Source organism: Nerophis lumbriciformis, linkage group LG15 (assembly GCF_033978685.3).
Source record: "Nerophis lumbriciformis linkage group LG15, RoL_Nlum_v2.1, whole genome shotgun sequence".
NCBI classification, from domain to species: domain Eukaryota; kingdom Metazoa; phylum Chordata; class Actinopteri; order Syngnathiformes; family Syngnathidae; genus Nerophis; species Nerophis lumbriciformis.
In genome coordinates, this window is record NC_084562.2 from 34,137,218 (window position 1) to 34,238,357 (window position 101,140).

A 101,140-nucleotide genomic window follows, 5' to 3' on the forward strand; every position below is an offset into this window, starting at 1 on the left:
TTTGCAATCATGCTATAGCTGAAAGTCATAGTGTTGTGGCTTCAATGTGTTGTGCTGTGGCGGTTGCATTTGTTGCGACTTTTTTCGGCCACCGTAGCTGTTTATTAAAATGAGAGTAGTAGCGCGTTAAACCACTGCTCATTTAACCTGAAAATATTTGGTTGCACTTCATTTCTTAGGTAAACCTACTGCTAATTCAACCAGAAGCACTTTATTTTTTTATATTAATATTGTATATTTTGATGTTGGAAAAACAACAGCAAAAGTAGCATGTAAATCTACTGTTAACATCTTGGTTACTGTACTGTTGAATATTGAAAATGAGAACAGAAAAGTGTTTCCCCTTGTTAATTCAACATGAGTGTTGTTAGCACTTTATTTAAATAAGATGTGAATGCATTGGCTATTAATTGTTTACTTGCTTGTTTGTATCCATAATTCAATTATACCTCATTTCCGTAGGCAAAATAACAGGAATATAGAAAACTTCACTTGCAGTGTCCAGTATTTATTTCACAGTCACACTGCTTGAATTTTCTTTGCTAAGACGTTACTGAATTGATACACAGCTAAATCATGACCAAAACAGTTGTAGGAAAACATCAGACCATTCACACCACAAGCACTTAAATGAGGCAAAGTCGAAAATAACCAAGCAGTCGGAGACCAGAATATGTCATGAATAATTTCATAAAATAAAATACTAATGTGACACAACAGTTTTAAAAACAACACTTAGGCTCTGTTCACACTGCAGGTCAATTCCATATGTGACCTGTCTGTGAGAACACTACAATTCCGACATTTTCAAATCCGACCAGAGCCTCTTTAATAATATGCATGCAATGTGACGTCATTGAAAGGCGACAAACATCAAAATTCCTCGCCAGTCGTAAAAAGAAATGGTGGAAAAAGAAGCAGAAAACAGTCAAAATGAAGATGTTTTGGAACTCAGCTTAAAATCCCACCACTCCTGGTCCCGAGTCCTTGCCAACATGCTCAGATCAGAAATCATTTGGTTAGTAAATGTTGACACCGGTTGCACAAAATCCTTGAAATCACATATGTGCCAGAATATAGACCTACCGTATTTTCCGCACTATAAGGCGCACCGGATTATTAGCCGCACCTTCAATGAATGGCATATTTCATAACTTTGTCCACCAATAAGCCGCCCCGGACTATAAGCCGCGCCTACGCTGCGCTAAAGGGAATGTCAAAAAAACAGTCAGATAGGTCAGTCAAACTTTAATAATATATTAAAAACCAGCATTCTAACAACTCTGTTCACTCCCAAAATGTACGCAAATGTGCAATCACAAACATAGTAAAATTCAAAATAGTGCAGAGCAATAGCAACATAATGTTGCTCGAACGTTAATGTCACAACACACAAAATAAACATACTTTCTGAAGTTATTCTTCATTCGTAAATCCTTCGTCTTCGGTATCCGAAGTGAAAAGTTGGGCAAATTTACGATCCACTGGCAGATGTTGGCGTCGTCTGGCGCTGCCTCCTCGTCTTAGTGAAGGTGTGTTCGCCTTCTGTCATCCATTGTTCCCACGCAGTTAGCAGTCTAGCTTCGAATGCCCTGTTGACACCAATATTTAGCGGCTGGAGGTCTTTTGTCAATCCACCCGGAATGACGGCGAGTATTGAATTAAGCGCGTAAGCGTGTCTCTCAATGTGCTGTTATGAGCTAGCAAATATAACAACTACACTACCCAGCATGCAACGATAGTTACGAGCATGCGCGGTAGCCCTGAGAAGCGTTGTATGCTGGCAGTTAGAATGTGGTTATGAGCACGCTGTGAGTAAACGTTGAGAACTCAGTTAACACGCCTCGTCTGCATTATTTATAATTAGACAGACAACACACTTAATAGGAGCCATTTTGGGGTCTTTACATAAACACACAAATGGAAATGAAACGTCACACATCCCAGCATGCACCGCGCGCTTCTTCTACGGGGAAAAAAGATGGCGGCTGTTTACCGTAGTTGCGAGACCTAAACTTTATGAAAATGAATCTTAATATTTATCCATATATAAAGCGCACCGGGTTATAAGGCGCACTGTCAGCTTTTGAGAAAATTTGTGGTTTTTAGGTGCGCCTTATAGTGCGGAAAATACGCTCAAATGTGGGCCATGTTTACTTCATATTGATCACATTTTACTTTGTTTTGGAAAGGACTACATAACCATCAAATTTGACAAAACATCCTAGTTGTGCAGTGTGAACGTACTTGTTTACATCATACAGTCCTGTGGTAGCTTGGCAGTATGGACACAAGACACAATGATTGGACATACAGTATTAGAAGGTTGGGGAACTGGACCAGACAACTTTATGGACATGCTGGTTAATCAGCAAAGATACTGTATGTGCATTTCCACATCTCGTGTAAATAGTCACATCTGGGTTTTTTTGAGAGCAAGCCCAGAGTTTAAGAAGATGCTTAAACCGATCCGATGAAGGGCAATACATGCTAAGCTTGCTTCTCTGTTATGATCCATTTATTTTATTTTTTAGAATATGCCGAAGGTCAAGAAAAAAAAAACTTTGGACACCCCTGACGTACACTACGACGTGATACTGTGAACCCAGCAGGCACAAGACATTGATACAATGTTGATTATACATACATGTTCTTTAAAACTGACTTTAAAAATACTTTGCAAAATAGTTGTATTTGTAAATTGAGACAACGTTGGTGTCTAATGCTGGATCCATGTTGTCGGTTGGGAAATGACCAAATTTCAATGGTCAGAACCCAACATTGATTAAACGTTGTCAAAAAGCTTGTTGTTCCAACTTTATGTTTGAGTTGCTCAACGTTAGGACTTCATTCAATACGTTCTCAACGTTGTTTTAATGTCTTGTGAGTGCTGGGAAAGAGGCTTCGACCACGTTGATCTCAACGTTTTTATTTTTGTCCCTAAGGTCAATCTTTAAATCATCGACTCATTGATTTTCTGCCTGCAAAAGAAGCACAATTATAATTTCTTTTAATTTGTTTTGTAACTGTTCAAATGTGATTTTAAGTGAGATTGAAGATGTTTGGAGCAGCTGTGTTTTAGACAGGGCAGCAGGGTTCAACACGGTTAGCACATCTGCCTCACAGCCCCAAGGTTCTGTTTTCGAATCTTGGCTCTGCCTTCTCTGCGTGACTCGGTGTGCCCTGTGATTGACAAGTCCAGGGTGTAACCCGCCTATCACCCCTCTGGTGTAGGCTCCAGCTCACCCATAACCCTAAACAGGATACGCAGTCGAAAATTAATATTTAGTAGTTCTGTCAAAAAAATCTGATTAATCATGTTTTAGAATTTTGATTACCGTATTTTTCGGAGTACAAGTCGCCCCGGAGTATAAGTCACACAGGCCGAAAATGCATAATAAAGAAGGAAAAAAACATATATGAGTCGCACTGGAGTGTAAGTCGCATTTTTTGGGGAAATTTATTTGATAAAACCCAACACCAAGAATAGACATTTAAAAGGCAATTTAAAATAAATAAAGAATAGTGAACAACAGGCTGAATAAGTGTACGTTATATGAGGCATAAATAACCAACTGGTATGTTAACGTAACATATTATGGTAAGAGTCATTCAAATAACTATAACATATAGAACATGCTATACGTTTACCAAACAATCTGTCACTCCACAGACCACATTTATAAATGATAAATGGGTTGTACCGTATTTTCCGCACTATAAGCCGCACCGGGTTATTAGCCGCACCTTCAATGAATGGCATATTTCAAAACTTTGTCCACCTATAAGCCGCCCCGGGTTATAAGCCGCGCCTACGCTGCGCTAAAGGGAATGTCAAAAAAACAGTCAGATAGGTCAGTCAAACTTTAATAATATATTACAAACCAGCGTTCTAACAACTCTGTTCACCCCCAAAATGTAATGTGCAAATGTGCAATCACAAAAATAGTAACACTCAAATTAGTGCAGAGCAATCGCAACATTAATAACTCAACGTTGCTCGAACGTTAATGTCACACAACACACAAAATAAACATTTAAAGCCCACTTTCTGAAGTTATTCCTCATCCATAAATCCCTCGAATTCTTCTTCAGTGTCTGAATTAAAAAGTTGGGCGAAAACGGCATCCAAAATGGCCGGCTCCGTCTCGTCGAAGTCATCAGAGTCAATGTTGCTGTTGTTTTTCCAGCAGTTCCATGAATCCTGCCTTCCGGAAAGCTCGGACCACAGTTGAGACCGATATATCCGCTCAGGCATTTACAATCCACTGGCAGATGTTGGCGTATGTCGTCCGGCGCTGTCTCCCTGTCTTAGTAGCGCAGGTCATCTTGTTGCTTCCTCTACCTACGCACCATTGATTCATTTATGTTCAATTCTCTCGCTGCTGCTCTATTTCCGTGTTCTACTGCGTGACTTATTGCCTTGAGTTTGAATTCTGCGTTGTACGCGTGTCTCTTAATAGGAGCCATTTTGTGGTCTTTACAGACGTAAACACACAAATGAAATGAAACGTAATATCCGCGCGCTTCTTCTTCTACGGGGGCGGGTGGTTGCTTACAGTAGAAGAAGAAGCGCTTCCTCTTCTATGGGGGCGGGTGCTTACCTTGGTGGTTGCTTACCGTAGAAGAAGAAGCGCTTCCTCTTCTACGGGGAAAAAAGATGGCGGCTGTTTACCGGAGTTGCGAGACCTAAACTTTATGAAAATGAATATTAATATTAATCCATATATAAGGCGCACCGGGTTATAAGCCGCACTGTCAGCTTTTGAGAAAATTTGTGGTTTTTAGGCGCGGCTTATAGTGCGGAAAATACGGTACTTGTATAGCGCTTTTCTACCTTCAAGGTACTCAAAGCGCTTTGACACTACTTCCACATTTACCCATTCACACACTGATGGAGGGAGCTGCCATGCAAGGCGCTAACCAGCACCCATCAGGAGCAAGGGTGAAGTGTCTTGCTCAGGACACAACGGACATGACGAGGTTGGTACTAGGTGGGGATTGAACCAGGGACCCTCGGGTCGCGCACGGCCATTCTTCCACTGCGCCACGCCGTCCCCACATTTAGCGGATATACTCTGCCAGCGATGTTTGTCGTCCACTGCTTGTTGACTATGAGCTTTGTAGCGTTCTTGCTCGCTGTTTGCTTTAAGATTTTAAACTTCTTTACGTCGACTATAAGATCGTTCATTGTTCGCGACATATGCTAAATACTTTGATTTGATCTATCCATATAAAATCCCGTCTGGGTGTATTTTGAAGTGAAATTTGTCAGAGTCTCCTCACTCATTCATCTTTGCACCGACGTATGCATTAACAACCCTCGCCACCTCTTTGGCAACCACCCGCGGTTCAGGTAAAGGAGCATGTACGGTCAAGATAAATTGCGTGAATAATCAACATTTTTACATGAATAATGCGATTTTGTGATTAATTATGTTCTTTGTCAGCCCTTAATTAAAACATTTTTTTAATATACAGTACATTCGATAAGTATTCACTTTTCCAACATTTTGTTATCTTACAGCCTTATTAATCCAACATGGAATAAATCAATTTTTGTCGTCAACACTCTACAGACAATACCCCATAATGACAATGTAATTGTTTTATTTTTATTGCAAATGTATTAAGAATATACAAAAATCACATTTACAAAATTATTCCCAGCCTTTGCTCAATACTTTGGTGATGCACCTTTAGCAGCAATTACAGCCTCAAGTCTTTTTGAATACGATGGCACAAGCTTGGCACACCTATCTTTGGGCAGTTTCGCCTATTCCTTTTTGCAGGTTGGATGAGAAGTTTTCATCAAGAATGTCCTCTGTACATTCACCTTGCTCTCCTTCTTTAAAAAAAATAAAATTAAATATATATATATATATATGTCTTAATAAGGTTATCCAAAAAATAGTGCTCGATACCGTAGTAGAGCGCAATATATGTATGTGTGGGAAAAAAATCACAAGACTATTTCATCTCTACAGGCCTGTTTCATGAGGGGGGGTACCCTCAATCATCAGGAGATTTTAATGGGAGCATTCGCATACCATGGTTTATATAGGGCACAGAGTGGGTGGGTACAGGCTGGCCTAGGGGCGTGGTGATTGGCTCATGTGTTACCTAGGAGGTGTTTCCGTCTATGGCGGCATGTTGTTACAATTTCGCTGCGCTTGTTGAGGGATGACAGGTCTGGACGGTAAATAATAAACAGTTTCTCTTTCAAGCATAGGTTGCATCTTTATTGTAAGGTGTGCTGGATGCAAGAATTTGCCATGTTATTGAATATTCAACATTATTGTCTTTGAGGTCCCAAATGTGTTTGCTGAGTTCTGTGGTATTTCGCAGGTTTTTGTTCCTGAAAGAAGCCTTGTGATTGTTCCATCTGGTTTTGAATTCCCCCTCGGTTAATCCTACATATGTGTCGGATGTGTTAATGTCCTTGCGTATTACCTTAGATTGGTAGACAAATCATCTCAAACCACAACAAAACAATTGCAAATGAGCCGTCGACCCCCAGACAGAGCGACTCCAAAACCAACAAAGGATGTAACTGTCGAAAGAAACCTGATTGCCCTCTCAACGGGGGGTGCTTACAAACATCAGTTGTCTACCAATCTAAGGTAATACGCAAGGACATTAACACATCCGACACATATGTAGGATTAACCGAGGGGGAATTCAAAACCAGATGGAACAATCACAAGGCTTCTTTCAGGAACAAAAACCTGCGAAATACCACAGAACTCAGCAAACACATTTGGGACCTCAAAGACAATAATGTTGAATATTCAATAACATGGCAAATTCTTGCATCCAGCACACCTTACAATAGTGGTAATAAAAGATGCAACCTATGCTTGAAAGAGAAACTGTTTATTATTTACCGTCCAGACCTATCATCCCTCAACAAGCGCAGCGAAATTGTAACAACATGCCGCCATAGACGGAAACACCTCCTAGGTAACACATGAGCCAATCACCACGCCCCTAGGCCAGCCTGTACCCACCCACTCTGTGCCCTATATAAACCATGGTATGCGAATGCTCCCATTAAAATCTCCTGATGATTGAGGGTACCCCCCCTCATGAAACAGGCCTGTAGAGATGAAATAGTCTTGTGATTTTTTTCCCACACATACATATATATATATATATATATATATTAGAGATGCGCAGATAGGCAATTATTTCATCCGCAACCGCATCAGAAAGTCGTCAACCATCCGCCATCCACCCGATGTAACATTTGATCAGAACCGCATCCGCCCGCACCCGCCCGCACCCGCCCGTTGTTATATATCTAATATAGACGATGCAAGGCATTAGTGAGGTTATAAAGCTTTTGCCTGTTAAAGAAAGGAGACTGATCCAATGCACAGCAGACATTCGCGTGCCACGTTGTCACGACCCAGACGCACACCAGTGCGCAATCAAATGGGAGCCGCGCTGAGCGCAAATCCAAGCGCGTCTCGCTGCCGGCGACGGCCGCGTATGAGCCCGACGCTCCAGCGCCATCCATTTTCAGGGCTAGTTGATTCGGCAGGTGGGTTGTTACACACTCCTTAGCGGGTTCCGACTTCCATGGCCACCGTCCAGCTGCTGTCTATATCAACCAGGGTGAGCCCCACCCCTTTCGTGAGCGCACTGCGCACGGAGTGACCCCTGTTACGCGCCCCCGGCAATGGGGTGGCGGGCAGGTAAGCTGCGCGGGCGGAGCGCGCGGAGTGACCCCTGTTACGAGCCCCCGGCCACGGGGGTGACGGGAAGGTAAGCTGCTTACCTGCTGCGCGTGACGCCGGCCGCGGCGAAGGCGGACGAGGCGGGGTGTCGGTGCGGTGGGCGCGGTGGTGACCCTGGACGTGCGTCGGGCCCTTCTCGCGGATCGCCTCAGCTACGGCTCCCGGTGGGGCCCTCTCGGGGGAAGGGGCCTCGGTCCCGGACCCCGGCGAGGCGTCCCTTCTCCGCTCCGTAAAAGTGTCCATCTCTTCTTTTTTTTTTCCTTCTGTTGTGGCATATGCTGCAGGTGCCTGCTCGTTTTTCGTATGTGGGTAACAACATTTAACTATGTATATATATTTCCGAATTGGTTTATCTGCCACCCGCCTGAATCTATTTAAAATCAATTTTTTTTTTATTTCAACCACCCGACCCGACCCGACCCGCGGATAAAATCTAATTTTTTTAAATTTTATCCGCCCGATCCGCGGATAATCCGCAGACTCCGCGGTTGTGCCCGCAAACCGCGCATCTCTAATATATATATATATATGTATGGCGGCACTCTCCATAGTGAGTAACATAACAAGCGTGAAGAACATGCCAACTCCACAAGGAGATGTTGAGCCAGACTCGAACCCAGAACCGAGTACAGACCCGCACTTCTTTTCTTCTATTTGAAATGTTCTTTTCCACAATGATGTTGATGTCCCAAAGTGAACATCCAAAAAAAGAAGGGGACCAAGAACTATCAGGAGTGTTATGATGTCATAGGTTCCCTACAGCCGTGCATGAGAGGCAGCAGCTCGACTTCATTAGAATGTGATGATGCAGATTACCTTTATGTTCTCTGCGGAGGACTCCTTATCTCCCGGTTGCCTTGGTTACTGCACGTCGTATGGCTGACATCTCAAAGGCGAATAAATCGGGTGTGCCCATGAAACCATACGGTTCAACAAAAAGCCACTTTGCGGCCCAGCAATGTACACCATTCCTAAAGATGACGTATACATGATGCAACCTGCTCATAACAATATTTGTAACACAAAGACTGTCTGCCATTCACCAATTTGCTGTCCATTGTGGTAAAACTCTCATCTGACTGCATTTTAAAGAGTGGATGATTTCCATTGAGAAATGCTTGAACAAGCACAACTACTACATTCTGTTTTCTCTCATATTAGAGGGCGGGATTTAACATTAGATTTAACATGAGGAAGCTGAGAAGGTTGATGTGACATGACAGTGTGTGTGTGTGTGTGTGTGTGTGTGCTGCAAAGAAGGCCTTGTGGTCGGTCCTTCCCCTTGTTTTGAGTGCAATATTCTCTTGAAGCGCATACAAGTGAACATAAAGAAGATGGTTATTGTTTGAAAGGGGAAGTGTGGTGAAGACCAATAAAACATTTACTGAAGAAAAGGCTCTTCTTTTTTTTTCACAGTGGCACCCGTTTATTTTGACACACCCTTCGACCCAGCGGTTGTCGACATAACCGAAATCGAACGTTTTTCCAACTTGGGCTCTTTAGCGCCGCCCCAGTGGCTCTCTGGAGCTTTTTAAAAAATGTATGAAAATGTAAAAAGATGATGGGAAAAATGTTGTTTGTTTGTTTTAATATGGTTTCTGTAGAAGGACAAACATGACACAAACCTTCCTAATTGTTAGAAATCCCACTGTTTATATTGAACATGCTTCACTGATGAGAGTACTTGGCGAGTGCCGTTTTGTCCTACTAATTTCGGCGGTCCTTCAACTCACCGTAGTTTGTTTACATGCACAACTTTCTCCGGCGCTGCCACAGAAAGACATGTTTTATGCCACTCCTTCTTTGTCTCATTTTGTCCACCAAACTTGTTGTGGACATGCACAAAGGTGAGCTTTGTTGATGTTATTGACATGTTGGGAGTGCTAATCAAATCAAATCAAATCAAATCAACTTTATTTATAGAGCACATTTAAAATTTACCACAGAGGTAGCCAAAGTGCTGTACAATGAGCAGGTTAAAAGATAAAACGAGTACCGAGCAAACACAACACAACGCAACACAAACAGAACACGATAAAAAATAAATAATTAAAATAGAATGAATAAAAACAGGATCACAGCAGGTGTATTATGGGGCGCCATTGCAGGATGGATATCACTCAGTGTTAAAAGCCATGGAATAAAAGTATGTTTTTAAGAGAGATTTAAAAACAGGAAGAGAGGAGGCTTGTCTAACACTCAGGGGTAGGTCGTTCCAGAGCTTGGGAGCAGCAACGGCGAAAGCTCTGTCACCTCTAAGCTTCAGCCTTGTGTCAGGGACCGACCGTCAACAGCAGCTGATCGGCTGATCTTAAGGATCGGGTGGGGCAGTAAGGCTGAAGGAGGTCGGAGAGATAGGTTGGCGCGAGGTTGTTTAGACATTTAAAAACAAATAAAAGGAGTTTAAAATGTATTCGGTAACGCACAGGGAGCCAGTGAAGGGACGCTAAAATAGGGGTGATGTGCTCACGTCTGCGGGTCTGTGTTAGCAGACGAGCAGCAGAGTTCTGCACGAGCTGCAGGCGGGCGAGGGAGGCCTGGCTAATGCCAACATACAGGGCATTACAATAATCAAGACGAGTCGAGATAAAAGCGTGGATTAATTTCTCAAGATCATGTCTTGATAGAAGCGGTTTCACTTTCGCTATTTGGCGTAATTGATAAAAGCTTTTTTGAACGACGCTGCTGATTTGTTTTTCGAATTTAAAATCTGAGTCAAACTTTACCCCCAGGTTTGTGACAGAGTCGCTGAGATACGGGGTCAGAGTGCCGAGGTCAACGTTGGGGGAGGGAGAGCGACTTGGACCGAACAACATAACTTCTGTTTTATCTTCATTTAGGCTCAGGAAGTTAGCTGAAAGCCAGACTTTGATGTCGTGCAGGCAGTCAATAAGACGTTGAACCGTGTTATTTTGTGCCAGGGGAAAATAAATCTGGCAATCATCGGCATAAAAATGAAATGCAATACTGTACTTCCTAAAAATAGAACCAAAGGGGAGAGGGTAAAGCGCAAATAAAATTGGGGCAAGGATTGAGCCCTGGGGGACCCCATGTGGTAAAGGAGCTGTGGACGACATAAAACTGTCTACTTTTACACAAAAATCAGGCATATTTGGTCAGTGCATGACTGCACGCTAATCGATGCTAACATGCTATATAGGCTAGCTGTATGTACATATTGCATCATTATGCCTTGTGTGGCGGTATATTTCAGCTCATTTAATTTCCTTTACTTATGTCCTCTCCTCTGTGTATTTAATTTATATTTGCATGTCTCATGAGACATTATCTGTATGTAATATTGGCTGCATTTCTGATAATAGTTTGTGTGCCGGTATAAACCACCGCAAACGTTACCCAGCTTGCAAAGATTGTAATAAAACCATTAGATTCTAGTGACTAGAAAAAGGCTGATTGATTGATTGATTGAAACTTTTATTAGTAGATCGCACAGACAGTCTGTCGTTTCCTTTAACTTGAACACACACATCTATACCTTTGGCCATTCTAAGCCGGTCATTTCCAGGAGTTATCTCACCCTTTGAGAAGCCTCTGTTTTTACTAATGTTGTAAAAATGTGTAGAATAAATATTACATTTCAACATTTCTGTCAACGAAGATTTGTGTCAGCCTGCGACACATAGTCATTTTGATAGTAGGCTAATATAGCTAATAGAGACACTTACATCATGTGTTGCCTGTGAGGAACTCGCATGGCTGCCGTTTGTGTGTCCCCAAGATGCAAGAACCAGGATGAGGATGAGCAGGTAAGATGATTTTAATAATAAAACAACAGAGAAATGTAGCAGTCTTGCATACAACAGTTCCTAACATAGTCTATCGTCGAGCACTGAGGAGTGCTCGAGTGAAAACATAAATAGACATGTGCTGATTGGCAGCAGGTGTGGACCGGCTGCCAATCAACGGCAGGTGAGGAGAAAACAGTGCTCAGCGGAACCAACAGGAAATATAACAAAATAAGAGCACTGACAGGAAGTAAATACAAAAACATGGAAACAAACCGAAATGAAGTGACAGATCGTCACAGGACCCCCCCCCCTCAAGGAACAGATTCCAGATGTTCCCTGGAAACAAGAACGGAAATAAGTCAAAAAATTACGGGAGGGAGGAGGGAGGACATGGCGGAGGGTCGCCAGGCCAAGTGTCCCCGCAGCCAGCGAGGGAGAGTCAGGTGGCGGCGACGCGTTGAACGCCGCTGCCACTGGCGAGGCGGGCGACCACGGAACGGCCACATTAGTGGCCGACAAGGAGGAGGTCGCGCAGCTGGCGGCGACGAGGATGACAGCGTCGTCGGTGGATCCTCTGCCGACGATGAAGATGGCGGCACTGTGCAGAGTCCCGCCGGTGACGCGGAAGACCTCCGCGCCGTGCGAAGGCGTGCAAGAGATGATGTCATCGTGGGCGGAGTCGTCGACAATGATGACACTGAAGATGGCGGCGCCATGCGAAAGCCCGCCGGAGATGTGGTCGTGGGTGGATCCGCTGCCGACCAGGAAGATGGCGGTGTCGTGCGGAGTCCCACCGGTGACGCGGAAGATGTCCGCGCAGTGCGAAGGCGCGCCAGAGAAGATGAAGGTGGCGGCGCCGTGGAAAGAGACGATGATGTCTCCGTGATAGGAGACGATGGCGGGGATGACAGCGGCGTGTGCTTGGCTGCACTGCTGCTGGTAGTAGCCCCCCCTCCACTAGGCGGATGCCAGACGCCGTCCACCACTGGGAGAAGGAGTTCTGGGTCTTTTATGTCCCCCGGTGCGAAAACCAGGGACGGGCGGAAGGGGGCCAGGAGGAGGGATAAAGATACGTCCCTCGCCGAGTCCCAGCAGGAGGCCAGGAAGGACATCACGTTGGGCTCCATGGAGCCTTCGCCGGACTGGCAGGATGAGCGGGAGATGGAAGGGATAGCAGCCGTGGTGCAGCTGCTGGAAGCTGCCTTGGAGCAGGAACGGGTGATGGGCACTCAGCCGGTGTTGGTCGTCGTGGCGCCGCGACCGGCGTGCGACGCGGGGCTGCGACTGGCGTGCGACGCGGTGTGGGAACCGGTGGTCGACGCGCTGGCACAGGCAATTGCCGTGGAGCCGGGACAGGATGCACAGCAGGCGACGGGGAAGATGGCGGCCGTGGCCGCGCCGGTCGGAGATCCGGAACCGGCGGCCGAGCCGGGAAGAGCGAAGGCGGCGGTGGCCTAGCCGGTCGGAGAGCCGGAGCCGGCGGCCGAGCCGGGAGGTGCGAAGGCGGCGGTGGCCTCGCCGGTCGGAGAGCCGGAACTGGCGGTCGAGGCGGAGAGGGAAGGTCCGAGCCTGCTGTGGGCTGGGACCGCACAAACCTGGCTTTTAAGTCCTCCAAAAATTGTGCGGTCCAGAAGGTTGGCTGTACATCGCTGACAGGGGTTCTCGCGAGGACACAATCTTCTGGCTCGACGATACTGTGAGGAACTCGCATGGCTGCCGTTTGTCTGTCCCCAAGATGCAAGAACCAGGATGAGGATGAGCAGGTAAGATGATTTTAATAATAAAACAACAGAGAAATGTAGCAGTCTTGCATACAACAGTTCCTAACATAGTCTATCGTCGAGCACTGAGGAGTGCTCGAGTGAAAACATAAATAGACATGTGCTGATTGGCAGCAGGTGTGGACCGGCTGCCAATCAACGGCAGGTGAGGAGAAAACAGTGCTCAGGGGAACCAACAGGAAATATAACAAAATAAGAGCACTGACAGGAAGTAAATACAAAAACATGGAAACAAACCGAAATGAAGTGACAGATCGTCACATTGCCTACATTATAACACTTATATAAAGCGTTTAATTTTTTGCGGCTCCATACATTTTTTGTTGTTTTTTTCCGTCTGATATGGCTCTTTTAACATTTTGGGTTGCCGACGCCTGACCTAGGGCATTTTGTTTGCCCATTTTTTTATTTAGATTTTCTGAAAGAGACAAGCGGTAGAAAATGGATGGATGTTTTTGTGTTTTACTTTTAGTGCTGCCAAATGATGAAGTTTTAAAATCCGTTTGAATTGTGATTAATCACAATAACTTGCCTGCTTGATTAAAATTAACTTGAAAAAAATACTTGTATTTATAGAATGTCATACAGGAACTTTTTTAAATGTATCCTAAGTCATTTAGATTCTCAAAACGTGTATTTTAAAGTAACATGTACCAGTCAGCACACCCGTTATACATATGCATTGACCTGATCACTGACCGTATAACAATCCGCACCGCCTTTTAACCATCTGCGGTTAAGGTAAAGGAGCATCCATCCATCTTCTTCCGCTTATCCGAGGTCGGGTCGCGGGGGCAGCAGCCTAAGCAGGGACGCCCAGACTTCCCTCTCCCCAGCCACTTCGTCCAGCTCCTCCCGGGGGATCCCGAGGCGTTCCCAGGCCAGCCGGGAGACATAGTCTTCCCAACGTGTCCTGGGTCTTCCCCGTGGCCTCCTACCGGTCGGACGTGCCCTAAACACCTCCCTAGGGAGGGTTAGGGTGGCATCCATCTGGCTCCTCTCGATGTGGAGCATATGCCCTCAAAACAAATTGCATGATTAATCTGCATAATGTATTATCCATCCATCTTTTGCATATCTGAGGTTGGGTCGCGGGTGCAGCAGCCTAAGCAGAGATGCCCAGACTTTGCTCTCCTCAGTCACTTCATCCAGCTCCTACGGATCCCGAGGTGTTCCCAGGCTCGCCAGAAGACATAATCTCCCCAACGTGTCCTGGGTCTTCCCCGAGGCTTCCTACTCGTCAGACATGCCCTAAACCTTGATGTGGAGGAGCAGCGGCTTTACTTTGAGCTGCCCCCGGATGACAGAGCTTCTCACCCTATCTCTAAGGGAGAGCCCCGCCACCCGGCGGAGGAAACTCATTTCGGCCGCTTGTACCCGTGATCTTGTCCTTTCGGTCATAACCCAAAGCTCATGACCATAGGTGAGGATGGGAACGTAGATCGACCGATAAATTGAGAGCTTTGCCTTCCGGCTCAGCTCATTTTTCTCCACGACGGATCGATACAGCGTCCGCATTACTGCAGATGCCGCACCGATCCGCCTGTCGATCTCATGATCCACTCCTCCCTCACATGTGAACAAGACTCCGAGGTACTTGAACTCCTCCACTTGGGGCAAGATCTCTTCCCCAACTCGGAGATGGCACTCAAACCCTTTTCCAGGCGAGAACCATGGACTCGGACTTGGAGGTGCTGATTCTCATCCCAGTCGCTTCACACTCGGCTGCGAACCGATCCAGTGAGAGCTGAAGATCCTGGCCAGATGAAGCCATCAGGACCACATCATCTGCAAAAAGCAGAGACCTAATCCTGCAGCCACCAAACCAGATCGCCTCAACGCCTTGAGGTGTTGCCAAGAAATTCTGTCCATAAAAGTTGTAAACAGAATCGGTGACAAAGGGCAGCCCTCGGGGAGTCCAACCCTCACTGGAAACGTGTCTGACTTACTACCGGCATTGCGGACCAAGCTCTGACACTGATCGTACAGGGAGCGGACCGCCACAATCAGACAGTCTGATACCCCATACTCTCTGAGCACTCCCCACAGGACTTCCCGAGGGACACGGTCGAATGCCTTCTCCAAGTCCACAACCCTCACTGGAAATGTGTCCGACTTACTACCGGCAATGCGGACCAAGCTCTGGCACTGATCGTACAGGGAGCGGACCGCCACAATCAGACAGTCTGATACCCCATACTCTCTGAGCACTCCCCACAGGACTTCCCGAGGGACACGGTCGAATGCCTTCTCCAAGTCCACAACCCTCACTGGAAATGTGTCCGACTTACTGCCGGCAATGCGAACCAAGCTCTGACACTGATCGTACAGGGAGCGGACCGCCACAATCAGACAGTCTGATACCCCGTACTCTCTGAGCACTCCCCACAGGACTTCCCGAGGGACACGGTCGAATGCCTTCTCCAAGTCCACAACCCTCACTGGAAACGTGTCCGACTTACTGCCGGCAATGCGAACCAAGCTCTGACACTGATCATACAGGGAGCGGACCGCCACAATCAGACAGTCCGAAACCCCATACTCTCTGAGCACTCCCCACAGGACTTCCCGAGGGACACGGTCGAATGCCTTCTCCAAGTCCACAAAGCACATGTAGACTGGTTGGACAAACTCCCATGCACCCTCAAGGACCCTGCCGAGAGTATAGAGCTGGTCCACAGTTCCACGACCAGGATAACAACCACTGTAACGTTGTAGAGTCTTGTGTTACGCCGTGGTCGCATGTTTATGCGCTGGTCGTTTTTTCCAAGATGCAGATGGACGTCAGGAAGCGGCGTGCAGGTAGGAAGAATTATTGATCACCATAACAAGGCAAGAATAACAAAATAGGAATGTGTCGACGGCACGGGGAAAAGCCTAGCACAGAAACAAGAAGCAAGAATCACCAACGTGTTGTGTGAAGCAAACAGAGCAGTGTGGCGAGAGGCAGGAATAAATAGCTCTATGGTAAGTGACCAGGAGCAGTTGGGAAAGGACATATTCACCACTGTGTTACATGGCCTTTCCTTTTAACAACACTCAGTAAACGTTTGGGAACTGAGGAGACACATTTTTTAAGCTTCTCAGGTGGAATTCTTTCCCATTCTTGCTTGATGTACAGTCCGGGGGCCTCCGTTGTGGTATTTTAGGCTTCCGTAATGCGCCACACATTTTCAATGGGAGACAGGTCTGGACTACAAGCAGGCCAGTCTAGTACCTGCACTATTTTACTATGAAGCCATATTGATGTAACACGTGGCTTGGCATTGTCTTTCTGAAATAAGCAGGGGCGTCCATGGTAACGTTGCTTGGATGGCAACATATGTTGCTCCAAAACCTGTATGCACCTTTCAGCATTAATGGCGCCTTCACAGATGTGTAAGTTACCCATGTCTTGGGCACTAATACACCCCCATACCATCACAGATGCTGGCTTTTCAACTTTGCGCCTATAACAATCCGGATGGTTCTTTTCCTCTTTGGTCTGGAGGACACAACGTCCACAGTTAACAAAAACAATTTGAAATGTGGACTCGTCAGACCACAGAACACTTTTCCACTTTGTATCAGTCCATCTTAGATGAGCTCAGGCCCAGCGAAGCCGACGGCGTTTCTGGGTGTTGTTGATAAACGGTTTTCGCCTTGCATAGGAGAGTTTTAACTTGCACTTACAGATGTAGCGACCAACTGTAGTTACTGACAGTGGTTTTCTGAAGTGTTTCTAAGCCCATGTGGTGATATCCTTTACACACTGATGTCGCTTGTTGATGCAGTACAGCCTGAGAGATCGAAGGTCACAGGCTTAGCTGCTTACGTGCAGTGATTTCTCCAGATTCTCCGAACTCTTTGATGATATTATGGACCATAGATGGTGAAATCCCTAAATGCCTTGCAATAGCTGGTTGAGAAAGGCTTTTCTTAAACTGTTCAACAATTTGCTCACGCATTTGTTGACAAAGTGGTGACCCTTGCCCCATCCTTGTTTGTGAATGACTGAGCATTTCATGGAATCTACTTTTATACCCAATCATGGCACCCACCTGTTCCCAATTGGCCTGTTCACCTGTGAGTGTTTGATGAGCATTCCTCAACTTTATCAGTATTTATTGCCACCTTTCCCAACTTCTTTGTCACGTGTTGCTGGCATCAAATTCTAAAGTGAATGATTATTTGCAAAAAAAAAAAGTGTATCAGTTTGAACATCAAATATGTTGTCTTTGTAGCATATTCAACTGAATATGGGTTGAAAATGATTTGCAAATCATTGTATTTCGTTTATATTTACATCTAACACAATTTCCCAACTCATATGGAAACGGGGTTTGTAAATGACATGATGTGGAGAGGGCACAGCCCTCTAAAATACACGAAACAATAAACACAAGTGCACAACATGACAGCAGTTAAAAAAAGAAAACAAGCTAGTGACACTATAAGGTACTGTAAGAAAATTGATTCACGTCCGGATCTTGATTCTATTTCATTACAATTCTGAATCGATCAAAAATTGTCAAGAATCGATTTTTAAAAAGACAATTTCAAGCCACTCTCGTGCTTACTCACACAAGTACTGTTTGTTCACTAACGGGCCTCCAAAGTGTATTGTTCCAGCAGAGGGGGCGGGGGGTCCAGTTTGGTATAAACATTAGCTATCTTGCTTTAGATGCCGCTAATTAGGATTGTGCGATACAGATATAAAGATATACAATTGGCTGACAATAAAGATTTTGATAATATTCCCATATTGGGATAATGCATGTTATCACACATCCTGCTATGTGTATCGCAAATTTGACAGCGACAGTGTCCTTGAGCTAGTGGCTGAAGTCCCTCTGCGGTGCAAAGCCGCTTCTGTCTGCTGCGTTCGACACCGTCGACCACGCCACCTTAATCACTCGTCTTGAGAACTGTGTGGGCATTAAGGGCGCCGCCCTCAACTGGTTCCGGTCGTACCTAACCGACAGGAGTTTTTGTGTAAAAGTAGACAGTTTTATGTCGTCCACAGCTCCTTTACCACATGGGGTCCCCCAGGGCTCAATCCTTGCCCCAATTTTATTTGCGCTTTACCTTCTCCCCCTTGGTTCTATTTTTAGGAAGTACAGTATTGCATTTCATTTTTATGCCGATGATTACCAGATTTATTTTCCCATGGCACAAAATAACACGGTTCAACGTCTTATTGACTGCCTGCACGACATCAAAGTCTGGCTTTCAGCTAACTTCCTGAGCCTAAATGAAGATAAAACAGAAGTTATGTTGTTCGGTCCAAGTCGCTCTCCCTCCCCCAACGTTGACCTCGGCACTCTGACCCCGTATCTCAGCGACTCTGTCACAAACCTGGGGGTAAAGTTTGACTCAGATTTTAAATTCGAAAAACAAATCAGCAGCGTCGTTCAAAAAAGCTTTTATCAATTACGCCAAATAGCGAAAGTGAAACCGCTTCTATCAAGACATGATCTTGAGAAATTAATCCACGCTTTTATCTCGACTCGTCTTGATTATTGTAATGCCCTGTATGTTGGCATTAGCCAGGCCTCCCTCGCCCGCCTGCAGCTCGTGCAGAACTCTGCTGCTCGTCTGCTAACACAGACCCGCAGACGTGAGCACATCACCCCTATTTTAGCGTCCCTTCACTGGCTCCCTGTGCGTTACCGAATACATTTTAAACTCCTTTTATTTGTTTTTAAATGTCTAAACAACCTCGCGCCAGCCTATCTCTCCGACCTCCTTCAGCCTTACTGCCCCACCCGATCCTTAAGATCAGCCGATCAGCTGCTGTTGACGGTCCCTGACACAAGGCTGAAGCTTAGAGGTGACAGAGCTTTCGCCGTTGCTGCTCCCAAGCTCTGGAACGACCTACCCCTGAGTGTTAGACAAGCCTCCTCTCTTCCTGTTTTTAAATCTCTCTTAAAAACATACTTTTATTCCATGGCTTTTAACACTGAGTGATATCCATCCTGCAATGGCGCCCCATAATACACCTGCTGTGATCCTGTTTTTATGTTTTTATTAATTCTATTTTAATTATTTATTTTTTATCGTGTTCTGTTTGTGTTGTGTTGTGTTTGCTCAGTACTCGTTTTATCTTTTAACCTGTTCATTGTACAGCACTTTGGCTACCCCTGTGGTAAATTTTAAATGTGCTCTATAAATAAAGTTGATTTGATTTGATTTGATTCTTAGTCATTAATCCTCGCCTCCCTCCTTACATTTCTTTCACGTTCCTTTATCACTGGAGGACGAGAATTAGCTGAACATGTTACACTACACATCTCTTGAATGTAAACATGGTTGAGCTGAGCAATACAAATATCAGCTGTAACGATACCAGGTATAGTATCAGTGTATGGCTGACACTTCAGTGATTAGATGGATACTTTTTATTATCACAGTTATTGCAGTTTTTTTTAATTGTTTAGAAACTCAGAAAATAGATACCAGGACACAGGATGACTTTAAGAGGAAAAGACTATTTCAATCAGAACCAATTGAAGTTTTTGCACTTTTCACTTTATTTTACTGAAAATATTTTATGTAATAAAAGGAAATAGGGAAAATAACATTTAATTCATATTGTTACACCACCGTCCTGCGTTTTTGTCTGATCATAACTGTGAAAAGGATCCAGAACATTTTAAGTATCCGCATTGATATGGACGTATTATTTTCGGGTCTCCCTATGTCTAGCATTAAAAGATTACAGTTGGTACAAAATGCGGCTGCTAGACTTTTGACAAGAACAAGAAAGTTTGATCATATTACGCCTATACTGGCTCACCTGCACTGGCTTCCTGTGCACTTAAGATGCGACTTTAAGGTTTTACTACTTACGTATAAAATACTACACGGTCTAGCTCCGTCCTATCTTGTCGATTGCATTGTACCATATGTCCCGGCAAGAAATCTGCGTTCAAAGAACTCCGGCTTATTAGTGATTCCCAGAGCCCAAAAAAAGTCTGCGGGCTGTAGAGCGTTTTCTATTCGGGCTCCAGTACTATGGAATGCCCTCCCGGTAACAGTTAGAGATGCTACCTCAGTAGAAACATTTAAGTCCCATCTCAAAACTCATTTGTATACTCTAGCCTTTAAATAGCCCCCCTTTTTTAGACCAGTTGATCTGCCGTTTCTTTTCTTTTCTCCTCTGCTCCCCCCTATCCCTTGTGGAGGGGAAGACACACAGATCCGGTGGCCATGGATGGGGTGCTGGCTGTCCGGGGTCGGGACCCGGGGTGGACCGCTCGCCTGTATATCGGTTGGGAGCATCTCTGCGCTGCTGACCCGTCTCCGCTCGGGATGGTTTCCTGCTGACCCCACTGTGGACTGGACTCTTACTGTTATGCTGGATCCACTATGGACTGGACTCTCACAATATTATGTTAGACCCACTCGACATCCATTGCATTCGGTCTCCCTAGAGGGGGGGGGGGGGTTACCCACATATGCGGTCCTCTCCAAGGTTTCTCATAGTCATTCACATCGACGTCCCACTGGGGTGAGTTTTTCCTTGCCCTTATGTGGGCTATACCGAGGATGTCGTTGTGGCTTGCGCAGCCCTTTGAGACACTTGTGATTTAGGGCTATATAAATAAACATTGATTGATTGATTGAACAGAAAAATAAGTGCTTAGTACATTTTAATAGAAGTATAGAACCATGTGACAACAGAAGTAACCAGCTATTAACAATAAATTAGCAAGTAGATTATTAATAGTTTTGAGAAAATAATAAAACCGGAGATTATGCATGAAATTATGTTATCGCATACGTCAGCAGCTAAATTAGAAGCTTAAGTAACTGGTTTTTAAACGATTCTATGATCATTTGAATACCAAATATTATATTGTGTAATACAGTACTACCTCAACTTACGAGCACAATCTGTTCAATGACCGAGCTTGTAACTCAAAACACACAAATCAGAGATGTCCGAATAGCAATGAGTAGGGTCATTAAAAAAGCAAATACTTCTAGTTATGCAATCTCCCACAATCAGCATAGTGGGGGAGAAAAGTGGACACCATCAGTTTGGGGGACGGTGGAGCAATAGACCGCGGACTATGAGAGACACTCTTCCTGGGGTGTTGGGTGTATTCACAAAGATTTCTCATCCTCAACGAGGTTACCCGCAAGTGCCATCCATCCATCCATTTTCTACCGCATGTCTCTTTGGTTGGAAAACAAAGTAATGTCAATCTATAGCTAGCTAATGCCAGCAATTAAAACCGGATGATGTTAGGCAGCTCTTACGACGTTAACATGGCATTTGCTACGCCAGCTAGCGGCGAGGAGGCTTGTAACTTAAATTTTGCTTGCAACTGAAAAAATTTAAAAAAGCAAAGAGACTGCTCCTATCTTAAAATACTCATAAATTGAGGTACCACTGTGTATTGTTACCACAGGAGGCTGCAATAAATACCTCAGTAGAAACATTTAAGTCCCATCTCAAAACTCATTTGTATACTCTAGCCTTTGAATAGCCCCCCTTTTTTTAGACCAGTTGATCTGCCGTTTCTTTTCTTTTCTCCTCTGCTTCCCCCTATCTCTTGTGGAAGGGGAGACACACAGATCCGGTGGCCATGGATGGGGTGCTGGCTGTGCGGGGTCGGGACCCGGGGTGGACCGCTCGCCTGTATATCGGTTGGGAACATCTCTGCATTGCTGACCCGTCTCCGCTCGGGATGGTTTCCTGCTGACCCCACTGTGGACTGGACTCTTACTGTTATGCTGGATCCACTATGGACTGGACTCTCACAATATTATGTTAGACCCACTCGACACCCATTGCATTCGGTCTCCCTAGAGGGGGGGGGTTACCCACATATGCGGTCCTCTCCAAGGTTTCTCATAGTCATTCACATCGACGTCCCACTGCGGTGAGTTTTTCCTTGCCCTTATGTGGGCTATACCGAGGACCTTATGTGGGCTATACCGAGGATGTCGTTGTGGCTTGTGCAGCCCTTTGAGACACTTGTGATTTAGGGCTATATAAATAAACATTGATTGATTGATTGATTGATTGATATAGATTTTAGGCTATATTACCCATCCTTATTGTTAATGTTTTTAAAATGGAGAAGAAATAAACACACTCAGGGCCATCTTTGCTGAAGGCAAATGTTTGGGCGCACTTCCGTTTCTTTATGAGTAAAAAAGGAGCTGCAAAATGACAATCAGGTACGTAGTTCTAGGACACTTCAGTTGCCCGAGCACACATTTTACGCTGTCACCCGATCAGAGCTACCAAATCCTTAAAAACCCACACTCCAACACTTCACTAAACTTCCAGTCAACAGATGAAACAGATAACAGTTTAATAGCTGACGGATTGGCAGGCAAAAAATACATTTAACCTCTTAGTTTTTTTAGAATCACTTAATAGAACTTTTTAATTCTGCATTATTATTGTTAAATTGAGAATTTATTTGAATTTAGAATGAAGTCGAATCAAGAATCAGTTTGAATTGAGAATCGAGTTGAACCAAGAATTGGTTTGGATCAAGAATTTATTTTCAATCGAGAATCGGGTTGTATTGGGAATACAGGTAAAAGCCAGTAAATTAGAATATTTTGAAAAACTTGATTTATTTCAGTAATTGCATTCAAAAGGTGTAACTTGTACATTATATTTATTCATTGCACACAGACTGATGCATTCAAATGTTTATTTCATTTAATTTTGATGATTTGAAGTGGCAACAAATGAAAATCCAAAATTCCGTGTGTCACAAAATTAGAATATTACTTAAGGCTAATACAAAAAAGGGATTTTTAGAAATGTTGGCCAACTGAAAAGTATGAAAATGAAAAATATGAGCATATACAATACTCAATACTTGGTTGGAGCTCCTTTTGCCTCAATTACTGCGTTAATGCGGCGTGGCATGGAGTCGATGAGTTTCTGGCACTGCTCAGGTGTTATGAGAGCCCAGGTTGCTCTGATAGTGGCCTTCAACTCTTCTGCGTTTTTGGGTCTGGCATTCTGCATCTTCCTTTTCACAATACCCCACAGATTTTCTATGGGGCTAAGGTCAGGGGAGTTGGCGGGCCAATTTAGAACAGAAATACCATGGTCCGTAAACCAGGCACGGGTAGATTTTGCGCTGTGTGCAGGCGCCAAGTCCTGGTGGAACTTGAAATCTCCATCTCCATAGAGCAGGTCAGCAGCAGGAAGCATGAAGTGCTCTAAAACTTGCTGGTAGACGGCTGCGTTGACCCTGGATCTCAGGAAACAGAGTGGACCGACACCAGCAGATGACATGGCACCCCAAACCATCACTGATGGTGGAAACTTTACACTAGACTTCAGGCAACGTGGATCCTGTGCCTCTCCTGTCTTCCTCCAGACTCTGGGACCTCGATTTCCAAAGGAAATGCAAAATTTGCATGGTTGGGTGATGGTTTGGGGTGCCATGTCATATGCTGGTGTCGGTCCACTCTGTTTCCTGAGATCCAGGGTCAACGCAGCCGTCTACCAGCAAGTTTTAGAGCACTTCATGCTTCCTGCTGCTGACCTGCTCTATGGAGATGGAGATTTCAAGTTCCAACAGGACTTGGCGCCTGCACACAGCGCAAAATCTACCCGTGCCTGGTTTACCGACCATGGGATTTCTGTTCTAAATTGGCCCGCCAACTCCCCTGACCTTAGCCCCATAGAACATCTGTGGGGTATTGTGAAAAGGAAGATGCAGAATGCCAGAGCCAAAAACGCAGAAGAGTTGAAGGCCACTATCAGAGCAACCTGGGCTCTCATAACACCTGAGCAGTGCCAGAAACTCATCGACTCCATGCCACGCCGCATTAACGCAGTAATTGAGGCAAAAGGAGCTCCAACCAAGTATTGAGTATTGTACATGCTCATATTTTTCATTTTCATACTTTTCAGTTGGCCAACATTTCTAAAAATCCCTTTTTTGTATTAGCCTTAAGTAATATTCTAATTTTGTGACACACGGAATTTTGGATTTTCATTTGTTGCCACTTCAAATCATCAAAATTAAATGAAATAAACATTTGAATGCATCAGTCTGTGTGCAATGAATAAATATAATGTACAAGTTACACCTTTTGAATGCAATTACTGAAATAAATCAAGTTTTTCAAAATATTCTAATTTACTGGCTTTTACCTGTATAAGTGGGTTGCAGTTGTTTTTATGATGGGAAGTATATTGTGTCTCGTTATTTAGCTGTATATGTCCCTGTTGTTCAGCATGAATCTTTGCTAGCGATACCAAGACATAGTTTATGCTGTTGAGCCTACGAGGTATTTATTCGTCTAGTTTATCAATACTATTAAAGATACTTTCTTGATGCTAACAAATATCACCGAAGACGCTATAATGTGGCCATCCGTATCGAATAAAGCAGTTGGCTTTCTTGCACAACAACAACTAAGCTTGTTTCTGTTATGAAAATCGAGAAAGAAAATCCGGTGGATTGGACCAACCATCACAAAATGTATTACTAGGACTTAACATGACGTTAGTTTATTTGCACAACCAGGTCTTCATAATTATATTTAGGCATAGAAACCATAAAAGAACACAAACTAATGCGATCTCTTGTCCTTTCTTTACGTTTAGTTCTGCTATAAAACACTACTAATATAGTCGAGAATAAACTCGATAGCATCACAGAAAGTTTGTCAAACAAATCAAATGTTCAAGCAAACATTTTACAAAGTGATTGCTGCAGACACAAGCATGGTCTGATTGTATTCCACAAGATGATGAAAGTGATATTTTTAAGAGCCATTTTCTTTGACACACTTTTGTTTTTTTCTGACTTTATTAATTTTATAACCCACTTCTTTCAGGACTATATGAAAGCTCTTTCCTATCTCTCTATTTGATCGATTGGAGCAGCAATACGGTATTTTCTGCTCAAAGTCTACACTCACTCTCACTTGTTTTAATGCGATGCTCAGGCTGCTTGACCATCGTGTGAATTAAGCTGCGAAGAATAAAAATGGATGAGACATCATGCAACCATCCTATTGTTAAATTGAGGATCGGTTTGAGTGAAGAATTGATTCTGAATCGAATCGTCTCCCCAAAGATCTGAATAGAGCTAAATCTGATTTGTAACTGACACCCTCAAGTGAGGTTGTTACCTCCAAAGCTACAAACATATTAATATTTCAGACTCTATGCACTGCACAGCCCTTGTGGAAAGAGATATGGAACTAACCAAAAAAGGCCTCACCCCAGCCAACAATCAAATCAAATCAACTTTATTTATAGAGCACATTTAAAATTTACCACAGGGGTAGCCAAAGTGCTGTACAATGAGCAGGTTAAAAGATAAAACGAGTACCGAGCAAACACAACACAACACAAACAGAACACGATAAAAAATAAATAATTAAAATAGAATTAATAAAAACATAAAAACAGGATCACAGCAGGTGTATTATGGGGCGCCATTGCAGGATGGATATCACTCAGTGTTAAAAGCCATGGAATAAAAGTATGTTTTTAAGAGAGATTTAAAAACAGGAAGAGAGGAGGCTTGTCTAACACTCAGGGGTAGGTCGTTCCAGAGCTTGGGAGCAGCAACGGCGAAAGCTCTGTCACCTCTAAGCTTCAGCCTTGTGTCAGGGACCGTCAACAGCAGCTGATCGGCTGATCTTAAGGATCGGGTGGGGCAGTAAGGCTGAAGGAGGTCGGAGAGATAGGTTGGCGCGAGGTTGTTTAGACATTTAAAAACAAATAAAAGGAGTTTAAAATGTATTCGGTAACGCACAGGGAGCCAGTGAAGGGACGCTAAAATAGGGGTGAGATAATAATAAGACCTTACATAAAGCAGTGCCACTAAATCCTCTTCAAACAAGCAGCACGTTTCAGAATCCATTCACCTAGTTGATCGTGTATAATAATAACCGGCTCAGTACAGCAGAGAAACTTTATTTGGAATTCATAGTATGAATAAATAAAAGTTGAAATTTCTTTGAAAACAGTGCTTTTTTAAGGTGTAATTTCCTGAACGTTGTAGGAAAACGTCACATTTTTTTTTAGGTGTTATTAAAAAGACTATAAGACTGGAACAATACACAGATCATTCTTCAACTTATTTACTTGTAGATCTTAGACAGGGCGAGATGGCTCCATTACCCTGGTTCTACGCAATGTAAGTGGTGACATTCTTTATTTGACTTTTCTTTTGACTTGTGGGCCAATGGACTGAATCAGTACAATTTCTGCCGTTGTTTACCTCTCTATCTAATAATACACATATTGAAATATTCAAAATGTGTATTATCCTATCACAGGCAACATTATTTTATTTTTGACTAGGTTCCTAAGCCAAAGATATCTACTTTGAGTAAAAGGGCTTGAAGTATCAGGAGTGAGTTTTTAATTTAATTTAGTTTAGTTCTTTAAAGCAGAACATGACAAATGATAATAATTATAAAACAGTGTGATTTCTTCCCAATGTAAGCACATAGACATGGTAAGTGTGTTTGTGTCTGTGTGCATATGAAAAAAATCAATCTCAGTTCTTAACAAAAACTATTTGTTTTTGTTTTTTAAATTTATAATCACACTGAAGAAGGAGTCCTATCGGGTTCTTTTGGCTCATGGGACTCCTGAGGCAGCGGACAGGTACCGACAGGCCAAGCGGTGTGCGGCTTCAGCGGTCGCGGAGGCAAAAACTCGGACATGGGAGGAGTTCGGGGAAGCCATAGAAAACGACTTCCGGACGGCTTCGAAGCGATTCTGGACCACCATCCGCCGCCTCAGGAAGGGGAAGCAGTGCACTACCAACACCGTGTATGGTGAGGATGGTGTTCTGCTGACCTCGACTGCGGAAGTTGTGGATCGGTGGAGGGAATACTTCGAAGACCTCCTCAATCCCACCAACACGTCTTCCTATGAGGAAGCAGTGCCTGGGGAGTCTGTGGTGGGCTCTCCTATTTCTGGGGCTGAGGTTGCTGAGGTAGTTAAAAAGCTCCTCGGTGGCAAGGCCCCGGGGGTGGATGAGATCCGCCCGGAGTTCCTTAAGGCTCTGGATGCTGTAGGGCTGTCTTGGTTGACAAGACTCTGCAGCATCGCGTGGACATCGGGGGCAGTACCTCTGGATTGGCAGACCGGGGTGGTGGTTCCTCTCTTTAAAAAGGGGAACCGGAGGGTGTGTTCTAACTATCGTGGGATCACACTCCTCAGCCTTCCCGGTAAGGTCTATTCAGGTGTACTGGAGAGGAGGCTACGCCGGATAGTCGAACCTCGGATTCAGGAGGAACAGTGTGGTTTTCGTCCTGGTCGTGGAACTGTGGACCAGCTCTATACTCTCGGCAGGGTCCTTGAGGGTGCATGGGAGTTTGCCCAACCAGTCTACATGTGCTTTGTGGACTTGGAGAAGGCATTCGACCGTGTCCCTCGGGAAGTCCTGTGGGGAGTGCTCAGAGAGTATGGGGTTTCGGACTGTCTGATTGTGGCGGTCCGCTCCCTGTATGATCAGTGTCAGAGCTTGGTTCGCATTGCCGGCAGTAAGTCGGACACGTTTCCGGTGAGGGTTGGACTCCGCCAAGGCTGCCCTTTGTCACCGATTCTGTTCATAACTTTTATGGACAGAATTTCTAGGCGCAGTCAAGGCGTTGAGGGGATCTGGTTTGGTGGCTGCAGGATTAGGTCTCTGCTTTTTGCAGATGATTTGGTCCTGATGGCTTCATTTGGCCAGGATCTTCAGCTCTCACTGGATCGGTTCGCAGCTGAGTGTGAAGCGACTGGGATGAGAATCAGCACCTCCAAGTCCGAGTCCATGGTTCTCGCCCGGAAAAGGGTGGAGTGCCATCTCCGGGTTGGGGAGGAGATCTTGCCCCAAGTGGAGGAGTTCAAATACCTCGGAGTCTTGTTCACGAGTGAGGGAAGAGTGGATCGTGAGATCGACAGGCGGATCGGTGCGGCGTCTTCAGTAATGCGGACGCTGTATCGATCCGTTGTGGTGAAGAAGGAGCTGAGCCGGAAGGCAAGGCTCTCAATTTACCGGTCGATCTACGTTCCCATCCTCACCTATGGTCATGAGCTTTGGGTTATGACCGAAAGGACAAGATCACGGGTACAAGCGGCCGAAATGAGTTTCCTCCGCCGGGTGGCGGGGCTCTCCCTTAGAGATAGGGTGAGAAGCTCTGTCATCCGGGGGGAGCTCAAAGTAAAGCCGCTGCTCCTCCACATCGAGAGGAGCCAGATGAGGTGGTTCGGGCATCTGGTCAGGATGCCACCCGAGCGCCTCCCTAAGGAGGTGTTTAGGGCATGTCCGACCGGTAGGAGGCCACGAGGAAGACCCAGGACACGTTGGGAAGACTATGTCTCCCGGCTGGCCTGGGAACGCCTCGGGATCCCCCGGGAGGAGCTGGACGAAGTGGCTGAGGAGAGGGAAGTCTGGGCTTCCCTGCTTAGGCTGCTGCCCCCGCGACCCGACCTCGGATAAGCGGAAGAAGATGGATGGATGGATGGATGGATGGAATATAATCACACTGCCCTGAATTGCAACAAACAGATTATTTTGTAAAAAAAAAAATAAAGCATACAATTACTACGTTCACGGATTGAGAAACCGGCTGATTGATCCCAACATTCTAAACTCAAAGCACTTTCTTGGAGTCGTGTAAAAGAATAATTACAGTGAGTTGACTTTTATCATGCTCAATCACTGCAACTGTCTGGCACTATCATCAGTTTTAACCCACAACATAAATTGTAAGATACCAACCAATATTTGTGTTTACCAAATATTTCTCAAAAGAAGGAAGTATTTTTAAATGTAAAAGTCATGTTAAAAAAAACAGTGCTGGATTCCTCAACAATACATTACAATAATTGTAAATAAAAATAAACTCAATAAAATGATCAAATATACAATGGAAACATATACTGTATTAAAACTGTGCCACATAATAATTTCTGTGTGTTTGTGTTCAGTTAAAATATTAATCTCTTCTGTTTTTTTTTCTTTTAATAGATTTTTGGACTCCTTCCGTGAATTCTTTGCCTGGCTTTCACTGCAGAGAGACAGAACAGCTTGTTATGATGAACACCTTCAGGTCAACCATGACAGGGAGTTGACTTACCCTGACTACATTTCACCTGGGGTTCCTCCCAATGTCCATCTGCCTTACAACGAACCACTGGTGGATAGCGCTGTCTAAATCCTGGGTTGCACTGATAACGGATGATTGAGTTGACAGGATATTCCTCCCTTCTGTTCCCAAACATAAGGGCATTTTTCACTTCCGGTGGGGCACCACATGAGGCTGAGAACAAGAAGAGTACTTGTTGGGAATACATCAAATACTTGGAACAGATGTGAGGCTTGAGCTGGTATACCAGGGCCTTTCTTGCAGGTGAATGGTAGATGGTAGTTGCAAGGTACATCATTCCACTGGCCTGTGGCATGCCAGATCATCACCGCACAGTCTTCTCCAGAGTGAACATAATTATCTGGCTGGTTTGGCTTCCAGTTCTCATATTGCTAAAAAAAACAAAACAAAAAAAACCTGTGAACACTCAAGTCAAGACCAGGTACAAGGCAGAACAAATTTGACATCTTACTGCAGTGGAACCTGTTTATGTTGACATCCCTTGTTGACATAACCAAAAGTTACAAGTGACTTTGGCCATGAGAGACATAAGAATGGCTGACAATACAGGATTTTTTTAAACCTACGCCAGTTTTTTATATGGTTTCATCCATTTTTGAATAATTGTATTTTCAGTCTTCTGTTTTTATAAGATCTGTTATACTCTTTGTTGTTTTTTAATTTATTTGATTTTTTTCATTCGTTATAAGGAACTACGAATGCAAATTAGCAGCTCTGCTATACGACGGCATGTTTACAGAGTTGTAAATATCATGTCCCTATCTTCAAAATAAAAGCATTGTTGTTATTATCATTAAAGCATTAATATTATTGTCATAAGTATTAGAATGCCTATGTCTAGCATTAAAAAATTACAGTTGGTACAAAATGCGGCTGCTAGACTTTTGACAAGAACAAGAAAGTTTGATCATATTACGCCTATACTGGCTCACCTGCACTGGCTTCCTGTGCACTTAAGATGTGACTTTAAGGTTTTACTACTTACGTATAAAATACTACACGGTCTAGCTCCGTCCTATCTTGTCGATTGCATTGTACCATATGTCCCGGCAAGAAATCTGCGTTCAAAGAACTCCGGCTTATTAGTGATTCCCAGAGCCCAAAAAAAGTCTGCGGGCTATAGAGCGTTTTCTATTCGGGCTCCAGTACTATGGAATGCCCTCCCGGTAACAATTAGAGATGCTACCTCAGTAGAAGCATTTAAGTCCCATCTTAAAACTCATTTGTATACTCTAGCCTTTAAATAGCCCCCCTGTTAGACCAGTTGATCTGCCGTTTCTTTTCTTTTCTCCTCTGCTCCCCTTTTCCTTGAGGGGGGGGTCACAGGTCCGGTGGCCATGGATGAAGTGCTGGCTGTCCAGAGTCGGGACCCGGGGTGGACCGCTCGCCTGTGCATCGGCAGGGAACATCTCTGCGCTGCTGACCCGTCTCCGCTCGGGATGGTGTCCTGCTGGCCCCACTATGGACTGGACTCTTACTATTATGTTGGATCCACTATGGACTGGACTCTCACAATATTATGTCAGACCCACTCGACATCCATTGCTTTCGGTCTCCCCTAGAGGGGGGGGGTTACCCACATATGCGGTCCTCTCCAAGGTTTCTCATAGTCATTCACATCGACGTCCCACTGGGGTGAGTTTTTCCTTGCCCGTATGTGGGCTTTGTACCGAGGATGTCGTTGTGGCTTGTGCAGCCCTTTGAGACACTTGTGATTTAGGGCTATATAAATAAAGATTGATTGATGATTGATTGATTGAGAATGTCTAATTAGATATCAAATAAACTGTATGTCTTTAGTACAATGATGATAAAGTTTTGTGCATGTTTTTACTATACTCATATAAAACAAGTTAAGAAAATATTTATGTAACATATAAAGATAGTGTGTATTAGAGATGTCCGATAATATCGGACTGCCGATATTATCGGCCGATAAATGCTTTAAAATGTAATATCGGAAAATATCGGTATCGGTTTCAAAAAGTAAAATTTATGACTTTTTAAAACGCCGCTGTACGGAGTGGTACACCGACGTAGCGAGAAGTACAGAGCGCCAATAAACCTTAAATCAATCAATCAATCTTTATTTATATAGCCCTAAATCACAAGTGTCTCAAAGGGCTGCACAAGCCACAACGACATCCTCGGTACAAAGCCCACATAAGGGCAAGGAAAAACTCACCCCAGTGGGACGTCGATGTGAATGACTATGAGAAACCTTGGAGAGGACCGCATATGTGGGTAACCCCCCCCCCCCTCTAGGGGAGACCGAAAGCAATGGATGTCGAGTGGGTCTGACATAATATTGTGAGAGTCCAGTCCATAGTGGATCCAACATAATAGTAAGAGTCCAGTCCATAGTGGGGCCAGCAGGACACCATCCCGAGCGGAGACGGGTCAGCAGCGTAGAGATGTTCCCAGCCGATGCACAGGCGAGCGGTCCACCCCGGGTCCCGACTCTGGACAGCCAGCACTTCATCCATGGCCACCGGACCTGTGCCCCCCCCCCCCCCTCAAGGAAAAGGGGAGCAGAGGAGAAAAGAAAAGAAACGGCAGATCAACTGGTCTAACAGGGGGGCTATTTAAAGGCTAGAGTATACAAATGAGTTTTAAGATGGGACTTAAATGCTTCTACTGAGGTAGCATCTCTAATTGTTACCGGGAGGGCATTCCATAGTACTGGAGCCCGAATAGAAAACGCTCTATAGCCCGCAGACTTTTTTTGGGCTCTGGGAATCACTAATAAGCCGGAGTTCTTTGAACGCAGATTTCTTGCCGGGACATATGGTACAATGCAATCGACAAGATAGGACGGAGCTAGACCGTGTAGTATTTTATACGTAAGTAGTAAAACCTTAAAGTCACATCTTAAGTGCACAGGAAGCCAGTGCAGGTGAGCCAGTATAGGCGTAATATGATCAAACTTTCTTGTTCTTGTCAAAAGTCTAGCAGCCGCATTTTGTACCAACTGTAATTTTTTAATGCTAGACATAGGGAGACCCGAAAATAATACGTTACAGTAGTCGAGACGAGACGTAACGAACGCATGAATAATGATCTCAGCGTCGCTAGTGGATAAAATAGAACGAATTTTAGCGATATTACGGAGATGAAAGAAGGCCGTTTTAGTAACACTCTTAATGTGTGATTCAAAGGAGAGAGTTGGGTGGAAGATAATACCCAGATTCTTTACTGATTCGCCTTGTGTAATTGTTTGGCTGTCAAATGTTAAGGTGGTATTATTAAATAAATGTCGGTGTTTAGCAGGACCGATAATCAGCATTTCCGTTTTCTTGGCATTGAGTTGCAAGAAGTTAGCGGACATCCATTGTTTAATTTCATTAAGACACGCCTCCAGCTGACTACAATCCGGCGTGTTGGTCAGCTTTAGGGGCATGTAGAGTTGGGTGTCATCAGCATAACAATGAAAGCCAACACCGTATTTGCGTATGATGTCGCCTAGCGGCAGCATGTAAATACTAAAGAGTGCAGGGCCAAGAACCGAACCCTGAGGAAGTCCGCACGTTACCTTAACTTAACATAGTCCGAGGTCACATTATTATGAGAGATTGGGCCGGCACTGCCTTTGCGTGCCGGCCCAATCACACAATATTTACGGCTTTTCACACACACAAGTGAATGCCATGCATACTTTAACACTGTTACAAATATGCGCCACACTGTGAACCCACACCAAACAAGAATGACAAACACATTTCGGGAGAACATCTGCACCGTAACACAACATAAACACAACAGAACAAATACCCAGAACCCCTTGCAGCACTAACTCTTCTGGGATGCTACAATATACACCCCCGCTACCTCCTACCAATCCCCCCCCCCCCCGAATTCAACCCCGCCCACCTCAACCCCCTCATGCTCTCTCAGGGAGAGCATGTCCCAAATTCCAAGCTGCTGTTTTGAGGCATGTTAAACAAAATAATGCACTTTGTGACTTCAATAATAAATATGGCAGTGCCATGTTGGCATTTTTTTCCATAACTTGAGTTGATTTTTTTTGGAAAACCTTGTTACATTGTTTAATGCATCCAGCGGGGCATCACAACAAAATTAGGCATAATAATGTGCTGATTCCATGACTGTATATATCGGTATCGGTTGATATCGGAATTGGTAATTAAGAGTTGGACAATATCGGAATATCGGATATCGGCAAAAAAGCCATTATCGTACATATCTAGTGTGTATACATCCTACAAGCATGCCCGCCATTAGTGAGCATTGCTAATACCACAGTGAACCCTGTAACATCCACCCAAAACATCTGGTCTTACTGGCTTTGTCATGTCTGTGTGATCATGTTTTGTTTTAGTAATGTTCGGTTTAAATTTTGGACTTTTTGTGCACTTATGTTTTGTTTTGTCACCATAGCAACCATTAGTTTCACCTGTCACGTCACGCACCTGTTCCACGTTTGGACTCATTGTGCACTCTTGTCACCATAGCAACCATTAGTTTTCACCTGTCACGTCACGCACCTGTTTCACGTTTCGAGTCACGCACCTGCTTTCACTAATCATGTCCATAGTATTTAAGTTCATTCATTTTCTGTTGTTCAGTCTGACGACATCACCACATTTATGCTCCTGCACACTCTCCACACCCTGATGACCCTTGCTACTCTTTTTTTTCATGCCGGTTCCATGCCAAGTAAGTTTTTGTTTGTTAAGCCACAGTTAGTGTTTTGTTTAATTGTTCATAGTTTCTGCCAATGTGCAAGTTTTGTGTTTAAAGTCTAGTTTTATTCTCCGCCACTGCGCGCGCTTTTTGTTTATTCCTTTTTTGATAGTTTAAAATAAATAATGTCTTCACCTTCACGCCATGTCTGGTCCAAATGCTCATTTGCCCCACGGGAGAACAAACCAAGCCAAAGTCCAAGTCATGACAGGCTTGCATTCGCTTATAGCTAGAGATTGACATAACTTTAAAAGTAAGTGTGAAGGACAGTGCTGACAAGAAGCGGATGATTTTCATTGAATTGAAGTAAAAATCATCCAAAACATGATAGTGTTTACTGTAGTTGACTTGACAAAGCAGTACGGATGTAGCACTGCTAGTCTGCACTACAGTGAAGCAGGAGCAGTCTGACACATGTAAAATACATTCAAATAATATCTAAATGGCAGCCATCTATCTATGAAAATATAGAGAAGCTGCTAATGGTGTGTTTGAAAGATAAGCAACTCAAAGAAGGTCCCGCAGAAGTTCACTCTCCAAGGCAAATGCTGTACAGTATTGTTACATTACTTCATTATCCTACTGTAGTTGTTTGAAGTACATTCTATTGTATTATTTTTCATACAATATTGTTGATCTAAAAATGTGTCTTTTCTTTTTAAAAGGCATGTTACATGTTAAAATTGTGCTGTTTTGGGAGCCAAGCACCGATTGAATTGATTTAAATTCATTTCAATGGGCGACATTGATTTGAGCTATGTCACAGAACCCATTAAGCTCATAAATTGAGGTACTTCTATTTACACTTTGATTCCTAACAAATAGTGATTGTTGTTGAAAGACATAAATTGGTGTGTACGCTTGTAGCACAATTGCGCATATGCTATGTATAATGTGAATATGTTTACATAGTCATGCTGGAATAAAGTCTAATGCTGATGTATGCAACATCGCGTGGACATCGGGGGCGGTACCTCTGGATTGGCAGACCGGGGTGGTGGTTCCTCTCTTTAAGAAGGGGAACCGGAGGGTGTGTTCCAACTATCGTGGGATCACACTCCTCAGCCTTCCCGGTAAGGTCTATTCAGGTGTACTGGAGAGGAGGCTACGCCGGATAGTCGAACCTCGGATTCAGGAGGAACAGTGTGGTTTTCGTCCTGGTCGTGGAACTGTGGACCAGCTCTATACTCTCGGCAGGGTCCTTGAGGGTGCATGGGAGTTTGCCCAACCAGTCTACATGTGCTTTGTGGACTTGGAGAAGGCATTCGACCGTGTACCCCAGGAAGTCCTGTGGGGAGTGCTCAGAGAGTATGGGGTAACGGACTGTCTTATTGTGGCGGTTCGCTCCCTGTATAATCGGTGTCAGAGCTTGGTCCGCATTGCCGGCAGTAAGTCGGACACGTTTCCAGTGAGGGTTGGACTCCGCCAGGGCTGCCCTTTGTCACCGATTCTGTTCATAACCTTTATGGACAGAATTTCTAGGCGCAGTCAGGGCGTTGAGGGTATCTGGTTTGGTGGCTGCAGGATTAGGTCTCTGCTTTTTGCAGATGATGTGGTCCTGATGGCTTCATCTGGCCAAGATCTTCAGCTCTCACTGGATCGGTTCGCAGCCGAGTGTGAAGCGACTGGGATGAGAATCAGCACCTCCAAATCCGAGTCCATGGTTCTCGCCCGGAAAAGGGTGGAGTGCCATCTCCGGGTTGGGGAGGAGATCTTGCCCCAAGTGGAGGAGTTCAAGTACCTCGGAGTCTTGTTCACGAGTGAGGGAAGAGTGGATCGTGAGATCGACAGGCGGATCGGTGCGGCGTCTTCAGTAATGCGGACGCTGTATCGATCCGTTGTGGTGAAGAAGGAGCTGAGCCAGAAGGCAAAGCTCTCGATTTACCGGTCGATCTACGTTCCCATCCTCACCTATGGTCATGAGCTTTGGGTCATGACCGAAAGGACAAGATCACGGGTACAAGCGGCCGAAATGAGTTTCCTCCGCCGGGTGGCGGGGCTCTCCCTTAGAGATAGGGTGAGAAGCTCTGCCATCCGGGGGGAGCTCAAAGTAAAGCCGCTGCTCCTCCATATCGAGAGGAGCCAGATGAGGTGGTTCGGGCATCTGGTCAGGATGCCACCCGAACGCCTCCCTCGGGAGGTGTTTCGGGCACGTCCGACCGGTAGGAGGCCACGGGGAAGACCCAGGACACGTTGGGAAGACTATGTCTCCCGGCTGGCCTGGGAACGCCTCGGGATCCACCGGGAGGAGCTGGACGAAGTGGCTGGGGAGAGGGAAGTCTGGGCTTCCCTGCTTAGGCTGCTGCCCCCGCGACCCGACCTCGGATAAGCGGAAGAAGATGGATGGATGGCTGATGTATGCTGGTGTCCGTGTCTCCTCTGCTAAACAGTCATAAAGTAATAAGAAACCCCAATATATTACAATTACTATTTGGCTTTTAGCCCTAAAATTGCTTTGGAAAGTCTGGCATAGCAAAATTGCTGACAAGGCACCCAATATCACGGTTTCAATTATCTTGAATGAATACATTTTATTTTATTCATTTCAACTTATTCAAAGTTGGGTCTAAGCACAAAAAAGTGGCAAGTTAAATTAATTTAAAAGGAATACCTTTCGAATGAACAATGCAACATATGTAGTAGTTATTGAGAAAAAAGAAAACAAATCATAAATGTGCTCCACTTTAGAAGTGGTACAATATATCCCCATAATATTTATTTAAGTAAAAATAGGTCTGGGTTCATGCGGATTCTAAATGGAAGTTCATGGTTGACTTTTTGCTTTTGTCCTGGAATTAAAGGTAGGTGTGCCCCAATACAACTTTTTCACTTCAGAGACGATACCGATATCGGAGAATGAGTATTGGTCGATACAAATATTAATTTGATAAGATATCAGGACAAATCATAGTACATACTTTTGTTATTTTGTAGTGTGGAATGCTAATAAAAGGCTAGAGTAAGTAAAATTAGTCAAATAACAATGGTATGTATGAAAAACTCTAATCTTAGAACCAACTTTTGCTGTCTTTAACCTGAAGTTGAGTGGTAGTTTATTTTCTGGCAACACCTAATGGTCACAATAACTAATTAAGTTAAGCTTCTGAGTCGTGAAGCAGTATATTGAATGATCCAGACACGTTTGTAAGTGCATACTTTCTAGCAGGCTTCTGCCTAGAACTGCCTAGAACTGTCTGCCCCGCAGGTTTGAGGACCAGTCATAGACAATTTAGAGTGAAAAGCAAATTTAATTTTCACTCGTATACAAAACATTCTAACTTGGATTGTTTCCCTGGCTTCAAGACTCTCCCGAAGGACAGTGCAGCAAAGACACAACAAACTCCCTTCTTGTCTCTCATGGACACACACCTGTTGTTGTTGACTTTGGACTAGCGACTGCACAACATCAAGGCCGCGGAACAGAGACACACCGGAGTACCCAGAGGGAACCCACGCAGTCACGGGGAGAACATGCAAACTCCACACAGAAAGACCCCCAGCCCGGGGATCAAACTCAGGATCTTCCTATTGTGAGGCACACACACTAACCTGTTCCACCGTGCTGCCTCCTATTGGTACCTGCTTTTGTGTATTTGGGATCTGCATAAGCCCAGAAAATTTGAAATCAAACCATAACGGCATGGCGGAGATATTCATAAAACAAGCTTGCCTTCCTTCAAAATTCTTCCAAATGAGCCATTTAGAATTTTACCTTTTTCCTTTTGGTGATCAGTTGATATCTCCATATATGGTAGAGATTTACCCGAAAAGCTTTGCTTTGCATAGTCCAACGTTGTATTGAATAAGTTCCTTCTTTTCCTGTATCTTGTCGTGGGCCAGACTGTCCAGTACATGCAAATGCATCCTTTGCAGTTGCCATTTCGAAAACAAAGTAGCATATCGTTCAAACTTATATTTTTCAGTCGATTCGATATGGAAGCGCTAAAAACTAACACATGGCTGGCGGGCAAAATGCGCAGTTGAACTGGAGCCTCGTAAATAAGACCGCCCACAAAATGGCGCAGTCAGAAAGCGTCTTAAAGGGCTACTGCACTTTTTTGGGGGGGTGGTTTCCTATTGTTCAAAATCATTATGAGAGACAAGAAGACAAAAGGTTTTTGTTTTTTTTGCTTTCTAATATATAAAACTCAGCTCTTTCTAGGCGGCTAGCAATGCAGCTAATGGGAGCAATCAATTCTACCTCTAAATCCCTTTAAAAATGCATTCAAAAACCGTCAACAATACTTAATTTACGTTTTGTAACCCATATAATAACCAAACTGTAGCGACATTGTTATTGTAAAAGCTAACACTGAGGACCTCTAGTTACACATCGGCGTGCTTCGGTATTAGCTGTGAAAACGAACTATGGCAAGAGATAGGCTAGCTTCTACGACAACAGGAAAGGCGTTTCAGTTTGTAATGCACAACACTGCGATACAACACCAATTTGTACTGACTGAAAAACATGAACAATCATATTACAGTATCTGTAAGCATTAGCCCACATTTCATGTTTTGTTTGTACACAGCTAGCTAGACAGTGTATGTACTGTAGTCGTACTAACATGCATTACGTGCTGCGTGTATCATGATCGACAGGCCCGGCCCTAACCAATCTGGCGCCCTAGGCAAGATTTTAGGTGACGCCCCCCCACATCGGCAGTGAAGTGTATATACTCACAAGAAACCGAATAGCTTTGTCTTTGACCTTTTTTTTTTTACTTACAACTATACCTAATATATAAAGGGGTGGAAAGGTGACTATTACCTGCAGGGCAAACATTAGCTAACCAGAAGGCAATAAAAATGTAAACAAAAAACACCTGCTTAAAAGATCTAATACAAATGTCACTGAGGAATGTAAGGTGGGAGTACTGTAATTACCTAACGTTACATTATTATTTTCCATAACAATTTAGCCCCCTCCACAATATTAACCCGACGTTAAAACAGAACTAGCTGTTTATTGATTAGCAATTGCCGAATCATGTAACATTAGCTTAATGCTAAAAAGCCAGCTACTATCACATTCTGTAACAGACAAATAATGTCATGTAGGCTAACGTTACCTACCTGCTACCTCTGTATTTTCTCGTTTCTCCCCTCTTCTTTTCTCTTTTTTCTTCCCTGGGCACCTGACAGTTTTGGCCGTTTTGACATCTTGTGTTGATTTTTTGATGTGGTGACGTCCAAAAAGAGTCAGGATACGGGAAGGGAGGGAGCGCACCGTGCGGGGGGAAGGGGGGGGCGGGGGGGGGGGGGCGTAATGTTGTAACTAATAATATTTCTATTAAATAGGCTTTACTTTGCATTTTAATTAACGTGGGATTATTTTTTGTATTTAGAAATAATAGTACCAACTTTTTTTTTTCTTTTTTTTTCTCCAACATTTGTGGCACTGGCGTGGCGCCCCCTGATGAACGGCGCCCTTAGCATTTGCCTATACGGCCTATGCCACGGGCCGGCCCTGATGATCGATATTAAAGTGACTCACTCGATGGACAGTTGTTAGTCTGGTTCAGATGGCCGGGGACGTTTCCTGTTGGTTTTGGGTAAGCAATCCATTTATGTTGAAATAGCTTGTCTCCAAGTTCCATATTCATAGCGTCAACATCACTTTTACCTCACTCTTCAGACTTCCGTCTGCTTCAACGTCTTACTTACTCTTCCTCCGTGGTCGCTTCTATAAGCAGCAGTATATTTAGCTTCAAAAGAATAAGAATGTAAATCCTCTTTTGTCCAAAAATAGTCGACTTTGTTGTCTGTTACCAAGTCTGCTATGATTTGATTCCGGAAGTAGGAACACAAGTCGTTGCCAGACGTCAAGTGGCTCTTATGGAAACAGAAATTATCCCGCGGAATAAATCAGCTCCGGAAATGATTAAAACCATAAAAATACGGTAAATATTGAACATATTACATACAGGTAAAAGCCAGTAAATTAGAATATTTTGAAAAACTTGATTTATTTCAGTAATTGCATTCAAAAGGTGTAAGTTGTACATTATATTTATTCATTGCACACAGACTGATGCATTCAAATGTTTATTTCATTTAATTTTGATGATTTGAAGTGGCAACAAATGAAAATCCAAAATTCAAACCATCACCCAACCATGCAAATTTTGCATTTCCTTTGGAAATCGAGGTCCCAGAGTCTGGAGGAAGACAGGAGAGGCACAGGATCCACGTTGCCTGAAGTCTAGTGTAAAGTTTCCACCATCAGTGATGGTTTGGGGTGCCATGTCATCTGCTGGTGTCGGTCCACTCTGTTTCCTGAGATCCAGGGTCAACGCAGCCGTCTACCAGCAAGTTTTAGAGCACTTCATGCTTCCTGCTGCTGACCTGCTCTATGGAGATGGAGATTTCAAGTTCCAACAGGACTTGGCGCCTGCACACAGCGCAAAATCTACCCGTGCCTGGTTTACGGACCATGGTATTTCTGTTCTAAATTGGCCCGCCAACTCCCCTGACCTTAGCCCCATAGAAAATCTGTGGGGTATTGTGAAAAGGAAGATGCAGAATGCCAGACCCAAAAACGCAGAAGAGTTGAAGGCCACTATCAGAGCAACCTGGGCTCTCATAACACCTGAGCAGTGCCAGAAACTCATCGACTCCATGCCACGCCGCATTAACGCAGTAATTGAGGCAAAAGGAGCTCCAACCAAGTATTGAGTATTGTACATGCTCATATTTTTCATTTTCATACTTTTCAGTTGGCCAACATTTCTAAAAATCCCTTTTTTGTATTAGCCTTACACAATATTCTAATTTTGTGACACACGGAATTTTGGATTTTCATTTGTTGCCACTTCAAATCATCAAAATTAAATGAAATAAACATTTGAATGCATCAGTCTGTGTGCAATGAATAAATATAATGTACAACTTACACCTTTTGAATGCAATTACTGAAATAAATCAAGTTTTTCAAAATATTCTAATTTACTGGCTTTTACCTGTATTGTTATGAACGTGTCTGTTACTGCATTATATATGGACTTGCACTGTATATACAAAACATTGAAGGAGGGTTTTGAAGTTGTTTTAGAGGGCTTTGAAGGCTACAATGTTGAATCCCATTAGCCGCATCTTTCAAACATTTTTTGTAAAAAAAAGACATGTGTTCTTGTCTCTCATAATGATTGTGAATGATAGCCAAAAAAAAAAAAAGGGCGTTCCCCTTTAAAGACAAAATGTTTACCAAAGAATCACCATTGCAATTGTGCAATCTACTAATAAAAGTCTCAATCAATCAATCAGTGCATGTTATGTCGACCACAAGGAAGGGTTTTAAATGTAGAAAAACAATCATAATATGACCCTTTTAATAGGATATGAATTTAATTAATTTACTTGCTCTGATAAACAGATAATCATCACTCACCAGCGGAGTACCATCAGTCCATCGGAAGTCATTTTCCACTGTTTTGTCATTTAGCCCGATCCATTGGTAGCCCTGTGCATTTGCTGATGGAGGGGGGGGAAAGCAGTCGCTCAGTCTGATCTTGCTTTAACACAATACTTTTACAGACCAAAGTAGGCACTTACAGTTGACAAAGTGTTGCTCCTCTGGTGTTATGATGCTGACCAGATGGGCATTCAGGTCTCGGCAGTGTTGCTCCGCATCCGACCATGTCTTCCTACCAGTGAAGTGCAAGTAGCAATTACCCTGAAACTTAATCCAACCTTCACCACACAGCTGCTCATCTGCAGCCGAAAAAACCATGAAGAGATAATATGACATTGGTTAAGTAACTCAATCAAAAATACAAAACACATCCTAAGTAGCTGCATTTCCATTGCAGTTTTTCGCAAAATAAAAGCGGTAGTTCTAACATTTCGACAAAGTACATTTGCGACTTGTAGGTGTTTCTATTAAAGAGTGTTTAGCGTCATAAGCCGTAAGTCTCGTATAATGCTGTGCCGCGAGACTCCACTTTTAGGAAGATGGACGCTTTGCGATTCCATGGTTTTGGAGCTGTGATTACAATTGCAGCCACTGCTGTTGCCGTGATTGTCAATAGAAGACAAAGGCAGCGGGTGGTCGATTTACAGGGAATGTCCTTCCATATGGCAGCGGCCACCAATTGGGGTTTTTGGTTGTGAACAAGGAACGGATTGTGGATTCAAGTGCCCCCTTGACATTGTTCGGGAATGTGGATCCTTCCGAGCCTGCGGGTCAGCCTCTATTGCCGCAAAAGACCTGCGAGATAGCCCAGTGCCGCCTCTCTTCCCCCAGTTGACCGATCGGAAGCAAGATCAAGATAACCCATTTTCCCTAGTTGTCCTGCATCAGAGCCACCCTGCTTTGGGGATTAGGTATTCTGTAAATGCGAAAAAAGTGTTTGCATCATGCTTTTGCGACACCATTTAATATGGAAACATCTGAAAAACCACCTCATGAAAGCATTCAAATATTTTAGCGATATTTGAGAGTTTTTTTTTTAAATATGGGTGTTTCCATTACCAGTTTCTTATTGCGATATTTAGGTTTTGCGCATTTTTAGGGTTAATGGAAACGCAGCTACTGACAGTAATTCTGGTTTGGGACTGAAATTCGGATTGAAATGCCTTTCATTAGAATCTTTACAGACAAGGTAAGATTACAACTTTAAACACGTTTATTTTCAGAGCGTTGATCGCAACTGGACGATTTTGGTTGTCTTAGAATATATTTCACCTCTCATCCAACTTCCAAACAGGCTTTATTAGTTCATGCTCATAGACTAGACAGGGCAGCTCTAGTCTGAGGGGATGGTAGTGGATATGTATCCTGAAGGCCAACTCAAGCTTAGAAGATAAATGCAATTAATTGAATGCAGTGAATGAGATAATTTACAGACTTAAAGCAAATGACAATTTTTACAAGTGCTACTTATAATAATTGCAAGGCTGCTATTTCATCAGGAGGACATACGAGCAATATGCTGAAACATTTGAACACACAGCATGCAGTAACTGTAGATGAATGTCACGTTTTTGAACCGCTCCGATGTCATCCCAGCAGTAAATACAACAGGTACGAACAAACAATGGTTTTAATATTAGCGCTATTATTTGTTCAATTTAAATGAATGCCTTTACATTTAGATGAGAATTGTGGGAGACAGATTCTGACTGGTTCCGAGGCTGACAGTATTGGTTCCAGTTCCCGTCTAGACGAATGTCACAGAGCAGCGACTAAGTTTGTGATCACAGGCTTGCATTCATTTGCCACAGTAGACATTCCTTCGCTAGGTCAATGTTCAATTGTAGTCAGGGAAAAGTTGCTCATTTTCCTTCCAGATTTTCACTCATTTCCATTATACAGGTCAAACTAAAAGAGAAATTGAATATCGTCTAAAAGGCCATTCATGTCAGCAATTCAACTTCAAATGGGAAACTAAAATCTGATATTAGTTATTTTCATGCAAAGTGAGATATGTTAAGCCTTTATTTATTAAACTTTTGATGATCATAGCTTACAGTTTTTAAAACCCCTCATTTTCTGACATTTTAAAAATTCAAGGTTTTTAAAGGCTGTAAAACATAACCATCAAAATAAAGGCTTGGCATATCTTACTTTGCATGTAATGAGTTCATATAAATGTTATATTGTTGTGTAATTTCCACATATGATTTATTTTGTTAAATTATACAGAACAATATTTATTTCTTATATTTATTTTCAAAAAAGTATTCTTTTATTTCTATTTCATGTATGCGCCTCTTAAGACTTCACTGTTGGCTTTGTAAGGTCATGTTAGCTCTAAACTAAACAATCTTTTTGTTCTCTTTTTTTTCAAATAAGAATTAATAAGAGACCGATAAAGAATCAAATCGTTAAAAAGAATCAAAAGTGGTATCGGAACCGGAAACATCTTATCAATTCCCATCCAAACTGACAAGTACATATTCAAAATGCTAGCATCCTCATCAGACGTCCATGAAGCTTCAGTCAGCCTCTCCGACTACGGGCTTGAGGGAGTGTACACCCTAAACTAGTCAGCAGTCAGGGCATCAAAAGACTTTTAAAATACATTCAAACTCACATCCACACCGTTGAGCAATTTAGAGTCTCCATTTTTTTAACTATGGAAGGAAGCTATAGAGTACAGAAGAAACAACTATTTCAGCTCTCCACATAAACAAGCCAAATGTCTTCTCGTCAAAAGTTTGATGGTTAGACAAGATCAAGCTATTGGTCAAAGGACATGAAGTATGCTTGGAGCAGTCAACGTGACGCTTTCAAAACTAATAACGACCTGTCCTCAACCATTTTGAATATTAATGAACTATCTTTAAAATCCTGGTATTTGCCAGAAAGTCTGTCAAGAAAAGTGGTCAAATAGTACAAAAAGTACCTGGTCAAGGAGAAACTTGCATTTAGCCAAATGTTAGTGAGGTTGTAAATACAGTATATATTTCAACATGTATGTATAATTTGACCATGTGTACAGTATAGAAAATGTCAATTTTTGTCATAATTAATCATCTTCATTGTGTAACCATTCCACACTGAAAGTCCAAAGACTGATAGGGCATTACATTATCAATAGTAGCCTCTCTTCTGGAATAGTTCCAGTAGAGTTTAAACATGCAGTGGTACGACCTCTACTTAAAAAACCCAGCCTCGACCCCTCTCTCCTCTCTAACTTCAGACCTATCTCTAATCTTCCATACATTTCCAAAATATTAGAGAAGGTTGTCTACAGTCAGTTGTTGCCCTTCTTAGAGGATAATGGTATCACTGAGCTGTTCCAGTCCGGTTTTAAAGCCCTCCACAGCACAGAGTCAGCGCTTCTAAAAGTTTTTAACGATATCCTCCTGTCCACTGATTCTGGTAAATATGTTGTCCTGGTGCTTTTAGATCTGTCTGCTGCGTTCGACACCGTCGACCACGCCACCTTAATCACTCGTCTTGAGAACTGTGTGGGCATTAAGGGCGCCGCCCTCAACTGGTTCCGGTCGTACCTAACCGACAGGAGTTTTTGTGTAAAAGTAGACAGTTTTATGTCGTCTACAGCTCCTTTACCACATGGGGTCCCCCAGGGCTCAATCCTTGCCCCAATTTTATTTGCGCTTTACCTTCTCCCCCTTGGTTCTATTTTTAGGAAGTACAGTATTGCATTTCATTTTTATGCCGATGATTGCCAGATTTATTTTCCCATGGCACAAAATAACACGGTTCAACGTCTTATTGACTGCCTGCACGACATCAAAGTCTGGCTTTCAGCTAACTTCCTGAGCCTAAATGAAGATAAAACAGAAGTTATGTTGTTCGGTCCAAGTCGCTCTCCCTCCCCCAACGTTGACCTCGGCACTCTGACCTCGTATCTCAGCGACTCTGTCACAAACCTGGGGGTAAAGTTTGACTCAGATTTTAAATTCGAAAAACAAATCAGCAGCGTCGTTCAAAAAAGTTTTTATCAATTACGCCAAATAGCGAAAGTGAAACCGCTTCTATCAAGACATGATCTTGAGAAATTAATCCACGCTTTTATCTCGACTCGTCTTGATTATTGTAATGCCCTGTATGTTGGCATTAGCCAGGCCTCCCTCGCCCGCCTGCAGCTCGTGCAGAACTCTGCTGCTCGTCTGCTAACACAGACCCGCAGACGTGAGCACATCACCCCTATTTTAGCGTCCCTTCACTGGCTCCCTGTGCGTTACCGAATACATTTTAAACTCCTTTTATTTGTTTTTAAATGTCTAAACAACCTCGCGCCAACCTATCTCTCCGACCTCCTTCAGCCTTACTGCCCCACCCGATCCTTAAGATCAGCCGATCAGCTGCTGTTGACGGTCCCTGACACAAGGCTGAAGCTTAGAGGTGACAGAGCTTTCGCCGTTGCTGCTCCCAAGCTCTGGAACGACCTACCCCTGAGTGTTAGACAAGCCTCCTCTCTTCCTGTTTTTAAATCTCTCTTAAAAACATACTTTTATTCCATGGCTTTTAACACTGAGTGATATCCATCCTGCAATGGCGCCCCATAATACACCTGTTGTGATCCTGTTTTTATGTTTTTATGTTTTTATTAATTCTATTTTAATTATTTATTTTTTATCGTGTTCTGTTTGTGTTGTGTTGTGTTTGCTCGGTACTCGTTTTATCTTTTAACCTGCTCATTGTACAGCACTTTGGCTACCCCTGTGGTAAATTTTAAATGTGCTCTATAAATAAAGTTGATTTGATTTGAAATAGTACAAAAAGTACCTGGTCAAGGAGAAACTTGCATTTAGCCAAATGTTAGTGAGGTTGTAAATACAGTATATATTTCAACATGTATGTATAATTTGACCATGTGTACAGTATAGAAAATGTCAATTTTTGTCATAATTAATCATCTTCATCGTGTAACCATTCCACACTGAAAGTCCAAAGACTGATAGGGCATTCAAGGCAATGCTAAATGTATGTTATTGCAATCATTGTTGGTCTCACTATATCTGACAAGCCCGTAGCGAATTAACCCCTGAGTTATATATATATATATATATATATATATATATATATGCATTCACAACAAAAATATAGCATAAGTTATATGCTCAATGGAAATAGGTTTCCAAGCTAATAACTGCTTAAATTGTTCAGCAGTGAAATGTTGGGCAGCAGATACAGGACCAAGTAAACAGGTGATTTGTTAAGCTGCAAAATAAAATCTATTTCATGGATAAGCACTTCAGCATCAACAACTTGCACAGAACAGTATTGAATGAAAGTCCATTATTTTATGTCTGTTTATCTACAGTTCACTCAATTCGCTTCAGTTGTTTTTGAGAGGCTGGTGTTAGTGTCTACTAGCCAAAGCTGAACTCATACCAATTTCACAGTGCCCCCCTCCGTAGCTCGGCAGGCATAAGCATTTGTAAGAGTCAGCACTCTCCACACAGGTGGCTCCATTGGCACAAGGATTGGAGTGGCAGACATCTAACTCTGCAAAACAGGGTACGAGCAACACTACTGCTTTTAGTATAGCATGGTTAGTAACGGTGAAATGGTTAGTCTGTATGACAAGTGGGTTGATGATTATTGGCGGGACCCATAGCGTTAGTACATTTCTGATCCATATTAGACCAGAACATTAGGACCACTCCTAATATTTGATCTATTTGAATTTACCAAATATAAAAGATGTACAAATATTCAAGAGTGTGTTAAAATGTCAGGTTTGTTTAATTGCCATTAAAGCATATATGCTGCCCGATTCTTAGCATGCACACAGCAAAGCAAAGCTGAAAGACAAGTGCATCGGGGTTCTGAATGGGAATTGTTGAAATAAACACACAGGATAATATCATAAACCCAATGTCAAACACAGACAAACAGGACACAGTGAAGACGAAAGAAACACAATGCACAACATTAAAAAGAAGAACATGTTGTCTTACCTTGGCAAACAGCAAACCCATTTTCAGCTGTGCACAAGGAAACACCACAGGGGTTTGGTTTACACGGATTTGGGTCACCTGAAAAAGTTAGTGACTGTGAAAATTACTTACGTTTTTCACTTATGTAATTACATTTACAGTACTACCTTCAAGCATTAGTTTTCTCAATTTTGTTTGGTCCTGAATTGTGTAATATCAACATTTCATGTTTTTTTTTTTATAGCTGTTAAGCATGCAGTAGTGCCATGCATCGATACCAAGGGTATCGGATTGCTACAAGCCTGATGAGGTCAAAATATTTTAGTGCTCAAACTGTATTTTTATTTATCGAGGTAAAGAGACATACATCAATCTATTTCTGTCAACTCTGACCTGTGGTCCGTAACTTAAAGACGTACGTGTGCAATTAACATTAACAACAATAGCAATTGCTATTGTTACCCCGCATTAGTCCAACTCCCAAGGTAAATGCCGTATCTTATTACATTATTTAATAAAACTACTGTAGTTGTTTTGTACTGTTTTTAAACACCACTAGTTTGTTTTCCTTTTTTAAAAAGCATGCTACATGTTAAAATTGTGGTGTTTAGGGCGCGGACAGGCGGGGGAAATCACAGATTAAATAGATTTAAATAAATTTCAATGGGCAACATTGATTTGAGATACGAGTGTTTTGAGTTACTAGAGCTCAGTCATAGAACCACTTGAGCTTGTAAGTTGAGGTACTATTGCTAACTTGTGAATGCTAGCCCCCCCACCCCCCGTTTTACTTGTATCTTTTTGAACAAAAGACTGCTTACCATGACCACCCCCAAACTGTGAACCATTACTGTAGACACTTTTCCCCTTTGATCACTAAAGACACTTTAACTGCTGCTGTGACCAAATGTCACCTCCATATTTATACTGTTGACTGTCAATCAGAATGTGCAATAATGTTATGTTACTTACTGTGCCTTGTATATACATTTGTATTTTTATTTTTATTTTAGCTAAGTACCGTGTGACTCGTTGAAGGGTGGACTAGCAAAGTAAGATTTTCATTGTACGGCAAACTGTCTGTTTAACTGTGCAAATGACAATAAACAATCTTGAATCTATTGTATATTCTTATGTATATTTGCATAATGTTTAGTTTGTTTCTTATCGTTCACAAATAATAAACATTATATTTGTTTACCTAAAATCTTTGTCCTGTGTTTCATTCTGATTATAATAATGTTCACACTGTAGGAACATTTTGAATCATTCAAAAGTATTTATTTCAATATCGGTATCTACAACGCTGACCCTATATTTACTTGGTATAGGACTGATCCCAACATTTCCAGAATCACTTGCTTCTAATACATCCTGTCACAGTTTGTAAACATTTGCCTACTATGTTATCAGTACAGCTGTATTTCCACTGCATTTTGACATTGCTTTTTGTAAAGCTTACTGTAACCAACCAGTCCCAGCAGTTGCGATGAGCAATTATCACTGATTCTCTATGACAAAGGATTGGAATTTTGGTAGGAAGTATTTGATGTTGTTAAAAGAGTATGTTACTTTACTAAATATAACTGATCATAAAAACATATATGTCAACAAACATGTCAAACTGTAATTTAATAACATACCTACTATGTTCTCTGCATCTTCCTGACCCTTAACAGGTGTTACTACAGTGGGGGGATCAGACGGTAAGGCCAGATCAATTTTAGAAGGTAGAGCCCGATAGTGCGTGGGTGTGACAGTCTTGATTAATCCATACTCTGTGGACGGTGTTGTTGGCACCTGTGATGACTCTTCAGTACCTGAAAAGGTGGTATCTCCACTCTTAGTGAGTAAGCAACTGCCACTGCTGTGGATCTCTGTCCCACTGTACTCTACTGCCCCTTGTTTACTCTCTGGAGACATCAAAACATTTCTAGATACCCCTGTTATAACATCTTCATTTAAAAATGTAACCCTGCCTCCTTCCCCAGACACTCTAGACCCAGAAATGAGATCTAAGCCGCTAACTCCTGACATATGCCTTATACTGCCCTCTCCAGAGTTGTAGAGTAAAAACCCAGAAGCCTCCTGATTCCCAGATGGTGACTGAGTTAGGTCAATGGGCTCTGACCCATTAAAAGTCACATCCAAGAAGACTCTGGAACCACTTTCAGCAGCTGGACTTAGATCATTACTAAGCATTCTAGAACTGTCCTCGGAACCACTGACCACCAGCAGTCCCCCTCCCAATTCATGCTCTTTTTGAGTAATAGGGGTAGATGCATCAATCGATTTGTTATCTAGGAACAAGATCTGAGCAACTTCGGCTTCATGAACACCTCCTGCACTAGCACTTCCTGAAGACGAAAATCCAGAGAAACCACTGAAATCAGATGAGTCAAGACTGCTAATAAGACCAGATTCCATTCCAGAGGACTGGCCATTCTCCCCTGAAAATTCCATTGCTGAACCACTCTCTGCAGAACTGAAACCATGTCCACTCCCAGTTCCAGATAGGTCACCGCCACCACTCAGCGCGCCTGAAACTATTTCAAAGGAAGGTAACATAAAAATTTCTGTGCCTGCCTCTTCTGGTTTTTGAAAATCTTCTGAAACTGAGTTTTCTCCGGGTAGAATTGTGTCACTGTTGGAAACAGAGACATCAGACATGGATTGTTCTCCACTGATCCCTGATCCAGAAAAAACAGCATCATTAACATCTAGTGTGCCATAGGGAAGGACAGCACTTGCACTATCTCCAAAGCCAAACTGGTCTCTAGTGCTAGACAAGTCTCCGGAGATAAACTGGTCCCCAGAGCCAGACAGGCTTCCAGAGCCAGACAGTTCTTTAGAGACAACCTGGTCACCAGAACCTGACAGGTCCCCAGAGATCCCCCAGTCTCCTGAAGCCAGTTGGTTTCCAGGACCTGCCAGGCTTCCAGAGCCAGACCGGTCTTTGGAGGGAATCTTTTCTCCAGAACCCAATCTAGACAGCTCTCCAGAGGTTACTTGATTTCCAGAACCAGACAGGTTTCCAGAGCTAGACAGTTCTTTGGAGATAATCTGCTCTCCGGAACCCAATTCAGACAGCTTTCCTGAGGTCGGTTGGTCTTCAGAACTAGACAGACTTCTAGAGCCAGAAAGTTCTTTGGAGATAATCTGCTCTCCAGAACCCAATCCAGACAGCTCTCCAGAGGTCAGTTGTTCTCCAGAACCAGACACGCTTCCAGGCCCATTCAGTTCTTTGGAGATAATGTGGTCTCTAGAACCCGATCCAGACAGCTGTCCTGAGGTCAAATGGGCTCCAGATCCTGAGAGGTCTTCAGAGATATCATTGTTTCTGTATCCAAACCCAGAGCCAGAGAAGTCTCCAGAAGTATTCTCAACCAAAGAGTTTGCTGAACCTGAACCAGAGCTTGAAGATTCCACAAGGATAGGTGGGATAACTGAAATAACAGATAGAGACATAAAAAGGGGTGAAATGAGAGGATAAAAGATGAGTGGAATATTTGAACAAGCACATAGTTCAGGGGTGCCCACACTTTTTCAGCAGGTGAGCTACTTTTCAAACGACCAAGTCGTGGTGATCTACCTCATCCTCATAAATATATGTGTGTGAAAGTGTGAATGTGTGTATGTGTGTGTGTGCGTGTGTGTGTGCATGTATATTGAATACAAATATAAACGCAACACTTTTGTTTTTGGTCCCATTTTTCATGAGTTGAACTCAAAGATCTAAAACTTTTACTATATACACAAAAGAGAAGACCTATTTCTCTCAAATACTGTTCACAAACCTGTCTAAATCTGTGATAATGAGCACTTCTTCTTTGCCAAGATATTCCATCCCACCTCACAGGTGTGGCATATCAAGATGATGATTAAGCAGCATGATTATTGCACAGGTGTGCCTTAGGCTGCCCACAATAAAAGCCCTGAAATGTGCAGTTTTGCTTTTTTGAGGGTCGGGAGAGGGTGGGGGGTCAGAAAAGCAGTCAGTATCTGGTGAGACACATCACCTTTGCATAGAGTTGATCTGGTTGTTGATTGTGGCCTGTGGAATGTTGGTCCACTTCTCTTTCAGCCATTGGGCTGTGCAAAGTGGCTGGATATTGGCAAGAACTGGAACACGCTGTCATGTAGACCGATCAACAACATCCCAAACATGCTCAATGGGTGACATGTCCGGTGAGTATGCTGGCCATGCAAGAACTGGAATGTTTTCAGCTTTTAGGAATTGTGTACAGATCCTTGCAACATGGGGCCGTGCATTGTCATGCTACGACATGAAAATCGGGATTCATCCGTGAAGATAACATAGATAGTAAGCATTTGCCAACTGCAGTCAGGTCGAGACCCCGATGAGGATGACGAGCATGTAGATGAGTTTCCCTGAGACAGTTTCTCACAGTTTGAGCAGAAATTCTTTGGTTTTACAAACCAATTGTTGCAGCAGCTGTCCGGGGGGCTGGTCTCAGACAATCATGGAGGTGCACCTGCTGCATGTGGAGGTCCTGGGCTGGTGTGATTACACATTGTCTGCGGTATTGAGTTCGGTTGGATGTACTGCCAAATTCTCAGAAACGCCTATGGAGATGGCTTGTGGTAAAGAAATGAATATTCAATTTACAGCTCTGGTGGACATTCCTGCAGTCAGCATGCCAACTGCACGCTCCCTCAAAACTTGCAACATCTGTGGCATTGTGCTGTATGATAAAATTGCACATTTCAGAGTGGCCTCTTATCGTGGACAGCCCAAGGCATACCTGTGCAATAATCATGCTGTTTAATCAGCATCTTGATATGCCACACCTGTGAGGTGGGGTGGATTACCTTGGCAAATAAGAAACGCTCACTTGCACAAATTTCAACAGATTTGTGTACAATATTTGAGAGGAATAGGTCTTTTGTGTATATAGTAAAAGTTTTAGATCTTTGAGTTCAACCCAAATATATATATACAGTATATATATATATCAGAGGTGTGGACTCGAGTCACATGACTTGGACTCGAGTACAACAGCCAATCAAATTAGATCTACTTTGTTTTCATCACACAGCATTCATCCAATCAAATTGCAGGACAACCAACGAAGAAGACATGTCCAAACCACACGCCAGTGAACAAAAAATGATACCTAAAATAATTTTGTTTGGGTATAAAAATTACGAGGTGGTCAACACAAAACGGTTTGCAGTATGCAACACATGCGGTTCGAAAATGACTGATGGAGAGGCAACAACTTCCAACTTCGTCCGGCATTTGAAGTTGCACAAAGAACGGTAAGTTTTGAATGTAAGATAACGTTTATTGGCTAAGTAACGTGACTTTTATTTGCTGTGTAGTTAAATCAGTGAGGCTGTAAACTCACTGCTAACGTTATAACGTTATTGCAAACACGGGAATCTGTTGCAGTTCACTACCTATTCATACTTTTTGTTCAGTGATTTTTTTTAAGCAGGGTTACGTTAGTCAATATATCACACGTAACGTTAGACGGCGGTCAGCAGCACCGCGTATTTTAGCCACCTAAAAAAAGACAAAAATAGTAAAATAAAGGTCAGTTCAAATGTATACTATATTATGAATATGTGTACCGTTTTAGCTAGCTTTCTGACATACTGTTGGTTGTTTACCTCAGTGGTCCCCAACCACCGGGCCGCGGCCCGGTACTGGTCCGTGGATCGATTGGTATCGGGCCGCACAAGAAATAATTTTTTTTTCTTTTCTTTTTTTAATTAAATCAACATAAAAAACACAAGATACACTTACAAGTAGTGCACCAACCCAAAACAACTCTCTCCCCCCTTTTGTTCTGGGCATTGAACATGAAGACTCTTCCTTCACTGTTCCGAGTGGCCATGAGAGTCTTGGCAGTGCCTGCCTCCAGTGCTCCAGTGGAGCGAGTTTTCAGCCATGGTGGCATCATACTACGCCCCCATCGTGCACAAATGACTGACAGACTCTTGGCTAATTTGGTCTTTTGCAAATGCAATGCAGCATAGGGCCCTGACATATAAAAAGTACAACTTTTTTGTTATGTTCACGTATATGTCATGTTTTTTCAATGTTAACACTTTTGTACAAATATGTACATTTGCACTTTATTTTTCAACGTGTTTGTTCTGTAAAGGAATGAGTTAATGTTTAAAATGACTGGTTAATAGTGCTATTATAAAGTGCAATGTCAGCACAATTTTCTTTCCTGCAATTTAAAATGCACTTGTTTTAATAAATAAATACAGCGTTTGAAAAGCATACACAATCTGTGTTAATATATTAGTCTGTGGTTAAAAGGACTTGAAAGGACTCGAAACTCAAAATGCAGGACTTAGGACTTGACTTGAGACTTTCCAGTCTTGACTTTGGACTTGACTCGGGGCTTGCCTGTCTTGACTCGGGACTAGACTTGAGACTTACTTGTGACTTGCAAAACAATGACTTGGTCCCACCTCTGATATATATATTAGGGTTGTACGGTGTCCCTTTACTAATAAAGTACCGCGATACTAATGAGTTGTCTGTTTTTTTAAACGGGCATGACGGCATGCCGTCAACATGTCGTGACATTGCTGGTTTACGAGCAGCGCACAATCACGGAGTACATACAAGCAGAAACAGTGTGTAGACAGAAAAGGGAGAATGGATGCATTTTGGCTTAAAAACTAACCATAAAAGTGAAGCTATAACACTGAAACGCCCTAAGCAAGTGGTGCTTTAAGACATGGCTAGCTAGCTAGCAGCTAACATCCATCTGCAGTCGGCAGTGTTTTAGCTACTTCTAAATCACTAATCCTCGCCTCCATGGCGCCAAATAAAGTATGTTTCTTACAAATATCATCCCTGCAGGACGAGGTATAGCTAAACATGCTTCACTACACACCGTAGGAGAATACAATAGCTCACCGGCATCACCGCTAACAACCTGGCGCTCCTGAATGTAAACAAATGGGTGGATCTACACTTGACATCCACTGTAATGAAAGCACGTACAAGAGCGTATCTAGTCGATACTACAATTATAACATCAATATATTTTATAATCACAACATCTTTTTTCTTTAAAAAAAAAAGTCATATTATATGTTTATAAACTCAGGAAATACGTCCCTGGACACATGAAGACTTAAATTATGACCAATGTATGATCCTGTCACTACTTGGTATAGAATCGGTACCCAAATTTGTGGTATCATCCAAAACTAATGTAAAGCATCCAAATAACAGAAGATTAAGTGATTATTACATTTTAACGTAAGTGTAGATGGAAAATGTTGAAACAGACAAAAACCAGATATTAACAGTAAATGAACAATTGGATTAACAATCCATTTTTACAGCTTGTCCTTCATAATTTTGACAAAATAATAGAATGGAAAATGACACAATATGTTACTGCATATGTCAGCAGACTAATTAGGGGCCTTTGTTTGTTGTTTACTTACTAATAAAAGACAAGTTGTCTTGTATGTTCACAATGTTATCCAAGGTCAAAAATTGTTCTTAGATTGCAATAAGAAACATATGTTTAATGTACCGTAAGATTTTTTTGTTAAAATAAAGCCAATAATGCAATTGTTTGTGGTCCCCTTTATTTAGAAAAGTATCAAAATACATTTGAGTACCAGTACCGGTACCAGAATATTGGTATCGGGACAACCCTAATAATTTATAAAACAAACAGTTTTTTGTTAACATGTTAAAGGAGTTTAATAAAAATACAAGCATGTTTAACACATATATTCTTGTCTTCACGAAAGAAAGGAACCTAAGTTGGTGTATTACCTGATTCTGATGATTTGCATTGATTGGAATCAGACAGGATTCACAGTATCAATCAATCAATCAATGTTTATTTATATAGCCCTAAATCACAAGTGTCTCAAAGGGCTGCACAAGCCACAACGACATCCTCGGTATAGCCCACATAAGGGCAAGGAAAAACTCACCCCAGTGGGACGTCGATGTGAATGACTATGAGAAACCTTGGAGAGGACCGCATATGTGGGTAACCCCCCCCCCTCTAGGGAGACCGAATGCAATGGATGTCGAGTGGGTCTAACATAATATTGTGAGAGTCCAGTCCATAGTGGATCCAGCATAACAGTAAGAGTCCAGTCCATAGTGGGGTCAGCAGGAAACCATCCCGAGCGGAGACGGGTCAGCAGCGTAGAGATGTTCCCAGCCGATGCACAGGCGAGCGGTCCACCCCGGGTCCCGACTCTGGACAGCCAGCACTTCATCCATGGCCACCGGACCTGTGCCCCCCCCCCCCTCAAGGAAAAGGGGAGCAGAGGAGAAAAGAAAAGAAACGGCAGATCAACTGGTCCAACAGGGGGGCTATTTAAAGGCTAGAGTATACAAATGAGTTTTAAGATGGGACTTAAATGCTTCTACTGAGGTAGCATCTCTAATTGTTACCGGGAGGGCATTCCATAGTACTGGAGCCCGAATAGAAAACGCTCTATAGCCCGCAGACTTTTTTTGGGCTCTGGGAATCACTAATAAGCCGGAGTTCTTTGAACGCAGATTTCTTGCCGGGACATATGGTACAATACAATCGACAAGATAGGACGGAGCTAGACCGTGTAGTATTTTATACGTAAGTAGTAAAACCTTAAAGTCACTTCTTAAGTGCACAGGAAGCCAGTGCAGGTGAGCCAGTATAGGATAAGTTCCACAACTTTGAATTTGCATTGTGGAGGAGAAAAAAAATGTCCTCCTTTCTGTCTAATACCACATGAAAGTGGTTGTTTATTTAGCATTTTATTTGTCCAGCTTTAATTAAAAAAATTTTTACACTATACAAGAAATACATTGGAGGCAAACTTAGTAGCTTGCTAGCTTGTGTGCACTAGCTTTCTGAGACTCTTATTTTGTTAGCGCAGGCAGGAGCAGCACTTTTATTGTGAAGAGCAGGAACTGTGCAGTCGGTCTTTAGACTTTTGAAAGCAGGTATGGCGGAGGAGTCTGTTGAAATAAAAAGTGTTTCTCGTTTTCCGTGACGTCATAGTGAAGATTGATTATTGCTCATTTTTAGGTCTATTTTTTTCAATGCCTGACTGGCGATCTGACTGACACACCCTCCGCGATCAACCTAATGGGCACCCCTGACATAGTTCATGATTGAAATAGTACCTACCACGTCTTACAAAATCTGTGATGGACGTTAAGTTGAGAATGGCCTCCTGGATGTCTGTGATGTTCAGTCCAGTTTCATTTGCAATTAGTTGAATGTCTACTGTAGAAATCCAACAACAAAACCAAACTTACTAAAGCATTCCGACTGAAATGAACACAAATGCAACTTTTTGGTCGTATTTACCTTTGAAACAATATGCATCGAATCTGTCGTTAATATCATGGTAGCCTGTCCTGTTGGGATGGGCATGGACAGTGTGAACTCCTGACTTGCCTGCCCCACACTCAGGAGACGGGTTATTGACGGCATAACGGACACTTCGATCACTGAGCCAGCCTGCATCGCACTTGTCAAAACCCTGCTTCCAGGCTGCATATAGCTCTCCTGTTGAGGCCAGGCTAGCATTGTGCTCAAGACACTGAGTTGCAGCCTCATCATAAGTAAAACCATCAGCAGACTCTAAATGGAAAACCTGACCTAAAGAAAAGATGAAGAGAAAAGCAAAATATATATTTTTTAAAACTCTCAGAGTTATATTTGCCTCACTCTTACTTAGAAGCAGCAATTCTGTCACACCTGGGTAAAGTCTTGTCTGGTTTTCGTCTGGTTTCAGGTTGTCTTGTCACTTCCTGTTTTATTTTGAAATACTATCTCTTCCTCTCGTTTCAGATCACTTGCTTTTCGTCCTGTATCACTGGTCTGATGTCTTTCCTGATTGCCTGATTGTGCCCACCTGTGTCACCCTCCCTCATGTGTTAAATGTCTCGTCCTCCTTCTGTCCTGTGCCAGAGTGTTTCCTACCTTCTTGTGCGTACCGCGTGTGTGTGTGTGTGTGTGTGTGTGTGTGTGTGTGTGTGTGTTCTTGTATTTCTATCCTTCTTGAGACATCAACAAGGTAAAGTACCTTCCATATGAGGACCGGTGAACAATTTAGCACCGAAATCATGGTCCCAGTACGAAAAACCATCGCATCTAATAGAGAGCCAAATACTAGAGTCCGTGAACATTGCTCCAAAGTCAGGATTTTTTGTTGATTTAATGTGCATACAAAAGTAAACATTGACAGGTGCAAAGGCATCAATATATGATAAAACAAGACGGCAGCTAAAGAAGGACTTCCCTATTCATCCCCGAAAAAACCCGCCAGGTGAACAGCTGATTTTACGACACTCCGGTGCTGACGTAAGACAACCCGCGTCCCATATGTGACCATAGGATGAACAAATACACTATGGTACTAAGACTATAGTGGCCATTAACAGTTAGCTTCTACAGCTGGGTTGCCCAAAGTGCGGCACAGGGGCCATCTGTGGTCCGTGACTTGTTTGTCATCGGCCTTAAGCACATTACAAAAAACAAAAAAATAGAGATTTCATTTGGTGAAATCTTATCAAAACTAGGGTGGTCCCAAAAAGTAGGGATTTTTCAAATTGATTGTGTGTCGGTTTTAAAAGTGCTCCCCCTCTGGTCAACATATGAAATAACAAGTGTGTGTAAAAATTTGAAGTGCTGAATTCTGTACACTGCTGCTGGAATTGTGTAATTTTCGTGAGGGAACTCTCCTGAAAGAAGAGTTTTTTGAGTAAAATGATGACTTTTGTTATAATTTTGCCTAGTAAAATTCCGATTATTATTATAATATTTCCAAAATGTTAAAGTTTTCCGATAAAATTGTGACTTGTCGAGTAAAATCACGACTCTTTTCATATAATTGCCAAAATGTTAAGCTTTTCTTGTAAAATTGCGACTGTCATTGAGTAAAGTTAAAAGTTAAAGTTAAAGTACCAATGATTGTCACACACACACGATGTGTGGCGAAATTATTCTCTGCATTTGACCCATCTCTTTGCCACAGTATTATCCACAGCCATAGCCACGTTTTGTATACCTTTTTTGGGATCACGGGAGTATTTTGGTTTGTAAGTTTTCTCAGGGAAGATTAGCTTCCTAGCATCACCTCCGTTGGAGTGCCTTTTGTTATACTTAGTAGTTTTTGTTCATAGCACCTTTTTCCCTCCGTAGCCGGAGCATTTTGAGTTATTGATATTTTTTGTAAGTTTAGTGGTCAGGTTAGGTCTGGTTTGATAGCCTGTTTTTGTTTCTCCCGTTTTGGACCCCTTCCCTGTTCAGAATAAATATCTGTTTCTGAAACTCCTGCATCTGTGTTCAGAGTCCTGTTCTGGTCGTGACAAATTCATTGCCACAGTAATTTATCATTATGCAGGTAGAACACCCAAAAAACACTGACTAGAAACAAATGCTCTACCTGGATGTTGGTTGAGCTACATACAGGTAAAAGCCAGTAAATTAGAATATTTCGAAAAACTTGATTTATTTCAGTAATTGCATTCAAAAGGTGTAACTTGTACATTATATTTATTCATTGCACACAGACTGATGCATTCAAATGTTTATTTCATTTAATTTTGATGATTTGAAGTGGCAACAAATGAAAATCCAAAATTCCGTGTGTCACAAAATTAGAATATTACTTAAGGCTAATACAAAAAAGGGATTTTTAGAAATGTTGGCCAACTGAAAAGTATGAAAATGAAAAATATGAGCATGTACAATACTCAATACTTGGTTGGAGCTCCTTTTGCCTCAATTACTGCGTTAATGCGGCGTGGCATGGAGTCGATGAGTTTCTGGCACTGCTCAGGTGTTATGAGAGCCCAGGTTGCTCTGATAGTGGCCTTCAACTCTTCTGCGTTTTTGGGTCTGGCATTCTGCATCTTCCTTTTCACAATACCCCACAGATTTTCTATGGGGCTAAGGTCAGGGGAGTTGGCGGGCCAATTTAGAACAGAAATACCATGGTCCGTAAACCAGGCACGGGTAGATTTTGCGCTGTGTGCAGGCGCCAAGTCCTGTTGGAACTTGAAATCTCCATCTCCATAGAGCAGGTCAGCAGCAGGAAGCATGAAGTGCTCTAAAACTTGCTGGTAGACGGCTGCGTTGACCCTGGATCTCAGGAAACAGAGTGGACCGACACCAGCAGATGACATGGCACCCCAAACCATCACCCAACCATGCAAATTTTGCATTTCCTTTGGAAATCGAGGTCCCAGAGTCTGGAGGAAGACAGGAGAGGCACAGGATCCACGTTGCCTGAAGTCTAGTGTAAAGTTTCCACCATCAGTGATGGTTTGGGGTGCCATGTCATCTGCTGGTGTCGGTCCACTCTGTTTCCTGAGATCCAGGGTCAACGCAGCCATCTACCAGCAAGTTTTAGAGCACTTCATGCTTCCTGCTGCTGACCTGCTCTATGGAGATGGAGATTTCAAGTTCCAACAGGACTTGGCGCCTGCACACAGCGCAAAATCTACCCGTGCCTGGATAAGGACCATGGTATTTCTGTTCTAAATTGGCCCGCCAACTCCCCTGACCTTAGCCCCATAGAAAATCTGTGGGGTATTGTGAAAAGGAAGATGCAGAATGCCAGACCCAAAAACGCAGAAGAGTTGAAGGCCACTATCAGAGCAACCTGGGCTCTCATAACACCTGAGCAGTGCCAGAAACTCATCGACTCCATGCCACGCCGCATTAACGCAGTAATTGAGGCAAAAGGAGCTCCAACCAAGTATTGAGTATTGTACATGCTCATATTTTTCATTTTCATACTTTTCAGTTGGCCAACATTTCTAAAAATCCCTTTTTTGTATTAGCCTTAAGTAATATTCTAATTTTGTGACACACGGAATTTTGGATTTTCATTTGTTGCCACTTCAAATCATCAAAATTAAATGAAATAAACATTTGAATTCATCAGTCTGTGTGCAATGAATAAATATAATGTACAAGTTACACCTTTTGAATGCAATTACTGAAATAAATCAAGTTTTTCAAAATATTCTAATTTACTGGCTTTTACCTGTATACACGTTGGCTGTGAATCATAAATTGTATAATAGGAATAATGAGTGTTTCATACTCTATTGTTGGCTTTTTACCAAAATACATGTTTGATACACATCTGCATTGTTTTTGATCTTGCAGGGATTTCAGGTCCCCCTATCAGAAATGAAGCATTGTTATTATAGTGGAACCTGTTTAGGTTGTCATCCCTTGAATTGGCTCACTCACGTCAATGTTGTCGACATAACCGAAAATAGCCATTGCTTACACATTTACTTTTACCAGAGACATAAGGAAATGGGGAACAACAAAAGTTTTCTGAACTTACAAAAGTCTGTTGAGATATTGTCCTCCATTTGTGAAACCGTCTATCTTGCAAAACCATGTGCAAGATACAGATGAGGTTAACATGTCGACACAATTGGGCTAATTGTTTATAAAATTATTCCCTTTAAATCTCAAATTGTGTGAACAATAGCAGTCGACCAAGTATATCGACTTAAACTAAAGCGGGCACTTTTTATTGATAACAAGTACACAGTGGACTAGGACTTCATGAGTTGGTCAATGCTCAACTTAAACAGGTTCAGCTGTATTCAGCAACAGCTTCAGCTCAGTCAACAGGGCTTCATGGCCACTAGCACATGTAGGTTTATTTTTTAGTTATTATCATAATACATATTACTGTAAACACATGGGTGACTAATCACACCAACATACCTTTACTGTGCCAGATTTCTTTTTAGTACAGGTCTTTAGTAGTGGCGGGTGGAAAGACTACATTACAAATTATTGTTTGCTGTGCTATTCATTGAACAATAAGATCATCATTAAAATCAGTACCGTAAGTTATATTCTAACCTTTGAGCATATCTATGTAGCAATACACATCGTACAGTTCATCTGCTGGCCTCAGACCATAAGACCAAACTCCTGGTTGATCTCCCAAATCTCCTGCACACTTTTCTTGTGGTAAAACAATGGAAAACCTAGAAGTGAACATAAGTGATTACTAGTACACAAGTATTATTGAAAACAGTCAACTATGGTCTGCTCAGAATTACCTGACTGTCTGGTCCATTAACCATCCGGCTTCACACTGGTGATATCCAGCTTCGTATGCAGCCTGCAACTGCTCAGGTGTAGCAATGGAGGCACTAACACTCTGACAGGCCAACTGGGCATCAACAAAGGTGAAGGCGTAGCGGCCAGACAATGAACGGTAATGAAAGACCACACCTTCAGGCAAAACGAATATCATTATATTAAGACAATGTGTTTGTGTATGGATTGTAATTGACAATAGGGCATCTATCACTAACCAAATTGAGGTGTCACAACCACTTTGCTGGACTCTTTGCTTAGGTTGGATTGGTGGGCGACTTCCTCTATTAGATCGGTAGGTAGGTCAGTGACTTTAGGTGGTGTTTGCTCTATAGGACTCAGTGTGTAGGTGAGGTCTACTTCAGTGGTTTGCTGGGTCTCCACCTCTCCAACAACCTCACTCTCTCTTGAGGTCTTTGCGAAGAAAACCTCTTGGCTCTGTGTCACTGGGGCAACGCTCAACACGCCGTTGCCTTCGTCTACTATTCCTGAACCTTCATCATCTGGGAACTCTGGGTGTGATACAAGACAGGGTTGAGTGATATAGTCCTAATACTGACTCGTTGATTTTAATAGTAGATAAGAGTACTAAAACCAGACACTGCAATGGGAAGCAGTAGCCATTGAACAGAGGCTCTATCATGTTGTTTTAGGTCAAACCACTCTATAGGTTGTACAAATAGAATTTTAAAAAATGAAATAGAATGATCCAATAGTCATTTACTGGATGACACATAATTATAAATTGTGGTTATATGCAATTTATGTTTGATGCATATGCATATTTGCTACCATGTAAAGCAAAGTTAACAAAAAGTGGAAGGGTGTGATGATTAATGCTGTTTTTTTTTTAAATTAATCATTTAATCAACTTTAGACCTAACAGCAACAGGACACAGGGGTTCAGCCTTAATGGGAAATATGTGCTGTAATGACTCATTTTGTTATTTTTGGTCCCTCTTGCGCTGTGACAGAAAACAGCAGTCCATGTAGTACCCGTTTATCAAAAAATATACATTTCTTAAGTGTGAAATCAGACAATGTGTTTCAAGCCCTGTATGAGTATGAGCACATTACTCACAGCCAAAACAGACATGTCTGAGAGCCCTGATAAAAAAATACATAGCAAAATCTGATTATGTACCTGTGTAGCAGAAGACATCATAGTAAGACTCAGGAGGTGGATATCCTGTACGATTTGTGTGGATGTACACTGTTCGCACTCCCAGAAGACCCCCTCCACACTGAGACCGCCGGATGCTGATGGGGTAGCGGACACTTCTGTCAGCCAGCCAGCCAGCGTTGCAGACATCCATCCCACCCTGCCAGGCCAAGTACAGCTGACCGGTGGTGGCCAGCTCGGCTCCCTTTTGAGAGCATGCCAGCACAGCCTCAGAGAAAGTGAACTTTTCTGCTAACGTGGCGTGGAATACTCTGCCTGAAAAAAGCAGAGAAAAAGATATTGTGATAAATCTGTGAAAGTAATGAGTACAAGCACAAATAAAGTCTAACTTGCTTAAGTTGGTCATGTTTATGTGGACAGCTGGTCTATGTTAACTAACTCATTGAGTCCCGGGCCACCGTATTATTCCTATTACTAGAAAATTGCCACTTAAATTGACATCAACATGCATGGTCTATGAAAAATAGTACATGTGGACATTGGCAGTCGTTTTGTCAACTTCATTATTATCACTTAACAGCACGAAATGACAACAGCAACATAACTACTGTCTAATTTCCCTTTCAGTGCGAAGTAAACTTCAAAATAAAAGCATGGCAGTATTAACTGAGTTGACCCCAGCAACTGACAAATTGCGCCTCTTATGATTAAAACACACTTAAACCTAACATTTAACACTCAAAATCTGTAGTATATCAGTATGTGGAATTACATTTTGGAATGGATTAAGCAAAGAAGTCGAACTAAATACTAAAATGATACAGTTTAAGAAACTGTTCAAACTCAAAGTGTTTCCCAAGTACAAAGCAGAATCCTGATAAACATTTGAACATTATTGGAAATTAGATAATCATAGTCATCTCATTATGTGCATCACAACTTACTTAACTTCACAGCTTTTAGATCTGTCTGCTGCGTTCGACACCGTCGACCACGCCACCTTAATCACTCGTCTTGAGAACTGTGTGGGCATTAAGGGCGCCGCCCTCAACTGGTTCCGGTCGTACCTAACCGACAGGAGTTTTTGTGTAGAAGTAGACAGTTTTATGTCGTCCACAGCTCCTTTACCACATGGGGTCCCCCAGGGCTCAATCCTTGCCCCAATTTTATTTGCGCTTTACCTTCTCCCCCTTGGTTCTATTTTTAGGAAGTACAGTATTGCATTTCATTTTTATGCCGATGATTGCCAGATTTATTTTCCCATGGCACAAAATAACACGGTTCAACGTCTTATTGACTGCCTGCACGACATCAAAGTCTGGCTTTCAGCTAACTTCCTGAGCCTAAATGAAGATAAAACAGAAGTTATGTTGTTCGGTCCAAGTCGCTCTCCCTCCCCCAACGTTGACCTCGGCACTCTGACCCCGTATCTCAGCGACTCTGTCACAAACCTGGGGGTAAAGTCTGACTCAGATTTTAAATTCGAAAAACAAATCAGCAGCGTCGTTCAAAAAAGCTTTTATCAATTACGCCAAATAGCGAAAGTGAAACCGCTTCTATCAAGACATGATCTTGAGAAATTAATCCACGCTTTTATCTCGACTCGTCTTGATTATTGTAATGCCCTGTATGTTGGCATTAGCCAGGCCTCCCTCGCCCGCCTGCAGCTCGTGCAGAACTCTGCTGCTCGTCTGCTAACACAGACCCGCAGACGTGAGCACATCACCCCTATTTTAGCGTCCCTTCACTGGCTCCCTGTGCGTTACCGAATACATTTTAAACTCCTTTTATTTGTTTTTAAATGTCTAAACAACCTCGCGCCAACCTATCTCTCCGACCTCCTTCAGCCTTACTGCCCCACCCGATCCTTAAGATCAGCCGATCAGCTGCTGTTGACGGTCCCTGACACAAGGCTGAAGCTTAGAGGTGACAGAGCTTTCGCCGTTGCTGCTCCCAAGCTCTGGAACGACCTACCCCTGAGTGTTAGACAAGCCTCCTCTCTTCCTGTTTTTAAATCTCTCTTAAAAACATACTTTTATTCCATGGCTTTTAACACTGAGTGATATCCATCCTGCAATGGCGCCCCATAATACACCTGCTGTGATCCTGTTTTTATCTTTTTATGTTTTTATTAATTCTATTTTAATTATTTATTTTCTATCGTGTTCTGTTTGTGTTGTGTTGTGTTTGCTCGGTACTCGTTTTATCTTTTAACCTGCTCATTGTACAGCACTTTGGCTACCCCTGTGGTAAATTTTAAATGTGCTCTATAAATAAAGTTGATTTGATTTGATATGAGAACTGTGTATTTACTATTGGTTGATTTAAATTGTGTTACAAATTGAGAACAGAAAGTGAACAAATGTGTTAGTAATTGCTATGAAGTAGAATAGGGGTAGGATTAGATATAGTCTGCTTCTTCCTGCTCCTTTTCGGACATGTTATAATGAGAAAATGATCATATGTGAAATATGTTATGTATCCTATTGTAACCGTATGCATGTGAAAAACAAACTCAACAACAGCTACAAAAATGTTAGACACTGAAAGCAATTGAGTCTTATACCCTATACTAAAAATACCGCACAAACTCAGTGAGATATAAAACATCACATGAAAACAGAAGAATCTGGAATAAAAATATGCACAAATGTGGGCAAACGACAACAACAAACTGCCATAGGTTCAAAGATTCTCCTTATGTCTCTGGACAAAGTCACAAGTACATGCACAAGCAATGGCTCATTTTGATTTGGGTTATGTGAACAATCAGTTATGTCAACGTTAGCCGGCCAGTCTGAGAGTCATGAAACATAAACAGCTTCCACAGTAAGTGACAACTAAACTCTTAAAGAGAGAGATGCAAACCTGTCATTTTCTCAATAAAGCAGTAAACGTCATAGGTCTCATTGAGCTGTCTCACTCCATATGTCCTGACCCCAGGCAGATTCTGTTTATCGCCGTAGCAATTGACACGAGGGTCGTGAATTGGGTACCTGTTTCAAGAGAAAAGCAACAATATCATAAAAGGAGGCAGGGTGCAGTCAAAAGAAATCATCTTACAGAATAAACTGACCTCACTGTCCGATCAGAAAGCCAGCCAGCATCACACTGATGGAATCCATCATAAAAAGCTGCTTGTAGTTGTTCAGGTGAAGCCATGACTGCACTGTTCTCTGTACACGCATCTCTCGCCTTCTCAAACGTCAATGTGTAGCGACCCATCATGGATCGGTAGTGAAAAACAATACCTGCAGTGATATTTTTTTAATTTGTTAGGCTACAGAAATTCAATGTTGACCTTGATTTAAATACATATTTTTGTACTGTTCCACACAATGCATTTATGTAATGTAGGCAGAAAACTATCATATTGATATAAACGTTAAGTAATTGCTTATATATAACAAAGTGTGGTGTAAATATTAATCAAACAGTAGTAATTTTGAGGTAAGTTCAGTTCAGTTCATCCATCCATCCATCCATTTTCTATCGCTTATTCCCTTCGGGGTCGCGGGGGGCGCTGGAGCCTATCTCAGCTACAATCGGGCGGAAGGCCGATTGTCGGTCCTGCTAGACACCCTAACCTAACTAACCCTAACCTATTTAATTATACCACCTTACCTTAACATTTGACAGCCAAACAATTACACAAGGCGACTCGGTAAAGAATCTGGGTATTATCTTCGACCCAACTCTCTCCTTTGAGTCACACATTAAGAGTGTTACTAAAACGGCCTTCTTTCATCTCCGTAATATCGCTTAAATTCATTCCATTTTGTCCACTAGCGACGCTGAGATCATTATTCATGCGTTCGTTACGTCTCGTCTCGATTACTGTAACGTATTATTTTCGGGTCTCCCTATGTCTAGCATTAAAAGATTACAGTTGGTACAAAATGCGGCTGCTAGACTTTTGACTAGAACAAGAAAGTTTGATCATATTACGCCTATACTGGCTCACCTGCACTGGCTTCCTGTGCACTTAAGATGTGACTTTAAGGTTTTACTACTTACGTATAAAATACTACATGGTCTAGCTCCATCCTATCTTGCCGATTGTATTGTACCATATGTCCCGGCAAGAAATCTGCCTTCAAAGAACTCTGGCTTATTAGTGATTCCTATAGCCCAAAAAAAGTCTGCGGGCTAAAGAGCGTTTTCTATTCGGGCTTCAGTACTATGGAATGCCCTCCCGGTAAGAGTTAGAGATGCTACCTCAGTAGAAGCATTTAAGTCCCATCTTAAAAGTCATTTGTATACTCTAGCCTTTAAATACCCCCCCTTTTTTAGACCAGTTGATCTGCCGTTTCTTTTCTTTTCTCCTCTGCTCCCCACTATCCCTTGTGGAGGGGGAGACACACAGGTCCGGTGGCCATGGATGAAGTGCTGGCTGTCCAGAGTTGGGACCCGGGGTGGACCGCTCGTCTGTGTATCGGTTGGAACATCTCTGCGCTGCCGACCCGTCTCCGCTCGGGATGGTTTCCTGCTGACCCCACTATGGACTGGACTCTTACTATTATGTTGGATCCACTATGGACTGGACTCTCACAATATTATGTCAGACCCACTCGACATCAATTGCATTCGGTCTCCCCTAGAGGGGGGGGGGGTTACCCACATATGCGGTCCTCTCCAAGGTTTCTCATAGTCATTCACATCGACGTCCCACTGGGGTGAGTTTTTCCTTGCCCTTATGTGGGCTCTGTACCGAGGATGTCGTGGCTTGTGCAGCCCTTTGAGACACTTGTGATTTAGGGCTATATAAATAAACATTGATTGATTGATTGATTGATTGATTGATTGAAGGCGGGGTAGACCCTGGACAAGTCGCCATCTCATCGCAGAGCCAACACAGATAGACAGACAACATTCACACTCACATCCACACACTAGGGCCAATTTAGTGTTGCCAATCAACTTATCACCAGGTGCATGTCTTTGGAGGTGGGAGGAAGCCGGAGTACCCGGAGGGAACCCACGCAGTCACGGGGAGAACATGCAAACTCCACACAGAAAGATCCCGAGCCCGGGATTGAACCCAGGACTACTCAGGACCTTCGTATTGTGAGGCAGATGCACTAACCCCTCCTCCACCGTGCTGCCCCAGTTCAGTTCAGTTTCAGTTTCTTTCAAACATGCTTACGATATACAATGCAAGGCATCACGCAACTCCAGTTGTTTCATTACAGCACATCCGAAAAGGAGTAGGAAGAAGTAGAGAATATGAATTAGGAGTACAGTGCACGCTCAATTTTTGTGTGATAAAGTTTTTAAAGAAAATGTCCACCAACATTTTGGCCCAGTTGCAATCTTAGTTATCTGACTTTGCCTGCAGTGAATGGCCAAACAAAGAATTCCACACGCTGATGACTCATTCTCTGTGCTTTTTTTTTTTTATTGGGTACGACTGCAAAATAAGCCACCATGATGCCAAAGAATGTCGCTTTTGATAAAGCTTTGATAAAGAAGGTGAGAAACATGATTGAATTCAAAGTAGAACTCAGAGGCCGGCTCTACGTAGGGGAAAGAGGGGGCAAATAAATGTCTTGCCTCCTAAAATAAAAAATGTTGAAGTTGAGAAAGTACATTTTAATGTACTTACAAAATAATATATTGCACGTTGACAAAATTATCGTCAGTAGCTGAGAAACCCGCTGAAAAAGGGACCCGATACCCTATATTATCATGTTCCCTCATCTCTGTCCCTCGGTTGTCAGGCTTTGCAAGTCCACACACGTGGACACACACACCCCTGCCCTCAGCTCTCAGTAAACCAGTGTCGACAAATGAAAACGAGACGAAAATGTTCACAGAAACGAAATCCAAACATATTTAATTTCATCTTGTAGATGGGTGGGACAAGTTCGGAATATATCCAATCACAGTTCTGTAATAGCGTACATGTGAAAAAGGGTGGGGCTTGGAAGTAGAGCCAAGCAGATGCTTTTCCTTGTCAGATGAGAAAGTTGAAGTTGAAGTTCTCAACAAAAAAGTGTGGATTTAACATGTTCCACGTCGTTTTATGTCAACATTCTTCGAAAAAGTGAGGACACATTTTATTGTTGATTCTATATGATGCCATCAGCAGGCGAGTCATCAATGACATCTACATACGGTAAGTTAACTGTGTATTTGCTGCTTCTAACGCACTCATAAACAAGTTATGATGAAGGCATGCATCGTAACTCTGTTTTACAACACACATTCATACCTGCGAAAAAAATTGTTCTTAGGTTTCTCTGTGTAAATGAGTGGAGAATAAAGAAACTTTGCGGCATGATGCAGCTCACCTGATGATAAACTAGTTTGAGAAGAATGTATCGATCCATTGTGGTGAAGAAGGAGCTGAGCCGGAAGGCAAAGCTCTCGATTTACCGGTCGATCTACGTTCCCATCCTCACCTATGGTCATGAGCTTTGGGTCATGACCGAAAGGACAAGATCACGGGTACAAGCGGCCGAAATGAGTTTCCTCTCCCTTAGAGATAGGGTGAGAAGCTCTGTCATCCGGGGGGAGCTCAAAGTAAAGCCGCTGCTCCTCCACATCAAGAGGAGCCAGATGAGGTGGTTCGGGCATCTGGTCAGGATGCCACCCGAACGCCTCCCTAGGGAGGTGTTTCGGGCACGTCCGACCGGTAGGAGGCCACGGGGAAGACCTAGGACACGCTGGGAAGACTATCTCTCCCGGCTGGCCTGGGAACGCCTCGGGATCCCCCGGGAGGAGCTGGACGAAGTGGCTGGGGAGAGGGAAGTCTGGGCTTCCCTGCTTAAGCTGCTGCCCCCGCGACCCAACCTCGGATAAGCGGAAGAAGATGGATGGATGGATGGAGAAGAATGTATGTGTGGCGCAGTGGAAGAATGGCCGTGCGCGACCCGAGGGTCCCTGGTTCAATCCCCTCCTAGTACCAACCTCGTCATGTCCGTTGTGTCCTGAGCAAGACACTTCACCCTTGCTCCTGATGGGTGCTGGTTAGCGCCTTGCATGGCAGCTCCCTCCATCAGTGTGTGAATGGGTAAATGTGGAAGTAGTGTCAAAGCGCTTTGAGTACCTTGAAGGTAGAAAAGCGCTATACAAGTACAACCCATTTATTTATTTATTTATTATATGACTACTGTATTTTTCAGTTTTTGACTTTTGTGTGTGAAGCCCTACTTAAGGTTCAATTCAATGTATAAATTAGGCCATCTAGTTAAGATAAATGTTGTGATGGTTGATAAAATGTGAATGAAGGATACTTTATTTTACTTTTATATTTTAGTTCCCCCCCAACCCCCACCTTAGGGATTTCCACCTTATTGTGGTCTAGAGCTTGCGTACCTCAGTGACCTTAAGAGCTTTACCAGCAGGAGCTTAGTCTTCAGGTGAGACTAAGTTGTACAGTTCTTATGGTAGAGGCCTGACTGCAGGTTGGAGTTGGACACATACTGTAGCTCACGACCAAATGATGTGAAGAAAGCAATGTTACAATTGTATTAGCACAGAAAAACGTGCTGGAGCATGATGGAACAGCGTGTACACATCATGCCAACCTTCACATTTCTGACTGCCCCCTCGTACATGCCTGCCTAGAACTGGCCCTGCAGAACTGTCAGAAAAGTACAAACGTGAGTTCCGCTTGGCTTTCCTCTACGCTAATCTGTATATATACCAAGTCTTCAGTCCAGGTTAAAGTGATGTTTATTTACATTTACAGTAGTACCTCAACCTACAAGCTAAATTGGGTCTTTAACGAAGCTCTTTGTCAGACTTGTCACTGACAGTTTGGTTGTTTTGGTTTTTCCTCTGTTTGTGTTTTATTTCCTGTCAGCGCTCTTAATTTAGTTCCAATTCCTGGACGTCTCCCTGAGCGCTTCGATTCCTTCACCTGTCCCTGATTGGCAGCCTAGCACACCTGGTGGCAATTGCCCCTCAGGCTATTATTTATACCTGCCTCGCCTTCCAGACAGGGCTGGAGTATGCTGTCAGGAAGTGTTGGTGATGAACCCCAAGATGTAGAGATGGCAGGCTTGTTGCAGGAAAACATGATTTTAATGTCCAAAGGAAATGCGGAAAAACAGGAATCGGAAACCAAGAACCAGGAAACAGGCAACAGGATGCAGGAATCAAGGAAAACTGAAAATAGCAAACAGGAAACAGGATACAAGATACGAGGAACCAAGAGACAGCTAACCGCAAACAGCTAACAATACTCCAGCCCTGACTGGAGGGCGAGGCAGGTATAATTAGTAGCCTGATTGGCAATTGCCACCAGGAGTGCCAGGCTGCCAATCAGGGACAGGTGAGGGAAACGAGCGCTAAGGGAGACATGCAGGAATTGGAACCAAAATAAGAGTGCTGACAAAAAAATAAAACACAAACACAAAGGAAAAACCAAAACATAACCAAACTGTCAGTGACAAGCCTGACACTCTTAACTCTAAACACTTGTATCTATAAAATAATGTTGCCCATTGAAATTAATTGAAATCAATTTGATGGGTGCTTGCGCACCTAAAAACACTCAAATTTTGACAAGTAGCATGCCTTTTAAAAAGAAAAAATAACTTTTAGATTTGAAATTTTGTATTAAAAACAATATCATAGATTGTTTTGATATCATTTTAACATTCTTGGCTAGTGTCAGACTCATTCTGCTTCAGTAAGGTACAGACTAGCAGTGAAACGCTTGAATTGTTTCACCAAGTCTGCTACGCACGCTGTCATGTTTGTGATGATTTCGTTCTTATTTTTCTTACTTTCACACTCATATTTTTCCTGAATTTTGTCGACCTTTAGCTATAAGCTAATGCTAGCGAGTAAGACCAGATATTCTGTTTGGATCTTACGGGGTTCACTGTGATGTTTTCTATGCCAACTAATTGCCGGGATGCTTGTAGCTCAAATTTTAGCTCGCAAATTACAGCGTTACAATTTGCCGAGCTGCAGCTCTTACCTCAAAACACTTAAATTGGGAAACTCTTAAATTGAGCTACCACTGTATGTGAACTTCACATCGTTTTCTGCATGTACAACTATATTACTACACTCAAAAATTAAACTTAAATGACGCCAGCTACAATTTTAAATGTAATTTTTATTTATATGCCAATGCACATTTTTTATTAAGTACAATAGACACTAGATACTTAATTTTCTGACAAGAAAGTTTCACTTTTACTAAAGTAATTTCCCTTACTAAAGTGTGGCTTTTGGTTACTTCAAACAAGACTGGATAGAAACTTCTGGTTTGTCTGCAAAGACCATTGACTCTATGAAATAGTAATGAATATTTGGCTTACCTTGTACCTTAACATGGACCTCGTCATGGCTGTCGTCGATATCGTGCTGAACCTCACAGCGGAAGAATCCTGAGTCGTTTGACCTTAGCCCGGATATTTTGATACTAGCATCTGTCGGGGTCAAAGGGTAACCCACCAGTTGAACCCTCCCTAAGTAGCTCTCGCTGACCCGTACTTCTCCCTCTAGGGCAACTAAAATGGTGGAGACCTTGTCTTCGGTGATGAGGCTCCATTTGATGCGATGAGCAAGGGGAGTGATGGTGGGAGCACCTATATCTGGAACTGTGTGGTCCTACATGGACAAGAGCAGTGTTATTCATAACAATTAGAAAGGGAATAGATCACAGAGAAAAGACACAACAAAAAGCGATGATGTCATAATCAAATTTGCATATTTGGCCATAATGCGTGCCCTCCACAGCACAGAGTCAGCGCTTCTAAAAGTTTTTAACGATATCCTCCTGTCCACTGATTCTGGTAAATATGTTGTCCTGGTGCTTTTAGATCTGTCTGCTGCGTTCGACACCGTCGACCACGCCACCTTAATCACTCGTCTTGAGAACTGTGTGGGCATTAAGGGCGCCGCCCTCAACTGGTTCCGGTCGTACCTAACCGACAGGAGTTTTTGTGTAAAAGTAGACAGTTTTATGTCGTCCACAGCTCCTTTACCACATGGGGTCCCCCAGGGCTCAATCCTTGCCCCAATTTTATTTGCGCTTTACCTTCTCCCCCTTGGTTCTATTTTTAGGAAGTACAGTATTGCATTTCATTTTTATGCCGATGATTGCCAGATTTATTTTCCCATGGCACAAAATAACACGGTTCAACGTCTTATTGACTGCCTGAACGACATCAAAGTCTGGCTTTCAGCTAACTTCCTGAGCCTAAATGAAGATAAAACAGAAGTTATGTTGTTCGGTCCAAGTCGCTCTCCCTCCCCCAACGTTGACCTCGGCACTCTGACCCCGTATCTCAGCGACTCTGTCACAAACCTGGGGGTAAAGTTTGACTCAGATTTTAAATTCGAAAAACAAATCAGCAGCGTCGTTCAAAAAAGCTTTTATCAATTACGCCAAATAGCGAAAGTGAAACCGCTTCTATCAAGACATGATCTTGAGAAATTAATCCACGCTTTTATCTCGACTCGTCTTGATTATTGTAATGCCCTGTATGTTGGCATTAGCCAGGCCTCCCTCGCCCGCCTGCAGCTCGTGCAGAACTCTGCTGCTCGTCTGCTAACACAGACCCGCAGACGTGAGCACATCACCCCTATTTTAGCGTCCCTTCACTGGCTCCCTGTGCGTTACCGAATACATTTTAAACTCCTTTTATTTGTTTTTAAATGTCTAAACAACCTCGCGCCAACCTATCTCTCCGACCTCCTTCAGCCTTACTGCCCCACCCGATCCTTAAGATCAGCCGATCAGCTGCTGTTGACGGTCCCTGACACAAGGCTGAAGCTTAGAGGTGACAGAGCTTTCGCCGTTGCTGCTCCCAAGCTCTGGAACGACCTACCCCTGAGTGTTAGACAAGCCTCCTCTCTTCCTGTTTTTAAATCTCTCTTAAAAACATACTTTTATTCCATGGCTTTTAACACTGAGTGATATCCATCCTGCAATGGCGCCCCATAATACACCTGCTGTGATCCTGTTTTTATGTTTTTATGTTTTTATTAATTCTATTTTAATTATTTATTTTTTATCGTGTTCTGTTTGTGTTGTGTTGTGTTTGCTCGGTACTCGTTTTATCTTTTAACCTGCTCATTGTACAGCACTTTGGCTACCCCTGTGGTAAATTTTAAATGTGCTCTATAAATAAAGTTGATTTGATTTGATTTGATAAAATTGTAATGAATGCTACAAAGGGGAAAAAAAATCTGTCAAAAAGAAAAAAAGAAAACTATATAGAACTAAAGGGCCAAATATTTTGCACTTGAAAAAAGTAGTTTTGAAACTGAAAAATCTAGTTTTGATGTTGAATTATGAAAAATATACCAGTGTATTCAAAATAAAAATAAGACACAAGGTTTTTTCAAGTTAAATATAATTACAGTATTTCAAAGTGCTTGTAAATATTTTAAAAAATGTAATGTGCAGCTTAGTTTTAAATTTGAAACACACATTTGGAGGTGTTGAAATTGCCATATATACATGCAATTTTTCGTTTTTCGTTACGTTTTACTTTTGATACTGCATGTAAAAATCTACACTGCGACTACATAATTTTACCATTGTAGGAAAAATACAAGTCTATCCTATCCTAAATTTACCAATGCTAGTCAGTAGCATGCATATGGCATATCCAATGTAAATTAGCACTGAGCGAGCTTGAGAAGTGGAGCCTTTAGGCATGCTTGCTGTATTAGCATTGAAAATTGCAACATTATCTAGATACGCCGGATAGTCGAACCTCGGATTCAGGAGGAACAGTGTGGTTTTCGTCCTGGTCGTGGAACTGTGGACCAGCTCTATACTCTCGGCAGGGTCCTTGAGGGTGCATGGGAGTTTGCCCAACCAATCTACATGTGCTTTGTGGACTTGGAGAAGGCATTCGACCGTGTCCCTCGGGAAGTCCTGTGGGGAGTGCTCAGAGAGTATGGGGTTTCGGACTGTCTGATTGTGGCGGTCCGCTCCCTGTATGATCAGTGTCAGAGCTTGGTTCGCATTGCCGGCAGTAAGTCGGACACGTTTTCAGTGAGGGTTGGACTCCGCCAAGGCTGCCCTTTGTCACCGATTCTGTTCATAACTTTTATGGACAGAATTTCTAGGCGCAGTCAAGGCGTTGAGGGGATCCGGTTTGGTGGCTGCAGGATTAGGTCTCTGCTTTTTGCAGATGATTTGGTCCTGATGGCTTCATCTGGCCAGGATCTTCAGCTCTCACTGGATCGGTTCGCAGCTAAGTGTGAAGCGACTGGGATGAGAATCAGCACCTCCAAGTCCGAGTCCATGGTTCTCGCCCAGAAAAGGGTGGAGTGCCATCTCCGGGTTGGGGAGGAGATCTTGCCCCAAGTGGAGGAGTTCAAGTACCTCGGAGTCTTGTTCACGAGTGAGGGAAGAGTGGATCGTGAGATCAACAGGCGGATCGGTGCGGCGTCTTCAGTAATGCGGACGCTGTATCGATCCGTTGTGGTGAAGAAGGAGCTGAGCCGAAAGGCAAAGCTCTCAATTTACCGGTCGATCTACGTTCCCATCCTCACCTATGGTCATGAGCTTTGGGTTATGACCGAAAGGACAAGATCACGGGTACAAGCGGCCGAAATGAGTTTCCTCCGCCGGGTGGCGGGGCTCTCCCTTAGAGATAGGGTGAGAAGCTCTGTCATCCGGGGGGAGCTCAAAGTAAAGCTGCTGCTCCTCCACATCGAGAGGAGCCAGATGAGGTGGTTCGGGCATCTGGTCAGGATGCCACCCAAGCGCCTCCCTAAGGAGGTGTTTAGGGCATGTCCGACCGGTAGGAGGCCACGAGGAAGACCCAGGACACGTTGGGAAGACTATGTCTCCCGGCTGGCCTGGGAACGCCTCGGGATCCCCCGGGAGGAGCTGGACGAAGTGGCTGGGGAGAGGGAAGTCTGGGCTTCCCTGCTTAGGCTGCTGTCCCCGCGACCCGACCTCGGATAAGCGGAAGAAGATGGATGGATGGATGGAGTCCACTATGAATGCACATGTTTGTCCGCCAAGTGCTTGAGCTGGTGCCGAGTCTGCAACAGGACGTGACGTCACATTAAATATTGGTATTGAACTCTGGTATTGTTTGATTTTATGTGAAGTGGACTCAGTGGTACCGACAGAATCAGGTACCCCACTCCTAATGCTGTTAGATTGGGGAGGCACCCAAAGCGAGTGTTCTTTCATGTTAAGGTCGTCAAAAGTCGCTGCCAATTAGCCAAGAAAACGTCGCAAGATTTAGTCGCTTCTTCTGTAAATGTGTATTTACAGGAGACAGTTGGCAACAGCGATCTGTCCCACTTTTTATTTTTATTCCCCACAGATCAGAAATGTATTACTTGTGTTAAAGGGCGAAGTTACGATGCACTAACCTGCTGTACAGAGTTGTAACACAAGTTACAATCACAGACCACCCAATAATATTGTATTTATGAACTTATTTATGAGGGCAGTCACTGCCCAAATTATTGAGTTGCCCAATTTTTTGCACTAAAAGTCAACATCTTAACTCACCTACTTGACGCCAGTTTTTCACAAATTTAGGCATTTAACTTTTTTTTTTCAAACAACGGTTTGCAAAAGTATCTATTGACAACTTCAAATAGCTAACAAATACATTCTAATTTAAAAAAGTAACGTTATTCATCCGCATCATTCATTATTCGAATTCTAAGCTGTCCTTTTAATTTTAAGTTTGATACCAAGTGACGTGTTGGTGTCTATACATTGCTCTAACTAAAACATGACATCATTTCACTTGCTCCATTTAAAAAAAAGTGAATTTCACTATTCAAATACTTCAAATGCACATACTTTTTATTAATTATTTTTGTAATATTTTTTACAACTGAAAGTAATGTTATGTTTGTGCATGCGCCACATTTGCAACACACATGCGCAAATGGAATCAATCAATCAATCAATCTTTATTTATATAGCCCTAAATCACAAGTGTCTCAAAGGGCTGCACAAGCCACAACGACATCCTCGGTACAAAGCCCACATACGGGCAAGGAAAAACTCACCCCAGTGGGACGTCGATGTGAATGACTATGAGAAACCTTGGAGAGGACCGCATATGTGGGTAACCCCCCCCCTCTAGGGGAGACCGAAAGCAATGGATGTCGAGTGGGTCTGACATAATATTGTGAGAGTCCAGTCCATAGTGGATCCAACATAATAGTAAGAGTCCAGTCCATAGTGGGGCCAGCAGGACACCATCCCGAGCGGAGACGGGTCAGCAGCGTAGAGATGTTCCCAGCCGATGCACAGGCGAGCGGTCCACCCCGGGTCCCGACTCTGGACAGCCAGCACTTCATCCATGGCCACCGGACCTGTGCCCCCCCCCCCCTCAAGGAAAAGGGGAGCAGAGGAGAAAAGAAAATAAACGGCAGATCAACTGGTCAAACAGGGGGGCTATTTAAAGGCTAGAGTATACAAATGAGTTTTAAGATGGGACTTAAATGCTTCTACTGAGGTAGCATCTCTAATTGTTACCGGGAGGGCATTCCATAGTACTGGAGCCCGAATAGAAAACGCTCTATAGCCCGCAGACTTTTTTTGGGCTCTGGGAATCACTAATAAGCCGGAGTTCTTTGAACGCAGATTTCTTGCCGGGACATATGGTACAATGCAATCGACAAGATAGGACGGAGCTAGACCGTGTAGTATTTTATACGTAAGTAGTAAAACCTTAAAGTCACTTCTTAAGTGCACAGGAAGCCAGTGCAGGTGAGCCAGTATAGGCGTAATATGATCAAACTTTCTTGTTCTTGTCAAAAGTCTAGCAGCCTAGGAATGGGCACCTCCGTTGTTACGTCTGGGTCGCATGATTTTGCAATGGTCGTTTCCCCAAGATTCAGAATGACATCGGGAAGCAGCGTGCAGGTAGGAAGGTGATTTATTCCAATGACGAAAGCAAAAATACGAAGAGGAAAACGCGCCGATGGCATGGAAAGCTATGGCAAAGCTTAACAAGGGGACTAGCAAACAAGGGAGTAAGAAGCTAGAAAATATAAACTTACATGAAAATACATACCAAACGTAAGCATCGCGTGAAGCGAACAATTTTGCCAGACAGAGCAGGTGAGTGTCCCGACCACTGATCAAAGGCAGGTGAAGAACTAAGAAAACTAACAAAGGTGCTGAAGCAGATGTAGACAACAACTAAGGAAAAACCAAAGTAAACATAACATGACCCGGGCAACAGATTATGACAGGAACCCCCCTTAAGGGACAGATTCCAGGCATCCCCAACTGAAATAAGTCTATAGTCACCAGAGGGTGGAGGGAGGACATGGTGGCGGGTCGCCAGGCCAAGTGTCCTTGAAGCCACCGGGTACGAGTCAGGTGGCGGCGGCGTGTAGCTGACGAGGCAGGCGTCCATGCACTGGCCACATCTTTGGCCAACAAGAAGGTGGACGTGAGCGGCGCCAGAACCTCAGCAGCCGAAAAGTTTTACACCCAAGTGCTGGGCGTCGCTGCTGATAGAGCTGAGGGCATCCATGAATTAGTCACATATGAGGGGGCTGACATGGGCGAGAATATCTTCTTAGCAGCCATTGTGGTCCATGTCCAAGTCTTGGTAATGGCTGCTGACGGCGCGGTGAGCGTACATGGGCTGGCCACATTCGTGCCCGACAAGGAGGCAGCCCGTGAGCACCTGACGGATGCTCTTGCGCGAAGCAAGTAGACCGCTGGGCTGAAGGTTGAGCTGACTGCAGAGCACAGGAAGCAGCGTCCGCCCCGCTTGAGACAAGGCAGGAAGCGGCGTCGGACCCGCTGGATGCGAGGCAGAAAGCGGCGGCGGATCCAACTGCAGAGCTGGAGATGAGGCTGGAGCTGACTGCAGAGCTAGAGGCGAGGCTGGAGCCGACTGCAGAGCTGGAGATGACTGCAGAGCTGTACGTAGCCATGGAGGCAGCGGCTTTGCTGGACATAGGACAGGCAGCGGAGGCCATGCAGAAGGTGGCAGCCTGGCACGACACAAGACTGGCAGCGGAGGCCACGCAGTATGTGTAGGCTTGGCTGGAGTCAAGACAGGCGGGGGTTGCCGTGCAGGAGGTGGAAGCTTGGCTTGAGTGGGCGACGAAGCTGGAGCTGGTGTGGCTGCTAAACAAAGCTGATCCTCTAACTCTAGCTCAATCAGCATCTTCTGGTACCATCTGTCCATCCATTCAGCGCTGTACTACTCCAGAGAGTCCTTCGCTGCTTCGACTTAGACTTAGACAAACTTTAATGATCCACAAGGGAAATTGTTCAACACAGTAGCTCAGTTACAATGATGGAAAGTGTAAGGATGGAAAGGACAATGCAGGTATAAATAGACTAAATATAGCGATATAAAATATAACATATATATGAATATATACAAATATATACATAATATGTGTACAGTATATTTTATATACAGATATATTATATTATGTCTATAACATATATACAATATATAACAATTACCATGTACAATATTACAATATATGTGACAGCAGCAGCATAAAATAAAGAGTAGATCCAGCAGAAAATAGAAAATAGACAATAGAAACAAAGAGAAGTAGATGACATAGAAGGTGTCAGGTAATAGGCAGGTATCATCTATTGCTGTATGGCGAGTGATTATACAGCTGGATGGAGTGCGGAATGAAGGAGTTCTTGAATCGCACAGTGAGGGAAGGAAGCTGAAGGAGCCTGTTGGAGTATGAACTCCGCTGTCCCTCACTTGTCTGGTGGAGTGGGTGGGCAGGATTGTCCATGATGGCCAGCAGTTTGTCCAGTGTCCTCCTGTCCCTCACTGACACAAACGCCTCCAACTGCGTGCCAATAGTTTGGCCGGCTTTCCGGATTAGTTTGTCAATCCGGTCTAAGTCCCTTTTGCTGGTGCTGCGCCCCCAACAAACCACTGCAAAGTACAGGGCACTGGCCACAACATACTGATAAAATATCTCCAACAGCTTGCTGCACACATTAAAGGACCTAAGCTTCCTCAGGAAAAAGAGTCTGCTCATGCCCTTCTTGTAAACAGCTTTGCAGTTGTCCTTCCAGTCCAGTCTGTTGTTCAAATGGACTCCCAGGTACTTATACTGCCCCACTACTGCCACCTTCCGGCCCTGGATCTTGATGGGCTCCACCGGGGTCGATGGTGCCCCTGCTTGTGAAGAGAGAGGCGGCACCCTTGCGGGAGGAAGCGCTGGAGCTGGAGAGTGCTATGCGTCCTCAGTTGCACAGCTGCTACTCCTAAACCCCCGCCTGTGGCGTGACGTCATCAACGCGCTTAGTGTCCTGGCTAACAGCCCACTAGGTGATATGTTTGGCAAAATGAGCAATGGGATTACCAAACATAGGCGGCAGCGAAGAAAAAGCTATTTGGGGCGTGCTTCGATCTGGAGGAGGAACTTGAGGGGTCGGCGCGTCTTGGTGGCGAGTCGAAGCCTTTATGGACGGCTTCCGCCTTTGACGATGCACACGGGATGGCGATGCGACGATGTCTTTGGGCCACACGGAGTAGATGGGGACTAGCGCACCCTTGGGAGCCCACATCAGTCTCTTGTTCTCTTTGTTAGAATAGTGGAGGGTTTCCGTCTCCATCGCCTTTAGCACCAGCCAAGTCCCTTCATCCCATACCCCCATGTCTTCCGGACAAATGAAGTCTAATGCGGGAAAACTCGATGCTGGCAGTCTTCTGTTACATCTCGGACGCATGGTTTTGTGATGGTCGTTTCCCCAAGATGCAGAAGAACGTCAGGAAACAGCGTGCAGGAAAGACGGTGATTTATTCCATTGACAAAGTCTAAAATACTGCTTAACTAGGAAACTAGCAAACAAGGGAGCAAGAAGGTAGTAAATATAAGCTTACATGAAAATAAATACCAAACGTAAGCGTTGTGTGAAGCGAACAAGATTGCCATGCAGAGTGTAGCGCGAGGTAGGAATAAATAGTTCTCTGATTAGTGATCGGGAGCAGGTGAGCGTCCTGACCACTAAACAGAGGCAGGTGAAGAAAGTCATCACACATGGCAACTAAGAAAACTAACAAAGTTGCTGAAACAGAAATAGACAGCAACTAAGGAAATACCAAACTAAACATAACATGACCCGGGCAATGGATCATGACATCTGTAAATCGGGCAGTGACAAGGGCAAAGAAAAATCTATTTGTGGCGGGGTGCAAAAAGTAAAATCTTATGTGGGTGAAAAAGACTGTTGTATTTTACTTTATATTTTAGCCATAAAAGCTTAGACCCATTTTTGCTTATTTATTCATTCAAAATCGTTGGAACCGTGACATTTATTGTGCGGCTTATTATCATTTTTGCTATTGTGAGAAATACGTCAGGATTGCCATAGACTTTTCAGGCTAAAGCAGTATTTTCATAGTTTGTTTCATATGAATTCCTTGAAGAAATATCGTGTGAACATTCCATCCATCCATCCATCTTCTTCCGCTTATCCGAGGTCGGGTCGCGGGGGCAGCAGCCTAAGCAGGGAAGCCCAGACTTCCCTCTCCCCAGCCACTTCGTCCAGCTCCTCCCGGGGGATCCCGAGGCGTTCCCAGGCCAGCCGGGAGACATAGTCTTCCCAACGTGTCCTGGGTCTTCCTCGTGGCCTCCTACCGGTCGGACATGCCCTAAACACCTCCTTAGGGAGGCGCTCGGGTGGCATCCTGACCAGATGCCCGAACCACCTCATCTGGCTCCTCTCGATGCGGAGGAGCAGCGGCTTTACTTTGAGCTCCCCCCGGATGACAGAGCTTCTCACCCTATCTCTAAGGGAGAGCCCCGCCACCCGGCGGAGGAAACTCATTTCGGCCGGTTGTACCCGTGATCTTGTCCTTTCGGTCATAACCCAAAGCTCCTGACCATAGGTGAGGATGGGAACGTAGATCGACCGGTAAATCGAGAGCTTTGCCTTCCGGCTCAGCTCCTTCTTCACCACAACGGATCGATACAGCGTCCGCATTACTGTGAACATTTGTATTATAATATTTGATACTTTGCGTTATAATTGTTAATTAAGTTGAATATGACCCTTAATGGCACAGAAATGAGCTACTGGAAATTAGCTAGTTCAATGACACACTGCCATTTTGGGGATACCATATCCTGGAATAGTCACATGACTGTCACATAACAACCACTCAAACATTTCCTACACGTCACTTAGGAACTTAATGAGTTCAAGTCAAGCACACAGTTTTCAATCAATCAATCAATCAATCTTTATTTATATAGCCCTAAATCACAAGTGTCTCAAAGGGCTGCACAAGCCACAACGACATCCTCGGTACAAAGCCCACATACGGGCAAGGAAAAACTCACCCCAGTGGGACGTCGATGTGAATGACTATGAGAAACCTTGGAGAGGACCGCATATGTGGGTAACCCCCCCCCCCTCTAGGGGAGACCGAAAGCAATGGATGTCGAGTGGGTCTGACATAATATTGTGAGAGTCCAGTCCATAGTGGATCCAACATAATAGTAAGAGTCCAGTCCATAGTGGGGCCAGCAGGACACCATCCCGAGCGGAGACGGGTCAGCAGCGCAGAGATGTTCCCAGCCGATGCACAGGCGAGCGGTCCACCCCGGGTCCCGACTCTGGACAGCCAGCACTTCATCCATGGCCACCGGACCTGTGCCCCCCCCCCTCAAGGAAAAGGGGAGCAGAGGAGAAAAGAAAAGAAACGGCAGATCAACTGGTCTAACAGGGGGGCTATTTAAAGGCTAGAGTATACAAATGAGTTTTAAGATGGGACTTAAATGCTTCTACTGAGGTAGCATCTCTAATTGTTACCGGGAGGGCATTCCATAGTACTGGAGCCCCAATAGAAAACGCTCTATAGCCCGCAGACTTTTTTTGGGCTCTGGGAATCACTAATAAGCCGGAGTTCTTTGAACGCAGATTTCTTGCCGGGACATATGGTACAATGCAATTGACAAGATAGGACGGAGCTAGACCGTGTAGTATTTTATACGTAAGTAGTAAAACCTTAAAGTCACTTCTTAAGTGCACAGGAAGCCAGTGCAGGTGAGCCAGTATAGGCGTAATATGATCAAACTTTCTTGTTCTTGTCAAAAGTCTAGCAGCCGCATTTTGTACCAACTGTAATTTTTTAATGCTAGACATAGGACACATTTTGGAGTATTGATCACCGTGGCTTCTAATGTATTCAGCAAAGATAAAACAAAGTGAAATCCTTTGGACACAAAATTAAACTTACTGTCACTCAGAAATACACACCTCAAAGTAGCATGGAAGTACCAGTGATCCTCCAAGTGGAGGTTGCTGCGGATCCTCAAGGGGGATGTTTACACTCAGCACATCTGTTAAAGGGAGCCACGTACAGCGTACAACACAATAGTCATGTAAATAAATCAAAATCAATGAACGTAAAATCAAAAATGAGTAAGCGTTTCCTACCAAAGACAGAGTTGTCCTCATGCATGTAATCGGATGATGCTGAGATGACATTCAGACAAACACATAGATGAACGGCCCACTTGATCATATCTGGGGGAAATGCATGTAAGGTTATTATGATTTTAAATAAAATAACAACTGCAACTTAAGTGTAAAATGGGGGTACATTTATATGGAGCTTAAACTATTCATCTTATTTCTCATTCACACATGATAAACACGGAGGAAAGGTACATCTTATTTACACACATGACCCAATATCAGAGACAATCTAGCTTAAGAGTTTCTGACAAATTCCGAAAATCCTCTCAAACCCCACAGACCCCACAGACATGATAACCGTCTCGGTTATCATGTAGCCAAACATTCCACATAAACGTAAATAGTGAATACAATCAAAAGAGACGTCAAATGTCATTCATCCATTTTATTCGTCATTTGTATTAGAAAACCACATGCTTCATCTACATCATTTTCACTGTATGCATTGTCCCTACTTTGTCCTCTCAGATCATTTATAAATGCATTCATAAGCGACTAGGATGAGAATCAACACCTCCAAGTCCGAGTCCATGGTTCTCGCCCGAAAAAGGGTGGACTGCTATCTCCGTGTTGGGGAGGAGACCCTGCCCCAAGTGGAGGAGTTCAAGTACCTCAGAGTCTTGTTCACGAGTGAGGCAAGAGTGGATCGTGAGATCGACAGGCGGATCGGTGCGGCGTCTTCATTAATGCGGACACTGTATCGATCCGTTGTGGTGAAGAAGCAGCTGAGCCGGAAGGCAAAGCTCTCAATTTACCGGTCGATCTACGTTCTCATCCTCACCTATGGTCATGAGTTTTGGGTTATGACCGAATGGTCAAGATCATGATTACAAGCGGTTGAAATGAGTTTTCTCCGCCGGGGGGCGGGGCTCTCCCTTAGAGATAGGGTGAGAAGCTCTGTCATCCGGGAGGAGTTCATAGTAAAGCCGCTGCTCCTCCACATCGAGAGGAGCCAGATGAGGTGGTTCGGGCATCTTATCAGGATGCCACCCAAACGCCTCCCTGGGGAGATGTTTAGGGCACGTCCGACCAGTAGGAGGCCACAGGGAAGACCCAGGACACGTTGGGAAGACTATGTCTCCCGGCTGGCCTGGGAACGCCTCGGGATCCCCCGGGAGGAGCTGGACGAAGTGGCTGGGGAGAGGGAAGTCTGGGCTTCCCTGCTTAGGCTGCTGCCCCCGCGACCCGACCTCGGATAAGCGGAAGAAGATGGATGGATGGATGGATGGATGGATCCTACTTTTTAACTGTGCATGGTCTTAGAAAATGTTTTGGGCATGCGTGTTTCTCCTCCTGTAGTTTCCATCATAGAATGTAAATACTGATACATCACAATCAGAAACTTTATTTATATGTCTAACAGTAACACACAAGGTATTTGGCTTGATAGGCTGTGCTCTCTAAAACAATAAATATTAACGAATAACTAAAAGAACAAACAATTACTTAAATGAATAATATGTGCAGTGGGGAATAGAGCAAAGCACAAAGGTGATTACGTGAACACTGGTCAGTACATTCGCAGGGACAGATTAGTTCCAGAGATAGTTCCAAGCATTCATCAGATTTGTAGCCTGAGGGAAGAAACTGTTCTTATGATGGTTTGTTTTGGTTTACTGTAATTTGTTTAACGCCTGCCGGAGGGGAGGCGTTCGAACAGTTTTTTACCACGGTGTGACGGGTCTACAGTGATGCTGCCTTCCCTTTTCCTGACCCTGGCCCGGTATAAGCCCTGGATGTGGGGGAAGGTCGACACCGATGATCTTCTCTGCAGTCCTATTTGTCCGTTGCAGTCTGTGTCTGTCCAGCTTGGTTGTAGACCCAGGTAGGGCAGAGTGTTGGGGTGATGTTTGTGAGCTGGATGATGGTTGTGAAAACCTGCAGTAGAAGCTGTTCAAGTCTTCAGCCAGTCTATTGCTACCTGCAGGTGTTGGTTTCCTGTCGTTGGTGACCTCTCGCAGCCCTTTTCCAAACTGCTGAGGGGCCGTTTGCTGAAAAGCCTTGTTTTAGTTTGTCATTGTAGCTCTCTTTAGCTACCCTGATCTCCTTTGCCAGTTTGTTCTCTGCCCTGCTCGAACAGGACCCAGTCATCACTCCCGTAGGCGTCTTCCTTGGCCTGACGCAGCTCCCTAAGCTGAGGTGTAAACCAGGGCTTGTTGTTGTTGAATGTGCAGAAAGTCCTGGTCTGCACACACATGTCCTCACAGAGTTGGTATGGTGTCACAGTGTCAGTGAGCTTGTCAAGATTTTCTGATGCAACTTCAAAAACACCCCAGTCAGTACAATCAAAGCAGGTCCGTAGCTGCTGCTTTGATTCCTTTGAGCATCAGTACTCAATACAGGTTTAGGAGTTTTAAACTGCTGCCTGTAGCTTGGGATGAGGTGAATCAGACGGTGATCAGAAAGTCCTAAAGCTGCCTGGGGAAAAAAGCAATAAGAGTCCTTTATTGCTTTGTAGCAGTGGTCTAGTGTGTTAGCTCCCCTGGTGGGGAACTTAATATGATGTCTGTATTATGGGAGTACTGGGGGTAAATTTGCTCTTTAAAAATCCCCCAGAATTATGAGCAGGGAGTCAGGATGTTTGTTCTCCTCGTCTGCAATATGGTCAACCAGGTGCTTTAACGATTCTGTTACGCAGGCCTGAGGTGGGATGTAAACAATGACTATACTACACGACGAAACCTCTCCTGACCACCTCAGGGCCCCCCAGACGGTGGATGCTTTTAAAAAAAGGGCTAAAAACATACCTTTTTAAAAAGCATATAGCTCATTTTTAGCTCAGTAGAAACATTTAAGTCCCATCTCAAAACTCATTTGTATACTCTAGCCTTTGAATAGCCCCCCTTTTTTAGACCAGTTGATCTGCCGTTTCTTTTCTTTTCTCCTCTGCTCCCCCCTATCCCTTGTGGAGGGGAAGACACACAGATCCGGTGGCCATGGATGGGGTGCTGGCTGTCCGGGGTCGGGACCCGGGGTGGACCGCTCGCCTGTATATTGGTTGGGAACATCTCTGCGCTGCTGACCCATCTCCGCTCGGGATGGTTTCCTGCTGACCCCACTGTGGACTGGACTCTTACTGTAATGCTGGATCCACTATGGACTGGACTCTCACAATATTATGTTAGACCCACTCGACATCCATTGCATTCGGTCTCCCTAGAGGGGGGGGGTTACCCACATATGTGGTCCTCTCCAAGGTTTCTCATAGTCATTCACATCGACGTCCCACTGGGGTGAGTTTTTCCTTGCCCTTATGTGGGCTATACCGAGGATGTCGTTGTGGCTTGTGCAGCCCTTTGAGACACTTGTGATTTAGGGCTATATAAATAAACATTGATTGATTGATTGATTGATTTTAATAATGTTTTTTACTGTCTTGTTTTATTTTATGATGTTTTTACTCTGTAGCACTTTGAGATGTGTCATTGTCAATGTTAAGTGCAATACAAATAAAATCCATTATTATTATTATTACAAAGAGAAGAAAACTCCAGCTATGAATAAACTGGTTTACAGTTTGTAAAAAAAAACCTCTCCATATGTGGTCTACACGTCTGCTTAACACTGTGACATCTGTACACCAACATTTGTTTATATAGAAGTGTAGTCCTCCTCCCTTGATAACTGATGTTAGTAATTGGCAGTCAAGGTTGCCTTACCAAACATGCAAAATGTCTAATAATACCTGAAATAATATATCTCTGTAAGTTTTACTAGAGACATGTGCTTTTGTAAGGTTTGCAAACACAAACATTAGTTTTTTCCTAATGTGACAATATAACTGTTATACTCAATATAGATAGATAGTACTTTATATGACAGTTATTCAAACATAACTCCTAAACCAAACATGCAACATGTCTAATAATGCCTGAAATAATGTATATTTGTGCATATTACTAGAAACATATGCTTTTGTGAGGTTTGCAAACACAAAAACAGTTTTTTTTACTCAATAAGACAGTAATGTTCTTAGTTTCTGAGATAAAACCAGTCCTTAACAATTCAATACTAGACTTGAGTGTTCTATATATACATTTGAGAAATACATTATAGCTTTTTATGATGTATTGTAATATTATACATTCTAAGATATTATTAACCTGAAATTGTTTATCACTTCATAGTTCAGATGCTTCTCCAAATACACCCTGCTCCTCCTCCACTCTTGTTGTTACTGTTATTATTCATTTTGTATTCTTACAGATCAAAAACATTTTTTTATTTTTATTTTTTAGCATCAATTTACGTTTTTGAGATAGCAATCACTTTGAAGGATTTGTTGAATTGCACCAAAACAGTTGACAGTTTGTTGTCAGATTGTATGTTGTTATTATATTGTTCCTCTGTATATTAACAACAATTATTTCTAATGTGGGGGCTTCACGGTGGCAGAGGGGTTAGTGCATCTGCCTCACAATACGAAGGTCCTGAGTAGTCTTGGGTTCAATCCCGGGCTCGGGATCTTTCTGTGTGGAGTTTGCATGTCCTCCCCGTGACTGCGTGGGTTCCCTCCGGGTACTCCGGCTTCCTCCCACTTCCAAAGACATGCACCTGGGGATAAGTTGATTGGCAACACTAAATTGGCCCTAGTGTGTGGATCAATCAATCAATCAATCTTTATTTATATAGCCCTAAATCACAAGTGTCTCAAAGGGCTGCACAAGCCACAACGACATCCTCGGTACAAAGCCCACATACGGGCAAGGAAAAACTCACCCCAGTGGGACGTCAATGTGAATGACTATGAGAAACCTTGGAGAGGACCGCATATGTGGGTAACCCCCCCCCTCTAGGGGAGACCGAAAGCAATGGATGTCGAGTGGGTCTGACATAATATTGTGAGAGTCCAGTCCATAGTGGATCCAACATAATAGTAAGAGTCCAGTCCATAGTGGGGCCAGCAGGACACCATCCCGAGCGGAGACGGGTCAGCAGCGTAGAGATGTTCCCAGCCGATGCACAGGTGAGCGGTCCACCCCGGGTCCCGACTCTGGACAGCCAGCACTTCATCCATGGCCACCGGACCTGTGCCCCCCCCCCTCAAGGAAAAGGGGAGCAGAGGAGAAAAGAAAAGAAACGGCAGATCAACTGGTCTAACAGGGGGGCTATTTAAAGGCTAGAGTATACAAATGAGTTTTAAGATGGGACTTAAATGCTTCTACTGAGGTAGCATCTCTAATTGTTACCGGGAGGGCATTCCATAGTACTGGAGCCCGAATAGAAAACGCTCTATAGCCCGCAGACTTTTTTTGGGCTCTGGGAATCACTAATAAGCCGGAGTTCTTTGAACGCAGATTTCTTGCCGGGACATATGGTACAATGCAATCGATAAGATAGGACGGAGCTAGACCGTGTAGTATTTTATACGTAAGTAGTAAAACCTTAAAGTCACATCTTAAGTGCACAGGAAGCCAGTGCAGGTGAGCCAGTATAGGCGTAATATGATCAAACTTTCTTGTTCTTGTCAAAAGTCTAGCAGCCGCATTTTGTACCAACTGTAATTTTTTATGTGAGTGTGAATGTTGTCTGTCTATCTGTGTTGGCCCTGCGATGAGGTGGCGACTTGTCCAGGGTGTACACCGCCTTCCCCCCGATTGTAGCTGAGATAGGCTCCAGCGCCCCCCGCGACCCCAAAGGGAATAAGCGGTAGAAAATGGATGGATGGATGGATTTCTAATGTGGGAGAAAAAATGTGTATCTGGATTTACATCTGTGAGGAGGCGTGGCCGGCAGACCGGCAGCGAGGCGGGGCACGGCGGGGCCGACTCCGAGATGGCGGCGAGGAGGCTTGGCCGGCGGACCAGCAGCGAGGCGGGGCGCGCCGGGATCGGCTCCAAAATGGACATCAGGTGCATGGATCGCCCAGCTGGGCACAATTCTGTAATCCCCTGTCACTGTATAAAAGGGCAGCAGCAAGGAGGACGGGAAGAAAGAGGCGGAAAACCAGCGCATGCAAAGCGAGAGCGACCGAGAGCAAGAGGCAGACGACGTGAGGCTGAAAAGGAGCGAGCAGTGGGAGGCGGAGCTGAAAAGCGACCCTACAAAAGACTGAGGTTTATTGAAATAATAAAGCGAAGTCAAGAAATTGCCCGCCGTCATGTCTATCTTTGGTGGTCAGTGGAACCTGGAGGAAAGAGTCGTCTCACAACATCATTCTCCAATTCTAGACCTTAATGGCATACTTGCCAACCTTCCCGATTTTTCCGGGAGACTCACGAATTTCAGTGCCCCTCCCGAAAATCTCCCGGGGCAACCCTTCTCCCGAATTTCTCCCGATTTTCACCCGGACAACAATATTGAGGGCGTGCCGTTATGGCACTGCCTTTAGCGTCCTCTACAACCTGTCGTAGCGTCCACTTTTTCTGCATATATGCAGTGTGCCGGCCCAGTCACATGTTGCATGCGGCTTCTACAGACACACGTGAGTGACTGCAAGACATACTTGATCAACAGCCATACAGGTCACACTGAGGGTGGCCGTATAAACAACTTTAAGACTGTTACAAATATGCGCCACACTGTGAACCCACACCAAACAAGAATGACAAACACATTTCGGGAGAACATCCGCACCGTAACTCAACATAAACACAACAGACCAGTTACCCAGAATCCCTTGCAGCCCTAACTCTTCCAGGCTACAATATACACCCCTGCTACCACCAACCCCCCCCCCCCCCCCTCCATCTCCCGAATTCGTAGGTCTCAAGGTTGGCAAGTATGCTTTATGGTCTATGTTGCAAAGGGTTTTCACTTCCATATATTTAAATTCAGCAATCATTTGTATTGCTTTATGAATGTCAATGAGTGTAAATAAATGTGCTTCTAAATCTAGGTCTTCTTGGTCAGTGATGCCTTGTGACATAGTAGTTTTGATGATGAGTGTACAGTGAATGTATCTTTTCTTTCAAACTATCACCTTTAGTTTGCTACTTGTGTCCTCTAATATTGTTGTCATCGAAGTGTTGTGGTTTTTGTTTTCTTTATTCACAGCCTTTATGTTTTTGACCTCAAGTACGTACTCCCTCCATTCTGCTTGATGTAGATTTGGCAGATAGCACTTTAGGTACCCTGAATTTCCCTGTGCTTCCTCAAATCTCCTGCTCTCTTGCCAATGTCAACGTTACATTTTGTGAGGTGCTCATTCATGTACCGTATTTTCCGCACCATTAGCCGCACCTAAAAACCACAAATTTACTCAAAAGCTGACAGTGCGGCTTTTAACCCGGTGCGCTTTATATATGGATAAATATTAAGATTCATTTTCATAAAGTTTCGGTCTCGTAACTACGGTAAACAGCCGCCATCTTTTTTCCCGGTAGAACAGGAAGCGCTTCTTCTTCTACGCAAGCAACCGCCAAGGTAAGCACCCGCCCCCATAGAACAGGAAGCGCTTCTTCTTCTACTGTAAGCAACCACCCGCCCGCGTAGAAGAAGAAAAAGCGCGCAGATATTACCGTACGTTTCATTTCCTGTTTACATCTGTAAAGACCACAAAATGGCTCCTACTAAGCGACAAGGATCCGGTTCATGAAAAGACGCAATCTCTCCATCCTCACACGGATTACTATTTCACAGCAACTGATATTCCTGTGAACCGCACTGTGGATACTGTGGATACAACGGGAGCACGTACGGTGAATATTCGCACCACAGGGAATGAGAAGTCGTCCTTCACTGTGGTTCTAGCTTGCCATGCTAATGGCCTGAAACTTCCACCCATGGTGATATTCAAAAGGAAGACCTTGCCAAAAGAGACCTTTCCAGCCGGCGTCATCATAAAAGCTAACTCGAAGGGATGGATGGATGAAGAAAAGATGAGCGAGTGGTTAAGGGAAGTTTACGCGAAGAGGCCGGGTGGCTTTTTTCACACAGCTCCGTCCATGTTGATATACGACTCTATGCGCGCCCACATCACAGATGGTGTCAAAAAACAAGTGAAGCACACAAATACAACACTCGGGTGGATTAACCAAAGAACTCCAACCGCTGGATATTGGTGTCAACAGGGCATTCAAATCACGACTGCGAACGGCGTGGGAACAATGGATGACCGAAGGCGAACACACCTTCACTAAGACAGGCAGACAGCGCCGGACGACATACGCCAACATCTGCCAGTGGATCGTAAATGCCTGGGCAGATATTTCGGTCACAACTGTGGTCCGAGCTTTCCGGAAGGCAGGATTCACAGAACTGCTGAACAGTGACACTGACTCCGATGACTTCGACGAGACGGAACCGGCCATTTTGGATCCCACATTTGCCCAACTTTTCAATTCGGACACCGAAGACGAAGAATTCGAAGGATTTACGAATGAAGAATAACTTCAGAAGGTGAGCGCTATGTTTATTTTGTGTGTTGTGACATTAACGTTCGAGCAACATTATGTTGCTATTGCTCTGCACTATTTTGAATTTTACTATGTTTGTGATTGCACATTTGCGTACATTTTGGGACAGAGTTGTTAGAACGCTGGTTTTTAATATATTATTAAAGTTTGACTGACCTATCTGACTGTTTTTTTGACATTCCCTTTAGCGCAGCGTAGGCGCGGCTTATAGTCCGGGCGGCTTATTGGTGGACAAAGTTTTGAAATATGCCATTCATTGAAGGTGCGGCTAATAATCCGGTGCGCCTTATAGTGCGGAAAATACGGTACACATCTGTACCCTTCTTTCCCTGTTTCAACAGCGCGGCAATGACGAATGGTTTGGTATTGTTGTTTTTTCCATACAGGGGAAAGCATGTGTTGATGGTGTTATCATTGACATCAACTTTCTTTGATTGCAGAAAGTTGGCCACATGCTCTCTCCGTCTAGGCACTTCATCTGGTTCCCCTCTGTTATCACCTGCCTAGGCAAAGAACCTAGGTCTAATTGGAAGCCCAATCACGATCACATCATTCATTTGTGTATTCTGAGCCATCTCATCATGGTAATATATAGAGCAATGCTGTCGTCTTGCAGGACCTTCATATCGTGGTGCAGCGCTCTGTTTTCCTCTCTGAAATTTGTAATTTCCCCCTAAGATTCTTTATTTATTCACAAAGCTTTTTTTTAAGTTGTGATTCTGTGATTGCAGACTTTCTATATTTGACTGCATACTGTTTACATTTGCTCGAAAGGTTTCCGTTTTTTCCAGCAGGACCCTCTCAAGTAGGTGTTGTCCCAGGGTCAGCTCCACTTTCCAGGCTCCTGTTCAGTAGACCCGGATTTCCCAGGCTCTGAGTTTTGTTCCTTAATTTGCATTTCATTGTTGCTAAGCAACAACTTGAAAAGGCGTTCGATGCTGGTTAGCTTTAAGAGCTGGCAGAACGTATAACTTATTTATTTCATCAGATGTGTACCTTATGCTGGACAGAGCTCAAGCTGGAGTCCTCAGGAAGTGATTCTGTGGTTGTGATCATATTGCGTGATCAGAAACACTAGAAATCTGTCTAAATCTCCAGCAGCCCGAGAGCTCATATACATATTCAGTAGGCTTAGCTAAATGTGTTTGCTGTTCATGCTCCTTGATCATTTTGTGCTAAGATGCATTATATTGATCAATTTAGTGCAATTAAACTATTACATTAGTCCAATCCAATCCACTGTATTCATATAGCACATTTAAAAAAACAATAAAAGTTCCACAAAGTGCTGCACATGATTTAAAACACAGATTTAGAAGCAGGTTAAAACTAAGGACATCCATCCATTCCATCCATCTTCTTCCGCTTATCCGAGGTCGGGTCGCGGGGGCAGCAGCCTAAGCAGGGAAGCCCAGACTTCCCTCTCCCCAGCCACTTCGTCCAGCTCCTCCCTGGGGATCCCGAGACGTTCCCAGGCCAGCCGGGAGACATAGTCTTCCCAACGTGTCCTGGGTCTTCCTCGTGGCCTCCTACCGGTCGGACATGCCCTAAACACCTCCTTAGGGAGGCGCTCGGGTGGCATCCTGACCAGATGCCCGAACCACCTCATCTGGCTCCTCTCGATGTGGAGGAGCAGCGGCTTTACTTTAAGCTCCCCCCGGATGACAGAGCTTCTCACCCTATCTCTAAGGGAGAGCCCCGCCACCCGGCGGAGGAAACTCATTTCGGCCGCTTGTACCCGTGATCTTGTCCTTTCGGTCATAACCCAAAGCTCATGACTATAGGTGAGGATGGGAACGTAGATCGACCGGTAAATTGAGAGCTTTGCCTTCCGGCTCAGCTCCTTCTTCACCACAACGGATCGATACAGCGTCCGCATTACTGAAGACGCCGCACCGATCCGCCTGTCGATCTCACGATCCACTCTTCCCTCACTCGTGAACAAGACTCCGAGGTACTTGAACTCCTCCACTTGGGGCAAGATCTCCTCCCCAACCCGGAGATGGCACTCCACCCTTTTCCGGGCGAGAACCATGGACTCGGACTTGGAGGTGCTGATTCTCATCCCAGTCGCTTCACACTCGGCTGCGAACCGATCCAGTGAGAGCTGAAGATCCTGGCCAGATGAAGCCATCAGGACCAAATCATCTGCAAAAAGCAGAGACCTAATCCTGCAGCCACCAAACCGGATCCCCTCAACGCCTTGACTGCGCCTAGAAATTCTGTCCATAAAAGTTATGAACAGAATCGGTGACAAAGGGCAGCCTTGGCGGAGTCCAACCCTCACTGGAAATGTGTCCGACTTACTGCCGGCAATGCGGACCAAGCTCTGGCACTGATCATACAGGGAGCGGACTGCCACAATCAGACAGTCCGATACCCCATACTCTCTGAGCACTCCCCACAGGACTTCCCGAGGGACACGGTCGAATGCCTTCTCCAAGACAGTCAATTGTAAAAAAAAACATTCAACTACAAAAAGAATAAATACATAATATAAACAAAAGAAAGAAAACCACACAACTCTCATGCTGGTTTAAAAGCCAAGAAGTAAAAATATGTTTTAAGACGTGATTTAAAAGTAATTAAAGAGGGAGTTGTGAGGGATATCAATCCAAAGTTTTGGAGCCACAGCAGAAAATACACGATCCCCTCGGGATTTTAATCGTGTCTTTAGTATGACTAGAAGACATTGATCAGCTGACCCCAGAGACCTTGTGGGGGTGTAGATTTTTAAAAGGTCTGACATATGTCCCTATGTCTAGCATTAAAAAATTACAGTTGGTACAAAATGCGGCTGCTAGACTTTTGACAAGAACAAGAAAGTTTGATCATATTACGCCTATACTGGCTCACCTGCACTGGCTTCCTGTGCACTTAAGATGCGACTTTAAGGTTTTAACTACTTACGTATAAAATACTACACGGTCTAGCTCCATCCTATCTTGTCGATTGCATTGTACCATATGTCCCGGCAAGAAATCTGCGTTCAAAGAACTCCGGCTTATTAGTGATTCCCAGAGCCCAAAAAAAGTCTGCGGGCTATAGAGCGTTTTCTATTCGGGCTCCAGTACTATGGAATGCCCTCCCGGTAACAATTAGAGATGCTACCTCAGTAGAAGCATTTAAGTCCCATCTTAAAACTCATTTGTATACTCTAGCCTTTAAATAGCCCCCCTGTTAGACCAGTTGATCTGCCGTTTCTTTTCTTTTCTCCTCTGCTCCCCTTTTCCTTGAGGGGGGGGGGGGGGGCACAGGTCCGGTGGCCATGGATGAAGTGCTGGCTGTCCAGAGTCGGGACCCGGGGTGGACCGCTCGCCTGTGCATCGGCTGGGAACATCTCTGCGCTGCTGACCCGTCTCCGCTCGGGATGGTGTCCTGCTGGCCCCACTATGGACTGGACTCTTACTATTAAGTTGGATCCACTATGGACTGGACTCTCACAATATTATGTCAGACCCACTCGACATCCATTGCTTTCGGTCTCCCCTAGAGGGGGGGGGTTACCAACATATGCGGTCCTCTCCAAGGTTTCTCATAGTCATTCACATCGACGTCCCACTGGGGTGAGTTTTTCCTTGCCCGTATGTGGGCTTTGTATCGAGGATGTCGTTGTGGCTTGTGCAGCCCTTTGAGACACTTGTGATTTAGGGCTATATAAATAAAGATTGATTGATTGATTGATTGATATATTGTGGCGCTAATCCGTTAAGAGATTTAAAAACAAACAATACCATTTTCAAATGAATTCTAAAATGAACTGGGAGCCAGTGAAAGGATGCTAAAATGTGGATAATGTATTCATGTTTTTTAGTGGCAGTTAAAAGGCGATCAGCAGCATTTTGTACTAACTGCAATCGAGTGATTGAGGTCTGGTTGAACCATACTTGCCAACCCTCCCAAATTTTCCGGGAGACTCCCGAATTTCAATGCCACTCCCGAAAATCTCCCGAGACAACCATTCTCCCGAATTTCTCTCGATTTCCAGCCGGACAACAAGGCACGCCCCCTCCAGGTCCGTGCGGACCTGAGTGAGGACAGCCTGTCGTCACGTCCGCTTTTCCTTCATATAAATAGCGTGCCGGCCGAGTCACATTATAACGTCTACGGCTTTTGGAGAGTGCACAACTGCACACACAACAAGAAAGAGACGAAGAAGAGACAGTCATGGCGACGACGAGTGACAAGAGTAGAACGAGGATGGACAATTCAACCCTAAACTCACTCCTTTCCTGCAAATGAAATTTCACAGATGCTGCCTGTAATAGAGTGATATTAGTTGTTTGTTGCCATCTCCTGGTGAATGTTGGGTATAGTGTTCTGTGGTTACTTTTTAGTTGGCCAACGGTTTACGTTGTATTGCGCACCCTGACGGCAAGTGTGGGAGTCAGTTCTGAAGTATGAAGTATCAAATCAAATCAAATCAACTTTATTTATAGAGCACATTTAAAATTTACCACAGGGGTAGCCAAAGTGCTGTACAATGAGCAGGTTAAAAGATAAAACGAGTACCGAGCAAACACAACACAACACAAACAGAACACGATAAAAAATAGATAATTAAAATAGAATTAATAAAAACATAAAAACAGGATCACAGCAGGTGTATTATGGGGCGCCATTGCAGGATGGATATCACTCAGTGTTAAAAGCCATGGAATAAAAGTATGTTTTTAAGAGAGATTTAAAAACAGGAAGAGAGGAGGCTTGTCTAACACTCAGGGGTAGGTCGTTCCAGAGCTTGGGAGCAGCAACGGCGAAAGCTCTGTCACCTCTAAGCTTCAGCCTTGTGTCAGGGACCGTCAACAGCAGCTGATCGGCTGATCTTAAGGATCGGGTGGGGCAGTAAGGCTGAAGGAGGTCGGAGAGATAGGTTGGCGCGAGGTTGTTTAGACATTTAAAAACAAATAAAAGGAGTTTAAAATGTATTCGGTAACGCACAGGGAGCCAGTGAAGGGACGCTAAAATAGGGGTGATGTGCTCACGTCTGCGGGTCTGTGTTAGCAGACGAGCAGCAGAGTTCTGCACGAGCTGCAGGCGGGCGAGGGAGGCCTGGCTAATGCCAACATACAGGGCATTACAGTAATCAAGACAAGTCGAGATAAAAGCGTGGATTAATTTCTCAAGATCATGTCTTGATAGAAGCGGTTTCACTTTCGCTATTTGGCGTAATTGATAAAAGCTTTTTTGAACGACGCTGCTGATTTGTTTTTCGAATTTAAAATCTGAGTCAAACTTTACCCCCAGGTTTGTGACAGAGTCGCTGAGATACGGGGTCAGAGTGCCGAGGTCAACGTTGGGGGAGGGAGAGCGACTTGGACCGAACAACATAACTTCTGTTTTGTCTTCATTTAGGCTCAGGAAGTTAGCTGAAAGCCAGACTTTGATGTCGTGCAGGCAGTCAGTAAGACGTTGAACCGTGTTATTTTGTGCCATGGGAAAATAAATCTGGCAATCATCGGCATAAAAATGAAATGCAATACTGTACTTCCTAAAAATAGAACCAAGGGGGAGAAGGTAAAGCGCAAATAAAATTGGGGCAAGGATTGAGCCCTGGGGGACCCCATGTGGTAAAGGAGCTGTGGACGACATAAAACTGTCTACTTTTACACAAAAACTCCTGTCGGTTAGGTACGACCGGAACCAGTTGAGGGCGGCGCCCTTAATGCCCACACAGTTCTCAAGACGAGTGATTAAGGTGGCGTGGTCGACGGTGTCGAACGCAGCAGACAGATCTAAAAAAGTGAAAGTGTCCCATAGGCTAGACCGTCCCAGTTCATATCCCTCCGGCCGCTGCAGGAGGACTCTCGCCAGGACCCACACTTTGTCAACCACATGGGCTGGGTCCTTGGAAGGATGCAGCCCCCGAATTGAGACACAACTTATGAGTAGTTTCTTAAAGAGACATGACTGATATGTGTCCGGTCTGAGGGGTAAAGGATCAAATACTTATGTACTTCAAAGAAACAAATTTTACATGTTTTTAGATTTTCTTTTTTGCATTACGTTTCTCTTGGCTGCAATAAAAATGATGTACTGTTCACAGAGGTGGGACCAAGTCATTGTTTTGCAAGTCACAAGTAAGTCTCAAGTCTTTGCCCTCAAGTCCGAGTCAAGTCCCGAGTCAAGACAGGCAAGCCCCGAGTCAAGTCCAAAGTCAAGACTGGAAAGTCTCAAGTCAAGTCCTAAGTCCTGCATTTTGAGTTTCGAGTCCTTTCAAGTCCTTTTAACCACAGACTAATATATTAACACAGATTGTGTATGCTTTTCAAACGCTGTATTTATTTATTAAAACAAGTGCATTTTAAATTGCAGGAAAGAAAATTGTGCTGACATTGCACTTTATAATAGCACTATTAACCAGTCATTTTAAACATTAACTCATTCCTTTACAGAACAAACACATTGAAAAATAAAGTGCAAACGTACTTATTTGTACAAAAGTGTTAACATTGAAAAAACATGACATATACGTGAACATAACAAAAAAGTTGTACTTTTTATATGTCAGGGCCCTATGCTGCATTGCATTTGCAAAAGACCAAATTAGCCAAGAGTCTGTCAGTCATTTGTGCACGATGGGGGCGTAGTATGATGCCACCATGGCTGAAAACTCGCTCCACTGGAGCACTGGAGGCAGGCACTGCCAAGACTCTCATGGCCACTCGGAACAGTGAAGGAAGAGTCTTCATGTTCAATGCCCAGAACAAAAGGGGGGAGAGAGTTGTTTTGGGTTGGTGCACTACTTGTAAGTGTATCTTGTGTTTTTTATGTTGATTTAATTAAAAAAAGAAAAAATATATATATATATATTTCTTGTGCGGCCCGATACCAATCGATCCACGGACCAGTAGCGGGCCGCGGCCCGGTGGTTGGGGACCACTGAGGTAATTCAGGTAAACAACCAACAGTATGTCAGAAAGCTAGCTAAAACGGTACACATATTCATAATATAGTATACATTTTAACTGACCTTTATTTTACTATTTTTGTCTTTTTTTAGGTGGCTAAAATACGCGGTGCTGCTGACCGCCGTCTAACGTTACGTGTGATATATTGACTAACCCTGCTTAAAAAAAAATCACTGAACAAAAAGTATGAATAAGGTAGTGAACTGCAACAGATTCCCATGTTTGCAATAACGTTATAACGTTAGCAGTGAGTTTACAGCCTCACTGATTTAACTACACAGCAAATAAAAGTCACGTTACTTAGCCAATAAACGTTATCTTACATTCAAAACTTACCGTTCTTTGTGCAACTTCAAATGCCGGACGAAGTTGGAAGTTGTTTCCTCTCCATCAATAATTTTCGAACCGCATGTGTTGCATACTGCAAACCGTTTTGTGTTGACCACCTCGTAATTTTTATACCCAAACGAAATTATTTTAGGTATCATTTTTTGTTCACTGGCGTGTGGTTTGGACATGTCTTCTTCGTTGGTTGTCCTGCAATTTGATTGGATGAATGCTGTGTGATGAAAACAAAGTAGATCTAATTTGATTGGCTGTTGTACTGAGAGCACACCAGCTGACACACGCAACGCTGATAGACAAGTACACAATGAAAAATACGGAGCGCTCCCGAATAACTTTTTCATCTTTGGGTTTTGGGGAAAGTAGCAAGTCATGTCAAGTCATGTCAATTCAAAAGGCTCAAGTCCAAGTGAAGTCACAAGTCATTGATGTTAAAGTCTAAGTCGAGTTGCAAGTCTTTTTACATTTTGTCAAGTCGAGTCTAAAGTCATCAAATTCATGACTCGAGTCTGACTCGAGTCCAAGTCATGTGACTCGAGTCCACACCTCTGACTGTTCATAATAATGTAATGTGGTAAACTTACAAAAAACAGCATGGGTTGCTATACTTATTTTCCTAACTGTACAACAGCAGACAGCACGGCGGTACAGGGGTTAGTGCATGTGCCTCATAATACGAAGGTTCTTGGTATCTTTCTGTGTGGAGTTTGCATGTTCTCCCCGTGACTGCGTGGGTTCCCTCCGGGTACTCCGGCTTCCTCCCACCTCCAAAGACATGCACCTGGGGATAGGTTGATTGGCAACACTAAATGGTCCCTAGTGTGTGAATGTGAGTGTGAATGTTGTCTGTCTATCTGTGTTGGCCCTGCGATGAGGTGGCGACTTGTCTAGTGTGTACCCCGCCTTCCGCCCCAATGCAGCTGAGATAGGCTCCAGCACCCCCCGCGACCCCGAAAGGGACAAGCGGCAGAGGTGTGGACTCGAGTCACATGACTTGGACTCGAGTCAGACTCGAGTCATGAATTTGATGACTTTGGACTCGACTTGACAAAATGTAAAAAGACTTGCAACTCGACTTAGACTTTAACATCAATGACTTGTGACTTCACTTGGACTTGAGCCTTTTGAATTGACATGACTTGACATGACTTGCTACTTTCCCCAAAACCCAAAGATGAAAAAGTTATTCGGGAGCGCTCCGTATTTTTCATTGTGTACTTGTCTATCAGCGTTGCGTGTGTCAGCTGGTGTGGTCTCAGTACAACAGCCAATCAAATTAGATCTACTTTGTTTTCATCACACAGCATTCATCCAATCAAATTGCAGGACAACCAACGAAGAAGACATGTCCAAACCACACACCAGTGAACAAAAAATGATACCTAAAATAATTTTGTTTGGGTATAAAAATTACGAGGTGGTCAACACAAAACGGTTTGCAGTATGCAACACATGCGGTTCCAAAATTACTGATGGAGAGGCAACAACGTACTTCCAACTTCGTCCGGCATTTGAAGTTGCACAAAGAAGGGTAAGTTTTGAATGTAAGATAACGTTTATTGGCTAAGTAACGTGACTTTTATTTGCTGTGTAGTTAAATCAGTGAGGCTGTAAACTCACTGCTAACGTTATAACGTTATTGCAAACACGGGAATCTGTTGCAGTTCACTACCTTATTCATACTTTTTGTTCAGTGATTTTTTTCAAGCAGGGTTACGTTAGTCAATATATCCCACGTAACGTTAGACGGCGGTCAGCAGCACCGCGTATTTTAGCCACCTAAAAAAAGACAAAAATAGTAAAATAAAGGTCAGTTAAAATGTATACTATATTATGAATATGTGTACCGTTTTAGCTAGCTTTCTGACATACTGTTGGTTGTTTACCTCAGTGGTCCCCAACCACCGGGCCGCGGCCCGGTACTGGTCCGTGGATCGATTGGTATTGGGCCGCACAAGAAATTTTTTATTTTTTTTTATTTTTTTAATTAAATCAACATAAAAAACACAAGATACACTTACAAGTAGTGCACCAACCCAAAACAACTCTCTCCCCCCTTTTGTTCTGGGCATTGAACATGAAGACTCTTCCTTCACTGTTCCGAGTGGCCATGAGAGTCTTGGCAGTGCCTGCCTCCAGTGCTCCAGTGGAGCGAGTTTTCAGCCATGGTGGCATCATACTACGCCCCCATCGTGCACAAATGACTGACAGACTCTTGGCTAATTTGGTCTTTTGCAAATGCAATGCAGCATAGGGCCCTGACATATAAAAAGTACAACTTTTTTGTTATGTTCACGTATATGTCATGTTTTTTCAATGTTAACACTTTTGTACAAATAAGTACATTTGCACTTTATTTTTCAATGTGTTTGTTCTGTAAAGGAATGAGTTAATGTTTAAAATGACTGGTTAATAGTGCTATTATAAAGTGCAATGTCAGCACAATTTTCTTTCCTGCAATTTAAAAT

At 43.6% G+C, this 101,140-nt stretch overlaps 1 protein-coding gene across 1 annotated transcript; it reads right to left on the reverse strand.

Moving 5' to 3' along the window:
• Positions 1–29,153: 29,153 nt before the first annotated feature.
• On the reverse strand, positions 29,154–77,990 carry LOC133615787 (aggrecan core protein-like). The gene is made up of 18 exons (XM_061974558.1): positions 77,940–77,990; positions 71,943–72,234; positions 65,738–65,912; positions 65,530–65,657; positions 62,683–62,976; positions 61,757–62,050; positions 61,499–61,673; positions 61,296–61,423; positions 56,760–57,053; positions 56,577–56,675; positions 49,077–50,879; positions 47,455–47,532; positions 46,886–47,026; positions 41,629–41,787; positions 41,465–41,547; positions 29,597–29,741; positions 29,341–29,523; positions 29,154–29,271 (listed from the first exon to the last, which is right to left on the reverse strand). Exons 1-18 carry the CDS (start codon positions 77,988–77,990, stop codon positions 29,225–29,227), a joined length of 4,569 nt encoding a protein of 1,522 aa, XP_061830542.1. The 3' UTR covers positions 29,154–29,224.
• Between the last annotated feature and the right edge of the window lie 23,150 nt (positions 77,991–101,140).

Bases quoted from the DNA above. Each gene is read 5' to 3' on its own strand.
- LOC133615787 (XM_061974558.1), bottom strand. From the start codon at position 77,990: ATGGACGCCTGCCTCGTCAGCTACACGCCGCCGCCACCTGACTCGTAC. The intron at 62,051-62,682 runs GTACATAATCAG...TATCACACCCAG, and splicing joins TGATGTCTTCTGCTACACAG to AGTTCCCAGATGATGAAGGT. The intron at 47,027-47,454 runs GTAAGACAACAT...TACTAAAAGCAG, and splicing joins TGGGTTTGCTGTTTGCCAAG to TAGTGTTGCTCGTACCCTGT.